Source organism: Pimephales promelas, chromosome 20 (genome assembly GCF_988280905.1).
Source record: "Pimephales promelas chromosome 20, fPimPro1.hap1.1, whole genome shotgun sequence".
In the NCBI taxonomy this organism is placed as follows: Eukaryota; Metazoa; Chordata; class Actinopteri; order Cypriniformes; family Leuciscidae; genus Pimephales; species Pimephales promelas.
This window is the reverse complement of record NC_142788.1, coordinates 11,886,819-12,030,997: the sequence shown is the minus strand read 5'-3', so window position 1 is coordinate 12,030,997 and position 144,179 is coordinate 11,886,819. Positions and strand designations below refer to the sequence as shown.

The window sequence follows — 144,179 nt, the reverse complement described above, 5'->3', positions numbered from 1 at the left end:
TCGAATTTTTGAGTTTCGATATCTCAGCTCTGGAAGGGGCTAGAGCCTCCATTTTTGCACTCAGGTCTAAGTCTCATGGCCCTCTATCAGAATCCAGAGTTTTGGGAAGATTGGAGAAACTTAATTTTTCGCCCCAAAAAAAAACGTAAGGGGTACCACTGTCGTTTTTTTTTCGGGCCGAATTTTTGAGTTTCGATATCTCAGCTCTGGAAAGGGCTAGAGCCTCCATTTTTGCACTCAGGTCTAAGTCTCATGGCCCTCTATCAGAATCCAGAGTTTTGGGAAGATTGGAGAAACTTAATTTTTCGCCCAAAAAAAAAAAAACGTAAGGGGTACCACTGTCGTTTTTTTTTCGGGACGAATTTTTGAGTTTCGATATCTCAGCTCTGGAAGGGGCTAAAGCCTCCATTTTTGCCCTCAGGTCTAAGTCTCATGGCCCTCTATCAGAATCCAGAGTTTTGGAAAGATTGGAGAAACTTAATTTTTCGCCCAAAAAAAAAAACGTAAGGGGTACCACTGTCGTTTTTTTTTCGGGTCGAATTTTTGAGTTTCGATATCTCAGCTCTGGAAGGGGCTAGAGCCTCCATTTTTGCACTCAGGTCTAAGTCTCATGGCCCTTTATCAGAATCCAGAGTTTTGGGAAGATTGGAGAAACTTAATTTTTCGCCCAAAAAAAAAAAAACGTAAGGGGTACCACTGTCGTTTTTTTTTTCGGGCCAAATTTTTGAGTTTCGATATCTCAGCTCTGGAAGGGGCTAGAGCCTCCATTTTTGCACTCAGGTCTAAGTCTCATGGCCCTCTATCAGAATTCAGAGTTTTGGGAAGATTGTAGAAACTTAATTTTTCGCCCAAAAAAAAAAAACGTAAGGGGTACCACTGTCGTTTTTTTTTTTCGGGTCGAATTTTTGAGTTTCGATATCTCAGCTCTGGAAGGGGCTAGAGCCTCCATTTTTGCACTCAGGTCTAAGTCTCATGGCCCTCTATCAGAATCCAGAGTTTTGGGAAGATTGGAGAAACTTAATTTTTCGCCCAAAAAAAAAACGTAAGGGGTACCACTGTCGTTTTTTTTTCGGGCCGAATTTTTGAGTTTCGATATCTCAGCTCTGGAAAGGGCTAGAGCCTCCATTTTTGCACTCAGGTCTAAGTCTCATGGCCCTCTATCAGAATTTGGGAAGATTGGAGAAACTTAATTTTTCGCCCAAAAAAAAAACGTAAGGGGTACCACTGTCGTTTTTTTTTTGGGCCGAATTTTTGAGTTTCGATATCTCAGCTCTGGAAGGGGCTAGAGCCTCCATTTTTGCACTCAGGTCCAAGTCTCATGGCCCTCTATCAGAATTTGGGAAGATTGGAGAAACTTAATTTTTGGCCCAAAAAAAAAACGTAAGGGGTACCACTGTCGTTTTTTTTTTTTCGGGCCGAATTTTTGAGTTTCGATATCTCAGCTCTGGAAGGGGCTAGAGCCTCCATTTTTGCACTCAGGTCTAAGTCTCATGGCCCTCTATCAGAATTTGGGAAGATTGGAGAAACTTAATTTTTCGCCCAAAAAAAAAACGTAAGGGGTACCACTGTCGTTTTTTTTTTCGGGCCGAATTTTTGAGTTTCCATATCTCAGCTCTGGAAGGGGCTAAAGCCTCAATTTTTGCACTCAGGTCTAAGTCTCATGGCCCTCTATCAGAATCCAGAGTTTTGGGAAGATTGGAGAAACTTAATTTTTCGCCCCAAAAAAAAAAAAACATAAGGGGTACCACTGTCGTTTTTTTTTTTCGGGTCGAATTTTTGAGTTTCGATATCTCAGCTCTGGAAGGGGCTAGAGCCTCCATTTTTGCACTCAGGTCTAAGTCTCATGGCCCTCTATCAGAATCCAGAGTTTTGGGAAGATTGGAGAAACTTAATTTTTCGCCCAAAAAAAAAAAACGTAAGGGGTACCACTGTCGTTTTTTTTTCGGGACGAATTTTTGAGTTTCGATATCTCAGCTCTGGAAGGGGCTAAAGCCTCCATTTTTGCACTCAGGTCTAAGTCTCATGGCCCTCTATCAGAATCCAGAGTTTTGGAAAGATTGGAGAAACTTAATTTTTCGCCCAAAAAAAAAAACGTAAGGGGTACCACTGTCGTTTTTTTTTCGGGTCGAATTTTTGAGTTTCGATATCTCAGCTCTGGAAGGGGCTAGAGCCTCCATTTTTGCACTCAGGTCTAAGTCTCATGGCCCTCTATCAGAATCCAGAGTTTTGGGAAGATTGGAGAAACTTAATTTTTCGCCCAAAAAAAAAAAAAACGTAAGGGGTACCACTGTCGTTTTTTTTTCGGGCCGAATTTTTGAGTTTCCATATCTCAGCTCTGGAAGGGGCTAAAGCCTCAATTTTTGCACTCAGGTCTAAGTCTCATGGCCCTCTATCAGAATCCAGAGTTTTGGGAAGATTGGAGAAACTTAATTTTTCGCCCCAAAAAAAAACAAAACATAAGGGGTACCACTGTCGTTTTTTTTTTTCGGGTCGAATTTTTGAGTTTCGATATCTCAGCTCTGGAAGGGGCTAGAGCCTCCATTTTTGCACTCAGGTCTAAGTCTCATGGCCCTCTATCAGAATCCAGAGTTTTGGGAAGATTGGAGAAACTTAATTTTTCGCCCAAAAAAAAAAAACGTAAGGGGTACCACTGTCGTTTTTTTTTCGGGACGAATTGTTGAGTTTCGATATCTCAGCTCTGGAAGGGGCTAAAGCCTCCATTTTTGCAATCAGGTCTAAGTCTCATGGCCCTCTATCAGAATCCAGAGTTTTGGAAAGATTGGAGAAACTTAATTTTTCGCCCAAAAAAAAAAACGTAAGGGGTACCACTGTCGTTTTTTTTTCGGGTCGAATTTTTGAGTTTCGATATCTCAGCTCTGGAAGGGGCTAGAGCCTCCATTTTTGCACTCAGGTCTAAGTCTCATGGCCCTCTATCAGAATCCAGAGTTTTGGGAAGATTGGAGAAACTTAATTTTTCGCCCAAAAAAAAAAAAAACGTAAGGGGTACCACTGTCGTTTTTTTTTCGGGCCAAATTTTTGAGTTTCGATATCTCAGCTCTGGAAGGGACTAGAGCCTCCATTTTTGCACTCAGGTCTAAGTCTCATGGCCCTCTATCAGAATCCAGAGTTTTGGGAAGATTGGAGAATCTTAATTTTTCGCCCAAAAAAAAAAAACGTAAGGGGTACCACTGTCGTTTTTTTTTCGGGTCGAATTTTTGAGTTTCGATATCTCAGCTCTGGAAGGGGCTAGAGCCTCCATTTTTGCACTCAGGTCTAAGTCTCATGGCCCTCTATCAGAATTTGGGAAGATTGGAGAAACTTAATTTTTCGCCCCCCCCAAAAAAAACGTAAGGGGTACCACTGTCGTTTTTTTTTTCGGGCCGAATTTTTGAGTTTCGATATCTCAGCTCTGGAAGGGGCTAGAGCCTCCATTTTTGCACTCAGGTCTAAGTCTCATGGCCCTCTATCAGAATTTGGGAAGATTGGAGAAACTTAATTTTTCGCCCAAAAAAAAAACGTAAGGGGTACCACTGTCGTTTTTTTTTCGGGCCGAATTTTTGAGTTTCGATATCTCAGCTCTGGAAGGGGCTAGAGCCTCAATTTTTGCACTCAGGTCTAAGTCTCATGGCCCTCTATCAGAATTTGGGAAGATTGGAGAAACTTAATTTTTCGCCCAAAAAAAAAACGTAAGGGGTACCACTGTCGTTTTTTTTTTCGGGCCGAATTTTTGAGTTTCGATATCTCAGCTCTGGAAGGGGCTAGAGCCTCCATTTTTGCACTCAGGTCTAAGTCTCATGGCCCTCTACAAGAATTTGGGAAGATTAGAGAAACTTAATTTTTCGCCCAAAAAAAAAAACGTAAGGGGTACCACTGTCGTTTTTTTTTCGGGCCGAATTTTTGAGTTTCGATATCTCAGCTCTGGAAGGGGCTAGAGCCTCCATTTTTGCACTCAGGTCTAAGTCTCATGGCCCTCTATCAGAATTTGGGAAGATTGGAGAAACTTAATTTTTCGCCCCCAAAAAAAACGTAAGGGGTACCACTGTCGTTTTTTTTTCGGGCCGAATTTTTGAGTTTCGATATCTCAGCTCTGGAAGGGGCTAGAGCCTCCATTTTTGCACTCAGGTCTAAGTCTCATGGCCCTCTATCAGAATTTGGGAAGATTGGAGAAACTTAATTTTTCGCCCAAAAAAAAAAACGTAAGGGGTACCACTGTCGTTTTTTTTTTCGGGCCGAATTTTTGAGTTTCGATATCTCAGCTCTGGAAGGGGCTAGAGCCTCCATTTTTGCACTCAGGTCTAAGTCTCATGGCCCTCTATCAGAATCCAGAGTTTTGGGAAGATTGGAGAAACTTAATTTTTCGCCCAAAAAAAAAAAACGTAAGGGGTACCACTGTCGTTTTTTTTTTCGGGCCAAATTTTTGAGTTTCGATATCTCAGCTCTGGAAGGGGCTAGAGCCTCCATTTTTGCACTCAGGTCTAAGTCTCATGGCCCTCTATCAGAATCCAGAGTTTTGGGAAGATTGGAGAAACTTAATTTTTCGCCCAAAAAAAAAAAACGTAAGGGGTACCACTGTCGTTTTTTTTTCGGGTCGAATTTTTGAGTTTCGATATCTCAGCTCTGGAAGGGGCTAGAGCCTCCATTTTTGCACTCAGGTCTAAGTCTCATGGCCCTCTATCAGAATTTGGGAAGATTGGAGAAACTTAATTTTTCGCCCCCCAAAAAAAAAACGTAAGGGGTACCACTGTCGTTTTTTTTTCGGGCCGAATTTTTGAGTTTCGATATCTCAGCTCTGGAAGGGGCTAGAGCCTCCATTTTTGCACTCAGGTCTAAGTCTCATGGCCCTCTACCAGAATTTGGGAAGATTAGAGAAACTTAATTTTTCGCCCAAAAAAAAAACGTAAGGGGTACCACTGTCGTTTTTTTTTCGGGCCGAATTTTTGAGTTTCGATATCTCAGCTCTGGAAGGGACTAGAGCCTCCATTTTTGCACTCAGGTCTAAGTCTCATGGCCCTCTATCAGAATTTGGGAAGATTGGAGAAACTTAATTTTTCGCCCAAAAAAAAAACGTAAGGGGTACCACTGTCGTTTTTTTTTTCGGGCCGAATTTTTGAGTTTCGATATCTCAGCTCTGGAAGGGGCTAGAGCCTCCATTTTTGCACTCAGGTCTAAGTCTCATGGCCCTCTACAAGAATTTGGGAAGATTAGAGAAACTTAATTTTTCGCCCAAAAAAAAAAACGTAAGGGGTACCACTGTCGTTTTTTTTTCGGGCCGAATTTTTGAGTTTCGATATCTCAGCTCTGGAAGGGGCTAGAGCCTCCATTTTTGCACTCAGGTCTAAGTCTCATGGCCCTCTATCAGAATTTGGGAAGATTGGAGAAACTTAATTTTTCGCCCCCAAAAAAAACGTAAGGGGTACCACTGTCGTTTTTTTTTCGGGCCGAATTTTTGAGTTTCGATATCTCAGCTCTGGAAGGGGCTAGAGCCTCCATTTTTGCACTCAGGTCTAAGTCTCATGGCCCTCTATCAGAATTTGGGAAGATTGGAGAAACTTAATTTTTCGCCCAAAAAAAAAAACGTAAGGGGTACCACTGTCGTTTTTTTTTTCGGGCCGAATTTTTGAGTTTCGATATCTCAGCTCTGGAAGGGGCTAGAGCCTCCATTTTTGCACTCAGGTCTAAGTCTCATGGCCCTCTATCAGAATCCAGAGTTTTGGGAAGATTGGAGAAACTTAATTTTTCGCCCCAAAAAAAGAAAACGTAAGGGGTACCACTGTCGTTTTTTTTTTCGAGCCAAATTTTTGAGTTTCGATATCTCAGCTCTGGAAGGGGCTAGAGCCTCCATTTTTGCACTCAGGTCTAAGTCTCATGGCCCTCTATCAGAATCCAGAGTTTTGGGAAGATTGGAGAAACTTAATTTTTCGCCCAAAAAAAAAAAAAACGTAAGGGGTACCACTGTCGTTTTTTTTTCGGGTCGAATTTTTGAGTTTCGATATCTCAGCTCTGGAAGGGGCTAGAGCCTCCATTTTTGCACTCAGGTCTAAGTCTCATGGCCCTCTATCAGAATTTGGGAAGATTGGAGAAACTTAATTTTTCGCCCCCCAAAAAAAAAACGTAAGGGGTACCACTGTCGTTTTTTTTTTCGGGCCGAATTTTTGAGTTTCGATATCTCAGCTCTGGAAGGGGCTAGAGCCTCCATTTTTGCACTCAGGTCTAAGTCTCATGGCCCTCTACCAGAATTTGGGAAGATTAGAGAAACTTAATTTTTCGCCCAAAAAAAAAAACGTAAGGGGTACCACTGTCGTTTTTTTTTCGGGCCGAATTTTTGAGTTTCGATATCTCAGCTCTGGAAGGGACTAGAGCCTCCATTTTTGCACTCAGGTCTAAGTCTCATGGCCCTCTATCAGAATTTGGGAAGATTGGAGAAACTTAATTTTTCGCCCCCCCAAAAAAAACGTAAGGGGTACCACTGTCGTTTTTTTTTCGGGCCGAATTTTTGAGTTTCGATATCTCAGCTCTGGAAGGGGCTAGAGCCTCCATTTTTGCACTCAGGTCTAAGTCTCATGGCCCTCTATCAGAATTTGGGAAGATTGGAGAGACTTAATTTTTCGCCCCCCCAAAAAAAACGTAAGGGGTACCACTGTCGTTTTTTTTTCAGGCCGAATTTTTGAGTTTCGATATCTCAGCTCTGGAAGGGGCTAGAGCCTCCATTTTTGCACTCAGGTCTAAGTCTCATGGCCCTCTATCAGAATTTGGGAAGATTGGAGAAACTTAATTTTTCGCCCCCCCCCCCCCAAAAAAACGTAAGGGGTACCACTGTCGTTTTTTTTTTTTGGCCGAATTTTTGAGTTTCGATATCTCAGCTCTGGAAGGGGCTAGAGCCTCCATTTTTGCACTCAGGACTAAGTCTCATGGCCCTCTATCAGAATTTGGGAAGATTGGAGAAACTTAATTTTTCGCCCCCCCCAAAAAAACGTAAGGGGTACCACTGTCGTTTTTTTTTCGGGCCGAATTTTTGAGTTTCGATATTTCAGCTCTGGAAGGGGCTAGAGCCTCAATTTTTGCACTCAGGTCTAAGTCTCATGGCCCTCTATCAGAATTTGGGAAGATTGGAGAAACTTAATTTTTCGCCCAAAAAAAAAAACGTAAGGGGTACCACTGTCGTTTTTTTTTCGGGCCGAATTTTTGAGTTTCGATATCTCAGCTCTGGAAGGGGCTAGAGCCTCAATTTTTGCACTCAGGTCTAAGTCTCATGGCCCTCTATCAGAATTTGGGAAGATTGGAGAAACTTAATTTTTCGCCCAAAAAAAAAACGTAAGGGGTACCACTGTCGTTTTTTTTTCGGGCCGAATTTTCGAGTTTCGATATCTCAGCTCTGGAAGGGGCTAGAGCCTCCATTTTTGCACTCAGGTCTAAGTCTCATGGCCCTCTATCAGAATTTGGGAAGATTGGAGAAACTTAATTTTTCGCCCCCCAAAAAAAAACGTAAGGGTTACCACTGTCGTTTTTTTTTCGGGCCGAATTTTTGAGTTTCGATATCTCAGCTCTGGAAGGGGCTAGAGCCTCCATTTTTGCACTCAGGTCTAAGTCTCATGGCCCTCTATCAGAATTTGGGAAGATTGGAGAAACTTAATTTTTCGCCCCCCCAAAAAAAACGTAAGGGGTACCACTGTCGTTTTTTTTTCAGGCCGAATTTTTGAGTTTCGATATCTCAGCTCTGGAAGGGGCTAGAGCCTCCATTTTTGCACTCAGGTCTAAGTCTCATGGCCCTCTATCAGAATTTGGGAAGATTGGAGAAACTTAATTTTTCGCCCCCCCCAAAAAAAAAACGTAAGGGGTACCACTGTCGTTTTTTTTTTGGCCGAATTTTTGAGTTTCGATATCTCAGCTCTGGAAGGGGCTAGAGCCTCCATTTTTGCACTCAGGTCTAAGTCTCATGGCCCTCTATCAGAATTTGGGAAGATTGGAGAAACTTAATTTTTCGCCCCCAAAAAAAAAACGTAAGGGGTACCACTGTCGTTTTTTTTTCGGGCCGAATTTTTGAGTTTCGATATTTCAGCTCTGGAAGGGGCTAGAGCCTCAATTTTTGCACTCAGGTCTAAGTCTCATGGCCCTCTATCAGAATTTGGGAAGATTGGAGAAACTTAATTTTTCGCCCAAAAAAAAAACGTAAGGGGTACCACTGTCGTTTTTTTTTCGGGCCGAATTTTTGAGTTTCGATATCTCAGCTCTGGAAGGGGCTAGAGCCTCCATTTTTGCACTCAGGTCTAAGTCTCATGGCCCTCTATCAGAATTTGGGAAGATTGGAGAAACTTAATTTTTCGCCCAAAAAAAAAAACGTAAGGGGTACCACTGTCGTTTTTTTTTCGGGCCGAATTTTTGAGTTTCGATATCTCAGCTCAGGAAGGGGCTAGAGCCTCCATTTTTGCACTCAGGTCTAAGTCTCATGGCCCTCTATCAGAATTTGGGAAGATTGGAGAAACTTAATTTTTCGCCCAAAAAAAAAACGTAAGGGGTACCACTGTCGTTTTTTTTTCGGGCCGAATTTTTGAGTTTCGATATCTCAGCTCTGGAAGGGGCTAGAGCCTCCATTTTTGCACTCAGGTCTAAGTCTCATGGCCCTCTACCAGAATTTGGGAAGATTAGAGAAACTTAATTTTTCGCCCAAAAAAAAAAAACGTAAGGGGTACCACTGTCGTTTTTTTTTCGGGCCGAATTTTTGAGTTTCGATATCTCAGCTCTGGAAGGGGCTAGAGCCTCCATTTTTGCACTCAGGTCTAAGTCTCATGGCCCTCTATCAGAATTTGGGAAGATTGGAGAAACTTAATTTTTCGCCCCCCCCAAAAAAAACGTAAGGGGTACCACTGTCGTTTTTTTTTCGGGCCGAATTTTTGAGTTTCGATATCTCAGCTCTGGAAGGGGCTAGAGCCTCCATTTTTGCACTCAGGTCTAAGTCTCATGGCCCTCTATCAGAATTTGGGAAGATTGGAGAAACTTAATTTTTCGCCCCCCCAAAAAAAACGTAAGGGGTACCACTGTCGTTTTTTTTTTCAGGCCGAATTTTTGAGTTTCGATATCTCAGCTCTGGAAGGGGCTAGAGCCTCCATTTTTGCACTCAGGTCTAAGTCTCATGGCCCTCTATCAGAATTTGGGAAGATTGGAGAAACTTAATTTTTCGCCCCCCCCCAAAAAAAAAAACGTAAGGGGTACCACTGTCGTTTTTTTTTTGGCCGAATTTTTGAGTTTCGATATCTCAGCTCTGGAAGGGGCTAGAGCCTCCATTTTTGCACTCAGGTCTAAGTCTCATGGCCCTCTATCAGAATTTGGGAAGATTGGAGAAACTTAATTTTTCGCCCCCCCAAAAAAAACGTAAGGGGTACCACTGTCGTTTTTTTTTCGGGCCGAATTTTTGAGTTTCGATATTTCAGCTCTGGAAGGGGCTAGAGCCTCAATTTTTGCACTCAGGTCTAAGTCTCATGGCCCTCTATCAGAATTTGGGAAGATTGGAGAAACTTAATTTTTCGCCCAAAAAAAAAAACGTAAGGGGTACCACTGTCGTTTTTTTTTCGGGCCGAATTTTTGAGTTTCGATATCTCAGCTCTGGAAGGGGCTAGAGCCTCAATTTTTGCACTCAGGTCTAAGTCTCATGGCCCTCTATCAGAATTTGGGAAGATTGGAGAAACTTAATTTTTCGCCCAAAAAAAAAACGTAAGGGGTACCACTGTCGTTTTTTTTTCGGGCCGAATTTTTGAGTTTCGATATCTCAGCTCTGGAAGGGGCTAGAGCCTCCATTTTTGCACTCAGGTCTAAGTCTCATGGCCCTCTATCAGAATTTGGGAAGATTGGAGAAACTTAATTTTTCGCCCCCCCAAAAAAAACGTAAGGGGTACCACTGTCGTTTTTTTTTCGGGCCGAATTTTTGAGTTTCGATATCTCAGCTCTGGAAGGGGCTAGAGCCTCCATTTTTGCACTCAGGTCTAAGTCTCATGGCCCTCTATCAGAATTTGGGAAGATTGGAGAAACTTAATTTTTCGCCCAAAAAAAAAACGTAAGGGGTACCACTGTCGTTTTTTTTTTGGGCCGAATTTTTGAGTTTCGATATCTCAGCTCTGGAAGGGGCTAGAGCCTCCATTTTTGCACTCAGGTCCAAGTCTCATGGCCCTCTATCAGAATTTGGGAAGATTGGAGAAACTTAATTTTTCGCCCAAAAAAAAAACGTAAGGGGTACCACTGTCGTTTTTTTTTTTTCGGGCCGAATTTTTGAGTTTCGATATCTCAGCTCTGGAAGGGGCTAGAGCCTCCATTGTTGCACTCAGGTCTAAGTCTCATGGCCCTCTATCAGAATTTGGGAAGATTGGAGAAACTTAATTTTTCGCCCAAAAAAAAAAAACGTAAGGGGTACCACTGTCGTTTTTTTTTTCGGGCCGAATTTTTGAGTTTCGATATCTCAGCTCTGGAAGGGGCTAGAGCCTCCATTTTTGCACTCAGGTCTAAGTCTCATGGCCCTCTATCAGAATCCAAAGTTTTGGGAAGATTGGAGAAACTTAATTTTTCGACCAAAAAAAAAAAAAACCGTAAGGGGTACCACTGTCGTTTTTTTTTTCGGGCCAAATTTTTGAGTTTCGATATCTCAGCTCTGGAAGGGGCTAGAGCCTCCATTTTTGCACTCAGGTCTAAGTCTCATGGCCCTCTATCAGAATCCAGAGTTTTGGGAAGATTGGAGAAACTAAATTTTTCGCCCAAAAAAAAAAAACGTAAGGGGTACCACTGTCGTTTTTTTTTCGGGCCGAATTTTTGAGTTTCGATATCTCAGCTCTGGAAGGGGCTAAAGCCTCAATTTTTGCACTCAGGTCTAAGTCTCATGGCCCTCTATCAGAATCCAGAGTTTTGGGAAGATTGGAGAAACTTAATTTTTCGCCCCAAAAAAAAAAAAACGTAAGGGGTACCACTGTCGTTTTTTTTTCGGGACGAATTTTTGAGTTTCGATATCTCAGCTCTGGAAGGGGCTAAAGCCTCCATTTTTGCACTCAGGTCTAAGTCTCATGGCCCTCTATCAGAATCCAGAGTTTTGGGAAGATTGGAGAAACTTAATTTTTCGACCAAAAAAAAAAAACCGTAAGGGGTACCACTGTCGTTTTTTTTTTCGGGCCAAATTTTTGAGTTTCGATATCTCAGCTCTGGAAGGGGCTAGAGCCTCCATTTTTGCACTCAGGTCTAAGTCTCATGGCCCTCTATCAGAATCCAGAGTTTTGGGAAGATTGGAGAAACTAAATTTTTCGCCCAAAAAAAAAAAACGTAAGGGGTACCACTGTCGTTTTTTTTTCGGGCCGAATTTTTGAGTTTCGATATCTCAGCTCTGGAAGGGGCTAAAGCCTCAATTTTTGCACTCAGGTCTAAGTCTCATGGCCCTCTATCAGAATCCAGAGTTTTGGGAAGATTGGAGAAACTTAATTTTTCGCCCCAAAAAAAAAAAAACGTAAGGGGTACCACTGTCGTTTTTTTTTCGGGACGAATTTTTGAGTTTCGATATCTCAGCTCTGGAAGGGGCTAAAGCCTCCATTTTTGCACTCAGGTCTAAGTCTCATGGCCCTCTATCAGAATCCAGAGTTTTGGAAAGATTGGAGAAACTTAATTTTTCGCCCAAAAAAAAAAACGTAAGGGGTACCACTGTCGTTTTTTTTTCGGGTCGAATTTTTGAGTTTCGATATCTCAGCTCTGGAAGGGGCTAGAGCCTCCATTTTTGCACTCAGGTCTAAGTCTCATGGCCCTTTATCAGAATCCAGAGTTTTGGGAAGATTGGAGAAACTTAATTTTTCGCCCAAAAAAAAAAAAAACTTAAGGGGTACCACTGTCGTTTTTTTTTTCGGGCCAAATTTTTGAGTTTCGATATCTCAGCTCTGGAAGGGGCTAGAGCCTCCATTTTTGCACTCAGGTCTAAGTCTCATGGCCCTCTATCAGAATTCAGAGTTTTGGGAAGATTGGAGAAACTTAATTTTTCGCCCAAAAAAAAAAAAACGTAAGGGGTACCACTGTCGTTTTTTTTTTTCGGGTCGAATTTTTGAGTTTCGATATCTCAGCTCTGGAAGGGGCTAGAGCCTCCATTTTTGCACTCAGGTCTAAGTCTCATGGCCCTCTATCAGAATCCAGAGTTTTGGGAAGATTGGAGAAACTTAATTTTTCGCCCAAAAAAAAAACGTAAGGGGTACCACTGTCGTTTTTTTTTCGGGCCGAATTTTTGAGTTTCGATATCTCAGCTCTGGAAAGGGCTAGAGCCTCCATTTTTGCACTCAGGTCTAAGTCTCATGGCCCTCTATCAGAATTTGGGACGATTGGAGAAACTTAATTTTTCGCCCAAAAAAAAAACGTAAGGGGTACCACTGTCGTTTTTTTTTTGGGCCGAATTTTTGAGTTTCGATATCTCAGCTCTGGAAGGGGCTAGAGCCTCCATTTTTGCACTCAGGTCCAAGTCTCATGGCCCTCTATCAGAATTTGGGAAGATTGGAGAAACTTAATTTTTGGCCCAAAAAAAAAACGTAAGGGGTACCACTGTCGTTTTTTTTTTTTTCGGGCCGAATTTTTGAGTTTCGATATCTCAGCTCTGGAAGGGGCTAGAGCCTCCATTTTTGCACTCAGGTCTAAGTCTCATGACCCTCTATCAGAATTTGGGAAGATTGGAGAAACTTAATTTTTCGCCCAAAAAAAAAAACGTAAGGGGTACCACTGTCGTTTTTTTTTTCGGGCCGAATTTTTGAGTTTCGATATCTCAGCTCTGGAAGGGGCTAAAGCCTCCATTTTTGCACTCAGGTCTAAGTCTCATGGCCCTCTATCAGAATCCAGAGTTTTGGAAAGATTGGAGAAACTTAATTTTTCGCCCAAAAAAAAAAAACGTAAGGGGTACCACTGTCGTTTTTTTTTCGGGTCGAATTTTTGAGTTTCGATATCTCAGCTCTGGAAGGGGCTAGAGCCTCCATTTTTGCACTCAGGTCTAAGTCTCATGGCCCTCTATCAGAATCCAGAGTTTTGGGAAGATTGGAGAAACTTAATTTTTCGCCCAAAAAAAAAAATGTAAGGGGTACCACTGTCGTTTTTTTTTCGGGCCAAATTTTTGAGTTTCGATATCTCAGCTCTGGAAGGGGCTAGAGCCTCCATTTTTGCACTCAGGTCTAAGTCTCATGGCCCTCTATCAGAATCCAGAGTTTTGGTAAGATTGGAGAAACTTAATTTTTCGCCCAAAAAAAAAAAAACGTAAGGGGTACCACTGTCGTTTTTTTTTCGGGTCGAATTTTTGAGTTTCGATATCTCAGCTCTGGAAGGGGCTAGAGCCTCCATTTTTGCACTCAGGTCTAAGTCTCATGGCCCTCTATCAGAATTTGGGAAGATTGGAGAAACTTAATTTTTCGCCCCCCCAAAAAAAAACGTAAGGGGTACCACTGTCGTTTTTTTTTTTTCGGGCCGAATTTTTGAGTTTCGATATCTCAGCTCTGGAAGGGGCTAGAGCCTCCATTGTTGCACTCAGGTCTAAGTCTCATGGCCCTCTATCAGAATTTGGGAAGATTGGAGAAACTTAATTTTTCGCCCAAAAAAAAAAACGTAAGGGGTACCACTGTCGTTTTTTTTTTCGGGCCGAATTTTTGAGTTTCGATATCTCAGCTCTGGAAGGGGCTAGAGCCTCCATTTTTGCACTCAGGTCTAAGTCTCATGGCACTCTATCAGAATCCAAAGTTTTGGGAAGATTGGAGAAACTTAATTTTTCGACCAAAAAAAAAAACCGTAAGGGGTACCACTGTCGTTTTTTTTTTTCGGGTCGAATTTTTGAGTTTCGATATCTCAGCTCTGGAAGGGGCTAGAGCCTCCATTTTTGCACTCAGGTCTAAGTCTCATGGCCCTCTATCAGAATCCAGAGTTTTGGGAAGATTGGAGAAACTTAATTTTTCGCCCAAAAAAAAAAAACGTAAGGGGTACCACTGTCGTTTTTTTTTCGGGACGAATTTTTGAGTTTCGATATCTCAGCTCTGGAAGGGGCTAAAGCCTCCATTTTTGCACTCAGGTCTAAGTCTCATGGCCCTCTATCAGAATCCAGAGTTTTGGAAAGATTGGAGAAACTTAATTTTTCGCCCAAAAAAAAAAACGTAAGGGGTACCACTGTCGTTTTTTTTTCGGGTCGAATTTTTGAGTTTCGATATCTCAGCTCTGGAAGGGGCTAGAGCCTCCATTTTTGCACTCAGGTCTAAGTCTCATGGCCCTCTATCAGAATCCAGAGTTTTGGGAAGATTGGAGAAACTTAATTTTTCGCCCAAAAAAAAAAAAACGTAAGGGGTACCACTGTCGTTTTTTTTTTCGGGCCAAATTTTTGAGTTTCGATATCTCAGCTCTGGAAGGGGCTAGAGCCTCCATTTTTGCACTCAGGTCTAAGTTTCATGGCCCTCTATCAGAATCCAGAGTTTTGGGAAGATTGGAGAAACTTAATTTTTCGCCCAAAAAAAAAAACGTAAGGGGTACCACTGTCGTTTTTTTTTCGGGCCGAATTTTTGAGTTTCGATATCTCAGCTCTGGAAGGGGCTAGAGCCTCCATTTTTGCACTCAGGTCTAAGTCTCATGGCCCTCTATCAGAATCCAGAGTTTTGGGAAGATTGGAGAAACTTAATTTTTCGCCCAAAAAAAAAAAACGTAAGGGGTACCACTGTCGTTTTTTTTTCGGGACGAATTGTTGAGTTTCGATATCTCAGCTCTGGAAGGGGCTAAAGCCTCCATTTTTGCACTCAGGTCTAAGTCTCATGGCCCTCTATCAGAATCCAGAGTTTTGGAAAGATTGGAGAAACTTAATTTTTCGCCCAAAAAAAAAAAACGTAAGGGGTACCACTGTCGTTTTTTTTTCGGGTCGAATTTTTGAGTTTCGATATCTCAGCTCTGGAAGGGGCTAGAGCCTCCATTTTTGCACTCAGGTCTAAGTCTCATGGCCCTCTATCAGAATCCAGAGTTTTGGGAAGATTGGAGAAACTTAATTTTTCGCCCAAAAAAAAAAAAATGTAAGGGGTACCACTGTCGTTTTTTTTTCGGGCCAAATTTTTGAGTTTCGATATCTCAGCTCTGGAAGGGACTAGAGCCTCCATTTGTGCACTCAGGTCTAAGTCTCATGGCCCTCTATCAGAATCCAGAGTTTTGGGAAGATTGGAGAATCTTAATTTTTCGCCCAAAAAAAAAAAACGTAAGGGGTACCACTGTCGTTTTTTTTTCGGGTCGAATTTTTGAGTTTCGATATCTCAGCTCTGGAAGGGGCTAGAGCCTCCATTTTTGCACTCAGGTCTAAGTCTCATGGCCCTCTATCAGAATTTGGGAAGATTGGAGAAACTTAATTTTTCGCCCCCCCAAAAAAAAACGTAAGGGGTACCACTGTCGTTTTTTTTTTCGGGCCGAATTTTTGAGTTTCGATATCTCAGCTCTGGAAGGGGCTAGAGCCTCCATTTTTGCACTCAGGTCTAAGTCTCATGGCCCTCTATCAGAATTTGGGAAGATTGGAGAAACTTAATTTTTCGCCCAAAAAAAAACGTAAGGGGTACCACTGTCGTTTTTTTTTCGGGCCGAATTTTTGAGTTTCGATATCTCAGCTCTGGAAGGGGCTAGAGCCTCAATTTTTGCACTCAGGTCTAAGTCTCATGGCCCTCTATCAGAATTTGGGAAGATTGGAGAAACTTAATTTTTCGCCCCCCCAAAAAAAACGTAAGGGGTACCACTGTCGTTTTTTTTTCAGGCCGAATTTTTGAGTTTCGATATCTCAGCTCTGGAAGGGGCTAGAGCCTCCATTTTTGCACTCAGGTCTAAGTCTCATGGCCCTCTATCAGAATTTGGGAAGATTGGAGAAACTTAATTTTTCGCCCCCCCCAAAAAAAAAACGTAAGGGGTACCACTGTCGTTTTTTTTTTGGCCGAATTTTTGAGTTTCGATATCTCAGCTCTGGAAGGGGCTAGAGCCTCCATTTTTGCACTCAGGTCTAAGTCTCATGGCCCTCTATCAGAATTTGGGAAGATTGGAGAAACTTAATTTTTCGCCCCCAAAAAAAAAAACGTAAGGGGTACCACTGTCGTTTTTTTTTCGGGCCGAATTTTTGAGTTTCGATATTTCAGCTCTGGAAGGGGCTAGAGCCTCAATTTTTGCACTCAGGTCTAAGTCTCATGGCCCTCTATCAGAATTTGGGAAGATTGGAGAAACTTAATTTTTCGCCCAAAAAAAAAACGTAAGGGGTACCACTGTCGTTTTTTTTTTCGGGCCGAATTTTTGAGTTTCGATATCTCAGCTCTGGAAGGGGCTAGAGCCTCCATTTTTGCACTCAGGTCTAAGTCTCATGGCCCTCTATCAGAATTTGGGAAGATTGGAGAAACTTAATTTTTCGCCCAAAAAAAAAAACGTAAGGGGTACCACTGTCGTTTTTTTTTCGGGCCGAATTTTTGAGTTTCGATATCTCAGCTCTGGAAGGGGCTAGAGCCTCCATTTTTGCACTCAGGTCTAAGTCTCATGGCCCTCTATCAGAATTTGGGAAGATTGGAGAAACTTAATTTTTCGCCCAAAAAAAAAACGTAAGGGGTACCACTGTCGTTTTTTTTTCGGGCCGAATTTTTGAGTTTCGATATCTAAGCTCTGGAAGGGGCTAGAGCCTCCATTTTTGCACTCAGGTCTAAGTCTCATGGCCCTCTACCAGAATTTGGGAAGATTAGAGAAACTTAATTTTTCGCCCAAAAAAAAAACGTAAGGGGTACCACTGTCGTTTTTTTTTCGGGCCGAATTTTTGAGTTTCGATATCTCAGCTCTGGAAGGGGCTAGAGCCTCCATTTTTGCACTCAGGTCTAAGTCTCATGGCCCTCTATCAGAATTTGGGAAGATTGGAGAAACTTAATTTTTCGCCCCCCCAAAAAAAATGTAAGGGGTACCACTGTCGTTTTTTTTTCGGGCCGAATTTTTGAGTTTCGATATCTCAGCTCTGGAAGGGGCTAGAGCCTCCATTTTTGCACTCAGGTCTAAGTCTCATGGCCCTCTATCAGAATTTGGGAAGATTGGAGAAACTTAATTTTTCGCCCCCCCAAAAAAAACGTAAGGGGTACCACTGTCGTTTTTTTTTTCAGGCCGAATTTTTGAGTTTCGATATCTCAGCTCTGGAAGGGGCTAGAGCCTCCATTTTTGCACTCAGGTCTAAGTCTCATGGCCCTCTATCAGAATTTGGGAAGATTGGAGAAACTTAATTTTTCGCCCCCCCCCCCCAAAAAAAAAACGTAAGGGGTACCACTGTCGTTTTTTTTTTTGGCCGAATTTTTGAGTTTCGATATCTCAGCTCTGGAAGGGGCTAGAGCCTCCATTTTTGCACTCAGGTCTAAGTCTCATGGCCCTCTATCAGAATTTGGGAAGATTGGAGAAACTTAATTTTTCGCCCCCCCAAAAAAAACGTAAGGGGTACCACTGTCGTTTTTTTTTCGGGCCGAATTTTTGAGTTTCGATATTTCAGCTCTGGAAGGGGCTAGAGCCTCAATTTTTGCACTCAGGTCTAAGTCTCATGGCCCTCTATCAGAATTTGGGAAGATTGGAGAAACTTAATTTTTCGCCCAAAAAAAAAAACGTAAGGGGTACCACTGTCGTTTTTTTTTCGGGCCGAATTTTTGAGTTTCGATATCTCAGCTCTGGAAGGGGCTAGAGCCTCAATTTTTGCACTCAGGTCTAAGTCTCATGGCCCTCTATCAGAATTTGGGAAGATTGGAGAAACTTAATTTTTCGCCCAAAAAAAAAACGTAAGGGGTACCACTGTCGTTTTTTTTTCGGGCCGAATTTTTGAGTTTCGATATCTCAGCTCTGGAAGGGGCTAGAGCCTCCATTTTTGCACTCAGGTCTAAGTCTCATGGCCCTCTATCAGAATTTGGGAAGATTGGAGAAACTTAATTTTTCGCCCCCCCAAAAAAAACGTAAGGGGTACCACTGTCGTTTTTTTTTCGGGCCGAATTTTTGAGTTTCGATATCTCAGCTCTGGAAGGGGCTAGAGCCTCCATTTTTGCACTCAGGTCTAAGTCTCATGGCCCTCTATCAGAATTTGGGAAGATTGGAGAAACTTAATTTTTCGCCCAAAAAAAAAACGTAAGGGGTACCACTGTCGTTTTTTTTTTGGGCCGAATTTTTGAGTTTCGATATCTCAGCTCTGGAAGGGGCTAGAGCCTCCATTTTTGCACTCAGGTCCAAGTCTCATGGCCCTCTATCAGAATTTGGGAAGATTGGAGAAACTTAATTTTTCGCCCAAAAAAAAAACGTAAGGGGTACCACTGTCGTTTTTTTTTTTTCGGGCCGAATTTTTGAGTTTCGATATCTCAGCTCTGGAAGGGGCTAGAGCCTCCATTGTTGCACTCAGGTCTAAGTCTCATGGCCCTCTATCAGAATTTGGGAAGATTGGAGAAACTTAATTTTTCGCCCAAAAAAAAAAAACGTAAGGGGTACCACTGTCGTTTTTTTTTTCGGGCCGAATTTTTGAGTTTCGATATCTCAGCTCTGGAAGGGGCTAGAGCCTCCATTTTTGCACTCAGGTCTAAGTCTCATGGCCCTCTATCAGAATCCAAAGTTTTGGGAAGATTGGAGAAACTTAATTTTTCGACCAAAAAAAAAAAACCGTAAGGGGTACCACTGTCGTTTTTTTTTTCGGGCCAAATTTTTGAGTTTCGATATCTCAGCTCTGGAAGGGGCTAAAGCCTCCATTTTTGCACTCAGGTCTAAGTCTCATGGCCCTCTATCAGAATCCAGAGTTTTGGAAAGATTGGAGAAACTTAATTTTTCGCCCAAAAAAAAAAACGTAAGGGGTACCACTGTCGTTTTTTTTTCGGGTCGAATTTTTGAGTTTCGATATCTCAGCTCTGGAAGGGGCTAGAGCCTCCATTTTTGCACTCAGGTCTAAGTCTCATGGCCCTTTATCAGAATCCAGAGTTTTGGGAAGATTGGAGAAACTTAATTTTTCGCCCAAAAAAAAAAAAACGTAAGGGGTACCACTGTCGTTTTTTTTTTCGGGCCAAATTTTTGAGTTTCGATATCTCAGCTCTGGAAGGGGCTAGAGCCTCCATTTTTGCACTCAGGTCTAAGTCTCATGGCCCTCTATCAGAATTCAGAGTTTTGGGAAGATTGGAGAAACTTAATTTTTCGCCCCAAAAAAAAAAAAACGTAAGGGGTACCACTGTCGTTTTTTTTTTTCGGGTCGAATTTTTGAGTTTCGATATCTCAGCTCTGGAAGGGGCTAGAGCCTCCATTTTTGCACTCAGGTCTAAGTCTCATGGCCCTCTATCAGAATCCAGAGTTTTGGGAAGATTGGAGAAACTTAATTTTTCGCCCAAAAAAAAAACGTAAGGGGTACCACTGTCGTTTTTTTTTCGGGCCGAATTTTTGAGTTTCGATATCTCAGCTCTGGAAAGGGCTAGAGCCTCCATTTTTGCACTCAGGTCTAAGTCTCATGGCCCTCTATCAGAATTTGGGAAGATTGGAGAAACTTAATTTTTCGCCCAAAAAAAAAACGTAAGGGGTACCACTGTCGTTTTTTTTTTGGGCCGAATTTTTGAGTTTCGATATCTCAGCTCTGGAAGGGGCTAGAGCCTCCATTTTTGCACTCAGGTCCAAGTCTCATGGCCCTCTATCAGAATTTGGGAAGATTGGAGAAACTTAATTTTTGGCCCAAAAAAAAAACGTAAGGGGTACCACTGTCGTTTTTTTTTTTTTCGGGCCGAATTTTTGAGTTTCGATATCTCAGCTCTGGAAGGGGCTAGAGCCTCCATTTTTGCACTCAGGTCTAAGTCTCATGACCCTCTATCAGAATTTGGGAAGATTGGAGAAACTTAATTTTTCGCCCAAAAAAAAAAACGTAAGGGGTACCACTGTCGTTTTTTTTTTCGGGCCGAATTTTTGAGTTTCCATATCTCAGCTCTGGAAGGGGCTAAAGCCTCAATTTTTGCACTCAGGTCTAAGTCTCATGGCCCTCTATCAGAATCCAGAGTTTTGGGAAGATTGGAGAAACTTAATTTTTCGCCCCAAAAAAAACAAAAACATAAGGGGTACCACTGTCGTTTTTTTTTTTCGGGTCGAATTTTTGAGTTTCGATATCTCAGCTCTGGAAGGGGCTAGAGCCTCCATTTTTGCACTCAGGTCTAAGTCTCATGGCCCTCTATCAGAATCCAGAGTTTTGGGAAGATTGGAGAAACTTAATTTTTCGCCCAAAAAAAAAAAACGTAAGGGGTACCACTGTCGTTTTTTTTTCGGGACGAATTTTTGAGTTTCGATATCTCAGCTCTGGAAGGGGCTAAAGCCTCCATTTTTGCACTCAGGTCTAAGTCTCATGGCCCTCTATCAGAATCCAGAGTTTTGGAAAGATTGGAGAAACTTAATTTTTCGCCCAAAAAAAAAAACGTAAGGGGTACCACTGTCGTTTTTTTTTTCGGGTCGAATTTTTGAGTTTCGATATCTCAGCTCTGGAAGGGGCTAGAGCCTCCATTTTTGCACTCAGGTCTAAGTCTCATGGCCCTCTATCAGAATCCAGAGTTTTGGGAAGATTGGAGAAACTTAATTTTTCGCCCAAAAAAAAAAAACGTAAGGGGTACCACTGTCGTTTTTTTTTTCGGGCCAAATTTTTGAGTTTCGATATCTCAGCTCTGGAAGGGGCTAGAGCCTCCATTTTTGCACTCAGGTCTAAGTTTCATGGCCCTCTATCAGAATCCAGAGTTTTGGGAAGATTGGAGAAACTTAATTTTTCGCCCAAAAAAAAAAACGTAAGGGGTACCACTGTCGTTTTTTTTTCGGGCCGAATTTTTGAGTTTCGATATCTCAGCTCTGGAAGGGGCTAGAGCCTCCATTTTTGCACTCAGGTCTAAGTCTCATGGCCCTCTATCAGAATCCAGAGTTTTGGAAAGATTGGAGAAACTTAATTTTTCGCCCAAAAAAAAAAAAACGTAAGGGGTACCACTGTCGTTTTTTTTTCGGGACGAATTGTTGAGTTTCGATATCTCAGCTCTGGAAGGGGCTAAAGCCTCCATTTTTGCACTCAGGTCTAAGTCTCATGGCCCTCTATCAGAATCCAGAGTTTTGGAAAGATTGGAGAAACTTAATTTTTCGCCCAAAAAAAAAAAACGTAAGGGGTACCACTGTCGTTTTTTTTTCGGGTCGAATTTTTGAGTTTCGATATCTCAGCTCTGGAAGGGGCTAGAGCCTCCATTTTTGCACTCAGGTCTAAGTCTCATGGCCCTCTATCAGAATCCAGAGTTTTGGGAAGATTGGAGAAACTTAATTTTTCGCCCAAAAAAAAAAATGTAAGGGGTACCACTGTCGTTTTTTTTTCGGGCCAAATTTTTGAGTTTCGATATCTCAGCTCTGGAAGGGACTAGAGCCTCCATTTTTGCACTCAGGTCTAAGTCTCATGGCCCTCTATCAGAATCCAGAGTTTTGGGAAGATTGGAGAATCTTAATTTTTCGCCCAAAAAAAAAAAACGTAAGGGGTACCACTGTCGTTTTTTTTTCGGGTCGAATTTTTGAGTTTCGATATCTCAGCTCTGGAAGGGGCTAGAGCCTCCATTTTTGCACTCAGGTCTAAGTCTCATGGCCCTCTATCAGAATTTGGGAAGATTGGAGAAACTTAATTTTTCGCCCCCCCCAAAAAAAAACGTAAGGGGTACCACTGTCGTTTTTTTTTTCGGGCCGAATTTTTGAGTTTCGATATCTCAGCTCTGGAAGGGGCTAGAGCCTCCATTTTTGCACTCAGGTCTAAGTCTCATGGCCCTCTATCAGAATTTGGGAAGATTGGAGAAACTTAATTTTTCGCCCAAAAAAAAAACGTAAGGGGTACCACTGTCGTTTTTTTTTCGGGCCGAATTTTTGAGTTTCGATATCTCAGCTCTGGAAGGGGCTAGAGCCTCAATTTTTGCACTCAGGTCTAAGTCTCATGGCCCTCTATCAGAATTTGGGAAGATTGGAGAAACTTAATTTTTCGCCCAAAAAAAAACGTAAGGGGTACCACTGTCGTTTTTTTTTTCGGGCCGAATTTTTGAGTTTCGATATCTCAGCTCTGGAAGGGGCTAGAGCCTCCATTTTTGCACTCAGGTCTAAGTCTCATGGCCCTCTATCAGAATTTGGGAAGATTGGAGAAACTTAATTTTTTTGCCCAAAAAAAAAACGTAAGGGGTACCACTGTCGTTTTTTTTTCGGGCCGAATTTTTGAGTTTCGATATCTCAGCTCTGGAAGGGGCTAGAGCCTCCATTTTTGCACTCAGGTCTAAGTCTCATGGCCCTCTACAAGAATTTGGGAAGATTAGAGAAACTTAATTTTTCGCCCAAAAAAAAAAACGTAAGGGGTACCACTGTCGTTTTTTTTTCGGGCCGAATTTTTGAGTTTCGATATCTCAGCTCTGGAAGGGGCTAGAGCCTCCATTTTTGCACTCAGGTCTAAGTCTCATGGCCCTCTATCAGAATTTGGGAAGATTGGAGAAACTTAATTTTTCGCCCCCAAAAAAAACGTAAGGGGTACCACTGTCGTTTTTTTTTCGGGCCGAATTTTTGAGTTTCGATATCTCAGCTCTGGAAGGGGCTAGAGCCTCCATTTTTGCACTCAGGTCTAAGTCTCATGGCCCTCTATCAGAATTTGGGAAGATTGGAGAAACTTAATTTTTTCGCCCAAAAAAAAAAACGTAAGGGGTACCACTGTCGTTTTTTTTTTCGGGGCGAATTTTTGAGTTTCGATATCTCAGCTCTGGAAGGGGCTAGAGCCTCCATTTTTGCACTCAGGTCTAAGTCTCATGGCCCTCTATCAGAATCCAGAGTTTTGGGAAGATTGGAGAAACTTAATTTTTCGCCCAAAAAAAAAAAAACGTAAGGGGTACCACTGTCGTTTTTTTTTTCGGGCCAAATTTTTGAGTTTCGATATCTCAGCTCTGGAAGGGGCTAGAGCCTCCATTTTTGCACTCAGGTCTAAGTCTCATGGCCCTCTATCAGAATTTGGGAAGATTGGAGAAACTTAATTTTTCGCCCCCCAAAAAAAAAAACGTAAGGGGTACCACTGTCGTTTTTTTTTCGGGCCGAATTTTTGAGTTTCGATATCTCAGCTCTGGAAGGGGCTAGAGCCTCCATTTTTGCACTCAGGTCTAAGTCTCATGGCCCTCTATCAGAATTTGGGAAGATTGGAGAAACTTAATTTTTCGCCCAAAAAAAAAAAAACGTAAGGGGTACCACTGTCGTTTTTTTTTCGGGCCGAATTTTTGAGTTTCGATATCTCAGCTCTGGAAGGGGCTAGAGCCTCCATTTTTGCACTCAGGTCTAAGTCTCATGGCCCTCTATCAGAATTTGGGAAGATTGGAGAAACTTAATTTTTCGCCCAAAAAAAAAATGTAAGGGGTACCACTGTCGTTTTTTTTTCGGGCCGAATTTTTGAGTTTCGATATCTCAGCTCTGGAAGGGGCTAGAGCCTCCATTTTTGCACTCAGGTCTAAGTCTCATGGCCCTCTATCAGAATTTGGGAAGATTGGAGAAACTTAATTTTTCGCCCAAAAAAAAAACGTAAGGGGTACCACTGTCGTTTTTTTTTCGGGCCGAATTTTTGAGTTTCGATATCTCAGCTCTGGAAGGGGCTAGAGCCTCCATTTTTGCACTCAGGTCTAAGTCTCATGGCCCTCTATCAGAATTTGGGAAGATTGGAGAAACTTAATTTTTCGCCCAAAAAAAAAAACGTAAGGGGTACCACTGTCGTTTTTTTTTTTCGGGCCGAATTTTTGAGTTTCGATATCTCAGCTCTGGAAGGGGCTAGAGCCTCCATTTTTGCACTCAGGTCTAAGTCTCATGGCCCTCTATCAGAATCCAGAGTTTTGGGAAGATTGGAGAAACTTAATTTTTCGCCCAAAAAAAAAAAAAACGTAAGGGGTACCACTGTCGTTTTTTTTTTTGGGCAAAATTTTTGAGTTTCGATATCTCAGCTCTGGAAGGGGCTAGAGCCTCCATTTTTGCACTCAGGTCTAAGTCTCATGGCCCTCTATCAGAATCCAGAGTTTTGGGAAGATTGGAGAAACTTAATTTTTCGCCCAAAAAAAAAAACGTAAGGGGTACCACTGTCGTTTTTTTTTCGGGCCGAATTTTTGAGTTTCCATATCTCAGCTCTGGAAGGGGCTAAAGCCTCAATTTTTGCACTCAGGTCTAAGTCTCCTGGCCCTCTCATGAAAATCTAAGTTTCTCCAATCTTCCCAAAACTCTGGATTCTGATAGAGGGCCATGAGACTTAGACCTGAGTGCAAAAATGGAGGCTCTAGCCCCTTCCAGAGCTGAGATATCGAAACTCAAAAATTCGGCCCGAAAAAAAAACGACAGTGGTACCCCTTACGTTTTTTTTTTTTAACGAAAAATTAAGTTTCTCCAATCTTCCCAAATTCTGATAGAGGGCCATGAGACTTAGACCTGAGTGCAAAAATGGAAGCTCTAGCCCCTTCCAGAGCTGAGATATCGAAACTCAAAAATTCGGCCCGAAAAAAAACCGACAGTGGTACCGCTTACGTTTTTTTTTTGGGCGAAAAATTACGCTTCTCCAATCTTCCCAAATTCTGATAGAGGGCCATGAGACTTAGACCTGAGTGCAAAAATGGAGGCTCTAGCCCCTTCCAGAGCTGAGATATCGAAACTCAAAAATTCGGCCCGAAAAAAAAAACGACAGTGGTACCCCTTACGTTTTTTTTTTGGGGGGCGAAAAATTAAGTCTCTACAATCTTCCCAAATTCTGATAGAGGGTCATGAGACTTAGACCTGAGTGCAAAAATGGAGGCTCTAGCCCCTTCCAGAGCTGAGATATCGAAACTCAAAAATTCGGCCCGAAAAAAAAACGACAGTGGTACCCCTTACGTTTTTTTTTTTGGGCGAAAAATTAAGTTTCTCTAATCTTCCCAAATTCTGGTAGGGGGCCATGAGACTTAGACCTGAGTGCAAAAATGGAGGCTCTAGCCCCTTCCAGAGCTGAGATATCGAAACTCAAAAATTCGACCCGAAAAAAAAACGACAGTGGTACCCCTTACGTTTTTTTTTTGGGCGAAAAATTAAGTTTCTCCAATCTTCCCAAATTCTGATAGAGGGCCATGAGACTTAGACCTGAGTGCAAAAATGGAGGCTCTAGCCCCTTCCAGAGCTGAGATATCGAAATTTAAAAATTCGGCCCGAAAAAAAAACGACAGTGGTACCCCTTACGTTTTTTTTTTGGGCGAAAAATTAAGTTTCTCCAATCTTCCCAAATTCTGATAGAGGGCCATGAGACTTAGACCTGAGTGCAAAAATTGAGGCTCTAGCCCCTTCCAGAGCTGAGATATCGAAACTCAAAAATTCGGCACGAAAAAAAAAAACGACAGTGGTACCCCTTACGTTTTTTTTTTGGGCGAAAAATTAAGTTTCTCCAATCTTCCCAAATTCTGATAGAGGGCCATGAGACTTAGACCTGAGTGCAAAAATGGAGGCTCTAGCCCCTTCCAGAGCTGAGATATCGAAACTCAAAAATTCGGCCCGAAAAAAAAACGACAGTGGTACCCCTTACGTTTTTTTTTTTGGGGGCGAAAAATTAAGTTTCTCCAATCTTCCCAAATTCTGATAGAGGGCCATGAGACTTAGACCTGAGTGCAAAAATGGAGGCTCTAGCCCCTTCCAGAGCTGAGATATCGAAACTCAAAAATTCGGCCCGAAAAAAAAACGACAGTGGTACCCCTTACGTTTTTTTTTGGGGGGCGAAAAATTAAGTTTCTCCAATCTTCCCAAATTCTGATAGAGGGCCATGAGACTTAGACCTGAGTGCAAAAATGGAGGCTCAAGCCCCTTCCAGAGCTGAGATATCGAAACTCAAAAATTCGGCCCGAAAAAAAAAACGACAGTGGTACCCCTTACGTTTTTTTTTTTGGGCGAAAAATTAAGTTTCTCTAATCTTCCCAAATTCTGGTAGAGGGCCATGAGACTTAGACCTGAGTGCAAAAATGGAGGCTCTAGCCCCTTCCAGAGCTGAGATTTCGAAACTCAAAAATTCGGCCCGAAAAAAAAAACGACAGTAGTACCCCTTACGTTTTTTTTTTGGGCGAAAAATTAAGTTTTTCCAATCTTCCCAAATTCTGATAGAGGGCCATGAGACTTAGACCTGAGTGCAAAAATGGAGGCTCTAGCCCCTTCCAGAGCTGAGATATCGAAACTCAAAAATTCGGCCCGAAAAAAAAACGACAGTGGTACCCCTTACGTTTTTTTTTTGGGCGAAAAATTAAGTTTCTCCAATCTTCCCAAATTCTGATAGAGGGCCATGAGACTTAGACCTGAGTGCAAAAATTGAGGCTCTAGCCCCTTCCAGAGCTGAGATATCGAAACTCAAAAATTCGGCCCGAAAAAAAAAACGACAGTGGTACCCCTTACGTTTTTTTTTGGGCGAAAAATTAAGTTTCTCCAATCTTCCCAAATTCTGATAGAGGGCCATGAGACTTAGACCTGAGTGCAAAAATGGAGGCTCTAGCCCCTTCCAGAGCTGAGATATCGAAACTCAAAAATTCGGCCCGAAAAAAAAAACGACAGTGGTACCCCTTACGTTTTTTTTGGGGGGGCGAAAAATTAAGTTTCTCCAATCTTCCCAAATTCTGATAGAGGGCCATGAGACTTAGACCTGAGTGCAAAAATGGAGGCTCTAGCCCCTTCCAGAGCTGAGATATCGAAACTCAAAAATTCGGCCCGAAAAAACAACGACAGTGGTACCCCTTACGTTTTTTTTTTTGGGCGAAAAATTAAGTTTCTCTAATCTTCCCAAATTCTGGTAGAGGGCCATGAGACTTAGACCTGAGTGCAAAAATGGAGGCTCTAGCCCCTTCCAGAGCTGAGATATCGAAACTCAAAAATTCGGCCCGAAAAAAAAACGACAGTGGTACCCCTTACGTTTTTTTTTTGGGCGAAAAATTAAGTTTCTCCAATCTTCCCAAATTCTGATAGAGGGCCATGAGACTTAGACCTGAGTGCAAAAATTGAGGCTCTAGCCCCTTCCAGAGCTGAGATATCGAAACTCAAAAATTCGGCCCGAAAAAAAAACGACAGTGGTACCCCTTACGTTTTTTTTTTTGGGCGAAAAATTAAGTTTCTCTAATCTTCCCAAATTCTGGTAGAGGGCCATGAGACTTAGACCTGAGTGCAAAAATGGAGGCTCTAGCCCCTTCCAGAGCTGAGATTTCGAAACTCAAAAATTCGGCCCGAAAAAAAAACGACAGTGGTACCCCTTACGTTTTTTTTTTGGGCGAAAAATTAAGTTTTTCCAATCTTCCCAAATTCTGATAGAGGGCCATGAGACTTAGACCTGAGTGCAAAAATGGAGGCTCTAGCCCCTTCCAGAGCTGAGATATCGAAACTCAAAAATTCGGCCCGAAAAAAAAACGACAGTGGTACCCCTTACGTTTTTTTTTTTGGGCGAAAAATTAAGTTTCTCTAATCTTCCCAAATTCTGGTAGAGGGCCATGAGACTTAGACCTGAGTGCAAAAATGGAGGCTCTAGCCCCTTCCAGAGCTGAGATATCGAAACTCAAAAATTCGGCCCGAAAAAAAAAACGACAGTGGTACCCCTTACGTTTTTTTTGGGGCAAAAAATTAAGTTTCTCCAATCTTCCCAAATTCTGATAGAGGGCCATGCGACTTAGACCTGAGTGCAAAAATGGAGGCTCTAGCCCCTTCCAGAGCTGAGATATCGAAACTCAAAAATTCGGCCCGAAAAAAAAACGACAGTGGTACCCCTTACGTTTTTTTTGGGGGGGCGAAAAATTAAGTTTCTCCAATCTTCCCAAATTCTGATAGAGGGCCATGAGACTTAGACCTGAGTGCAAAAATGGAGGCTCTAGCCCCTTCCAGAGCTGAGATATCGAAACTCAAAAATTCGGCCCGAAAAAAAAACGACAGTGGTACCCCTTACGTTTTTTTTTTTGGGCGAAAAATTAAGTTTCTCTAATCTTCCCAAATTCTGGTAGAGGGCCATGAGACTTAGACCTGAGTGCAAAAATGGAGGCTCTAGCCCCTTCCAGAGCTGAGATATCGAAACTCAAAAATTCGGCCCGAAAAAAAAACGACAGTGGTACCCCTTACGTTTTTTTTTTTTGGGCGAAAAATTAAGTTTCTCTAATCTTCCCAAATTCTGGTAGAGGGCCATGAGACTTAGACCTGAGTGCAAAAATGGAGGCTCTAGCCCCTTCCAGAGCTGAGATTTCGAAACTCAAAAATTTGGCCCGAAAAAAAAACGACAGTGGTACCCCTTACGTTTTTTTTTTTGGGCGAAAAATTAAGTTTTTCCAATCTTCCCAAATTCTGATAGAGGGCCATGAGACTTAGACCTGAGTGCAAAAATGGAGGCTCTAGCCCCTTCCAGAGCTGAGATATCGAAACTCAAAAATTCGGCCCGAAAAAAAAACGACAGTGGTACCCCTTACGTTTTTTTTTTGGGCGAAAAATTAAGTTTCTCCAATCTTCCCAAATTCTGATAGAGGGCCATGAGACTTAGACCTGAGTGCAAAAATGGAGGCTCTAGCCCCTTCCAGAGCTGAGATATCGAAACTCAAAAATTCGGCCCGAAAAAAAAACGACAGTGGTACCCCTTACGTTTTTTTTTGGGGCGAAAAATTAAGTTTCTCCAATCTTCCCAAATTCTGATAGAGGGCCATGAGACTTAGACCTGAGTGCAAAAATTGAGGCTCTAGCCCCTTCCAGAGCTGAGATATCGAAACTCAAAAATTCGGCCCGAAAAAAAAACGACAGTGGTACCCCTTACGTTTTTTTTTGGGCGAAAAATTAAGTTTCTCCAATCTTCCCAAATTCTGATAGAGGGCCATGAGACTTAGACCTGAGTGCAAAAATGGAGGCTCTAGCCCCTTCCAGAGCTGAGATATCGAAACTCAAAAATTCGGCCCGAAAAAAAAACGACAGTGGTACCCCTTACGTTTTTTTTTTTGGGCGAAAAATTAAGTTTCTCTAATCTTCCCAAATTCTGGTAGAGGGCCATGAGACTTAGACCTGAGTGCAAAAATGGAGGCTCTAGCCCCTTCCAGAGCTGAGATTTCGAAACTCAAAAATTCGGCCCGAAAAAAAAACGACAGTGGTACCCCTTACGTTTTTTTTTTGGGCGAAAAATTAAGTTTTTCCAATCTTCCCAAATTCTGATAGAGGGCCATGAGACTTAGACCTGAGTGCAAAAATGGAGGCTCTAGCCCCTTCCAGAGCTGAGATATCGAAACTCAAAAATTCGGCCCGAAAAAAAAACGACAGTGGTACCCCTTACGTTTTTTTTTTTGGGCGAAAAATTAAGTTTCTCTAATCTTCCCAAATTCTGGTAGAGGGCCATGAGACTTAGACCTGAGTGCAAAAATGGAGGCTCTAGCCCCTTCCAGAGCTGAGATATCGAAACTCAAAAATTCGGCCCGAAAAAAAAACGACAGTGGTACCCCTTACGTTTTTTTTTTGGGCGAAGAATTAAGTTTCTCCAATCTTCCCAAATTCTGATAGAGGGCCATGAGACTTAGACCTGAGTGCAAAAATTGAGGCTCTAGCCCCTTCCAGAGCTGAGATATCGAAACTCAAAAATTCGGCCCGAAAAAAAAAACGACAGTGGTACCCCTTACGTTTTTTTTGGGGCAAAAAATTAAGTTTCTCCAATCTTCCCAAATTCTGATAGAGGGCCATGAGACTTAGACCTGAGTGCAAAAATGGAGGCTCTAGCCCCTTCCAGAGCTGAGATATCGAAACTCAAAAATTCGGCCCGAAAAAAAAACGACAGTGGTACCCCTTACGTTTTTTTTGGGGGGGCGAAAAATTAAGTTTCTCCAATCTTCCCAAATTCTGATAGAGGGCCATGAGACTTAGACCTGAGTGCAAAAATGGAGGCTCTAGCCCCTTCCAGAGCTGAGATATCGAAACTCAAAAATTCGGCCCGAAAAAAAAACGACAGTGGTACCCCTTACGTTTTTTTTTTTGGGCGAAAAATTAAGTTTCTCTAATCTTCCCAAATTCTGGTAGAGGGCCATGAGACTTAGACCTGAGTGCAAAAATGGAGGCTCTAGCCCCTTCCAGAGCTGAGATATCGAAACTCAAAAATTCGGCCCGAAAAAAAAACGACAGTGGTACCCCTTACGTTTTTTTTTTTTGGGCGAAAAATTAAGTTTCTCTAATCTTCCCAAATTCTGATAGAGGGCCATGAGACTTAGACCTGAGTGCAAAAATGGAGGCTCTAGCCCCTTCCAGAGCTGAGATATCGAAACTCAAAAATTCGGCCCGAAAAAAAAACGACAGTGGTACCCCTTACGTTTTTTTTTTGGGCGAAAAATTAAGTTTCTCTAATCTTCCCAAATTCTGGTAGAGGGCCATGAGACTTAGACCTGAGTGCAAAAATGGAGGCTCTAGCCCCTTCCAGAGCTGAGATTTCGAAACTCAAAAATTTGGCCCGAAAAAAAAACGACAGTGGTACCCCTTACGTTTTTTTTTTTGGGCGAAAAATTAAGTTTTTCCAATCTTCCCAAATTCTGATAGAGGGCCATGAGACTTAGACCTGAGTGCAAAAATGGAGGCTCTAGCCCCTTCCAGAGCTGAGATATCGAAACTCAAAAATTCGGCCCGAAAAAAAAACGACAGTGGTACCCCTTACGTTTTTTTTTTGGGCGAAAAATTAAGTTTCTCCAATCTTCCCAAATTCTGATAGAGGGCCATGAGACTTAGACCTGAGTGCAAAAATGGAGGCTCTAGCCCCTTCCAGAGCTGAGATATCGAAACTCAAAAATTCGGCCCGAAAAAAAAACGACAGTGGTACCCCTTACGTTTTTTTTTGGGGCGAAAAATTAAGTTTCTCCAATCTTCCCAAATTCTGATAGAGGGCCATGAGACTTAGACCTGAGTGCAAAAATTGAGGCTCTAGCCCCTTCCAGAGCTGAGATATCGAAACTCAAAAATTCGGCCCGAAAAAAAAACGACAGTGGTACCCCTTACGTTTTTTTTTGGGCGAAAAATTAAGTTTCTCCAATCTTCCCAAATTCTGATAGAGGGCCATGAGACTTAGACCTGAGTGCAAAAATGGAGGCTCTAGCCCCTTCCAGAGCTGAGATATCGAAACTCAAAAATTCGGCCCGAAAAAAAAACGACAGTGGTACCCCTTACGTTTTTTTTTTTGGGCGAAAAATTAAGTTTCTCTAATCTTCCCAAATTCTGGTAGAGGGCCATGAGACTTAGACCTGAGTGCAAAAATGGAGGCTCTAGCCCCTTCCAGAGCTGAGATTTCGAAACTCAAAAATTCGGCCCGAAAAAAAAACGACAGTGGTACCCCTTACGTTTTTTTTTTGGGCGAAAAATTAAGTTTCTCTAATCTTCCCAAATTCTGGTAGAGGGCCATGAGACTTAGACCTGAGTGCAAAAATGGAGGCTCTAGCCCCTTCCAGAGCTGAGATATCGAAACTCAAAAATTCGGCCCGAAAAAAAAACGACAGTGGTACCCCTTACGTTTTTTTTTTTTGGGCGAAAAATTAAGTTTCTCCAATCTTCCCAAATTCTGATAGAGGGCCATGAGACTTAGACCTGAGTGCAAAAATGGAGGCTCTAGCCCCTTCCAGAGCTGAGATATCGAAACTCAAAAATTCGGCCCGAAAAAAAAACGACAGTGGTACCCCTTACGTTTTTTTTTTTGGGCGAAAAATTAAGTTTCTCCAATCTTCCCAAATTCTGGTAGAGGGCCATGAGACTTAGACCTGAGTGCAAAAATGGAGGCTCTAGCCCCTTCCAGAGCTGAGATTTCGAAACTCAAAAATTCGGCCCGAAAAAAAAAACGACAGTGGTACCCCTTACGTTTTTTTTTTGGGCGAAAAATTAAGTTTTTCCAATCTTCCCAAATTCTGATAGAGGGCCATGAGACTTAGACCTGAGTGCAAAAATGGAGGCTCTAGCCCCTTCCAGAGCTGAGATATCGAAACTCAAAAATTCGGCCCGAAAAAAAAACGACAGTGGTACCCCTTACGTTTTTTTTTTTGGGCGAAAAATTAAGTTTCTCCAATCTTCCCAAATTCTGGTAGAGGGCCATGAGACTTAGACCTGAGTGCAAAAATGGAGGCTCTAGCCCCTTCCAGAGCTGAGATTTCGAAACTCAAAAATTCGGCCCGAAAAAAAAAACGACAGTGGTACCCCTTACGTTTTTTTTTTGGGCGAAAAATTAAGTTTTTCCAATCTTCCCAAATTCTGATAGAGGGCCATGAGACTTAGACCTGAGTGCAAAAATGGAGGCTCTAGCCCCTTCCAGAGCTGAGATATCGAAACTCAAAAATTCGGCCCGAAAAAAAAACGACAGTGGTACCCCTTACGTTTTTTTTTTGGGCGAAAAATTAAGTTTCTCCAATCTTTCCAAATTCTGATAGAGGGCCATGAGACTTAGACCAGAGTGCAAAAATTGAGGCTCTAGCCCCTTCCAGAGCTGAGATATCGAAACTCAAAAATTCGGCCCGAAAAAAAAACGACAGTGGTACCCCTTACGTTTTTTTTTGGGGCGAAAAATTAAGTTTCTCCAATCTTCCCAAATTCTGATAGAGGGCCATGAGACTTAGACCTGAGTACAAAAATGGAGGCTCTAGCCCCTTCCAGAGCTGAGATATCGAAACTCAAAAATTCGGCCCGAAAAAAAAACGACAGTGGTACCCCTTACGTTTTTTTTTTTGGGCGAAAAATTAAGTTTCTCTAATCTTCCCAAATTCTGGTAGAGGGCCATGAGACTTAGACCTGAGTGCAAAAATGGAGGCTCTAGCCCCTTCCAGAGCTGAGATTTCGAAACTCAAAAATTCGGCCCGAAAAAAAAACGACAGTGGTACCCCTTACGTTTTTTTTTGGGGCGAAAAATTAAGTTTTTCCAATCTTCCCAAATTCTGATAGAGGGCCATGAGACTTAGACCTGAGTGCAAAAATGGAGGCTCTAGCCCCTTCCAGAGCTGAGATATCGAAACTCAAAAATTCGGCCCGAAAAAAAAACGACAGTGGTACCCCTTACGGTTTTTTTTTTGGGCGAAAAATTAAGTTTCTCTAATCTTCCCAAATTCTGGTAGAGGGCCATGAGACTTAGACCTGAGTGCAAAAATGGAGGCTCTAGCCCCTTCCAGAGCTGAGATATCGAAACTCAAAAATTCGGCCCGAAAAAAAAACGACAGTGGTACCCCTTACGTTTTTTTTTTGGGCGAAAAATTAAGTTTCTCCAATCTTCCCAAATTCTGATAGAGGGCCATGAGACTTAGACCTGAGTGCAAAAATTGAGGCTCTAGCCCCTTCCAGAGCTGAGATATCGAAACTCAAAAATTCGGCCCGAAAAAAAAACGACAGTGGTACCCCTTACGTTTTTTTTTGGGCAAAAAATTAAGTTTCTCCAATCTTCCCAAATTCTGATAGAGGGCCATGAGACTTAGACCTGAGTGCAAAAATGGAGGCTCTAGCCCCTTCCAGAGCTGAGATATCGAAACTCAAAAATTCGGCCCGAAAAAAAAACGACAGTGGTACCCCTTACGTTTTTTTTGGGGGGGCGAAAAATTAAGTTTCTCCAATCTTCCCAAATTCTGATAGAGGGCCATGAGACTTAGACCTGAGTGCAAAAATGGAGGCTCTAGCCCCTTCCAGAGCTGAGATATCGAAACTCAAAAATTCGGCCCGAAAAAAAAACGACAGTGGTACCCCTTACGTTTTTTTCTTTGGGCGAAACATTAAGTTTCTCTAATCTTCCCAAATTCTGGTAGAGGGCCATGAGACTTAGACCTGAGTGCAAAAATGGAGGCTCTAGCCCCTTCCAGAGCTGAGATTTCGAAACTCAAAAATTCGGCCCGAAAAAAAAACGACAGTGGTACCCCTTACGTTTTTTTTTTTGGGCGAAAAATTAAGTTTTTCCAATCTTCCCAAATTCTGATAGAGGGCCATGAGACTTAGACCTGAGTGCAAAAATGGAGGCTCTAGCCCCTTCCAGAGCTGAGATATCGAAACTCAAAAATTCGGCCCGAAAAAAAAACGACAGTGGTACCCCTTACGGTTTTTTTTTGGGCGAAAAATTAAGTTTCTCCAATCTTCCCAAATTCTGATAGAGGGCCATGAGACTTAGACCTGAGTACAAAAATGGAGGCTCTAGCCCCTTCCAGAGCTGAGATATCGAAACTCAAAAATTCGGCCCGAAAAAAAAACGACAGTGGTACCCCTTACGTTTTTTTTTTTGGGCGAAAAATTAAGTTTCTCCAATCTTCCCAAATTCTGATAGAGGGCCATGAGACTTAGACCTGAGTGCAAAAATGGAGGCTCTAGCCCCTTCCAGAGCTGAGATATCGAAACTCAAAAATTCGGCCCGAAAAAAAAACGACAGTGGTACCCCTTACGTTTTTTTTTTTGGGCGAAAAATTAAGTTTCTCCAATCTTCCCAAATTCTGGTAGAGGGCCATGAGACTTAGACCTGAGTGCAAAAATGGAGGCTCTAGCCCCTTCCAGAGCTGAGATTTCGAAACTCAAAAATTCGGCCCGAAAAAAAAAACGACAGTGGTACCCCTTACGTTTTTTTTTTGGGCGAAAAATTAAGTTTTTCCAATCTTCCCAAATTCTGATAGAGGGCCATGAGACTTAGACCTGAGTGCAAAAATGGAGGCTCTAGCCCCTTCCAGAGCTGAGATATCGAAACTCAAAAATTCGGCCCGAAAAAAAAACGACAGTGGTACCCCTTACGTTTTTTTTTTGGGCGAAAAATTAAGTTTCTCCAATCTTTCCAAATTCTGATAGAGGGCCATGAGACTTAGACCAGAGTGCAAAAATTGAGGCTCTAGCCCCTTCCAGAGCTGAGATATCGAAACTCAAAAATTCGGCCCGAAAAAAAAACGACAGTGGTACCCCTTACGTTTTTTTTTTGGGGCGAAAAATTAAGTTTCTCCAATCTTCCCAAATTCTGATAGAGGGCCATGAGACTTAGACCTGAGTACAAAAATGGAGGCTCTAGCCCCTTCCAGAGCTGAGATATCGAAACTCAAAAATTCGGCCCGAAAAAAAAACGACAGTGGTACCCCTTACGTTTTTTTTTTTGGGCGAAAAATTAAGTTTCTCTAATCTTCCCAAATTCTGGTAGAGGGCCATGAGACTTAGACCTGAGTGCAAAAATGGAGGCTCTAGCCCCTTCCAGAGCTGAGATTTCGAAACTCAAAAATTCGTCCCGAAAAAAAAACGACAGTGGTACCCCTTACGTTTTTTTTTTTGGGCGAAAAATTAAGTTTCTCTAATCTTCCCAAATTCTGGTAGAGGGCCATGAGACTTAGACCTGAGTGCAAAAATGGAGGCTCTAGCCCCTTCCAGAGCTGAGATATCGAAACTCAAAAATTCGGCCCGAAAAAAAAACGACAGTGGTACCCCTTACGTTTTTTTTTTTGGGCGAAAAATTAAGTTTCTCCAATCTTCCCAAATTCTGATAGAGGGCCATGAGACTTAGACCTGAGTGCAAAAATGGAGGCTCTAGCCCCTTCCAGAGCTGAGATATCGAAACTCAAAAATTCGGCCCGAAAAAAAAACGACAGTGGTACCCCTTACGTTTTTTTTTTTGGGCGAAAAATTAAGTTTCTCCAATCTTCCCAAATTCTGGTAGAGGGCCATGAGACTTAGACCTGAGTGCAAAAATGGAGGCTCTAGCCCCTTCCAGAGCTGAGATTTCGAAACTCAAAAATTCGGCCCGAAAAAAAAAACGACAGTGGTACCCCTTACGTTTTTTTTTTGGGCGAAAAATTAAGTTTTTCCAATCTTCCCAAATTCTGATAGAGGGCCATGAGACTTAGACCTGAGTGCAAAAATGGAGGCTCTAGCCCCTTCCAGAGCTGAGATATCGAAACTCAAAAATTCGGCCCGAAAAAAAAACGACAGTGGTACCCCTTACGTTTTTTTTTTGGGCGAAAAATTAAGTTTCTCTAATCTTCCCAAATTCTGGTAGAGGGCCATGAGACTTAGACCTGAGTGCAAAAATGGAGGCTCTAGCCCCTTCCAGAGCTGAGATTTCGAAACTCAAAAATTTGGCCCGAAAAAAAAACGACAGTGGTACCCCTTACGTTTTTTTTTTTGGGCGAAAAATTAAGTTTTTCCAATCTTCCCAAATTCTGATAGAGGGCCATGAGACTTAGACCTGAGTGCAAAAATGGAGGCTCTAGCCCCTTCCAGAGCTGAGATATCGAAACTCAAAAATTCGGCCCGAAAAAAAAACGACAGTGGTACCCCTTACGTTTTTTTTTTGGGCGAAAAATTAAGTTTCTCCAATCTTCCCAAATTCTGATAGAGGGCCATGAGACTTAGACCTGAGTGCAAAAATGGAGGCTCTAGCCCCTTCCAGAGCTGAGATATCGAAACTCAAAAATTCGGCCCGAAAAAAAAACGACAGTGGTACCCCTTACGTTTTTTTTTGGGGCGAAAAATTAAGTTTCTCCAATCTTCCCAAATTCTGATAGAGGGCCATGAGACTTAGACCTGAGTGCAAAAATTGAGGCTCTAGCCCCTTCCAGAGCTGAGATATCGAAACTCAAAAATTCGGCCCGAAAAAAAAACGACAGTGGTACCCCTTACGTTTTTTTTTGGGCGAAAAATTAAGTTTCTCCAATCTTCCCAAATTCTGATAGAGGGCCATGAGACTTAGACCTGAGTGCAAAAATGGAGGCTCTAGCCCCTTCCAGAGCTGAGATATCGAAACTCAAAAATTCGGCCCGAAAAAAAAAACGACAGTGGTACCCCTTACGTTTTTTTTTTTGGGCGAAAAATTAAGTTTCTCTAATCTTCCCAAATTCTGGTAGAGGGCCATGAGACTTAGACCTGAGTGCAAAAATGGAGGCTCTAGCCCCTTCCAGAGCTGAGATTTCGAAACTCAAAAATTCGGCCCGAAAAAAAAACGACAGTGGTACCCCTTACGTTTTTTTTTTGGGCGAAAAATTAAGTTTCTCTAATCTTCCCAAATTCTGGTAGAGGGCCATGAGACTTAGACCTGAGTGCAAAAATGGAGGCTCTAGCCCCTTCCAGAGCTGAGATATCGAAACTCAAAAATTCGGCCCGAAAAAAAAACGACAGTGGTACCCCTTACGTTTTTTTTTTTTGGGCGAAAAATTAAGTTTCTCCAATCTTCCCAAATTCTGATAGAGGGCCATGAGACTTAGACCTGAGTGCAAAAATGGAGGCTCTAGCCCCTTCCAGAGCTGAGATATCGAAACTCAAAAATTCGGCCCGAAAAAAAAACGACAGTGGTACCCCTTACGTTTTTTTTTTTGGGCGAAAAATTAAGTTTCTCCAATCTTCCCAAATTCTGGTAGAGGGCCATGAGACTTAGACCTGAGTGCAAAAATGGAGGCTCTAGCCCCTTCCAGAGCTGAGATTTCGAAACTCAAAAATTCGGCCCGAAAAAAAAAACGACAGTGGTACCCCTTACGTTTTTTTTTTGGGCGAAAAATTAAGTTTTTCCAATCTTCCCAAATTCTGATAGAGGGCCATGAGACTTAGACCTGAGTGCAAAAATGGAGGCTCTAGCCCCTTCCAGAGCTGAGATATCGAAACTCAAAAATTCGGCCCGAAAAAAAAACGACAGTGGTACCCCTTACGTTTTTTTTTTGGGCGAAAAATTAAGTTTCTCCAATCTTTCCAAATTCTGATAGAGGGCCATGAGACTTAGACCAGAGTGCAAAAATTGAGGCTCTAGCCCCTTCCAGAGCTGAGATATCGAAACTCAAAAATTCGGCCCGAAAAAAAAACGACAGTGGTACCCCTTACGTTTTTTTTTGGGGCGAAAAATTAAGTTTCTCCAATCTTCCCAAATTCTGATAGAGGGCCATGAGACTTAGACCTGAGTACAAAAATGGAGGCTCTAGCCCCTTCCAGAGCTGAGATATCGAAACTCAAAAATTCGGCCCGAAAAAAAAACGACAGTGGTACCCCTTACGTTTTTTTTTTTGGGCGAAAAATTAAGTTTCTCTAATCTTCCCAAATTCTGGTAGAGGGCCATGAGACTTAGACCTGAGTGCAAAAATGGAGGCTCTAGCCCCTTCCAGAGCTGAGATTTCGAAACTCAAAAATTCGTCCCGAAAAAAAAACGACAGTGGTACCCCTTACGTTTTTTTTTTTGGGCGAAAAATTAAGTTTCTCTAATCTTCCCAAATTCTGGTAGAGGGCCATGAGACTTAGACCTGAGTGCAAAAATGGAGGCTCTAGCCCCTTCCAGAGCTGAGATATCGAAACTCAAAAATTCGGCCCGAAAAAAAAACGACAGTGGTACCCCTTACGTTTTTTTTTTTGGGCGAAAAATTAAGTTTCTCCAATCTTCCCAAATTCTGATAGAGGGCCATGAGACTTAGACCTGAGTGCAAAAATGGAGGCTCTAGCCCCTTCCAGAGCTGAGATATCGAAACTCAAAAATTCGGCCCGAAAAAAAAACGACAGTGGTACCCCTTACGTTTTTTTTTTTGGGCGAAAAATTAAGTTTCTCCAATCTTCCCAAATTCTGGTAGAGGGCCATGAGACTTAGACCTGAGTGCAAAAATGGAGGCTCTAGCCCCTTCCAGAGCTGAGATTTCGAAACTCAAAAATTCGGCCCGAAAAAAAAAACGACAGTGGTACCCCTTACGTTTTTTTTTTGGGCGAAAAATTAAGTTTTTCCAATCTTCCCAAATTCTGATAGAGGGCCATGAGACTTAGACCTGAGTGCAAAAATGGAGGCTCTAGCCCCTTCCAGAGCTGAGATATCGAAACTCAAAAATTCGGCCCGAAAAAAAAACGACAGTGGTACCCCTTACGTTTTTTTTTTGGGCGAAAAATTAAGTTTCTCCAATCTTTCCAAATTCTGATAGAGGGCCATGAGACTTAGACCAGAGTGCAAAAATTGAGGCTCTAGCCCCTTCCAGAGCTGAGATATCGAAACTCAAAAATTCGGCCCGAAAAAAAAACGACAGTGGTACCCCTTACGTTTTTTTTTGGGGCGAAAAATTAAGTTTCTCCAATCTTCCCAAATTCTGATAGAGGGCCATGAGACTTAGACCTGAGTACAAAAATGGAGGCTCTAGCCCCTTCCAGAGCTGAGATATCGAAACTCAAAAATTCGGCCCGAAAAAAAAACGACAGTGGTACCCCTTACGTTTTTTTTTTTGGGCGAAAAATTAAGTTTCTCTAATCTTCCCAAATTCTGGTAGAGGGCCATGAGACTTAGACCTGAGTGCAAAAATGGAGGCTCTAGCCCCTTCCAGAGCTGAGATTTCGAAACTCAAAAATTCGGCCCGAAAAAAAAACGACAGTGGTACCCCTTACGTTTTTTTTTGGGGCGAAAAATTAAGTTTTTCCAATCTTCCCAAATTCTGATAGAGGGCCATGAGACTTAGACCTGAGTGCAAAAATGGAGGCTCTAGCCCCTTCCAGAGCTGAGATATCGAAACTCAAAAATTCGGCCCGAAAAAAAAACGACAGTGGTACCCCTTACGGTTTTTTTTTTGGGCGAAAAATTAAGTTTCTCTAATCTTCCCAAATTCTGGTAGAGGGCCATGAGACTTAGACCTGAGTGCAAAAATGGAGGCTCTAGCCCCTTCCAGAGCTGAGATATCGAAACTCAAAAATTCGGCCCGAAAAAAAAACGACAGTGGTACCCCTTACGTTTTTTTTTTGGGCGAAAAATTAAGTTTCTCCAATCTTCCCAAATTCTGATAGAGGGCCATGAGACTTAGACCTGAGTGCAAAAATTGAGGCTCTAGCCCCTTCCAGAGCTGAGATATCGAAACTCAAAAATTCGGCCCGAAAAAAAAACGACAGTGGTACCCCTTACGTTTTTTTTTGGGCAAAAAATTAAGTTTCTCCAATCTTCCCAAATTCTGATAGAGGGCCATGAGACTTAGACCTGAGTGCAAAAATGGAGGCTCTAGCCCCTTCCAGAGCTGAGATATCGAAACTCAAAAATTCGGCCCGAAAAAAAAACGACAGTGGTACCCCTTACGTTTTTTTTGGGGGGGCGAAAAATTAAGTTTCTCCAATCTTCCCAAATTCTGATAGAGGGCCATGAGACTTAGACCTGAGTGCAAAAATGGAGGCTCTAGCCCCTTCCAGAGCTGAGATTTCGAAACTCAAAAATTCGGCCCGAAAAAAAAACGACAGTGGTACCCCTTACGTTTTTTTTTTTGGGCGAAAAATTAAGTTTTTCCAATCTTCCCAAATTCTGATAGAGGGCCATGAGACTTAGACCTGAGTGCAAAAATGGAGGCTCTAGCCCCTTCCAGAGCTGAGATATCGAAACTCAAAAATTCGGCCCGAAAAAAAAACGACAGTGGTACCCCTTACGGTTTTTTTTTGGGCGAAAAATTAAGTTTCTCCAATCTTCCCAAATTCTGATAGAGGGCCATGAGACTTAGACCTGAGTACAAAAATGGAGGCTCTAGCCCCTTCCAGAGCTGAGATATCGAAACTCAAAAATTCGGCCCGAAAAAAAAACGACAGTGGTACCCCTTACGTTTTTTTTTTTGGGCGAAAAATTAAGTTTCTCCAATCTTCCCAAATTCTGATAGAGGGCCATGAGACTTAGACCTGAGTGCAAAAATGGAGGCTCTAGCCCCTTCCAGAGCTGAGATATCGAAACTCAAAAATTCGGCCCGAAAAAAAAACGACAGTGGTACCCCTTACGTTTTTTTTTTTGGGCGAAAAATTAAGTTTCTCCAATCTTCCCAAATTCTGGTAGAGGGCCATGAGACTTAGACCTGAGTGCAAAAATGGAGGCTCTAGCCCCTTCCAGAGCTGAGATTTCGAAACTCAAAAATTCGGCCCGAAAAAAAAAACGACAGTGGTACCCCTTACGTTTTTTTTTTGGGCGAAAAATTAAGTTTTTCCAATCTTCCCAAATTCTGATAGAGGGCCATGAGACTTAGACCTGAGTGCAAAAATGGAGGCTCTAGCCCCTTCCAGAGCTGAGATATCGAAACTCAAAAATTCGGCCCGAAAAAAAAACGACAGTGGTACCCCTTACGTTTTTTTTTTTGGGCGAAAAATTAAGTTTCTCCAATCTTTCCAAATTCTGATAGAGGGCCATGAGACTTAGACCAGAGTGCAAAAATTGAGGCTCTAGCCCCTTCCAGAGCTGAGATATCGAAACTCAAAAATTCGGCCCGAAAAAAAAACGACAGTGGTACCCCTTACGTTTTTTTTTGGGGCGAAAAATTAAGTTTCTCCAATCTTCCCAAATTCTGATAGAGGGCCATGAGACTTAGACCTGAGTACAAAAATGGAGGCTCTAGCCCCTTCCAGAGCTGAGATATCGAAACTCAAAAATTCGGCCCGAAAAAAAAACGACAGTGGTACCCCTTACGTTTTTTTTTTTGGGCGAAAAATTAAGTTTCTCTAATCTTCCCAAATTCTGGTAGAGGGCCATGAGACTTAGACCTGAGTGCAAAAATGGAGGCTCTAGCCCCTTCCAGAGCTGAGATTTCGAAACTCAAAAATTCGTCCCGAAAAAAAAACGACAGTGGTACCCCTTACGTTTTTTTTTTTGGGCGAAAAATTAAGTTTCTCTAATCTTCCCAAATTCTGGTAGAGGGCCATGAGACTTAGACCTGAGTGCAAAAATGGAGGCTCTAGCCCCTTCCAGAGCTGAGATATCGAAACTCAAAAATTCGGCCCGAAAAAAAAACGACAGTGGTACCCCTTACGTTTTTTTTTTTGGGCGAAAAATTAAGTTTCTCCAATCTTCCCAAATTCTGATAGAGGGCCATGAGACTTAGACCTGAGTGCAAAAATGGAGGCTCTAGCCCCTTCCAGAGCTGAGATATCGAAACTCAAAAATTCGGCCCGAAAAAAAAACGACAGTGGTACCCCTTACGTTTTTTTTTTTGGGCGAAAAATTAAGTTTCTCCAATCTTCCCAAATTCTGGTAGAGGGCCATGAGACTTAGACCTGAGTGCAAAAATGGAGGCTCTAGCCCCTTCCAGAGCTGAGATTTCGAAACTCAAAAATTCGGCCCGAAAAAAAAAACGACAGTGGTACCCCTTACGTTTTTTTTTTGGGCGAAAAATTAAGTTTTTCCAATCTTCCCAAATTCTGATAGAGGGCCATGAGACTTAGACCTGAGTGCAAAAATGGAGGCTCTAGCCCCTTCCAGAGCTGAGATATCGAAACTCAAAAATTCGGCCCGAAAAAAAAACGACAGTGGTACCCCTTACGTTTTTTTTTTGGGCGAAAAATTAAGTTTCTCCAATCTTTCCAAATTCTGATAGAGGGCCATGAGACTTAGACCAGAGTGCAAAAATTGAGGCTCTAGCCCCTTCCAGAGCTGAGATATCGAAACTCAAAAATTCGGCCCGAAAAAAAAACGACAGTGGTACCCCTTACGTTTTTTTTGGGGGCGAAAAATTAAGTTTCTCCAATCTTCCCAAATTCTGATAGAGGGCCATGAGACTTAGACCTGAGTACAAAAATGGAGGCTCTAGCCCCTTCCAGAGCTGAGATATCGAAACTCAAAAATTCGGCCCGAAAAAAAAACGACAGTGGTACCCCTTACGTTTTTTTTTTTGGGCGAAAAATTAAGTTTCTCTAATCTTCCCAAATTCTGGTAGAGGGCCATGAGACTTAGACCTGAGTGCAAAAATGGAGGCTCTAGCCCCTTCCAGAGCTGAGATTTCGAAACTCAAAAATTCGGCCCGAAAAAAAAACGACAGTGGTACCCCTTACGTTTTTTTTTGGGGCGAAAAATTAAGTTTTTCCAATCTTCCCAAATTCTGATAGAGGGCCATGAGACTTAGACCTGAGTGCAAAAATGGAGGCTCTAGCCCCTTCCAGAGCTGAGATATCGAAACTCAAAAATTCGGCCCGAAAAAAAAACGACAGTGGTACCCCTTACGGTTTTTTTTTTGGGCGAAAAATTAAGTTTCTCTAATCTTCCCAAATTCTGGTAGAGGGCCATGAGACTTAGACCTGAGTGCAAAAATGGAGGCTCTAGCCCCTTCCAGAGCTGAGATATCGAAACTCAAAAATTCGGCCCGAAAAAAAAACGACAGTGGTACCCCTTACGTTTTTTTTTTGGGCGAAAAATTAAGTTTCTCCAATCTTCCCAAATTCTGATAGAGGGCCATGAGACTTAGACCTGAGTGCAAAAATTGAGGCTCTAGCCCCTTCCAGAGCTGAGATATCGAAACTCAAAAATTCGGCCCGAAAAAAAAACGACAGTGGTACCCCTTACGTTTTTTTTTGGGCAAAAAATTAAGTTTCTCCAATCTTCCCAAATTCTGATAGAGGGCCATGAGACTTAGACCTGAGTGCAAAAATGGAGGCTCTAGCCCCTTCCAGAGCTGAGATATCGAAACTCAAAAATTCGGCCCGAAAAAAAAACGACAGTGGTACCCCTTACGTTTTTTTTGGGGGGGCGAAAAATTAAGTTTCTCCAATCTTCCCAAATTCTGATAGAGGGCCATGAGACTTAGACCTGAGTGCAAAAATGGAGGCTCTAGCCCCTTCCAGAGCTGAGATATCGAAACTCAAAAATTCGGCCCGAAAAAAAAACGACAGTGGTACCCCTTACGTTTTTTTCTTTGGGCGAAACATTAAGTTTCTCTAATCTTCCCAAATTCTGGTAGAGGGCCATGAGACTTAGACCTGAGTGCAAAAATGGAGGCTCTAGCCCCTTCCAGAGCTGAGATATCGAAACTCAAAAATTCGGCCCGAAAAAAAAACGACAGTGGTACCCCTTACGTTTTTTTTTTTGGGCGAAAAATTAAGTTTCTCTAATCTTCCCAAATTCTGGTAGAGGGCCATGAGACTTAGACCTGAGTGCAAAAATGGAGGCTCTAGCCCCTTCCAGAGCTGAGATTTCGAAACTCAAAAATTCGGCCCGAAAAAAAAACGACAGTGGTACCCCTTACGTTTTTTTTTTTGGGCGAAAAATTAAGTTTTTCCAATCTTCCCAAATTCTGATAGAGGGCCATGAGACTTAGACCTGAGTGCAAAAATGGAGGCTCTAGCCCCTTCCAGAGCTGAGATATCGAAACTCAAAAATTCGGCCCGAAAAAAAAACGACAGTGGTACCCCTTACGGTTTTTTTTTGGGCGAAAAATTAAGTTTCTCCAATCTTCCCAAATTCTGATAGAGGGCCATGAGACTTAGACCTGAGTACAAAAATGGAGGCTCTAGCCCCTTCCAGAGCTGAGATATCGAAACTCAAAAATTCGGCCCGAAAAAAAAACGACAGTGGTACCCCTTACGTTTTTTTTGGGGGGGCGAAAAATTAAGTTTCTCCAATCCTCCCAAATTCTGATAGAGGGCCATGAGACTTAGACCTGAGTGCAAAAATGGAGGCTCTAGCCCCTTCCAGAGCTGAGATATCGAAACTCAAAAATTCGGCCCGAAAAAAAAACGACAGTGGTACCCCTGACGTTTTTTTTTGGGCGAAAAATTACGTTTCTCTAATCTTCCCAAATTCTGGTAGAGGGCCATGAGACTTAGACCTGAGTGCAAAAATGGAGGCTCTAGCCCCTTCCAGAGCTGAGATATCGAAACTCAAAAATTCGGCCCGAAAAAAAAACGACAGTGGTACCCCTTACGTTTTTTTTTTTGGGCGAAAAATTACGTTTCTCCAATCTTCCCAAATTCTGATAGAGGGCCATGAGACTTAGACCTGAGTGCAAAAATGGAGGCTCTAGCCCCTTCCAGAGCTGAGATATCGAAACTCAAAAATTCGGCCCGAAAAAAAAACGACAGTGGTACCCCTTACGTTTTTTTTTTTGGGCGAAAAATTAAGTTTCTCTAATCTTCCCAAATTCTGGTAGAGGGCCATGAGACTTAGACCTGAGTGCAAAAATGGAGGCTCTAGCCCCTTCCAGAGCTGAGATTTCGAAACTCAAAAATTCGGCCCGAAAAAAAAACGACAGTGGTACCCCTTACGTTTTTTTTTTGGGCGAAAAATTAAGTTTTTCCAATCTTCCCAAATTCTGATAGAGGGCCATGAGACTTAGACCTGAGTGCAAAAATGGAGGCTCTAGCCCCTTCCAGAGCTGAGATATCGAAACTCAAAAATTCGGCCCGAAAAAAAAACGACAGTGGTACCCCTTACGTTTTTTTTTTGGGTGAAAAATTAAGTTTCTCCAATCTTCCCAAATTCTGATAGAGGGCCATGAGACTTAGACCTGAGTGCAAAAATTGAGGCTCTAGCCCCTTCCAGAGCTGAGATATCGAAACTCAAAAATTCGGCCCGAAAAAAAAACGACAGTGGTACCCCTTACGTTTTTTTTTGGGGCGAAAAATTAAGTTTCTCCAATCTTCCCAAATTCTGATAGAGGGCCATGAGACTTAGACCTGAGTACAAAAATGGAGGCTCTAGCCCCTTCCAGAGCTGAGATATCGAAACCCAAAAATTCGGCCCGAAAAAAAAAACGACAGTGGTACCCCTTACGTTTTTTTTTTTTTGGGCGAAAAATTAAGTTTCTCTAATCTTCCGAAATTCTGGTAGAGGGCCATGAGACTTAGACCTGAGTGCAAAAATGGAGGCTCTAGCCCCTTCCAGAGCTGAGATTTCGAAACTCAAAAATTCGGCCCGAAAAAAAAACGACAGTGGTACCCCTTACGTTTTTTTTTTGGGCGAAAAATTAAGTTTTTCCAATCTTCCCAAATTCTGATAGAGGGCCATGAGACTTAGACCTGAGTGCAAAAATGGAGACTCTAGCCCCTTCCAGAGCTGAGATATCGAAACTCAAAAATTCGGCCCGAAAAAAAAACGACAGTGGTACCCCTTACGTTTTTTTTTTTGGGCGAAAAATTAAGTTTCTCTAATCTTCCCAAATTCTGGTAGAGGGCCATGAGACTTAGACCTGAGTGCAAAAATGGAGGCTCTAGCCCCTTCCAGAGCTGAGATATCGAAACTCAAAAATTCGGCCCGAAAAAAAAACGACAGTGGTACCCCTTACGTTTTTTTTTTTGGGCGAAAAATTAAGTTTCTCCAATCTTCCCAAATTCTGATAGAGGGCCATGAGACTTAGACCTGAGTGCAAAAATGGAGGCTCTAGCCCCTTCCAGAGCTGAGATATCGAAACTCAAAAATTCGGCCCGAAAAAAAAACGACAGTGGTACCCCTTACGTTTTTTTTTTGGGCGAAAAATTAAGTTTCTCTAATCTTCCCAAATTCTGGTAGAGGGCCATGAGACTGAGACCTGAGTGCAAAAATGGAGGCTCTAGCCCCTTCCAGAGCTGAGATATCGAAACTCAAAAATTCGGCCCGAAAAAAAAAACGACAGTGGTACCCCTTACGTTTTTTTTTTGGGCGAAAAATTAAGTTTCTCCAATCTTCCCAAATTCTGATAGAGGGCCATGAGACTTAGACCTGAGTGCAAAAATTGAGGCTCTAGCCCCTTCCAGAGCTGAGATATCGAAACTCAAAAATTCGGCCCGAAAAAAAAACGACAGTGGTACCCCTTACGTTTTTTTTTTGGGCGAAAAATTAAGTTTCTCCAATCTTCCCAAATTCTGATAGAGGGCCATGAGACTTAGACCTGAGTGCAAAAATGGAGGCTCTAGCCCCTTCCAGAGCTGAGATATCGAAACTCAAAAATTCGGCCCGAAAAAAAAACGACAGTGGTACCCCTTACGTTTTTTTTGGGTGGGCGAAAAATTAAGTTTCTCCAATCTTCCCAAATTCTGATAGAGGGCCATGAGACTTAGACCTGAGTGCAAAAATGGAGGCTCTAGCCCCTTCCAGAGCTGAGATATCGAAACTCAAAAATTCGGCCCGAAAAAAAAACGACAGTGGTACCCCTTACGTTTTTTTTGGGTGGGCGAAAAATTAAGTTTCTCCAATCTTCCCAAATTCTGATAGAGGGCCATGAGACTTAGACCTGAGTGCAAAAATGGAGGCTCTAGTCCCTTCCAGAGCTGAGATATCGAAACTCAAAAATTCGGCCCGAAAAAAAAAACGACAGTGGTACCCCTTACGTTTTTTTTTTTGGGGCGAAAAATTAAGTTTCTCCAATCTTCCCAAAACTCTGGATTCTGATTGAGGGCCATGAGACTTAGACCTGAGTGCAACAATGGAGGCTCTAGCCCCTTCCAGAGCTGAGATATCGAAACTCAAAAATTCGGCCCGAAAAAAAAAACGACAGTGGTACCCCTTACGTTTTTTTTTTTTTTGGGCGAAAAATTAAGTTTCTCCAATCTTCCCAAAACTCTGGATTCTGATAGAGGGCCATGAGACTTAGACCTGTATGCAAAAATGGAGGCTCTAGCCCCTTCCAGAGCTGATATATCGAAACTCAAAAATTCGGCCCGAAAAAAAAAACGACAGTGGTACCCCTTACGTTTTTTTTTTTTGGGCGAAAAATTAAGTTTCTCCAATCTTCCCAAAACTCTGGATTCTGATAGAGGGCCATGAGACTTAGACCTGAGTGCAAAAATGGAGGCTCTAGTCCCTTCCAGAGCTGAGATATCGAAACTCAAAAATTCGGCCCGAAAAAAAAAACGACAGTGGTACCCCTTACGTTTTTTTTTTGGGCGAAAAATTAAGTTTCTCCAATCTTCCCAAAACTCTGGATTCTGATAGAGGGCCATGAGACTTAGACCTGAGTGCAAAAATGGAGGCTCTAGACCCTTCCAGAGCTGAGATATTGAGATATTTATAATGGCTCAATATCTCAGTATCTCATAAATATCTCATAAATATCTCAATATCTCAGCTCTGGAAGGGTCTAGCCTCCATTTTTGCACTCAGGTCTAAGTCCCATGGCCCTGTATCAGAATGCAGAGTTTCAAGATCTCCTGTAAATGCTAAGCAACGGAACTAGGTCGAGTATTTAAAAGGTTATGGTTAACACGGTTAACGTGGTTTAACGTCGATGTAATACGTTGTTTTAGCGTACCTTTTGCTTAAACGAGGATCTGGACGCTGGAAAAATAGACATTTTACTCATTAGGCTGCTTAAAAACGTGACATTTAGACGTTTTCTTCGGATTGGATCAAGGCAAATGAATCCTTTTCACCTTGAAAATAATAAATGTTTTTTTGCCTTTTAAATAATAGACCATTTGTCAGTGATCTTCAATAAAACAAAATTCCATTTTTCTCGGTTTAATGAAAACCAATAGGTCGTTATGGCAGAGGCAATTGCGTGTAGGTCAACATCCGGGTATTTCTCCACTGGAGCGTGTTAACGCAAACGTGTAAGTTTCACGTTTGAGGGGCTTAAACCGTGACATCTACACGTTTTCCAAAGTGGACCAAAGTGATTATTTCACGTCTTATCGTGATACCGGGTTGGAGAAATGTTGTTTTGGCCACTTTGTTTGATATAATCACAACAATTTAACGTAAGAAAGAATGGGATTTGAACTCATGTCTCTTTGATTAAAGCCCAAGCTTTATCAACTGAGCCACTGAGTCTGATGAGTTAAATGGTGTATTGGATGAGTGTTATTGCGGGTTTGGTTTTATTTGTTGGAAAAATAAATATAGAAATATAATTTGACACAAGAGGGCAGTTTATGGTTTTGAGTTTGGTTTAAACTATCACTTTTAAACCGTGACATCTACACGTTTTCCAAAGTGGACCAACCTGATTATTTCACGTCTTGTGATATGGGTTGGGCACTGAAGTTACAGGAGTTTTTTTCCCGTTGCTAAGCAACGGAACTAGAACGTGGTTTAACGTCGATGTAATACGTTGTTTTAGCGTACCTTTTGCTTAAACGAGGAGCTGGACACCGGAAAAAAATAGACATTTTACACATTAGGCTGCTTAAAAATGTGACATTTAGACGTTTTCTTCGGATTGGATCAAGGCAAATGAATCCTTTTCACCTTGAAAATAATAAATGTTTTTTGCATTTTAAATAATAGAACATTTCTCAGTGATCGTAAATAAAATATAAAAAAAAAATTATTCAGTTTGATGAAAACCAATAGGTCGTTATGGCAGAGGCAATTGCGTGTAGAATAGGTCAACATCCGGGTATCTCTCCACTGGAGCATGTTAACGCAAACTGTAAGTTTCACGTTTGAGGGGCTTAAACCGTATCTACACGTTTTCCAAAGTGGACCATTTAGGCTGCTTCATTAAAAACGTGACATTTAGACTTTTTTTCGGCGTGGATCGAGTCAAATGAATCCTTTTCACCTTGAAAATAATATAGGCTATATTTTGCATTTTAAATAAGACCATTTCTCAGTCATCATCAATAAAACAAAATCCCATTTTCTCGGTTTAATGAAAACCAATAGGTCGTTATGGTAAGTTTAAGTGTAAGTTTCACGTTTGAGGAGGTTAAACCGTGACATCTACACGTTTACCAAAGTGATTATTTCACGTCTTACCGTGATACCGGGTTGGAGAAATGTTGTTTTGGCCACTTTGTTTGATATAATCACAACAATTTAACGTAAGGAAGAATGGGATTTGAACTCTCTTTAATTAAAGCCCAACGCTTTATCAACTGAGCCACTGAGTCTGATGAGTTCAATGGTGTAGTGGATGGGTGTTATTGTGGGTTTGGTTTTATTTGTTGGAAAAATAAATATAGAAATATAATTTGACACAATTTGATTAGGGGTGGGTTTAGGGATCAGGGGGTGGAGATGGGTAGGATTAAGGGTGGGTTTGGGAATCAGGGGGTTGGGTTAGAGATCAGGGGGTGGAGATGGGTAGGTTTGGGAATCAGGGGGTGGAGTTAGAGATCAGGGGGTGGAGATGGGTAGGATTAGGGGTGGGTTTGGAAATCAGGGGGTGGGGTTAGAGATCAGGGGGTGGAGATGGGTAGGTTTGGGAATCAGGGGGTGGAGTTAGAGATCAGGGGGTGGAGATGGGTAGGATTAGGGGTGGGCTTGGAAATCAGGGGGTGGGGTTAGAGATCAGGGGGTGGAGATGGGTAGGTTTCGGTATATGTAAGGTGGGATTCCTTCTGAATTTCATGTTCTGCATTGAGGACAATCTCTAGTAATTACATTCAACAAGGGCAAAACATTCCCTAAAGAAAAACACACACACAAGGTTTTATATTATAAAATAATTGACACTGTGGTTGTCATATCAGTGGATCATATGTTATGTGTTGATGTTGAACTACATTTACAGCTACTCTAACAAACAACCACTAAAATACAACAATTCTTTATTTGATTATCAAACTTTTGGCAGTCCTAATTCATTTACTACAATGATTCCAAAGACTCCAGGAAAAACATGAAGCATTTAAGAAGCACTTCCTAAGTATGGTTTAAAATCTCATTTTAATGAAGGAGAAAGGATCAAATTACACAAAGTATAGAAGCACTGTCAGGACAAGTTCAGTATGCAGAACAAGTAGGATGCTTTTAAAAAGAAAATTAAAGGGGGGATAATGCTTCATCAGTTGAAGACTCCTATCTCTTGGGCCAGTTGTGGCGAAACCCTCTGCGAACAGACAAACAACACATAAATGCCTTTTTAACCCAGCAATGCCGGTTATCGTGAGAGCGTTACAGTACCTGTCGGATTTGGCGGGTAAGTAAGACATGCTCCTTCCTCCCCCAGTGTTTTTCTTCTGTCCTTTTTTTTTCTGAGAATCAAAATTGGTTAAAGATTAGATCAGAGATCAAGCAAAGCTAAGAGATTTGTGGAGAGGCGAAAGCTTGTAGATTCCAAACCTTCTGCTTGGGTCCTCGTGCTTGTCCGTTCGGATCGAACTGTGAACTCTCTTTCAATTTACCTGTGTTTAAATCACAAACAAATGAAGACAACACACTGAAGACACCAACAGGAAAACTAAATGACAGAACCGAGGCAGATCTCTTACCATCGAACATTTTGAAATTCGACTGGTTGTAGTCGTAAGGCTGGAAGTCTTGAGGAACTTCAGGCTCTGGAATGATTTTCTGTTTGTTTTTTTTCTGCGTGGGTTTTGTGGACGGATCAGCCACTGATGTCTCACTTTCAGTCTTGGAGTCTTTAAGACTATCTTCAGCAACATCACTAGCAGCTCTCTCTCTTTTCTGTCCAGCCTGCTTTGCTTCCTAAAGATCCCACAAGATGTTAGTGTAAAATGAAACAAGAAGCCGCTTGTTAAATTTGCGAGCCGAAGCGTCCTCACCATTACTTGCTGCCTGACAGTGTGAACCTTTTTCAGCGACTCCTGGTAACTCAGTTTGGCTTTCTTTCGTTCCTCTGAAAGACAAATACAAGCAATTACGCACATATACAATGGCTTTAGACTACACCGAGCTTCTTGTGTTGTTTGTACCTTGAGCTTTCTTGGCCTGTTCTCTAGCTTTCTGCTTGGCCTGAGCCTCCTTCTGCTGCTGCTCAATACTCAGTAATTTCCACCGGTTATGAATCTGTTTCAAACGGTACAATGAAAATAGTCAATACAACCTGAGCTCCTTCACTGTATCTAGATTCATTTTGGGATATCTGTGATTCCCTGAATCTAAACTAAATCATATATAAACGCACACTCACCTAGAGGATTATTAGGAGCACCATACTAATACTGTGTTTGGCCCCATTTCACCTTCAGAACTGCCTTAATTCTACGTGGCTTTGATTCAACAAGGTGCTGAAAGCATTCTTTAGAAATGTTGGCCCATATTGATAGGATAGCATCTTGTTGAATGCTGCTATTGGCTTGTTGAAGCACAAAGCTCCCGTTCCACCACATGCCAAAGATGCTCTATTGGGTTGAGATCTGGTGTTTCTTTGTAAACCCTAGAAATGGTTGTGCGTGAAAATCCCAGTAACTGAGCAGATTGTGAAATACGACACCAACAACCACGCCACGCTCAAAATTGCTTAAATCACCTTTCTTTCCCATTCTGACATTCAGTTTGGAGTTCAGGAGATTGTCTTGACCAGGACCACACCCCTAAATGCATTGAAGCAACTGCCATGTGATTGGTTGATTAGATAATTGCATTAATGAGAAATTGAACAGGTGTTCCTAATAATCCTTTAGGTGAGTGTATATATATTTATATGTGTGTGTGGTGGGGGACTATACCTCATAAATCTTTGAAGATGGGTCATATTTGGCATTCGTTGATATGTGAATGTCCTTTGATGGTAAATACTGAAAACAAGCATTGAAATATCAGTGCACAACATACTTAAGGGTACTTTAGACAAAACCCCTCAGCTAGACTGAAGTGTTGTACCATTCGGAAGGGGTTGTCAAATGAGTCCATGATGCTGTGTGCTTTCTGCTGCGCCACTGTCAGATGAGCAGGAGCTGCTGCCTCCTCGTCCTCATCCTCAAAAACACATGACAAATAACATCAACTCACAAACACTCCCAAATCAATACTAAGACCATTACAACTACAACACATTTTGACATGTTGATCCTGTTAAGGCCCCGATACACTCGCAGCGTTACTATTCGACAACACATTCGGCACACTTTCCTCACAATCACAAATCATAACAGCGTTGTGGTGAGAAAACAGAAGTTAAAGATTAGCACAAGCTCTGTGCTTCAGCACTTGTGTCACGTCATGTTTATTTATACAATAGACTGCTTTAAAGCGATCAGCTTTATAGTATTACGCATGAAAAACAGCAAGTGTCTGTCAATTAGAATTACAACTCCATTTTCTTCTACTATAAGCAGCTCTCTAGTGTGTTCATGTACCTATGAAGGCATGTCACACCTACTTATGCAAACGCCGCGGACCAATGGGAGTTCGAAAAGACGATTTATCAGCCAGTGAACTTTTTTTTTTTTTAGAAAGTTAGTTTCAGCAAGAAGTTTCAAACTACTGAAATGAACACCAAACGAACCTCATTTTCGCCTGATTTTGTTCTAAATGACGTCAAAACGGCTCATTCTTTAATTTCGCAATGGTCCTTTAAAGGGATACTCCACTTTTTTTGGAAATAGGCTCATTTTACCACTCCCTAAGAGTTAAACAGTTGAGTTTTACTGTTTTCGAATCCATTCTACCGATTTTCTGATATTTAGAAGAATATCAGTAACCAGACAGTTTCTGGTCTCATTGACTTCCATAGTAGGACAAAAATATACAATGGAAGTCAATGAGACCAGAAACTGTCTGGTTACTGATATTCTTCTAAACATCAGAAAATCAGCTGAATGCATTCGAAAACGGTAAAACTCAATTGTTTAACTCTGGGGGAGTTTTAAAATGAGCCTATTTCCAAAAAAAGTGGAGTATCCCTTTAACCACACTTCCTTTTTTTACGTCAGCACACCCAAACATGCAACACGAAGCAAACTTTTCAAACGTCTTACCGCAAACAGTTGGATTTTCGCTGAAGCCATCAGGCCATGCAAGGATTTTCCCTCTCGGCCCACGCTTTCATCCTCCTCTTCTGAAAACAACACTCCTGCTTTGGTTGGGGTTTCTAAAGACACACGGAGAAACAATTAAGCGATTTTCACTTCTAAATAGAAAGGTAAATTAGGTATTGATAATATATAGACCAACCAAAGGAAGAGAGGTCCAGGAAATCACTTTCAGACGAGCGGGAGGTGTCATGGGGTCCGAATAACGTAAACTGTGGCTAGAAGACAACAGCAAGAGCTACTCAATAATACAGCTTCTTATGGCAGTAAGTTTCACTCTCTTTCTCTCTCACACACACACCTTTCTTTTAGGGGTCGTTGACTTCTTCTTTACAGAAGGTACCTCTGCCTGAAGAGAGACAACATTATTAGTAGTAGCCATGATCTTCAATTTCATATTGATATTGCAAATAATAGGACTAACACATTCATATAACATTAGTGATAGTCGATCAGCTAAACGGTGTTTGTATGAGCGCACACCTTGAGTAAAGGAATCTCTCGAGCTTCTTTGACCAGCTGATGAAGCTCATTGATCTGCTGGCGCACTTGAGGTGGAGTGGGGTTACAGCACGCGATGATGCCCTGAGGCTCCCTGTGGGAACACACATCCGTTTATACGGTTATACTTGCTTCAGTGTTTGTGTGGGGAAAATAACATTCAATCACACAGACACAGGCAGAACACCCATGATTCATAATGAAGTATTCTTTATGCAGTTTAATATTCACAGACTAGTCTATTTCGTGACTTAATTTGGGTGGACTAACCTGCTCAAATTTGTCAAATTCCATGCGACAGTAAATTATCGCTATCTTTACAATTGATGTGTGAATTAACTATTCTTTTATATTTACAATGATTTTTAGAACTACACCTTAAACGTTTTACTCCTTGATCCTTACAATTACGACAGAAAATGAAAATGGGCCCTTACTTTGGAAGCTCCTCTGCAATCTTCATCATCATGTGGTTCGGTAAGATATACCTGTGGAGAAACAACATGTTCATGGATCACAAGAACGAGTGATGGGTCAACAGACACATGCATGGAGGCGGTTGGGGGCGTCACCCAGTGCTCTCGTCCTCCTGTCGTGCCAGTTTATCTCTCCAGGCGTACAGCAGTCTGAACGCCGCCAGCTGCTGCGTGTTGAAGCTCTTCTTCTGCTTGCGGTACAACTCCATGTACGAGTCCTCCGTGAAAATAGGCTTGACGTATTTCTAAAGAGAAAGTGTAAAATATTAAACGACGAATCGCTATTTTAAACTGGTTCTTTGAATTGATTCAGTTTCAACTGATACACACAAAGTGATTAAACGCATCCTTTCATATTTTCTGTGCATTTGGAGTGTGTGGAGTGAAATCTGAACACACCTTGAGCGAGAGGTCTCTGCTTTTAGCCCAGACCTGCTGAATGAGGGCGGGTTGCCCGTTGCCCATATCATACAGGTCAGCCCGGACTCGATCATACACGTACAGCAGGTAGTGTGTGTCAGCCTGAGCGTACTTCAACATCTCATCTGGCAACGGTCTACAGACACACCATATGAATTAACACAGTTTAATGAGTTAATTCATTTTTGGTATTTTAGCTTACCTCAAGGGCATCCAAGATGCAGGTGTCTTTGTTTCCACAGTAGTGTCAATTTTGATATTTTTAGGTCAAACCGTTCTTGTCTGTCAGTCATATAATGGACGTCTATGGTCACCACCTCAAAGAGCATGCACAGAGAAGTCCAAATTAAACATGATTTAATGACTCGTAAATGTAAGTACACATTGACGGCCTAAGACACAAAACGAACGGTTTGTGTGAGAAAACGAACAGTATTTATATCGTTTTTACCTCTTGTACCCACAGCCACAAAGCACTCACGGCCTTAGATCACTTGGGTTACAAGAGGTAAAACGATATAAATACTGTTCGTTTTCTCACACAAACCGTTCGTTTTGTGTCTTAGGCCATCAATGTGTACTTACATTAACGAGTCATTAAATCATGTTTAATTTGGACTTCTCTGTGCATGCTCTTTGAGGTGGTGACCATAGACCTCCATTATTTGACCGACAGACAAGAACGGTTTGGCCTAAAAATATCAAAATTGAAAATACTGTGGAAACAAATACACCTACATCTTGGATGCCCTTGAGGTAAGCTAAAACATATCAAAAATTAATTTCAAAGTGAACTATCTAGGGGGGACCCCGAATAGTCGAAGATTCGATGCATCGATATGCGGAGCCTGATTCGACCACCGATCTCACATTCGAATCTTCGTTCGCGGGTTTTATGAAACGTGGATCATACCATTTTGGCAATACGGGGGTGCTCAATGTCTAATTTCACACAGAACTACTGATTGTGTACGGTTATAGTAAGTTATATACAGCCTTTAATTATGATAATGCTGTAAAAAAAACGTGAAAAGAAAGAAGCGTTCAATAAATATTTTTAACGTTTGTGTGTGTGAATAAATCCAACCACCGCTCACCGCTGTGACAGATTTAAGTTTCACTTTCCCTGATCCGTGACAGACGGGGAGCATCTTGACGGCAGGGATTACAATGTCTGGAATAATAAAATCTAAAGTGTGGATGCACTTTGAAATGGTAAAAGATGATCCAAAAAAAGTAAAATGCAAGTTGTGCCAACAGCTCATGTCTTACCACTCATCAACAACAAATATGGCTTTCCACTTAAAACGGGTAAGTTTCTTAGCCTCGGAAGCTAGCTTCCAATAAGGATGTTTCACTCTTTCATTTAACTGGCGCTTTTAATTTACGAATAGCAATATCATATGTTGGGACTTAAAATATGTTTAATATTAACACACAAGCAGAGTGAAAGACTGGATTTTTTTCGATCGGGTAGGGTACAAGTGTTTTCAAACATTTCAGCCGTTTCTAATTTTAATTTGCTGTGAACATGTTTAGCTAAAAAAACCTGCCAGTTTAGCGTTTATTGTTTTGGCAGTTAAAAGGAGAAAGTTCACAATTCTGGCTAAACTTTCGTTGTTTTAATAATTTATTTATTTTAATTTTATTTATTGATCACTCAGGGTTACTTAATTTAACTTGTATTTTAAAAAAAAATATATGTTCCCCTGTACTTTGGCATTTTGCACACATTTATTATGCTCCCTGTGACTTGATTCTGACTATTTCGTTTGTATTTATTTTTTATTATAAGAAATGTATATCCTGTTCTAATTTAATTCTGTAAATTAATGCTTTTTTTGTTTTTCGTTGTGTCGATGTAGCGCTGCACTGAAACATGATAGCACAGGCAATTTTGCCGATTTAATTTAATTTCGCAAAATGTGAAATGCAAATCCTGTCTGCAGTCAGTGTGTTCTTTTCCGCTCTAGGCAGGTATTTTTTTTAGGTTTATTTATCAAAATGTTCTTTTAGATATTTGTGTGATGTTCTGCATTTCGATCGCGGCTTTAAAATGTTATGAGAGAACGTTTTACGAATGTTTATCCACCACATTACCTTTTATTAAACGTAAATAAGAAAGCCATTGTTAGTTGCCAGGCAGTTTTGGTCGCTTTATTAAAAGTGGTTGCTGTGTGCAGTGTGTAAAATAAAATAAGAATAGTTTTACCCTCCTGCTGACTACCTCGTGCCCCTCCCGACACATTCACACACACACACACACACACACACACACACACAGATGATTCGACTATCAGTCGACTATAGAAAGATTCGAAAATTCTGATTCGAATGTGTAAATCCTTAGTCGGGGACACCCCTAGAACTATCCCTTTAAAGGGTTAGTTCACCCAAAAATGAAAATTAACTCATTAATTACTCACCCCCATGCTGTTCCAACCCCGTAAGACCTTCGTTCATCTTCAGAACACAAATAAAGATATTTTTGATTGAATCTGAGAGCTGGATCAGTCCTACATAGACTGCCTAAGGGACTGGCTCTTGACGGCCCATAAAGTCATTAAAGAAAAGGTTTAAATATTCCATGTGCCTACAGCGGCTCAATTATAAGTTTATCAAGCGACGAGACTACTTTTTGTGCGAAAAAAACATAAATAACGACTTTATTCCACTATTCCATTACTTCCTTATGGGCGCATGCGCGAGAACTGAGACAAGGACGTTCTCATTCGTCTACTTCTTGTTACCGGCTGCTCACCGCTTAGGAGTATTACCGCCCCCTACCGTATAAGATGATGATCCATATATAAGGCGCTCCGGATTATAAGGAACACTGTCGTTTTTTGAGAAGATTAAAGGCTTTTAAGTGCACAGCGCGCATCTTCCTCTGCTTGTAAACAGAAAGTTTTGCGCTTCCAGCTATATCAGCACATCATCTTATACGGTAGGGGGCGGTAAAACTACTAAGCGGTGAGCAGCCGGTAACAAGAAGTAGACGAATGAGAACGTCCTTGTCTCAGTTCTCACACATGCGCCCATAAAGAAGTGATGGAATAGTGGAATAAAGTCGTTATTTATGTTTTTTTCGCACAAAAAGTAGTCTCGTCGCTTGATAAACTTATGATTGAGCCGCTGTAGGCACATGGAATATTTAAACCTTTTCTTTAATGACTTTATGGGCCGTCAAGACAAGAGCCAGTCCCTTAGGCAGTCTATCTAGGACTGATCCAGCTCTCAGATTCAATCAAAAATATCTTCATTTGTGTTCCGAAGATGAACGAAGGTCTTACGGGGTTGGTACAGCATGGGGGTGAGTAATAAATGACTTAAATTTCATTTTTGGGTGAACTAACCCTTTAAAACTGACTTCTATAATGAGTATTGTGCTGATGAAAATAAGGAGTGTATTACCGTATCCTCCAGTCTGCCAGCTGGTAGCGTTTATCAGAGGTCACGTTGCAGTAGACTTTCAGGAGATGGTCAAGGGAGTTTCGGCCGAGGTTCAGGCAGCGTGCGGCGTGATGGGTGTCAAACATGTTGACCACATAGAGACTGAAGTCCTTCTGTAGCCACTCAATGTCAGAGTCAGCACCGTGAAACACCTGCAGGAGCGTCACGTGCAACAGGAAGACATTACATGACTTTGAACGTACACAATTTGACGTTTATGAATGAAACTGCGTATCGAACCAGATGCTGAACGTTCAGTTTCATGCAGATGCACATCACAATAGGGTAAAAAAAAAGATCATCGCAGCTGCGTTTCATGCCGAATTTAAGATATAGCTACAGAACTAGGATAGTTCACTTTGAAATTAATGTTTGATATGTTTTAGCTTACCTCAAGGGCATCCAAGATGTAGGAGTTTTTGTTTCCACAGTATTTTCAATTTTGATATTTTTATGTCCAACCGTTCGTGTGTCAGTCATATAATGGAGGTCTATGGTCACCACCTCAAAGAGCATGCACAGAGAAGTCAAAATTGAACATGATTTAATGAATTGTAAATGGTTTGTGTGAGAAAACTAACAGTATTTATATCGTTTTTACCTCTTGTAACCACAGCCACGTCCAAGTGATCTGAGCGCGAGCGCTTTGTTGCTGTGGTTACAAGTAGGGTTGGGTATCGAGAATCGATTGGAACCGGGACTACCTTTTAGTTTTTCCCGGAATCGTTCAAAAGTTAAAATTTTGATTCCTAGTTTCGATATTCACAGTCCGCTGAGCGGAAAAAGAAACCGCTGAACAACAAAGAAGCGTCTACCGGAAGTGTTGGCATTACCGCGCGAGTCGAACATGAGTAGCTTACGTCGGCGGTCCAAAGTGTGGCTTCACTTTTCTAAAAATAACGAAATCTCTGCAAAATGCAAAATTTGTGACAAAAGGAGTATTTGTGACAGAAGGAGTATTTCCTTCCGAAAGGATTATTTCCTTCCGAAAGACCGTTGGTTAGCAAGGTTAGCTAAACTTTTTTGACCCTGCCTCTTAAAAGAATCGGAATCGAGAATCGTTAGGAACCGGAATCGAAACAAGGAATCGGAATCAGAATCGTTCAAATTCAAACGATACCCAACCCTAGTTACAAGAGGTAAAAACTATATAAATACTGTTAGTTTTCTCACACAATCCGCTCGTTTTGTGTCTTAGGCCATCAATGTGTACCTACATTTACGAGTCATTAAATCATGTTTAATTTTGGACTTCTCTGTGCATGCTCTTTGAGGTGGTGACCATAGACCTCCATTATATGACTGACAGACAACAACGGTTTGACCTAAAAATATCAAAATTGAAAATACTGCGGAAACAAAGACACCTACATGTTGGATGCAAAGAGGTAAGCTAAAACATAGCAAAAAATGATTTCAAAGTGAACTATCCATTTAATTTACACCTTGCAGAAACACATCAAATCTAAGTGGGTAACTTTATTAGAAAAGCATCACCTTCACAATGGTGGGGTCGGTGAAAGTCTCGTTTAAGATGTACATTTCACTGCGTAGTTCCAGCGTGTCTATGATGAAGTCCTCCTCCCGCGTCGATATCTGCATCAAACACGTGATTCCCAAAAAGCTTCTGTAGGAATGATGCTGTAGACGGAGAACTGGTGTGAATTAAAAACATCCAAAAGATACCCATGATAAGCAAGCATCACTCATACCTCCAGGTCCACAGCGAACTCCGTCATCTTGGCCAACTTCTCATTCATAGCAACAAGATCATCTAGAGTATTGATGAACTGACAAGCGGACTCAGCAATAGGTGTGTACATCTAAAACACACACACAATAATTGATGTTAAATCCAAATGAAAATAGTCACAGTTCCTGACAAGAAAACAGATGTTGAATAAGACATCGACCTGGGCATCAGGTTTACACTTCAGACTCTCGGGCATGACCAGATGGTCCAGTTCATACTGATAGGGGTGAGAAAACCTGGAAAGTAGCATTAACAACAAGACTAGCATTAAACACTGATGGAGAATGACTAGCATAAACACACTCGGTGGCTTTACACCGGATAAATGACAGAAACGCCTCTTACATGTCGTCCACGTGCTCTTTTGTTCTCTGCTGATGGATAAAGTCCGCCAGTGCAGCGGGAACATCCAAATCCTCCGGTCTCTCCTTACGGATGTGTTTGTCTGCAAAATCTAAATCACACATTTGGTTACATTGCTGGCTGCTAAGGCAGAGAAATATTTATTTTTTAAAAAGATCGTCATTGTTAAAGGTCCCCAAACACGAAATTTTCACTTTCTGAGGTTTTTCAAAATTAATATGAGTTACCCTAGCCTGTATGGCTAGAAATTTCGGTAACACTTTACAATAAGGTTCATTAGTTAACATTAGTTAACTACATTAGTTCGCATGAACTAATAATGAACAGCACTTATACAGCATGTATTAATCTTTGTAAACATTAATTTCAATATTTTCTAATACTTTATTAAAATCTTGTTAACATTAGTTAATGCGCTGTGAACTAACATGAACAAACAATGAACAGCTTTATTATCATTAACTAACATCAACGAAGATTAACAAATACTGTAACAAATGTATTGCTCATGGTTAGTTCATGTTAGTTAATACATTAACTAATGTTAAATAATGATGAACCTTATTGTAAAGTGTTACCGAAATTTCAATCGAAGTAAACCGAGCTTGAAAAAGGCTAGGAAAATTGCCTTTTATTTCTGAATTATAACTATTTTTGATCTAAAAAAAAAAATAAATAAAAATAACATTGAGGGCAACCCAGGAAACAGTATAAAATAACCCCATGTAAGGGACCTTTAAGGCTTTAACACACTCACATGATGGCAGAGGTTTCTCTGCATTGGGTTTGATGAAGATTTTAGAGACAAAAGGAGTGTTGCTGTTGTCCACTTTGTCCTTGAACTTGAGTTGTGGCCGCTGGATGTTCTTAGCATGTAGAAGGCGAAAGGTCTCGGTGCTGCGCTCTCCTCCCTGGAAAGAGAAGAAAAGCCACCATCATGCCTGAACCTGCTCCTCTACCCGTTCTCAAGTAATGACACCTGATCGAAAATGTTGCCAGGTCCAGAGGATGAGAAAGTAACCTTGCGATTCCAGCTGGACACAACGATCTTGGGCGGCTGATATCCAGTGGGCATCACCGGCTGCTGCGAGCGACTCACGCCAGAGGCCTCGTCCAGGAGAATACCCTGAACACAGGTCACAAACGGGACAAAAGACAGATTTGAAGCACTAGATTAAAAGCATGGACAGCATAAAAGGATGGATTCTAATTGGTTGTCAGTTTTCTATTGTTTATCAGCAAAAAAAAAAAAAAAAAAAAAACGTTCTGACAAGTGATTCCTCTGTGTGTAGTTGTCATGATATTCAAAGAATTATTGGTAACGCTTCCTTTTACAGTACAGTACTTACATAGAAAGTACTGGCTAATATAAAGTAAGTACATGGAACGGGGTTCAGGGTTAGTACTAGTTATTACCAGTAATTGTAGTTACTAAAATAAGTACATAGTATTTATATGGGTAACTGGACTGTAAAAGGAAGCGTTACCGAATTATTATGGTTATTGTTCTAGGTGTGAACGGGTTAGGGTTATGGACAGAAACAATAAGACCTGAATCTTGAATCTTAAAGTTGTTGTTAGAATAACACACGCACCACTTTCTCAAGGATGGCATCATTTGAGTCCACCAGCAGGTCAAACCGGTCCTCCTGTCCGGTCAGTTTGTTCCGGTCTCTCATGTGAGATCTACAGCCATGATGCTGCATGATCCTGCTCATACTGTCAGAGAAACACACAGATATTAGGACTATGACATCTCCGGATATAAAAATGAATTTCAAGCACCCCTCATGTTTCATGCTAATGCTGAATGTAGTAATCAGAGCTGCACGATTCATTTGATATTTTCTAAATAGACTGCAGCAGTTCATATTTTGTCAGAACCTCAAGTAAATTACATGTTTTGTTTAATTGTCCGTTCAGAATCATAGGACAATCATGATCTAAATTAAAAAAAAAATAATAAAAATAAATCATGATTCTTAATTTATCCATCATCATGCACCTCTAGTAATAACAATAATTAAAAAAAAAGGATGTTTTACAGATGAAATCTGAGAGCCCAAGCAGAAGAAATGTTTTTCTTGACACTTTAGGTTTAACTTTTATTTATAAAAAGCCTAATAAAGTAAAAAAAAAAAAAAAAAAAAAAGAAAGAAAGAAAAGGCAAAAACGGAAGAAATTTCAGTTTATCCAGTAGGATATTTAAGAAATAATAATTTGCTACTGTACAATTAAAGGGTTAGTTCATCCATCCATCTATCATAAAGGTATTAAATACAAGTAATAAATACAATTGCAAGAGGTTAATAAAGGGCTTCTGAAGTGAAGTGTTTGTGTAAGAAAAATACCCATATTTATAATTTTATAAACTAGAATCAGTGGTTTCCGCATGCGAGTCGATCCGGTGGTAAAGTGACCTGACCTCTGACCCGACCAATGATGTATTGACGACTGCGGAAGCGCAAAGGACAGAGCAAAACAAAACACCAGTCATGAATTAGAAGTGTAAAACGAGAATTAATAAAGAGCAATATGGGAGGAGCGCAAGTTTGTTGCCCAGCCCTGTTTTAACCCTTACAATAACCCCACATCATGTGCCGGGTCAGAGGTCACTCTTCCACCACTTTATTAACCCCCGGAGCCGTATGGGTTACTTTTATGATGGATGATCTTTTTTGGGCTTTATTAAACATCTTGAAAGACTAGGCTATATTTTTATATATATATATGAAGAGTTCAGATGCAAAAGCCTCTAAGTGCCATTTGAAATTTTCTTCTAAAATGATCATTTTTATCAAGCTTGTATATTTAAATTCAGTAATTTCACTTAAATGGCAATGAAGACCTATTAATTGTCATTTAAGTGAAATTACTGAACTTAAAAATACAAGCTTGATAAAAATGGTCATTTTAGAAGAAAATTTCAAATGGCATTTAGAGGCTTTTGCATCTGAACTCTTCATATATATATATATCAGATTGTGTTTGGCCAAATGAAGAAAGTCATAGGACGGCTTGAGGGTGAGTAAATGTATTAATTTATGCCTTTAATATAGACTGTGTCTTCAAAGACATTCTGATGGCCAAGATGTGTATTTTTCTGAAACGAAAATCTATTTGATCTACTGTGCGATATGTCAGTTCACCAAAAAACGTACCACACAATACTATGGTATTTCTGTTTTATGACATCCCTCTTTAGGCATTCCTCTAAGTAACCTGGAGTACCTTGACTTATTATTCCCCAGGGTACATGAGCCCCGAGTGCCCCCTGTCCCAGTGCTCGAGTAGGGGTGTTTTACCAGTGTAAGAGTCGGTCCCCCTGTGAGGCGCAGAAGTGCTGGAAAGCGGGGAAGCTGCGGTACAGGTCAAACTCATCTCCGGCTGCGGGAAGAGCTGCGGACGCCTTCGTGGAGGACACCACCACTCCCAGGCCATGCTGTGGAAACAAACAAACACTCAAATACACTAAACAGCTTCACATTTCTAAAATATAAATCTCAAACGTCACTGCGTATGCACGCATGGCCACTCGTTCCACGTTGCGCTTGTGTTTACAGTTAGTTACAGATCTGACAGCGGGATTCACGCACTGAAAAGACCAACCGACCTTGACAAATGCATCGACATCCTTGAATCCGGGACAAAACTCCGTTTCTGCCTCTGGTTCTTCGGCTAATGAGGAATGCTCACTCTGAGTAACAGTGGCAGCACTGCTCGAGGAGGCAGCCATATTGGAACATTACATCGCGAGAAAACCTCTTCTTCTATGCCAACCGTGTGTGTGTGTCGACTTAGCCGCGTGTGTATCGCCACCTGAAGGACAGGTCTGGTTACTGGCAGCACTTTTAGGCGTTCAGAGGGCTAATAAAAAGTTCAGTTATATCTGCACTGAAGACATGATGGGGGCAAATGTTGCCATGAAAAAGAAGAGCATACTGATAATCAAATAAAGCCTACGTCATATTTTTGCACATCTATATGATTCAGTAGAAGAGCGACAGGTGAAAATGATAGCTAAGATTATTTGTGTATTTTAGAATCTATCTATCTATCTATCTATCTATCTATCTATCTATCTATCTATCTATCTATCTATCTATCTATCTATCTATCTATCTATCTATCTATCTATCTATCTATCTATCTATCTATCTATCTATCTGAAATAAAATCAAAATAATCCATCCACAAGAAAATTACATTTTATTTTTCTACTATATTCATGATTTGTAGTATCTTGAAATCTCCTGTCCAACACGTTGCATGGCTGTTTGGTCAGATTATAGTTAGGACAGACTCTTGTCTTTGGTGGAGTGTGTGTGGACACTCTTATAGTGCCTCTCTCTACTCATATGGACTAATTGTATGGCGTGGTGAGTGCCTATCTATCCATTAGATTAGGACAAAAACAAGACGTGTGGTGGTCAGTAGATGAAAAGCAGACTTTTATTAACAAACATCTATTTACACTGTGGTCAGCAAACACGTGTTGATGGACAGGCAGTCAATGTAGAACAATAGAGACCAAACACAGGGAAGAGATACAAAAAGGGCTTAAAAAACACCTGTAAAAAGAGACAGAGCCATTAAGACGGGGGGAAAAATGTGTGATACAAATGTACATCATTCCTTTTCTCATTATAACACATATGCAGAAGACTATCATTGCTGGCTTATATATTCAATATCCTAAAATCTACAATTACAAATGTACATGGATATTTTCAGAGAGCGGTACAAAATGTTGAGATGTTGTGTACAGAAGGACATCGAACACTAGGGGGCAGGATAGCCTAACAGAAAACTGGCCACCATTACAGCAAGTCTGGAAGTGTTACACACACTCATAAGAATAAAACTTCCGCTGAGCCCGTGCCATGTTTAAAGGAGTAGTTCACCTTAAATAAAAACTGTCATCATTTACTCATGTTGTTACGCTTTTGTTGTTGCACACAAAACAAGATATTATGCAGAATGCTCCGGTAACTCTTTCCCATTCGCAATCATATGACTTCATGGAGCATACGTTTATGAAATCTGAAAATGTATTAATTAATTATACGTAAAAGAGCAACGTGCGCATTCTTCAAAAGTTCTCCTACGGGACATACAGGTAATACCTTTAAGAGCATGATGTGTCCTTCACCATCAGGCAGTGCACAAATCTCATGATATGACACATTACAGGCTTGATCATACTGACTTTTGGCCTTCACATCTCACTTTACAAAGAAATAGACAGCCCCCCTCTCCAAAACATGTCACACACACACACACTATTATACATTTAACATCGCATGTCAGGTCAATCAGTTGTGCTTTGAGGTTTATGTTTCCAGTAAAAGCTACAGTAGCTCTGCATCTACAGTGAAAGACATTGACAGCCACTCAACCGTTTCCAAATTCATATAAACCACATGCTGACGATTTTTGCTCACAGGCAATTGATATTTGATTACGAGCACCATTCAAATGAAAGAACCCCTTTCTGTTTCATAACATCAGACAGTCTTATAACAATATTAATGAAAAACATTTCAGTTTGAATAGCATGAGGTTATGTAGTATATTGTATACTGCCCAACTAGTTTCTGTTAGATCTAAAGGCTGATTATACAAACACACTGTGCAATAAATGATGATTTAATAACATTAAAAATACTGACAGTGACCCCAAAATGTTTGAACACTTAAGTCACACTTAAAATGGACACATTTCATTGCATCGGATACAAAATATCAAAGCAAGAATCATCTGCAAATAAAAGTGGCAAGGCGATTTTCAGTCACTCGTAAGGTTCTAGAACCAGACGCATCATATATAGAACCTTTTAGGGGGTTCCATCATGGGATCATTTTCATTTTAATCAGCTAATTTTTTAAACAGCTTATTATAACAGAAAATAATTAAATAACCCATGAAACATGAGAGTATTATGCAGTCGTTGAAGACATTAAAAAATAAAGGTTCCAGAAAATTTTATAATGCCATCCATGTTGGGGAAAGTTACTTTTACTTTAAGTAATGCGTTACAATATTACATATCTACCTAAAAAAGTAACTAATTACATTACTTACACTGTAAAAAATATATTGTTGGTTTAACTTAAAGTAAGTAACCTGGTTGCCTTAAAATTTAAAGTTCATTGAAATGGAAAAAACGAGTTAATACAATGAAGGAGATTGATTTAATCATCAGAAACTCGAAATAATAAGTTATCTGAACTAAATAAATTATTTAAGTTGATTTGACAAAAGAAAAAAATGTGATTACAAATCATGAAAAGATTTTTTTTTTACAGTGTAGTTACTTTTTTTGTAAAAATGTTCTGTCACTTTTTCTCAACTTGCTTGTTGTTTTACAAGAAAACTTTTGCTTATTATTATTCGTATGATTGAATTGGATCATCAGGTCAGCGACAAAGACATTGCTTAATAAAGTGAGATTAAATACATAATGTTCATTTGTATTTTTAAACGAGTTTTAATTTCACTTTTTAATTTATTTTGAGGAATACTGAATCTATGTGAGATTAATAAATGCTCAAATTTAGTCTAGAACAACAATAACCGTCATGTTCTGCACTTTCTCTCGACGGGAGAGCTGTAAGTCAATACATGGGAAAACTAAGTAACTTGGGTTACTTATTTGAAAAAGTAACTCCGATATTTTGTAATTTTAAAAGTAATATGTTACTTTACACGAGTTACATGAAAAAGTAATGTGATTACATAACCCGCGTTACTTGTAATGTGTTCCCCCCCCCCCCAACACTGGAATGCCATAAAAGAACCATTTTTGGTTCCCCCAAAAACTTTTCTGTGAACAGTTCCTAAAAAAAAAAAAAAAAAACGTTTCCCACTTTTGTGCAATGGAAAGGTTCTTTAAAGATTCTTCAATGAACCATCAATGCACATAAACAACTTTTATTTTTCAAGAGTATTATAGAACCATATTGGCATAAAGTGTGCTTTAAAAAGAGTCAAGAACCCGACTGAGCTTGTATAACACATATCTGACCTACCGTCATGACATTCACACTGTTTAGTGTGATTTGAGTGTCCAAATACAGGGATCACTGCATGAATCTAAAACCAAAAACTGAATCTGAAAGTCAATCATGAGAATGGTACATCACACTATGACATAAAACAAATTTCAGAAAAGCTAATTCTGTCATGTATTTATTAGGGCTGCCAAACGATTAATCGCGATTAATCGCATCCAAAATAAAAGTTTGTGTTTACATAATGTGGGTGCACTGTGTATAATTATTTTATATATATAGATATACAGTAAATACACACACATGCTTGTATATATTCAAGAAATATTTTCATATATACTGTATATAGATTTATATATAATTTATATTATATATAAATATAAACATTTTATATATAAATAATATTTTTTTTCTTAAATATACACGCATGTGTGTGTATTTATATCTATACAGTGCACCCATATAACCCACACCACAAACTTTTATTTTGGATGCGATTAATCGCGATTAATCGTTTGGCAGCCCTATGTTATTTCTTTGCTTCTATTTTTGACTGGCTTTGTCCTGTGCCCCCTGTCCTCCTCTCGGCTCGCTCCTCTGTTTTACTGCGCTCATCCTGTGTGAAGGTAAACAGCACACACTGGCCCTCCTCACACACACTCAAGTGCACAGACCACACACAACACCGCTCAGAACACAGGGCCTTTTTTCTTTAGATATGCTTTACAGCCACTTGTAGAAGTGTCTAAATGAGGCGGTGTTTCGTCCAGAGCTGACACTCTTTAAACAGAGGAGAGGCGGGAGAGAGGAGGAACGGGCAGAACGGCTTCTCTTCAGGACACCCTCTCATTTACGAAGACCTGGAAAACACACACAGAGAAATGCTATTAGAGTGAACCCATATTTCGGTTCGACAGATTGATGGTTGCTGGTGGTTCTTTAATTCTGTATGTCACTTTTTATTTTACTTAATTTTCAGTTTATTTTATGTTTTTTTGGATAGATTTGGTTAAATTTGAATGTATACACTACCATTCATAACTTTAGACTTTAGGTCAATAAGAAGACATTAAAGGGATAGTTCACTCTGAAATTAATTTTTGGTATGTTTTATCTTACCTCAAGGGCATCCAAGATGTAGGTGTCTTTGTTTCCGCAGTAGTTTCAATTTTTATATTTTTAGGTCAAACCGTTCTTGTTTGTCAGTCATATAATGGAGGTCTATGGTCACCACCTCAAAGAGCATGCACAGAGAAGTCCAAATTAGACACGAAACGAGCTGTTTGTGTGAAAAAACGAACAGTATTTATATCGTTTTTACCTCTTGTAACCACAAATCCCCTGTGCCCTTAGCTCACTTGGACGTGGCTGTGGTTAAAAGAGGTAAAAACGATATAAATACTGTCCGTTTTCTCACACAAACCGCTCGTTTCGTGTCTTAGGCCGTCAATGTGTACTTACAATTACGAGTCATTAAATCATGTTTAATTTGGACTTCTCTGTGCATGCTCTTTGAGGTGGTGACCATAGACCTCCATTATATGACTGACAGACAAGAACGGTTTGACCTATAAATATCAAAATACTTCGGAAACAAAGACACCTACATCTCGGATGCCCTTGAGGTAAGCTAAAACATACCAAAAATTAATTTCAAAGTGAACTTAATATTTTACCCTACAAGGAAACATAACATTATTCAAAAGTGACATTTATAATGTTACAAAGGATTTCCATCTCAAATAAATGCATTTTCTAAACTTTCACGGCTTCCTCAAAAATACTAAGCAACTGTTTTCAATATTGATGATAATAATAAATGTTTTTCGATCATCAGTTCATCATATTAGAATGATTTCTGTAGGATCACGTGACACTGATCTTCTCTCAGAATTATAAAAAAAAAATTACTTACCCCAAACTTTTTTTAGGGCAGATATTTTATTTTATTTAATTATTACAATATAATGCTATGGTTAAGTTGTTATTGTTAAATGCATAATAGAGTTTAGCACTATTTTACACTAATAGAGTAGAAAGTTTTTATTCATATTATTGACTGTCAAATAAACTATCAACCGATTCATACGATTACTGGCCTGTTTTCCCACCTTAGACATCTTTATCTGCAAAATCCACTTCCCATCAACCTCTGATTACAGTACTAGAAGTTTAAACTTATTCCCAACACACACACACACGTACGTGACGTACCTGCTGGGTGATTTATCAAACTCCCTGAGACCGTGAAATGGTTGTGTATCTAAAGACGGGACAAGTGCTTCTCTCATTTGCAACTAGTCTGATTAAACTGTCATGAAAAATGTCCCTAGGGCAAATAATGTGTTTAGCCCCTCCATGTGCACATATTGAAAAGGCTTCTTTTGCAGACGCTCATTACAAATCCTGCATAATTTAAGGCTTATTGAAATGAGGCCAGACCCGGTCTCAGAGGGACCACTCCACTGATCCATATTCTCCATATGCTAAAGATGAAACCACACAAGACAGCAGCAGGTAGAAAACACACTGTACGACTCTACAATGAAAAACTAAACCACAAAAAATAGCTAGCTCTGAACTTCTAGCTTGATGAGTGCATGACACACTTTTACACTTCCGTTTTCAGCAGTCTGGCTTGAGAAGCAAAACAGATTTTTGTTTTTATTATTTCTTCAGAAGATGCTATTATTCCACTTGGCATATAACTATGAGAAATGTGTGAGTTGGCCAAACAGTGTGCCGCCTCCGGCTGCCAGCGTTTAAAGCAAGATCTGACATTAACTGGTTTTGCAGCACAAAGTCCTGGCATAGTTCTCTTGTTAAAAAATTAAATGTAACATGGAAGCACATGGCACTTTTCATGATAAAGGAGTAGCTCACTTTTAAAAAACTTTGCTGATAATTTACTCACCCCCATGTCATCCAAGATGTCCATGTCTTTCTTTCTTCAGTCGAAAAGAAATTAAAGTTTTTGATGAAAACATTCCAGCATTTTTCTCCATATAATGGACTTCAATGGGAACCAAACGGTTCAAGGTCCAAAAGACGTTGTTCGAATCTTTTCCAGAGTCAACTCGTTCATTTAGTTCGTTGAATGCACCAAATGACAAGAAAAAAGATTCGTTCATTTTGATTTTAAACGAGTTCGAACAGGAGAGTCACGAATGCGCATCACAGAACAGAGCAAGGCGACCATTTGAGCTTATAAAACTTAAACTTTGTTATTTATTTATTAAATGAGCGATCGTTTCGCTTGATAAGACCCTTATTCATCATCTGGAATCGTTTAAAGCCCTTTGAACAGTTTGCAGTTTGTACTGAAACTGTCTTTTGGACCGTTTGGTTCCCATTAAAGTCCATTATATGGAGAAAAATGCTGGAATGTTTTCATCAAAAACCTTAATTTCTTTTCGACTGAAGGAAGAAAGACATGGACATCTTGGATGACATGGGGGTGAGTAAATTATCAGCAACATTTTTTTTAAAGTGAACTACTCCTTTAAACTTATAGAGTTTATACTGATAGCACACATGTAATATTTGCCAACAACAACACATATTAGTTGATATAAAAGTTCTTTAATGTTCGATTTAGCTTCAGACATTTCACTAATCCCTCGCTGGACAAGGTCAGAATGCTTATTGAAGTGCTAATTAAGAACTTACACTAATTAAAAGAAAACTAAGTTTAATTAATGCTTTAGATAAGGGGCAAGCAGGGACATGTGTAAGAGGATCTGTCTGACCTTTTTCACACACAGAGGATGTGACTGGATTCACAGTCACACATTAAGGATGTTTACTGGCATCGATCCTTACACAACTTTTAACATCCATTGGAAAAAGGTTCTTCAGATTATTGATCTTCACACTAAAATTATAGTTATTTTAAGAACTCTTGGTAACACTTTACTTGAAGGGGTGTGCATAAGACTGACATGACACCTTCATAATCATGACATTACATATGTAATGAATATGGAAGTTTTTTGCATGTTTTGACAACTGTTATTAAGTGTCTTTCGCTCAATAATGACATTTTTAATGCAAATATGACATTGTTTGAGATGTCTTTGTTATGACATCTTGACATAAACCAATACATCATAACCTGTCAGTGTCTTTGTCATCATGATAACATAACTTGACATAAAATGTGGTTGGCTTTGACATTGGCTGTCATGAGGGCATTATAACTGTGTCATTAATATTTCTCATGACCTCAACTACAGTGGTAATAATTGATTTTGTCATTAAAAAGTTATAATGGTTTCATGACAGCCAATGTCAAAACCAACCACCTGACAGTTTAATGTAATGTTAACCAATAAAGCTAGGTGCTTTCTTAAGTGTGATAATTAATCTGCTATGTCATGTTTATGACAGGTTGTGTTGTCTTAGTAATGGCAAGTTATCATGACAAAGGCACTGACAGGTTATGATGTATTGGTTTATGTCAAGGACATCTCAAACAATGTCATATTTGCATTAAAAATGTCATAATTGAGCGAATGACACTTAATAACAGTTGTCACAAACATGCATAAAACTTCCATATTCATAACATATGTCATATCATGATTATGAAGGTGTCATGTTAGTCTTATGAACACCCCTTCAAGTAAAGTGTTACCGAACTATTCACTGAAAGCTACTTTAGGGAAAGAAAGCGTTGTTTTTATTTTGACTGTAAATTTAACTAAATTGATTTTCAAACTGATGACATTACTAACTGTCCCCAAGTGGAAGTTTTATCAGATTTAGCTTGGACACACTCAAGCGCGCACACACACACACACACACACACACACACACACACACACACACACACACACACACACACACACACACAGGTACTTACTGATGCACGGGCTTTAACAGAAGATGAGATGGTTTCTCATTGACATGGTAGAGTGGGAATGGGTCAAATCCACCAATAAAATCAACTGAAAACCAAACAAAAGATGAAATTAAAGAATGAAAGAAATCAAACAGGAAAACGAGCCATGAAGAGAACAAATGAAACATGAAATGATAAAAAAAAAACATGAACGGACATAATGTTTGACAGAAATATGAATCAATACACCACACTACACAAATCATTCACATTGGACAGAGATTTGATATATTCACACTAACACACACACACACACACCTCGGCTTGAAGTCAAGTTGTATTCTCTGTATCTGAACAAGTCTCAACTCAATGTTTCTCTTTCTCTCTCTTACACACACACACAGCAGAATGATTTGATTTTCACGATCTCGTTCAGCCCAGAGTGATTCGGACTCCACACACACACACACACACACACACACACACACACACACACACACACACACACACACACACACACACACACACACACACACACACACACACACACACACACTGTCATTTCTAACTTCTACAGCAAGAAAAGAGGGAGAGACTCTCCCTGCGTCCCAATTCCAATACCAGCTATTTTAAATATAAATAAGTGTGTGAGATTCAAACGAGCCCCAAAGCACAGTAGGTTGAACATCGTGTGTAAATGATGCATGATTTCTGCTGGGAGTTATATGCTTACCCACAACCCACTGCACTACAACGTTTTTTCATTTCTTTCCTCCGTAAACAAAAACGGGTGTTCTTGTGTATGTGTAATAAAGGTAATGGCTTTAGCTAGATGTTAACACCTTTTCCGATGAGGCGAGTGAAGAAGTAAGTTACTGCTGAGAGTATAAGAAGTCCCTGGGCTGGAGGCCCAGTAAACCAGCTCAATCTCTTCCATCTTCAGATAGGGGTATTACTTTATTTTATTTTATTTTTACTCTTAACTGTTTTTATTTATATTGATTGCATTTACTGAATTAGCACTGTGCCACTGTTCGTCCGATTGTTACTGTACTTCATTTTATTTTTGATACTGTATTTTATTTTTATTATTATGATTTTTTTTATTCTAAACTGTTTTAATTATTCTGATGTCTTTAGATTATTTTAATTTCTTCCACGTAAAGCACTTTGAATTGCAACTATGAAATGTGCTATACAAATAAACTTGCCTTGCCTTGCCTTGCCTTTTCAAAAGCACAGTACATGAAAAACATCTGAGGTATCAAGATCAATATGATGTTATCAAAGGCACCAGCGCACACATTTAAGTGTAGACTTCGTAGGTGCAATATGGTGCAAGTGACCGTGTTTCAGCCGTGACTCACGAGAGCTCAAACAAACCTTTCAGTCGATCCATAAAACTGCAACAGAAGGCAATCTCATTCTCAGGAGCAATTTCAGCGTCATGTTTACACACACTGAACATACAGCAGGACTGGAAATAGCAGGGCTGGTTTGTTTATCATAAACGACAGGCTTTGAGCTCGTAATGTGTCATTAGCGTTCGAGCTCCAGAGACTGCGCTGCGATGTGTGGAATGCTGGGAAGGCAGAGGCAAATGGACGACTTCACTCGTACTTACTGTGTGAAACACACACTTCCAGAGCAAACAACCACGTCTTAGACAACCACTATACTCATCCGCATGCACACACCACTTTCAGGTGTTGAGGGTGAAATATTAAAAATATGGCTATCTAACACAATTTCGATGGTCCACTTTAGATATTTTACTAACTATAAGTAACTTTGCTCAACTATGTCAAATAACCCTTATTAGAGTATTAGTAAAACAACAGAATACTATATGATAGAGTTTTGGGCAGTGTTCGCAATCATGACCTATAATTCACTATTCCCGACACTCGTCCACTTATAGCGCACTTGTGAGTGAATGAAAACGTGTGGGAAGCGCTGCTGCTTTTGAATAGTTTGTGTTTGCCGTTTAATAATTATTTGAAAATTGGCAAATTGGAAGCTCCAATAGTAATGAAGAAAAGTATGACATGGAAACTAGGATCTATAAAACAATTTAATTATCAATTAAAAATGAATTTAGGAGGGAGGGATGGATGGATGAGTGTGTGTGATGGATGAGTGTGATGGATGGATGGATGGTGAGTGTGTGGGATAAATGGATGGATGAGTATGTGGAATGGATGGATGGATGGATAAGTGTGTGGGATGAACGGATGGATGGATGGATGAGTATGTGGGATGGATGAGTGTGTGGGATGGATGGATGGATGGATGGATGAGTGAGTGTGTGGGATGGATGGATGGATGGATGAGCGTTTGGGATGGATGGATGGATGGATGAGTGTGTGGAATGGATGGATGGATGGATGAGTGTGTGGGATGGATGGATGGATGGATGTATAAGTGTGTGGGATGGACGGATGGATGGATGGATGAGTATGTGGGATGGATGAGTGTGTGGGATGGATGGATGGATGGATGAGTGTGTGGGATGGATGGATGGATGGATGAGTGTTTGGGATGGGTGGATGGATGGATGAGTGTGTGGGATGGGTGGAAGGATGAGTGCGTGGGATGGATGGATGAGTTTGTGGAATGGATGGATGGATGGATGAGTATGTGGGATGGATGAGTGTGTGGGATGGATGGATGGATGAGTGTGTGGGATGGATGGATGGATGAGTATGTGGGATGGATGAGTGTGTGGGATGGATGGATGGATGAGTGTGTGGGATGGATGGATGAATAAGTGTGTGGGATGGACGGATGGATGGATGGATGGATGGATAGGTATGTGGGATGGATGAGTGTGTGGGATGGATGGATGGATGGATGAGTGTGTGGGATGGATGGATGGATGGATGGATGGATGAGTGTTTGGGATGGGTGGATGGATGGATGAGTGTGTGGGATGGGTGGATGGATGAGTGCGTGGGATGGATGGATGAGTTTGTGGAATGGATGGATGGATGGATGAGTATGTGGGATGGATGAGTGTGTGGGATGGATGGATGGATGGATGGATGGATGAGTGTGTGGGATGGGTGGATGGATGGATGAGTGCGTGGGGTGGATGGATGGATGAGTTTGTGGAATGGATGGATGGATGGATGGATGGATGAGTGTGTGGGATGGATGGATGGATGGATGAGTGCGTGGGGTGGATGGATGGATGAGTTTGTGGAATGGATGGATGGATAAATGGATGGATGAGTGCGTGGGGTGGATGGATGGATGAGTATGTGGAATGGATGGATGGATGTATAAGTGTGTGGGATGAACGGATGGATGGATGGATGAGTATGTGGGATGGGTGAGTGTGTGGGATGGATGGATGGATGGATGGATGAGTGTGTGGGATGGATGGATGGATGGATGAGCGTTTGGGATGGGTGGATGGATGGATGAGTGTGTGGGATGGATGGATGGATGGATGTATAAGTGTGTGGGATGGACGGATGGATGGATGGATGAGTGTGTGGGGTGGATGGATGGATGAGTGTGTGGGATGGATGGATGGATGGATGAGTGTGTGGAATGGATGGATGGATGGATGAATGGATGAGTGTGTGGGATGGATGTTTCAGCTGCAGTCGGCATCTTCTGGCGAGACAGTAATTCATTCGCCGCCCGACTCTCACAGTGCATTATGGGTATTCTTTAGCCGTGGAGCGTACAACGGTTTTAAACTTGTTATTGCGGTGCATTATGGGATTGAATGAGGGCACTCGATAGCCACTACAAATGTCTGTCCCCTCAAATAGTGCCCAACTTAAGGTTTGCTTTGCATCACAGGTAGAGATCAGACAATCAGACAAATCCAGCACTCTGACTCTACCATGCTGTCTGTGTGTCTATCTTTCTTATGCCTGTCTCTCTGCTCTGTGTCCTGCTTTCACCAGTCTCTCTCTCTCTCTCTCTCTCTCTCTCTCTGGATAGTGTAACATATTTACATTGGGGAAGCGCTCACTAACGTTCAGCACTACACTATTCTGACCCACTTTCAGAAAAGGCAGCTGTTCTTCAGAGCATCTCTTTAGTCTGCACAGGAATCTGCTGAGCGCTGATAACCAACCAGACACTCGAGGTGCCACACACACTCTCTCTCTCTCTCCCATTCCCGCTCTGATATCAAGCCAGAAGTGGGTTTCCTTTTGGTAAAGGCAGGTCTCGTAGAGAATCCGGGCTTAGATCAGTCCCCAGGAGCCCACGCGTCCCCGTAGCCGGTGCTGGGACGACCTGTCCGCTCATATTAGATTAGATTCACACAAGTGACTGCTGCTGCTGCTTTTAATGAGCCCACGATAACAGCGGGACCGAGACTACAAACTAATTATGCATGCAAGTCATTTAAAACAGAAAGAAAAAGAGCGAGAGAGATGAGAAGGACGAACAAGGTAGAAGAATAATCAAATGATAAAAATGAAGTCTGACACATTATTATTCAAATCACCTGTAGGGAGAGAGAGGGAGAGAGAGAGAGAGGGAGAGAAGGAAGAAGAGAGTAACAGAAAGAGGGAAACTTCAGAGGCGAGGAAGTGCCGTGGAGAAATTAAATCCTCCACTTCAAATGAGCGTGTAAATGAACCACACACAGCTTTGCATGATAGAAAATATCAAACAGACATACTGGGCTGATCACACACACACACACACACACACACACACACACACACACACACACCAATGTAGCATAAGGAAAGGAAAAAGTTCTTTAGCCAAAAAATTCAACCTTACCCGCAATCACAAGTTAGCAATCATCTACACATACTAAAATACATATTTAGTTGATGCTATAATGAAACAGTGGGACCTCCACTAGAAATCCCATGGTTTAATACGTTTTCTTTCCTGACAAATTTTCCAGTGAAATGTATATATATATTTTCAATACCCCCAAAAATCCGCAATTTACGTCCCAGTCTCAGACCTGCAAAAGCCCATTGACGGCTTGTTCCACGGATGAAAGCTATGAAGACACTTTCAAACACGTTCAAGACACTTCCTTCGCGCGCAATTGATGCTCTGAAAGCTATGAAATGGCAGCTTGTTCAACAGCCGCCTGAAAAATTATTTATACACTCTAAAAATGCTGGGTTGTTTTAAACCAACTTTGGGTCAAATATGGACAAACCCAAACGTTGGGTTAAAAATGTAATTAAAAAATTTGTCCATATTTCACCGAAAGTTGGGTTAAAACAACCCATCAAATTTTGAGTGTATAATGTATTATTATAAAATAAAAAATATGATATAATAATACATTATTAATGTATTTATATATACTGTGATGTGTATACACACAATACACAATATATATATATATATTATATATATATATATATATATATAATAAAATGTTGGGTTAAAAATGTAATTAAGAAAATTACAGTTGAAAGTGAAAGTTGCATTAAAATTTTAAATTACATTTTTAACCCAACGTTTGGGTTTGTCCATATTTGACCCAAATTTGGGTTAAAACAACCCAGCATTTTTTAGAGTGTAGGAGTGAATTCAATATGATTGGGACACGTTTTTCTAGTCGTCTCAATTGCAAAAAGTGTCCCAATCAACCTGAATTCATCTGTACTACTCGCTTATTGATTAATCTTTAACCAGGAAGATCCCATTGAGATATCAAATCTTTTCTTCCAGCACGACCATGTGATAAAATAAAGAGATAAAAACAGCATTTATCGTGGATAGCAATAATATGTATTGTGTATAGTTCCCCCAAAATGAGTTTTAGTGTTAGTACTATATTAAACTATATATAGTATATCCACTCTAAAAATGCTGGATTGTTTTTAACCCAACTTTGGGTCAAAAAATGGACAAACCCAAATGTTGGGTTAAAAATGTAATTAAAAAATTTAACCCAATGGCTGGGTTTGTCCATATTTGACCCAAAGTTGGGTTAAAACAACCCAGCAATTTTTAGAGTACAATGTATAATAATGCAATCTGGGAATATTTATGGCTCCTGATAATGCCAAATTTCTTAAGTTACCAGTTAAAAGTGGTCAACATTATTTTAAATATATCTAGTGAGTGACTGAGTGCAAGTATTGGTCTAAAATAACTCGTGAATAATCATGAATATTTTTAATCTGGTGTCAATACACTCTAAACGATGCTGGGTTGTTTCAACTCAAATTTGGGTCAAATATGGACAAACCCAAATATGTTGGGTTAAAAATGTAATTTAAAATTTGAACCCAACTTCAACTTTCATTTTCAAATGACATTTTTTTTAATTACATTTTTAATCCAACATTTGGGTTTGTCCATATTTGACCCAAATTTGGTTTGAAACATCCCAGCATTTTTAGAGTGTATTGTCCTGTGCATTGGGTTAGCAGCTCCAAGTCCAAGCCTATTCATTTACACCCACAATGTAACACCAAATTTAGTCCAGTATGGTGATATGTATCAAATCGTGACATGTGACAAGCATTAGCACAGCTGAACACACCCAACTAACTGTGATTTGTTACTTGCTATTACAAATCCTTTTCATTCTACAGTGTAAACAATGCTGGGTTGTCTTAACCCAAATTTGGGTCAAATATGGACAAACCCAAGTGTTGGGTTATAAATATAATTTCAAATTTTAACCCAACTTTCACTTTCAACTGTACATTTTTTAAAGTACATTTTTAACCCAACATTTGGGTGTCCATGTTTGACCCAAATTTTGGTTGAAACAACCCAGCATTGTTTAGAGTGTAGAAAGAATCTCATTGGACAAATTTCTATTCGCCAAAATATGTTCATGATTTGTAATCACAACAATTTTTCTTTTGTTAAATCAACTTAAATATTTTATGTAGTTCAGATAACATAATATTTTGAGTTTCTGATGATTAAATCAATCTCCATTGTATTAACTCAATTTTTCTATTTCAATGAACTTAAAATTATAAGGCAACCAGGTTACTTCATTTTTTTAAGTTAAACCAACAATAATTTTTAGAGTGTGTGAAGAAGACTGCTTTTATATTTCTTTGGTCTGGAAGAGGAAGATAGTCATTTTTATCCCCTCACATGTACTAAAAGTTTATTTTGCAAACTTTTAGCAGCGCACTAACATACTGACGGCCTCAGAGCTAACAGGCATGCAAGCCATTTGGATTTCATGTGGTCTTCAAATCCCCATGGCTATGAATAAACCTCGAAGCAATAAAACGTTCCTCTGTGCACTTGCAAACACTTTACTGGTGGTACATTTGAACGGGGCATAAGTATAGAGTTCACCCGAGCACATGTACGCTGCCTAGAAAACACAAAAAAGACTGGCCGCCTCCCGTCGAGTGATGACGCTCAAAGACCATCAGAAAACAAAGGCAAACAGGAAGTGGCTCTGACGGATAAAAGTCGACTATTTCAGCGCGGTCGAGTCCCTCCTGTCAGCGAGGTTCGGCTCTGCGGGGAATGTTTAGTCATGGAAAGGCCAGTAACTCAGGGGAAAGCACTAATAATCAGAGGAAGGCTGGTGTTTAGCCCGTACAAACAGGGCAGTGGCTTATCGCACCCCGTGGGCTTCACTCAGGTCCTCTCCCACTCAGCCTATCCTGCCAAGAGCAAATATTCACTGTTTATGCACTGCAAACTGTTTTGTATTATTGACGTGAAGTGCATTCCTATGGCCGTCGTCAATCCAGGAACGGAATTCCAAAATGGTAAACTCTAAAAAAATACTGGGTTGTTTCAACCCAAATTTGGGTCAAATATGGACACACCCAAATGTTGGGTTAAAAATGTCATTTAAAAAATTTACAGTTGAAATTACATTTCTAACCCAACACTTGGGTTTGTCCAGATTTGACCCAAATTTGGGTTGAAACAACTCAGCATTGTTTAGAGGAATCATTGAGAACAGTTGGCACTGGAAAGCACTTTCTTGCGAACTGTAATCTGATTGGCTATCTTTGTCTGTACTGATATCTTCCAAGAATGTTACACACACACACACACACACGTCTGGTTCATTATCTTTGTGGGGACTCTAAATACACTGTCAGAAAAAAAAGTACAAAATCTGTCACTGGGGCTGTCCCTTTTCAAAAGGTAAACTTTTTTTAAACTTTCCATTTTAGGTCCTAATATGTACATTTTAGGTGTTAATATATACATTGTAGGTGTTCATATGTCCATTTTAGGTCCTAATATGTACATTTTAGGTGTTAATATGTACATTGTAGGTGTTAATATGTCCATTTTAGGTCCTAATATGTACATTTAAGGTGCTAATATGTGCATTTTAGGTGTTAATCTGTCCATTTTAGGTCCTAATATGTACATTTTAGGTCCTATTATGTCAATTTTAGGTCCTAATACGTACATTTAAATGGCTAATATGTACATTTTAGGTGCTAATATGTACATTTTAGGTGTTAATATGTCCATTTTAGGTCCTAATACGTACATTTTAGGTGCTAATATGTACATTTTAGTTGCTAATATGTCCATTTTAGGTGTTAATATGTCCATTTTATGTGTTAATATGTCCTAATATGTACATTTTAGGTGCTAATATGTGCATTTTAGGTGCTAATATGTGCATTTTAGGTGTTAATATGTCCATTTTTGGTCCTAATATGTACATTTTAGGTGCTAATATGTACATTTTTGGTGCTAATATGTCAATTTTTAGGTCCTATTATGTCAATTTTAGGTCCTAATACGTACATTTAAATGGCTAATATGTACATTTTAGGTGCTAATATGTACATTTTAGGTGTTAATATGTCCATTTTAGGTCCTAATATGTACATTTTAGGTGCTAATATGTACATTTTAGTTGCTAATATGTCCATTTTAGGTGTTAATATGTCCATTTTATGTGTTAATATGTCCTAATATGTACATTTTAGGTGCTAATATGTGCATTTTAGGTACTAATATGTGCATTTTAGGTGTTAATATGTCCATTTTTGGTCCTAATATGTACATTTTAGGTGCTAATATGTACATTTTTGGTGCTAATATGTCAATTTTTAGGTCCTAATATGTCCATTTTAGGTCCTAATACGTACATTTAGGTGCTAATATGTACATTTTAGGTCCTAATATGTACATTTTAGGTGCTAATATGTATATTTTAGTTGCTAATGTGTCCATTTTAGGTCCTAATAAGTCCATTTTAGGTGCTAATATGTCCATTTTAGGTCCTAATACGTACATTTTAGGTGCCAATATATCCATTTTAGCTCCTAATATGTACATTTTAGGTGTTAATATGTACATGTTAGGTGCTAATATGTGCATTTTAGGTGTTAATCTGTCCATTTTAGGTCCTAATATGTACATTTTAGGTCCTATTATGTCAATTTTAGGTCCTAATACGTACATTTAAATGGCTAATATGTACATTTTAGGTGCTAATATGTACATTTTAGGTGTTAATATGTCCATTTTAGGTCCTAATACGTACATTTTAGGTGCTAATATGTACATTTTAGTTGCTAATATGTCCATTTTAGGTGTTAATATGTCCATTTTATGTGTTAATATGTCCTAATATGTACATTTTAGGTGCTAATATGTGCATTTTAGGTGCTAATATGTGCATTTTAGGTGTTAATATGTCCATTTTTGGTCCTAATATGTACATTTTAGGTGCTAATATGTACATTTTTGGTGCTAATATGTCAATTTTTAGGTCCTATTATGTCAATTTTAGGTCCTAATACGTACATTTAAATGGCTAATATGTACATTTTAGGTGCTAATATGTACATTTTAGGTGTTAATATGTCCATTTTAGGTCCTAATATGTACATTTTAGGTGCTAATATGTACATTTTAGTTGCTAATATGTCCATTTTAGGTGTTAATATGTCCATTTTATGTGTTAATATGTCCTAATATGTACATTTTAGGTGCTAATATGTGCATTTTAGGTACTAATATGTGCATTTTAGGTGTTAATATGTCCATTTTTGGTCCTAATATGTACATTTTAGGTGCTAATATGTACATTTTTGGTGCTAATATGTCAATTTTTAGGTCCTAATATGTCCATTTTAGGTCCTAATACGTACATTTAGGTGCTAATATGTACATTTTAGGTCCTAATATGTACATTTTAGGTGCTAATATGTATATTTTAGTTGCTAATGTGTCCATTTTAGGTCCTAATAAGTCCATTTTAGGTGCTAATATGTCCATTTTAGGTCCTAATACGTACATTTTAGGTGCCAATATATCCATTTTAGCTCCTAATATGTACATTTTAGGTGTTAATATGTACATGTTAGGTGCTAATATGTACATTTAAGGTGTTAATATATACATTCTAGGTGCTAATATGTACATTTTAAGTGCTAATATGTACCATTAAGGTGCAAAAATGTACAGCCCCAGTGACAGCTTTTGTACCTTTTTTTTTCTGAGAGCGATAGACGTAATGGTTTTTATACTGTCCATATTCTCTCCCCTTACACTAACCATACCCCTAAACCAACCCATCACAGATTTGTACATTTTCAAAAAAAAAAAAACTCATTCTGTATGATTTAGAAGTTTGTTTCCATCATGGGACAAGTCCCCATGAGTCAGTGAGTCACACACACACACATTTTACAAAGTGAGTTTAGTAATATAGTGTTTCTCACAAGTAGAGTGCTCCCCTTCCCATGGATAAAAAAAAATGGCTTTTTCCATCAATATTTCATATTCTTTAACATTGATAATTCATATGGTTTAGATATATTTCTCACAAAACAAAGCTATAAGGACAGAGAGCCATCATCTCCTCAATGTTTATGTTAGAGTACAATCAGACAGGCACATTTCTTTATGATAAAATGAAAAAAGGAACAGGTTTAGACACGTAAACAAGAAAGAAAGTGTAGGACAGACTTACATTTTGTTCTCTTATCACAAACACTAAAGATACTCACAGCTGTCCTCCTCCTCGGTGATGACACTGATGACGTAGCAGGCGTAGATGAAACCCAGCAGCTGAGGAGACAAACACAAACACGTCAGTGTACATCCAGAGAGGGACGAAAACACAGACAGAAGTTACTTGTGACGTTCCTTATATGTCAAAAGCATCTACTAAATATCAGTATCATTATCGGTATAGGTATCATTCATTTCCATAAATGGTGAGGGAATGATTACATAGCAAAGTGTAATGCTACTGTTAGGGGTTCACTGAAATCCCCAACCATAAGTGTGTCAGCAGGAATGGCAGTCACATCTTATAAACCATTCATTATGAGAAACACATGGCCGATAATACATTACTCAAAGAGACATTAGAGACACTTTTACAAAGTCCTGTGCCAAGTGAACCGGGGACTGTTGTGTATGTGTATGTTATTGATGGCAATGGCGGTGCCACAGAGGCAGATGGCACAGCTCTGCATGAAAACACACACAGGGTAAACTCAACTCCCAAAGAGTGGCACTATTCCAAAGCAATTAATCCGTCACTGGGCAGACGGCCAGGCGTACACCTACCTTGAAGAAAAACATGAATGCTGTGTGTTTGCGTATGAACGAGAGAGTGAGAGTTGCCTCAATGAGAGTCTATGAAGCCCGTGAGAGGCTGATAGGGCAGGTGTGGGATTGTGGTGGGACACACAGGTGCTGTGCTCTCTCTCTCACTGCCAACTGCAGTGGCATTGACCTTGGGGCCATTTGAGTTGATGCTAGTGTGGAGGCAGTTTTAAGACATTCATTTTTTTTTTTTTTTACCTCGATCAGCCTATAAAGTGCCGAAGTTGCGACGTCACTCTGTAGGCCAAAACGCGGAAGTGAGTTAGCATTTTAGCACTCCCGGTTCCATCGCTCTAAAGTCTATGGGATTTTTGAATGGGTTTTTGCTAAATCGCCTGAAATAAGGTCTGTGGTGAACAGAGCCTCTAAATATTTTCACGTTTTGATCTATGACATAAAACACACTGGCTATAACCTGCTTGTGTTTTTTTAAACTTTATTTTGTCAGCTTGTGTTTTTAAAAAACTTTATAGAGGCTTCAAAATCTATACATTTTGGATTAATTTGTAAAGATTATCTTGATAGACAAAACATGTAAGGGTCACAACTCTTTGTTGAACACAGATCTTATTTTTTGAGATTTTTCAAAAGTCTATGGGAAAATGCATAGCTTTTCGATCAAGGGAACCCATGCGCCGATAGCTTCCGAGTTGTCCTACAAAGTGACGTCATCACTTTGGTACTCTATAAACCTGCATGTTATATACATATATATTCGTCATCATAATGTTTACAATAGATGTACTGTAAAAAATATATTATCAATATAAAAAATATATAATCATTTTTACTGTTTTTCTTAATTCTCTTCTGGTCACCATGGCCGCATTTATTTGATCAACAATACAGTAAAAACTGTAATATTGTAAAATATTTTTACAATTCAAAATACATTTTTTTTAATGTAAGGTATTTAAAAATATCATTTATTCCTGTGACCGAAGCTGATTTTTAAGCATCATTACTCCAGTCTTCAGAGTCACATGATTCTTCAGAAATCATTCAAAAAAGCTGATTTGATGTTCAAGAAACATTTATTATGTTGAAAACCGTTGTGCTGCTTCATATTTTTGTGTAAACTGACAACATTTTCTTTGATATTCTTAAATGTCTTTTGACAATATACATGACTCTACAATCAATATTGATCGATTTAATGCTTCATTGCTGAATAAAAGCATCTATTTCTTTCCCAAAAAAATAAAAATAAAAATACAAATCGGTAATAGGGTCCCATTCTCACTATTAACTAGTTGCTTATTAGCATGCACATTACTAGAATATTGGCTGTTTTTAATAGTACTTATAAAGTACATATTATTCTGTACAACCATAATCTACATCCATTAATCATTTTCCAATACTGTTACTTAACAACTACATTAATAACTAATAATAACTACTTATTAGGAGTTAAGTGGCAAAAGTCAAGCTATAGTTCAACGCAAAAATTAGACTCGAAACTAAAGTGTGACCAATTCCTACTGACCTAAAAATTTTAAACAGTGAAGTATTTGTATTCTTATAAATATATTTGTATTGCATTGTGTCAGTGGGTCCTGATGATCAGCCCGTTTTTTTATTTTATTTTTATTTTATTAAATATATTTTATGATAATAACTTTCTGATTCTACATAAAATTTCTGATTAACAGTGCTAACCGTAGAACAGGCTATTTATTATTCAGATATAAATATTAAATCTTTTGTTTAAGAACTTCAGACAAATGAAACCCAAATTGAATAAATTTAAAGCTAATTCTTGCTCAGGGGGAATCTCTGAAAAAGACAGAAAGAGCGGCTCTCCACATGAGACTTGACCGCTCTTAAGCCCAGATGTGCCCAGCGCACGACTCAATATCGTGTTAATTATGGTCATTAAAAACCATTAGCTATTTTAAAATCACAGTCATAAAGCCAGGACCCTCTGCTTCACCCGGTTTCTTTCTGCTCTCTGCTGAAAGTGCTGCAGATTTAACTAAGCATCAGTCCTGCGTTTCATGAACTGATTATTCAGGTCAAAGGGTAAAGTTGGTGTAGAGAGAAAAGGATTCTGGGTCATGGCCCTCAACTCCCTCAGGCTGTTTCTCATAACTCAACGTTCAATCTCTCAGTCTAGTCTTCATAATGCCTTTAATATGAATAGAATTAACTCAAAATTGTTTTTGTAATCATCGGGGAATTTACCTTGAGCTTAAAACTCATTAAAAATACAATATAAAAGGAAAATAAAATATATGTGGTTTCAAATTTCTAAGCTTAGGAATTCAGCCAGAATCAGAAAAGCAAAAGTCATCTCTTTAAAATGATGCCAACAATCAAAATGTGTTCAGCATTTTTATAACATTTAATACAAAACCGCTTTAGAAGTATTTCTATATAGAAATTTTTTTTAAAGGGATACTCCACTTTTTTGGAAATAGGCTAATAGGCTTTACCACTCCCCCAGAGTTAAACAGTTGAGTTTTACCGTTTTCGAATCCATTCAGCCGATTTTTTGATATTTAGAAGAATATTAGTAACTAGACAGTTTCTGGTCTCATTGACTTCCATAGTATATTTTTTTTTCCTACTTTGGAAGTCAATGAGACCAGAAACTGTCTGGTTACTGATATTCTTCTAAATATCAGAAAAATCGGTAGAATGGATTCAAAAACGGTAAAACTCAACTGTTTAAACTCTGCCTATTTCCAAAAAAGTGGAGTATCCCTTTAAGAAATCTTGATACTGGTTAAATCAGCTTGAATTCTTTCATAGGATATCAACATACATTTGAATTCAGAAGCGGATTATAAATTGTCTCTAATTAACAAGAAGTTGCTTGTTATGAATCTCCCCGAATTTAGCCATATAAATAGCAATGGATGGGAATCAGTTACAACCTCATAACTAATTGCGTGATGCAGAAAGACCCATGAAAGAGAGCTGATGATTGATGGATCAAACGCCGCTTCTATGCACACGACCTGGTTCTGTCATGATCTCAACATGAGCTCTGGTGATACACACCTAAATAGTGCCGGATATAACATCTATGCAAGGACGAAATCACATCACAGGCCTCAGTTTCATGTTCACAGATAACACTTGCAAGAACCTCTATGCCATAAAAAAAAACCAAAGTGACTATCCTAATGAATCGCATTAATAATAGCAATCCTCAATAATCTGTATGATTTTAATGTACTATGTCTTTGTGGTGAGCAGGACGGTCAAGGGACGTGAGAGAACGTCGCGAGGCCGGTGGTGCGATTGCTAATGAGCAGCACCTTTGAAGCACACCGGTCTCGCATCTCTCACGTACCCCTTTTCCACCAACAAGAACCAGGTGCTGGTTTAGAGCTAGTGTCGGTTCGGAGTTGGTTCGACTGATGAGCTTTCAAAGAACTGGTTTTCCTTTCCACAGGCTAGACAGCCATCACAGAGCCAGATCTTACGTCAGATCCTACGTTGCCCAGCAACGCTAGCGCGGCACACACAAACACAACAGGCTTTTTCGAAATGGTTCGGCACTGCGAATCTCGACAGGAGTCGTATGCTCTCCAAACAATGCCACAGCTCGGATCAGTCCACGCCGCTCCGATGCATCTCGAACAAGCCTTCCATCAACAATGGCGGTTGTTGCGTTACTATTTATGCGCTCATGGCTTTGCAAACCAACATCGGTATCCAAACACGGCGAATCCAGCACATCCGTGCAGCTCGCCGTAACTTGCATTAACGGAGATTACAATAGAGCTGCTATTAGCAGCACGTTAAGCTACTTTAAAAAAAATGGTGGTCACAAGTTTCTGTTCGTCTTGTTGGTCACGGTAACCCCGCCCCCAGCTGCTGACGTAAGCGGTACTTACTTCTAGACCAGCAATGATTTGGTGCTAATTAAGAACCACTTTTACTGGTTCGGAGCTGGTGCTTTGGTGGTCGAAAAAAAAAAGAACCGATTTGAAACTAGGCTCTGGCTCTGAACCAGCACCAGCTCTGCCTTGGTGGAAAAGGGGTAACGGAGAAGCGGAAGCATAAAGGGGGAGCGACGGGGTGGATGATCGAGAGAGGAACAGGCCGGCTCTTGTTTGCGTTTTTGTTTTATTTTATTTTGGCAAGCCAACAGTCCGCGAGGGGCTACTGGCTGGTAGTTATGTTTTATTTGGGTATCCAGCAGTTCCGTGAGGTATTTTGTTTGTTTATTTCAAGTTTTATTTTGATTGTTATCTAGTTCTTACCTCCTTCTTCCCTGAACCTTGCTACACTGGGCCCAAAACCCGGGAAGAGGGAGGAACACGCTGTCCGAGGGTCCTCGTCAATGTGGGCAATCCACGGTGCCATCGAGCATGGTGCGCAAGTCACCGCCGCTCGCCGTGTGCCAGAGCCTGCTGCCGAAGGGGAGGAGCAGGGAGTGGGGGACTCGCGGCCATGAACGCTCGAGGTGGGACGCTGGGGTGAGTTGCTGGTGGGACGCCCGAGCTCGCCGCCGACCGCCTGGAAAATGGAGGGGCGGCTGCCTTTCGGGAGGGAGAGGAGGAGTCACCGCCGCTTGCCATGGGCCAGATGCCTGCTTCCATCTGCCAGTGAAGTGGAGGAGCAGGGAGCGGGGGACTCCTGCCGTCTGCCCGAGGCACCCGAGGAGCCATCGCCGTCCACCGGCGGAGCGTCGAGGTGTCCACCGAGGGCCATCCAGCGTTGCCGCCCGGTACCGCGGAGGAGTTCGCCCAGCTGGTAACGGACAAGATGGCAGCGCGTTGTGGGAGCTGGACCACTTTTTTTTGTTTTCTTTCCTCTCTCGTGTCTGTCGCTCCTCATGCTTCCGTCTCCGTTTCCCTCGGCTCGTCGATCCATACGCCTTATTCACGGCAGCGCCATCTTTGTTTTTTAATGAGAATGAAAGCGAGGCTGTGAGGGATAGACTTGCATCTCTTCTATGGGCTGTACTGTTATTTAATGTGTTTTCGGATTGTTCTGCTCATGAAACACTGGAAAAATATCTTTCCAAGAAATTTCAGTTGACAAAAAACTCCAGACAATGTAAGCTGTGGAAAATTGTAAGTTATCTAGGAGCTTTATTCAGCTTTTTACAGCGGATGCCGTTGGAAACACGGTAAGTCTATCCCTCACAGCCTCCCTTTCATACCTGTCATGGCGCTGCTCTGAATAAGGTCTATACCCCCCAGGGTTTATTTGGGTAGCCAGCAGTTCCACGAGCGGTTTGTGTGAGAAAACGAACAGTATTTATATCGTTTTTACCTCGAGTAACCACAGACATGTCCAAGTGATCTGAGGGCACGGGCGCTTCGGTCTGCACATGCGCCGGAAGTGATCTCTCGCGCGTGTACGTCACTCATTGTTTACACAGACATTTTGGAAGTTTTACCCTTTCACTGTGAAGATCTAAACATATTTATATATGCAGGAAATCGCAACTTCCGAAATCTCTGTGTAAATATAGAGTGACGTACACGCGCAAGCGATCACTTCCGGCGCATGTGGTTACAACGATATAAATAATGTTCGTTTTCTCACACAAACGGCTCGTTTCGTGTCTTAGGCCATCAATGTGTACTTACGTTTACGAGTCATTAAATCATGTTTAATTTGGACTTCTCTGTGCATGCTCTTTGAGGTGGTGACCATAGACCTCCATTATATGACTGACAGACAAGAACGGTTTGACCTAAAAATATCAAAATTGAAAATACTGCGTAAACAAAGACACCTACATCTTGGATGCCCTTGAGGTAAGCTAAAACATACCAAAAATTTATTTCAAAATGAACTATCCCTTTAAAACGCACATCAACAGATCACTTGTTTAGCGTTCATGTAAAAACTACATTCAGATTCACCAATCAGAATGAATTCAGTTAGACTGAAACAAAAACTATGCATGTAAACAATGAATGGCGACTGAAGAAAGCAAAAGCTGAATCCCGGACATCGATGGCCGGATATGTCCATGAAAAAGAGAACGTTGACCCACTCTCAACACCACTTCACAAAAGTGCTCTCGGACACGCAAGCAAGCACTCTTACAGCAGGTCTGAGATTAAAACAACAGGCGAGAAAACTCCACACGCCATGCTAAACAAACGGCTCTCTGAAGTTTGCAGCCGGCCACGTCCAATCCAAAACCCACTTGTGTGTACATGGAAAGTGATTAAACCACCGCAGGGAGCGAGACACTTTGAAGTGAGATTTTTCTTAATCATGTTCTCAGCCACAGTCTGAATGTATTCAGCTAAACAAGCTGAATTTGTGATACGTGATCGCTTTTATTTATTAATATTATTTTGGTAAATACATCAATTAAAGGAGTAGTTCACTTTTCAAAAAACTTTTGCTGATAATTTACTCACCCCCATGTCAGCCAAGATGTCCACGTCATTCTTTCTTCAGTCGAAAAGAAATTAAGGTTTTTGATGAAAACATTCCAGGATTTTTCTCCATATAATGGACTTCAATGGGAACCAAACGATTCAAGGTCCAAAAGACAGTTTCAGTGCAAACTGTTCAAAGGGCTTTAAATGATTCCAGATGATGAATAAGGGTCTCATCAAGCGAAACGATCGCTCATTTAAAAATATAATAACAAAGTTTAAGTTTTATAAACTCAAATGCTCACCTTACTCTGTTCTGTGACGCACGTTCGTGACTCTCCTGTTCAAACTCGTTTATTAAAATGAACAAATCTTTTTCTAAATCATTTGGTTCATTCAACGAACGAAAAGAATAAATTGACTCGGATCAAGATTCATTCATTTTGATGAACGAGTTCGAACAGGAGGGTCACGAACGCGCATCACAGAACAGAGCAAGGCGAGCATTTGAGCTTATAAAACTTAAATGAGCGATCGTTTCGCTTGATAAGATCCTTATTCATCGTCTGGAATCATTTAAATCACTTTGAACAGTTCGCAGTTTGCACTGAAACTGTCTTTTGGACCTTGAACCATTTGGTTCCCACTGAAGTCCATTATATGGAGAAAAATCCTGGAATGTTTTCATCAAAAACCTTAATTTCTTTTCGACTGAAGAAAGAAAGACGTGGACATCTTGGATGACATGGGGGTGAGTAAATTATCAGCAAAAGTTTTTTGAAAAGTGAACTACTCCTTTAATTGATGTATTTACCAAAATAATATTAATAAATAAAAGCGATCACGTATCACAAATTCAGCTTGTTTAGCTGAATACATTCAGACTGTGGCTGAGAACATGATTAAGAAAAATCTCACTTCAAAGTGTCTCGCTCCCTGCGGTGGTTTAATAATTTTTTTTTAAAGTGAACTACTCCTTTAATGCATTATATCTAAACAAAAACATAGTTTTCCAGTGGAGCTTTTAGATGTTTCATCGATTTTCAGTGTGGACTTGAACGTCTAAATTTCGGGTAAAATGTTCCACAGCTATCTATCGTCCCTCCCTGGGGCAGAGAGCATGATGGGAAAGAAAGTGATGAAGTCCCATACCATCCTGACAAGACATTCTTCTCCGTCTGAAACAGCTGCCTTATCTAAACTTCGGTGTTTTACTGAAGAAAGAAGCAACTGAGATATGAGAGGAAATATGTCAGACGAGAAAATAGTGAGATACAAAGATGGAGGAGGAATGAACTCATCCACACACTCATGCTGATAACATCCGAGTGAAATCTGAGACGCATACTAGGACAGCGGTACAGTTTTTTAAAGGCCAGTAAAAGAAGATCAAAATATGTTTGATTGTCAACCTCAATAGGACAAATGAAATGTTATGCTTTGTACTAGTGTTAGGTAGTGCCATAATTGAGGGCTGAAAACAGACTTTCCACAGGTTCCTCCCTCACGGCTCACACTGATGGGAAAACAGACGCTGGGAGGGATGTACATAAAGCTGAGACTCTCACAGTCGTTCGCCTGTCATCTCTGGTGTGTGTCCTACGTACTCTTGTGACTGCACATTCTCGGATGCTTATAACATGACTATTCACCATAAGTGTTTCTGATTGTGACCCAGTTCTGAAGTTACACACACACACACACACAGAAATGTATATGAAGTATCTGACTCAACTCTGTCTATCGTTTGCTCTCACAATCCAAAGCAACAGAATTTCTCACACAGGGGACAAATGTTTCTCTCCCAGTCTTGCCTGCCACCACAAACATGTCTTGCCGGGTGGGTGACGTTTCTTTTGTTGCATTGCAGAGAGATTCATTTGGCCCTTTATCCATATTCCCATTCTTCTGAGCGTTTTACTTCATTTTCCAATTTTTTACTGAACCACAAGCTGTGTACTTTGGCCAATGGAGATAAAAATCTCTATTTTTCTAACTAATCTCTGCACTCCCACTGAAGAAGCCTGTTTGAACTTTAACCGTGTGTGTGTGTGTGTGTGTGTGTGTGTGTGCAACTCCCACTTCCCGAAGGCCACTTTGTTCAGCTCTCATCATGAAGTTAGCAGTTCATTGTTGGAGCATGAGAGGATAATCATCACTTTCTAGAACCTTCCGGCACTCCCAACCCTTCAGACCATCAGACATGTAGGCTTTATTTCACAACAAGAATGAACAGAGACAGCTTGTGTGTGACATGTTTTGAGACAAAGATGATGAAAGTAAAAGAACACAAAACATTTTATATATACACTACCGGTCAAAAGTTTTAGATTGGTACGATTTTTTGTGTTTTTAAAATAAGTCTCTTCTGCTCACCAAAGCTGCAATTATTTGATAAAAAAAAAAATACAAAAAAAACAAACAAACTAATATTTATTACAATTTAAAACAGCGGTTTTCTATGTGAATATATAGTGAAGTGTAATTTATTCCTGTGATCAAAGCTGAATTTACAGCATCATTACTCCAGTCTTCAGTGTCACATGATCCTACAGAAATGATTATAATATGATGTTCAAGAAACATTTATGATTATTATCCATGTTGAAAACAGTTTTTTACATGTTTATTTCTGGATTCTTTGATGAATAGAAAGTTCAAAAGAACAGAATTGATCTGAAATGGAAAGCTTTTGTAACATTAATCACTACCATTCAAAACTTTGGGGTCAGTAAGAATTTATTTTTTATTTTTGGGGGAAAGAAATTAGAAAATACTTCTATTCATTAAGGATGAGTTAAATTGATCAAAAGTTACAGTAAAGACATTTATAATGTTAGAAAAGATTTTATTTTAAATAAATGCTGTTCTTTTGAACTTTCTATTCATCAGAAAATTTGGGGGGGGAAATGATACACGGCTGTTTTCAACATTGAAGATAATAATTTATGTTTTTTGAGCATAAAATCAGCATATAAGAATGATTTCTGAAGGATCATGTGACACTGAAAACTGATGTGTAATCAGCGACAGAAATGATGTCGAAAATTCAGCTTTCAAATTATATTTTGAAATATATTAAAATAGAAAACAGTCATTTTAAATTGTCCTAATATTTCACAATATTACTGTTTGTCTTTTTTTTCATCAAATAAAGCAGCCTTGGTGAGCAGAAGAGACTTCATTTAAAAATATAAAAAATCTTATTGATCTAAAACTTTTGACTGGTAGTGTATGTATATATATATATATATATATATATAATTTTTTTTTTCATTATAAAAATATATATTAAAAAAATTATTTATATATAACCATTTAAAATAACAATTTTCCATTTTCAAATTTATTCCTGAGATCAAAGCTATATTTACAGCATAATTTCTCCAGTTTTCAGTGTCACATGATCCTCCAGAAATCATTCTGATATGAGGATTGTGATGCTCAAGAAACAGTTATTATTATCATCATCAATGCTGACAACTTTGTACCAGGATTCTTTGATTAATAGAAAACATTCGTCAAAAGAGAAATTAAAAAAAAAAATGGAAATCTTCTTTAAAATTATTTATAAATGTCTTTACTCTCACTATTGATCTAAAAATTTAAATTTAAAAAATAAATAAATAATTTCTTTTAAAAAATTGTACTGACCACACAGTATATTATATTATATTATATTATATTATATTATTATAATATATGAGACATCATAAGTGTGGCTTAAGTATCCATATACCTCAGTAGGCTACTGTGCACAGCACATTTAAAGTCCCCGTTTAGTAAATAATTGTATCCCTCCTCAAAACTCCTCTTTGATCACCATTAAATTAAATTCACCAAATTTAATATTTAAATTGATCACCAAATTAAATATTTAAATGTTTTTTCCTTGAAAAACATCTCCATGCCTCTCAAATAGCTGTAACGTAACTCGACACCCTCGTCTCATTTAGTATACGCAGACCTATGAATATGCAAATTAGCCTGCCTCCACTCACTCACACCAGCTCAGACATCCACTGGTTGATCTGATTGGTTACAAACTGCGTTTTTGAGACTGTCTTTGTTTCACTGCAGTTTTAAGGAGAAAATACTCAGCAACGGTGTTGACATGTGTGAATTTGCACATGGTTTGTCTTAAAGCACATTAAAAACACCACAAAGACATATTAACAACACTAAAAGCTGGATTTTCACCACAGGGGGACTTTAAGTCAACAAAACAGATCCCTTTAAGAAAATGCGCTCACGGTCCTTCTGTTTTGCTGCCTGCTGATTATAATCCACGGAGTTTGCCCAACCAGACCTGGAGCCGTGCCAGACCTCGACTCAAGAGGGCCACTTCAGCACAACACACATACAGTGCTGTATTCAGGGCGCACTTTAAACTGGTGTGCTTTTTAAGGACTGGTTGAGTGTATAGAGACAGGCAATGTTTTCTCATACAGTCTTGTAAACTTGTATTATGAAAACCCTTTCAGTTATGCTATATACAAGCAACAACATGCTCATAGTCAGTGTAAAAATAGTCAGTGGAGACCATAAACCATAGTAAAACTTTGGTTTTGGACTATTTAAGGAATGTTTATTGAGTGTTTTAGCTTTTCTACATGCCTTGGCATAGGATTAGTGTGTGTGTGTGTTTTGGAGCGACTTACTGAGGTGAGGATCTGGAAGCCGCAGTGGAGGACTTCGATGTACTGGTACTCCAGCAGACAGCCCATGATTTGTATATAGGACTGTGTATCCGCAACACGCTCTTCGCTGGAGATGCATCCCGGCCCGTGCTCGCTCCACCAGGAGCGGTGTGCCGAGATGTTAAAGGTCAAGAGGTTGCTGTCCTGAAAGGAAAGAGGGGAGTTGTTGTCATTAGCCTCAATATAACCGATAAGGGAGTGTGCGCTGTAAAGCATGGATGTATAATTTAACACAGGGCCGACAAAGAATCTGATTCATAAACATGAGATGAAGGAAAGGCAAGTATACTGTATTTACAAAAATGCTGTGATTATATTTATAACTAGATTTAAACATGACACACACACCATCTACAATGTGCTGTTAAAGGGTTAGTTCACCCAAAAATGAAAATTCTGTCAGTATTTACTCACCCTCATGTTGTTCCAACCCCGTAAGACCTTCGTTCATCTTCAGAACACAAATTAAGATATTTAAGATATTAAGATCGCTCCTGCATACAGTCCATAGGCTTCTTGAGGGACTGGCTCTTGCTGTCCTCGAAAAGTCATTAAAGACATCGTTAAAATAGTCCAAGTGACTACAGTGGGTCAATCTTAAGTTTATCAAACGACGAGAACACTTTTGTGCGCAAAAAAACAACAAAAATAACGACTTTATTTCAACTATTCGTTTATTTCTCCCTCTGCGCGAGTCAGGTTACTAGTTAAATAGCGTAAGCTTCTGTTATTGTACGTCACACGCATCACACACACATGACCAGCGTCGGCCAATAGTGAGCCTACGTGTGACGTAGCTCTACGCAATCACACTACGTTAACGGACTATAGGCTCATGGAGAAGGAAGTGAATAGTTGAAATAAAGTCGTTATTTTTGTTGTTTTTTTGCGCACAAAAGTGTTCTCGTCGTTTGATAAACTTAAGATTGACCCACTGTAGTCACTTGGACTATTTTAACGATGTCTTTAATTACTTTTCGGGGACAGCAAGAGCCAGTACCTCAAGAAGCCTATGGACTGTATGCAGGAGCGATCTTAATATCTTAAATATCTTAATTTGTGTTCCGAAGATGAACGAAGGTCTTACGGGGTTGGAACAACATGAGGGTGAGTAAATACTGACAGAATTTTCATTTTTGGGTGAACTAACCCTTTAAATCTCTCGTAAAATTTGTCCAGAAACCACTTTTATCCAGCTGTGGCAAAAATACACCAGTCTACTAGTTAGGGCATTTCAAATTGGTTTCTTGAACATGACAATGAGTTCACTGTACTAAAATGGCCCCCACAGTCACCAGATCTCAACTCAATAGAGCATCTTTGGGATGTGGTGGAACGGGAGCTTCGTGCCCTTGATGTGTATCCCTCAAATCTCCATCAACTGCAAGATGCTATCCTATCAATATGGGCCAACATTTCTAAAGAACGCTTTCAGCACCTTGTTGAATCAATGCCATGTAGAATTAAGGCAGTTCTGACGGTGAAAGGGGGTCAAATACAGTATTAATATGGTGTTCACATAAATATCAAGAAATATATAAAATCAGTGAAAAATATGTTTAGCTATAGCATTCCAGCCCTACTATCATTAACCTTGTACCAAAATGTATTCAGTAAAAAATTTTGACTCCCAATTCACATATTCCTACAAATTAAGTGACCACGATGTGTGTCTGTGTCACGTGGTCCTGAACGCTGCGTGTTGCTGCAAATGCACATCAGATGTAATGGATTCTGTCAATCCACACAGTTCTCAGGCTGCATGAGATGAATGACACTTGTCAAACCCAAAACCTATGGACTTTCTACGCTTATTAGAGAGTAACTCGTCCTTGACCTCTTTCTGGCTAATGGAGGCACAGAGGCGTTCGTCCCCTTCATCATCAGTAGGCATCATCATTATACGTGTGACTATATGTCATAGAGAAGAGTGTGTGTTCGTGTAGGGGGGTCGATACAGACCGTCCTGTCTCGTATTTAATCACAGTCACAGTGTGAGACTGACAGACACAGCCTGCAGCCATGCATGAGAGGACAACCCCACACAAACACCTCAATCAATGAGACCGAGAGAAAGAAAGAGAGAGAGAGTCCCAACCACTTAATATGCTTTCCCTCTTCAGCAAAAGTACATGACTCGTGTTCAGTGAGTTAATATGGTACTTCATTATCTGAATGTGACAGATTTTTTTCATGTTCATGTCGTGTGGGAATGATTGGTCTGCGTTGTGTTAGCGTTCGCTGAACTTCTGTTTCTATGGCAGCAGTCGAAGCTAACGTAGATCTCTGCAGCTTTGCTCTTGATGATAGCAAAATACTTCATCACTAAGCCACCTCGATTTGCTCATGAAATATTAGAGATCTAGGACTGAGCATTGTGTGGTGGTCTTATGAAATGGACATTTATACGAGTAAGAGAAAAAAAGTATTTGGCTGTAACTATTATTAATTAATTTGTTTTATTGTGTTATTCTATTTCGATTCATCTAATTGATTTTATTTGTTCTTTTGCATAAATTCGAAATAAAAATTTTGAAAAAAATCTAAATCAAGTCTTATGAAATTATATCATTATTAATAGTCACCTTTTTTGGATCATTAGTCATTCAAATCCTCCTAAACACTGCCAGTGTATTGATGCTCACATGGAGGTGCATTTTTAAAGCTACACTGTGTGATTTTTACCCCCATCTATCGGTGAAAAGGTATATAACCATCCAGTGAACATTAGTTTCTGTTCCTCTCAATTCCGATTCGTTTTAACCCCTACGGTGGCCAATGTAGTCCAAGATTAACATGGCTTCCAGTTCGACCTCGTCCATGAGTGTTAACTCAAACGTAAATGCGAAAGGCGAAGCTTGAATTAACGGGTATGTCCCTCTCTGACTAATGTACTTTCAAGATGGAGGGGCAACATGGCGACCGACATTAGAAACCCCTTACCCGTATGTATTTTCAATGGCATATTATACACTCACGAGGATACTTTATTACTTGAACAAAGTAAATATACATCAATGAGCACATATATTTTTGAAAGAACTAAGTGTTTTTAGCTAAGAATAAACTAAAAGAGTTACACAGTGTATCTTTAAATTTATCCACACAAAAAAAAATGTATCGATTGAGACCAAAAGTGACAATGTCTGAGTGGTTTATGTAATTATTTGAACCGGTTTGACTCATTCGTTTTGATTTGCACTATTTTTTGCCTGTATTTCATACATTATTCATAGAGAATACTGAAAGTTTAGAAAATTCTTGATTTTAACCATTATTTTTTCAAGGTTTGAAATGTGCTTGAACGCTTTTCAAACATTTCAATCGGTGTATTTTGTACTACCTGGAATCCAAGGCTATTTATTTGGCGACTGAATGAGCTCTTGATTAGGCAGGACTTTGCAATATGTGGCCAATAATAAATAATCATTTTCATTTAATAAATGTATAGTTGTTAGATTTTATTACAAACACCTTTGAAAAGCACTGACTGCCACTACTGATAAACATTGTGATACAGAAAGAGAGAGAGAGAGAGAGAGAGAGAGAGAGATAGGCACAAACAGACCGGTATATTGTGTGTGAGAGACAGACAGATATGATAAACACTGAGACAGACAGACAGATAAATGAATTGAGAGACAGACAGAAAAACAAGCAGACAGAATCTACTGTAGTCACACTGTTTGCTAGTCTTCTCCTCACGGTCCAGCTGTAATCAATCTAACAGTAGGGGGTCCTCAAAGCAGGATGATATTAACATATTGTGTATTATTCTGTGTATGACAGTACAGACAGCAGTGGGACAATCATATATGGAGGCGTTGCGGTGGGCCGTGTTAATGAAGCGGGCTGAATAATGGGGTGTTACGGGGAGCAGGTGGCAGAGGGCCGGGCTCAGGCATTAACCCAACAGATGGACACACACAGCTCCCTCGTTGCTACATATGGACAGCAGGAGGACAAGCGGATAATGGAGAAAACACACACACACATACAAACACACACAGACAGAAAAGAAAGGATCAATGCGCTTCTACTCGCTGCTTTCTGGACAGCAGATTTGTCTGCAAAAGCTCATGAATATTCATGTAACCTGACTTTACAGAGGTTGGGGGGTGTTTGGGAGAAGGACGTCCCACCTGTGACAGACAGCACAGGAAAAAAAGGGAGGGAGTGACGGAGCGTGACTGTGTGAGACAGAGGGAGAAAAGAAATACTAAAACGAAGGTGGGATGAATTGTAACAACAGTATACGCTTCCAATCTCTTTTGTTGTTTAAGTCCCTTTAAAGTCAAAATTAAGTGTGTGTTATTATCCATTAAAAAAGTGTTATTAGCCACCCAGCCAAATTTGAATGATAAAAAGCCGGCAAGTGCATAAAATAAGTCAAAATCTTGAAAAAATGAGCATTATTCTCTGCTCTCAAACGCTGGGGGCGTGTCCGCTGGCTGCACTGAAACCACGCCCACTCGCGGGAAAGCTGCCGACGGTGATTTAAGGTGATCCTGTTTTCGGGACGGGAGGATGAACGCTGAGGCGAGAGATAGTCGTTTCGGCCCCGTTCACCAGCAACAGCGGATTATCAGTGAATCCCAGTTGTGTCCGACGAAAGTTTATAAAACTATCCCGTGTAAAACTATCAGAGGCAAAGTTGGCACCTTGGCGGTGATCCTCAGCTATCAAGGTTGGCTCTAAACAAAATTAATCCACCTCTTCTTGATGTGATTGTTTTTTGGAAATTTAAATAAAGACACCGATCTGTTTTGTACATGATCGCATCCAGGTAGTAGCCTACGCATTTCCGTGTCGAAGGCATAGCTAGCTAGAAAACTGTAGACTGTAGTTACTAATAGTACTGATAGTAACTCGCGATTGAGCTCTATTGTTAGGGGAGGGGCCTCAGGGGCTCCAGGCGTCATCAAGTAGGGGCGTGTCCACGAGCTCAGGGGCTCCAGTGCGTCATCGAGCCCCGTTTTACTGTATGGTCACACCGCCGCCGACTTGAGCGTCAAAGAAGCTCTGGTCGCCCTGTCAAGGACGCTTGTGAAAAAGTACGGGGAAGCTTGTTGACGCTTTGGACGCTCTGATGTTGCAGGGAAAATAGAAGTGTCACAACATGAAATGTAATAAACTGAAAAAAAAGTGAAGAAACCTTTTACAATGACAGCATTTTTATAACCGTTTTGGTCACATTTGGTCGGGAAAAAAATAGCTAGCTATTATTATTATTATTTGCGGTCAAATCGGTGTCACCGTGAGCAAATTAATAGCATTCCCGCTTTAAAACGAGCGTTCGTAAATATTTCAAATAAAAGTTGCGCTCATGTGGTCCCTATAAGCAAACAACGTCATGTCATAAATGATACGAAACCTGTAGGAAACACAGCAACGGTGATGATTAGCTTCTCTTCCATTTACTCAGAACTAATGTTTTGGTAGGAACGAAAGTTTACATTGTATGTTTCTCCGTAATAAGCCAGCGTGAAGGACGTCTATACTCCGATTGGTTGCTGGCGTTTTGCCGCTGCTTGCTGCTGAACCACGTCACAGCTCATTACCATAAAGTTGAGCTTCTTTCAACTGTCTGATTGACGCTCAAAACGCCCAAAATGTCCAAAACGCGACGCCGATGGATTTGACGCTCCTTGCAGCTGAGAGAAGCCAGCTTCCATTGAAAATGAATGACTGGCGCTTTGGAAGCTCAAGTCGGCGTCGGTGTGAACGTACAGTTAGCCCCATCCAAAAAATACGAAAAATAGTAATGGAGAAAAACCGGTCTAAAGCCCCGTTCACACCGCCAGCGACTTTGTCGCTGTGTGTCGCTAGGCTCTGTACGGTGATGTCGCTTGTGGGCGTTCGTAGTGCTGTCGCTCTGATGTTATTGGTAGACTGCACGTCTAGCCATATCTATACAAAAGACCATCACAAGTGACATATACAACTATATAATTTTAATTTGACTTGGAATAAATGACTTTTAAGGCTAAAAAGAAACCGTATGCTGTTGGTAGAGTGTTTTTATATTACCACAGCAGCGTTCAGTGGATTAAATTCTTTACTAGATTAACGATCGATCAACGAACAAATTAAACTCACTCATACTGTCACAAATTATAAAAACTTCATTTGAATTTGACAAATAATCCATTTTCTTGTGCCTAATAGTCAATGTAATGCAGGGGGAATTGTGCTAAACGTGCATCATAAAATTAAAACACTCGACTATACTATGACAATACTCACACTATAACATTAAATGTATGAGTTAAACTCACTGAAACTGTCGACAGTTTGTTTTCCATGCATCATTTTATTATATATGTATGTGGCTACAGTCAAATCATATAAAATGGTGAAATCGTCCTCAAACTCTTTCTTTCTGTCTTGCCTGCACTCGAGACAGCGATGCGTGAGCTCCACTGAAAGTCTTCTTTTCTATTGGTTGTCGCTTCTCATTTGCATAAAATTGAAATTTCTCAACTTTTGTCGCTTGTCTCTTGACACGCCCACATTCTGTCGCCAACTGTCATTGTCGCTTGTGTCTCGCGAAATGAATGGGATCATGTCGCTTTGTCGCTGACGGTGTGAACGGGGCTTAACTCCACAATTCAGTACTTCACAGTCTTTGTAATATGTTTTAGCAATACATTTCTAACATTTATTTTGTAGAATTGCCTTTACAGGGACTTTAAGAGTCCAAATAAACAGCCCTCTTCCTTATGAGAAATGAACAAACCAAAGAGTCTAATAAGTATGACCCAGGCATCAGTTTTTTTGGCCAATTATTCCCTTTATCCTGGGATAATCTGCAGTGAACAGTGAACAAGAGTTCTGATATAACAGCAGCTCATTACACATGCACCAGATTTACTCAGCATGCATCTATGAGACTTTAAGATGTTCTCATCCAGTCTCGCTCCAACTTCTGAAAGAGGATAAGTGCCTTTAGTTGTGTGGGAACAAGAAATCTGAGGCCAGGAAACTGGGCCAAGCAGGAGTCAAAAACACACACACACACCGAGAGTAGAATGTGTAAATTATACAGCGAGCTTGTTTCTCACTGCTTAGACACTCGGGGCTGAGTGTTTGTGTCCATGACCTGTCAGCGCATGTAGAGAGAAGTGTATCATGGGATGGGTTAGGGATAACACACAACGGCTTTTCCAAAAGGCTCTCGTCTGATTCCAAGACACTCACACAGAATGCGTCTAGATGTGTTACTAGACACTTGGCAACCAAATACACAAAGGTTTTGGTACAAGGACAGCTAGTCAGACAATCTGTAAAACTAAACTAAATTAAATGGTGCCGTTTATCTGTAAAACAGGGTCATTAAAATGCCTGATACTCTTAAACATTGACAGCTGAGCCATGTGTGAGTTACCTTCGTCAGACCTCCAACCTCCAGGTAGAAGCAGATGATGAAGACGTTCCAGGCCACCCACACTGCGGTCCACACCGTATACTGCCGAAAAGATGGACAATTCATCACTCATTCAACACAACGCACTCAAAACACAGCAACATACGCGAAAATACGGCACATTGTGCTTTGTTAATATGAAGGAGAACCGTCTGTATTTTTACAGGAATGATACCATAGATATTTTGAATTAGCCATTGAGGTGAGTTGAAGGAAATGTCTGTAAAGTTAACATTTTTCTATGGATTTTTGTTTTCACTACTGTTCAAAATCTTTCAATAATCCATTTTTTTGGTATTTCATGATCACCAAGACTGCATTTATTTAAACTTTAATATTGTGAAATATCATTACAGTTCAAAATAACTGTTCTCTGTTGTAAGCAAACGCAAAGCATTTTCGGCATCATTCATTACTCCGGTCAAAAGTGTCACATGATCCTTCAGAAATCATGATGATTTGGTGATTCGTTATCATTAATTATTTTTGGAGCTCAATTATGAATAAAGGTTCTTATTATTATTGACGTTGAAACGTTTTTCAGGATTCTTTGGTGAATGGAAAGCATTTATTTTAAAAAGTAGTGTATCTTTGTTAACTTTTCCACAAAAATATTAATTGTTCAACATTGATAATAATAGGAAAAGCATCTCTGAAGACTGGTGTCGATCACAGGAATACATTACATGTTAAAAATATATTACAATAGAAAACCATTTTAAATTGTGGTAATATTTTACAGTATTATATATTTTAGTGTGTTTTGATCAAATAAATACAGCCTTGATGAACAAGATGCTTTTTTAAATCATGTATTACAAATTATTTATATAGTTTTTTAAAAGAAAAATATTTTGTAGTGATGCATAAAATACAGTTTTAAAGGGATAGTTCACAAAAAAAGTCATCATTTACTCATGGAGTTACAAACTTGTATAACTTTCTTTTTTCTGCAGAGAGTAAAAGATATTTTGGTGAACTTTTTTTGGCAATACAATGGAAAAAGCTCTAAAATAACATTGGACCCCATTGACTTTGATAGTATAAAAATAGTATTTATGTTCCACAGAGGAGTAAATGCTGACAATTTCCATGTTGCATCACATTATGTCAATACAATCATTCAGTATAATATAGATCAAAGTACTGTTTACCATCACTGAGCCTCTGTACCATCACATATGAGTACTCTTATGCAATTCTCTATCTAGTTCAAACTTAACCTGTTCCAGTACCAGTAAATCACATCAGAGCTGTTTTCTCAGAGTATAAAGGAAACAAGTAGATGCTTGAAAACATCCGCAGTGAGTGTGTTTGGATGTAACGCCCTTCTTTTAAACAGCCTCTTATCTTTTAATCCCAGATTTGTATCTTTCTTTGTTCTTCTTTTATAGCAGTACATCTCATTTGAACACCAACCCTGGTGTCTTCCTGGTCGTTTGTACTTTTGTTTACCACACACAAACACAATCAATTAGGGTTTTACAACCCTATAAATCCCATTGAAATGTTAATCTGAATCAGTGCTGCTTGTATATAAACTCTCAGAAAGAGAAAAAGAAACATTTATTAAGTGTAAAAATGGATCTCAGGTTTCCTGTCAGTCCCTTACTGAAGACCAGCTTGAGACTGCTCTAAAGAAACATTTCCACCAAACTGCAAAAGAGATATTTTTCAAAACGCCCTACACTGGCAATTCCTCCTCTGATATACAAAGATCAGAAGAATAGTTTGTCTGAGGCTTTTTTCCATTGTGGATAACTGAGCTTCTTACAAAGTGAAAAATGGAGCAAACTTGCAAAACTTTATATGGAGCCAAACAATATTAAAGAATAACAGGTAACACTTTACTTGAAGGGGTATGCATAAGACTAACATGACACCTTCATAATCATGACATGACATATGTTATGAATATGGAAATTTTATGCATGTTTGTGACAACTGTTATTAAGTGTCATTCGCTCAGTTATGACATTTGTAATGCAAATATGGCATTGTTTGAGATGTCCTTGACATTAACCAATACATCATAACCTGTCAGTGTCTTTGTCATGACAACTTGACATTACTAAGATAACACAACCTGTCATAAACATGACATAGCAGATTAATTATCAAACTTAAGAAAGCACCTAGCTTTATTGGTTAACATTACATTTTGACATCATGAAGCCATTATCAATTTTTAATGACAAATTCAATTAGTACCACTGTAGTTGAGTTCACGAAAAATATTCATAACACAGTTATAATGCCTCATGACAGCCAATGTCAAAAAGTATAAAAGTAAAAAGTATATATAAGTATATGTCTGTTTTCTAATTAATGTTTGTAAAAAGTGTATAGGGTTGCTAGTGACCCAAGGTACACTCTTAGAAGAAATGGTTCTATTTAGAACCAGAAATGGTTCCATCCCCGCTTCATATATGGAACTCCAAAATGGTTCTATATAGAACCATTTTTTTTGTAAAAGGTTCTATTGGCCAAGTATGGAACCCCAGGGTTCCAGAGGAACCTTTTTTTAAGAGTGTATAGAACCTTTTAGGGGTTCCAAATATCTAGCACTGATAGAACCTTTTCTTCTAAGAGTGTATGTAATAGTGTAAGTACACTCTTAGAAGAACATGTTCTATATAGAAACTTAAAAGGTTCTATCAGCGCTATGCATTTGGAACCCCTAAAAGGTTCTACACAGAACCCTTTTTAAGTGTTCAATAATAAGAACCCTTTAGAAAAAAGAACCCTTGTAACCAGGAAAAAGGTTCTATTTGGAACCTTTTGGGTTCATTCATTATCATTTGTTTTTGTCCTTTCCGGATTAAATATTTCATATTATTGACAAACAAGATCCTAAAATGTGTTTATGAATGCATGTGAATGATCAACAAATTCAAGATATGGGGGTTAGAAAATGTATATATTTATTTCATTTTATGTAGTAAATCAATATCACACGAAGAGTGTCATTTCAGGGTTTTTTATAAACATAATTTAATTACAACTAAAAAATATCACAGAATAATGTAATATATGATTGAATAATAGCCTATAAAGAGCCTCTGTGCCAAAAGGGTTCTTTCTTGTCATTATGGAAGCTTTTTTTTAATCATAAAAGGTTCTTTGGAGTTGAGAAAAGAACCCTATGCTTCATAGAACACTAATTAACTCTTTTTTATAAGAGTGTACATTTTTCAGCACAACAATATTGGGTAACACTTTAGAATACGGTTCCTTCGTTAATGAATAACTACACAAGAACTAATGAGTAACACAATATTAACAATCTAGTAACTATTATTAACTAACAAGAAACTCTGATTAACGAATTAGTAAGTAATAGCTCACAGATGAAAGTGTTACTAGATTCTTCTGTGGGAATAACTAACCATTGGGATTCGTATTATAAAGTGAAGATCATTGGAACTAACTAGTAATTACTCAAATGTTACTAAAGACATTTTCTAAAAGTGACTAAAGTTCACCAACAAATCTCAAACATTTGCACAAATCATGACTAGATCATGTAGTAACACTTGAGTAATTACTAGTTAGTTCCAGTGATCTTCACTTTATAATACGGATCCAAATAATTAGTAATTCCCACAGAAGTATCTAGTAACACTTTCATCTGTGAGCTATTACTTACTAATTATTTGAATTCGTATTATAAAGTGAAGATCATTGGAACTAACTAATTATTCAAGTGTTACTAAAGACATTTTCTAAAAGTTACTAAAGTTCACCAAAAATCTCAAACATTTGCACAAATCATGACTAGATCATGTAGTAACACTTGAGTCATTACTAGTTCCAATGATCTTCACTTTATAATACGAATCCAAATAATTAGTAATTCCCACAGAAGTATCTAGTAACACTTTCATCTGTGAGCTATTAATTACTAATTCGTTAATAAGAGTTTCTTTTAGTTAATAGTAGTTACTAGATTGTTAATAAACTTTTTCAGTAGTTCTCTGGGAAGTATTAAAAAAATAGTAGTTATTGATTACTTAATAGTGAACTACCACTTTCGTCTGTGCGCTATTACTTACTAGTTCGTTAATCAGAGTTTCTTGTTAGTTAATTACTAGATTGTTAATATTGTGTTACTCATTAGTTCTTGTGTAGTTATTCATTAACGAAGGAACCGTATTCTAAAGTGTTACCCAATATTGTTCAGTACCGTATATAGATCAAAGTAGTACTGGGGTATCACTGAGACTCTATGATACATTGTGTATCAGACATTGCCACTTTGAGGAATAAAGTTGAAACTATTGAGTCATCAGAGATTCAGAGTCTTACTTTTGAAAGACAATATCTCAATAGGCTATATCACTTTGAGATTTAAAAATTTGCAGGATGTTTTCTTTCACTTGAAAGTGAAAGGTCATTTTAAAAAATCCAATATAGGCATCCTTTAACTCTGATTCTCTTGTTTGACAGGATACTGTCTCTAATCATGACTCAGAAAGAAAGACAAACAGGTCAGTGAGACTGAGAAGACGAATGTCTTGAAGGGAAACGATACACCTCAGACAGCATGATTCACATGTCAGATCACTATTATATAGTGACTAGTGTAATTCGAACCTGATGTGAAGCAGAATGAGTCTCAATAACACATGGCACGGACACAAGCCTGAGCAATGCTCCTCACCATTCCCAGGAGTCTCAGAACCACAAGTCTTGCTTCCAGGCTCGTCTGTCATTTCTGACACTTTCAATGCTTTGTTCTGTTCGTGTCTTCTCGACTTTTTACAACATGACATTTCTACTCACCATGTGAAAATTTTGTGCTCGAAATTAAATTATCATCACCTTTTAGTGCAATCAAATGTATGAGAGCAACTCAGTGTTTTTAAAGGGATAGTTCACTTTGAAATTAATTTTTGGTATGTTTTAGCTTACCTCAAGCGGGCAACCAAGATGTAGTTGTCTTTGTTTCCGCAGTAGTTTCAATTTTGATATTTTTAGGTCAAACCGTTGGTGTCAATCAGTCATATAATGGAGGTCTATGGTCACCACCTCAAAGAGCATGCACAGAGAAGTCTAAATTAAACATGATTCAATGACTCATAAATGTAAGTACACATTGATGGCCTAAGACACGAAACGAGCAGTTTGTGTGAGAAAACGACCAGTATTTATATTGTTTTTACCTCTTGTAACCACAGCCACAAAGCGCTCGTGCCCTCAATTACTTAAATTAAAATTTTTTTTCACACAAACTGCTCGTTTCGTGTCTTAGGCCATCAATGTGTATTTACATTTACGAGTCATTAAATCATGTTTAATTTGGACTTCTCTGTGCATGCTCTTTGAGGTGGTGACCATAGACCTCCATTATATGACTGACAGACAAGAACGGTTTGACCTAAAAATATCAAAATTGAAACTACTGCGGAAACAAAGACACCTACATCTTTGGATGCAATTGAGGTAAGCTAAAACATATCAAACATTAATTTTCAAAGTGAACTATCCCTTTAAGTGCATTATTTATAACGTTAAATGGAAAATAATTGCTTATTAAGATTTGCTGCGTGCTCCAATTAAATGGTTTCAGAGTGTCATACACAGTACATGTAGTAGAATCATTTACATTGATGTGAAGAATGTCTTGAAAATGGATGACAAGCCACATTATGAAGTGTTTCGAGGCTGTTCCTGCAGCTCAAACAGTAAAGCATGGCGTTAGCAACATAAATGTCATGGATTTGATTCCTAGAAAAGGCAAAAACTGATCAAATGTGTGCCTTGAATGCGATTAATCCTTGGAGAAAAGCGTCTGCCAAATGGATACCCTTAAATGTGTTGTTTCGGGCTCTACATGAATTAGTTTTCAAGCTTGAATGTTTAAAAACACATTATTTTTCACATATTCTCCATTGTTAGCACCTCTCTCCAGTCTATAACACTGTCTCTATTAAGCCCCTCCTTCTGAAAAGTGCACTGTGCTCTGATTGGTCAGCTGGATCAGTTTGTTGTGATTGGTCAACCACTCTTTATCATAACCTCGTTTTTTATTGGAGTGACTTTGCAGAACTATTCCCAGCTCAACCAGCAACATTAAAGAAATATATACTTAGCAAAATACAATGCACATTTTAACAGTAAATTAAATGTTTCAAACAGTAGTAAATGGTTGTCACATGAATTCAAGTTTCTTACATCTAGATACCATTGTGGAGGATTTTAATTTATTTATTTAATTTTGTGATTTCACTTGTAGGTCATTTGTCACATTTGTATTCATGTGGAATACATTCTTCCATATAATATACACATTTTGGCAAATTTAGTAGGTCACACAGAACATGTGTATACTTTGTAAACTATACTTTATTCATAAAAAAAATGTATGCAGCCATAATAAGAAATGGTATATTATGCTATTTCCAACAAAGCCAATGTTTATATGTCAACTAAAGGCTATTGATGATTAAAGAACTGTTTATTAAAATAAAGAACAGAATATTAAAATTCCTAAAATAACATTGATTCCCGTCTCATCAGCTAAACCAAAGGCTCGATAATCCTGTTGAACTTGAAGTGAAGCTGCATCATGACCCAGCGAGGAACTGAAGGGAACTGGACTCTAATCATTTAATTCATGGTAATTAGTTGCAGATTTAGGGGATTAAAATGCCATACAATGTGTCAAAGTATAAGACCGGTCCAGGGTCTGCGGGGAGTCCATTATCAGCCGAAGCCTGCTGTCTGTGGTCAACAGTAAGCAGATTTGCATGTGCCGCACACATTATGTGCAAAACTGTCTGTCATAAAGGAACAGATCTGAACTGACACCTTATATTAAAGGGATAGTTTACTTTGAAGCGTTCTTGTCTGTCAGTCATATAATGGAGGTCTATGGTCACCACCTCAAAGAGCATGCACAGAGAAGTCCAAATTAAACATGATTTAATGACTCGTAAATGTAAGTACACATTGATGGCCTAAGACACGAAACGAGTGGTTTGTGTGAGAAAACGAACAGTATTTATATCGTTTTTACCTCTTGTAACCACAGCCACGTCCAAGTGATCTGAGGGCTCGGGCGCTTTGTGGCTGTGGTAACAAGAGGTAAAAACAATATAAATAGTGTTCGTTTTCTCACACAAACCGCTCGTTTCGTGTCTTAGGCCATCAATGTGTACTTACGTTTACGAGTCATTAAATCATGTTTAATTTGGACTTCTCTGTGCATGCTCTTTGAGGTGGTGACCATAGACCTCCATTATATGACTGACAGACAAGAACGGTTTGACCTAAAAATATCAAAATGGGAAATACTGCGGAAACAAAGACATCTACATCTTGGATGCCCTTGAGGTAAGCTAAAACATTTATAAAAAAAATAAAAATAAATTTCAAATTGAACTATCCCTTTAAACTGATTTTAAGCATGGTTTGGGGAATCTCACAAAACTTGTCAAGAACAAGATCAATATTAAATACTAATTTGATGAAAATTAAGTCTGGTTTTTGGATCACTATAAGACTTTGGTGTGTATGTGTTTGTGTGTGTGCATATCATGACAATTCCTATTATCTTGATGGAATATGTAAGGGATGAATGACAATACAGTACATCCCCATTATCTTGCATCACCCTGAAGGGATTTAATCCGAGATAACATCCGCCTGGCTACATTATCCTGCTTATTTCACAGCTCTTGCCACATAAGTAAATAATTAGACATGAAATATTGATCTGAGACGAAATATTTTATTAGCTCTTTAAACGGAAAGCTTCAAACCAGAAAGCAGTTGCTAGCAAGTGGCTAGTTCAAACTAGACGGACATTTAGAGATACGGTACAGTCATACCACTTATCACATGGCATTTCACCACATGAATAACTCTGAGGATAAAAGATATTGATACGAGATTAAACTATTTTAAAGCAAAGTCTATAGAATTACACAAGGCGCGTCACTTGTATTGTTTGGAATGGGGAAAAGTGCAACTCTCAATAAGTCTGAATAAGAGCCAATCACGGATTGGTAAAGTCACCGCATCACTGCATAGACATATACACTAGACCTCACCTTGGGGTTCTAAGCATGCGTCAAAACCGCCGCCATCTTGGAACAGGGGTCTTGTCATAGGAAGTAGCTAGGTAACGCTGCTATCTCTGCCTTTACTTCGAATTCATTGATGGTGGCGGACTTTTGTGCAGCGTATGATGTTCACGGATGAAATCTGAACTAGGAAGAATGTTTAAAAAAAAAAAATTTCCTTTCTGGAATCAATGATAAATACATGTCTGACCGTTGGAACAAACCAAAAAAACAAGAAAAATTGCATTCATGATGATTTATGGTGATTTTATTTGCGTTAGACCTGTGTCTACTACATTGACGCTGATGCATTAAAGTGGAGGGGCTCCCCTGTTTCAAGATGGCGGCTCTATTGACGCATTCGTTCCAATGAACTGCCGTAGCCAAGGTGAGGTGTAGTGTATATGTCTATGGCATCACTCCAGCTGCCGTTAGAAGCTCTGGTTCCTATAGAAACGGTCAGACGCATTTCCGCTGCACATGCACATTAACTAGATGCAGACTGAAAAATTTCGCTTTCTGGCATGATTCAAGCGGTTGTCAGATTTCATTGGTGATTTGAAAAATGAAATTTTACCGTAAGCTTAGCAAACATTTTTGGAAAATTAGTTGTTTCCCCATTCAAAAAGATAAGAGCTGTACTTGTCCGAGAGGCGTTTCAAAGATGGCCGCCGAGTGAAATGACTTGTAAGAGGATTTGTAAAGGACTTTGTAAGACTTTGTCTAACCTGTTTGTTATCTTGATACCCGGTTGCGCCTGACGCCACTTTGTGTTAATTCGCGTGTCAAGAGTGAAACTGATGCGCGTAAAAACATATATTACAAAATATATAACAAAACATATTACAAAATAATTTATTGAAGCATCCAGATACTTTACCACGTGTGCAAGCAGCTAGGCTCCTGATTGGTTAACACGGCGCGAATTGACGCCAAAGTTCAGATTTTTCAACTCAGGCGGCAGACGCGAATTTGCGTCAAACGTGTGAATGCACAAATGGCACTAACTAAATCATTCGCGCTTAACGCGCCAGATGCTCAATTCGCGCCGCACTTGACGCAGGAATTTTTTTACGCGTCTTTGCATTGACTTTAACATTGAAATCATTCGCGCCTGACACTTTTTTTTTTCATTCGCGCCTGACACGCTATGCATTGACTTTAACATTGAAATTATTCACGCCTGACACTTTTTTTTACTTTTTTTTTTAGATGGCGCGATTGACAGAATCAAGTATTCCACAGAGCCGTATAATAAAAACATTTACATTAGGGCTATTATCGTTAATTAAAACTGTTAATACATTTCTATTAACTGAAATAAAGCTGAAAAAAAATAAAATGTAAATATTGGTTGAAAAACCTAACTAAACAAAAATTAGAAAAGTTGAATGGCAATATATTGAAATATATTTAAGCTGAAGCACTAAAACTGTTAACTTGAATTAAATAATAAAAGTAAAACTGAAATTAAAAAAATAAAAATCACATAAAAAAAGCACATAAAATTACTAAAAATTAAACCAATATGTTAGTTTTTATTTATGGCAATTTCTTTTACTTGTATTTGTATCACAGTCAAATTTTGGTAAATGTGACCTGAACAGTTTTTGTGAGATTTACTTAGTTATGACTAATTAAAAGCAGCACTTACCACAACTATGTAGCGCGGTCTGTACTGAATGGTGCCAAACAAGCCCAGGATGACAACCAGGATGTGGAAGAAGTTAGCAAGGATAGGAGCCCACTGATAGCCCAAGAAATCAAACACCTGCCTCTCCAATGCCACCATCTGAGAGAAAGAGAGAGAGAGCGTATATTTACATGAATGATTCATGTGAGGATTGATTTGAAATACAAGTTTAAAGAAAGCTGGTACAACTAATTTGCATAATATTTTTTTTTCCAATTTAGTCTTTGATCATTTTGGCTGCAGGACTATTAAAGTACATTTTTGACACAAGAGACTTCTTTATGTGTCAAACTCTTAAACTGCAAAGAGAAGAACGACAGAACATCTCAGTAATGTTTCTTTCAAATTCATATGATCTGTGAAATAATAAATAATAATAAAAACACCTGGAGAGCAACATTAAACACCTTTGAGATGCACAAAACCTGAACAGAACAGTCTTTATCGCCACACATTTGGAGTCGGCGGGAAAATGCCTGATCATTTCAACAATGGCATACAGACTATCATTTTTACCTGCATCTTAAAGCCTTTTTAACCTACACTTAACATTTCAAAAAAGCTGTTTACATACAAAAATAACCATTTGAGAATTTTTTAAGGTTATATACAGTACGCATACACACTTTCCTGCAACATTCTGGAATGCATTAAGTCTAAGAACATTACATTAGGGGAACATTCAGCATTTGACAGGCTAGAGTGATGAGACAGTCCCACAAATGGGCAAGCAGTTATAAAAACATATGTGAAGAGTTCAGATGCAAAAGCCTCTAAATGCCATTTGAAAATTTCTTCTTTAATGATGATTTTTATTAAACTTGTATATTTAAGTTCAGTAATTTCACTTAAATAACAATTAATAGGTAATTATCATTGCCATTTAAGTGAAATTACTGAACTTAAATACACAAGCTTGATAAAAATGATCATTCTAGAAAAAAATTTCTAGAGGCTTTTGCATCTGAACTCTTCATGTGCTTTTCAATTAACATTATTAAGCCTATAAATATGCAGATACACATGTTATCTCAGAAATAACAAATATGCAGACAGTGTAAAATCTCATCATAAAAGTGGTTTAGAAGAGAGATTTTGATTCAAAAACTTAAAACATAAGTTTGCATTAAAGTAATGACTATTTCTTCAAACGCTCTTCATCTGGTTGTAAAGAATCACCTCTGAATAAGAATCAAACATATCAAAGTGGCTCTTAAAACCAACACATCAAACAACTTTACCCAAGAGTGTGTGGACAGTCCCCTAATAGAGGAACACAAGGGCGGTGAGCTACACACAAGTGAGCGCGTCCTGCTGTAAAGCGCTGTTTAATGAGAATCCAGCGAGAGTGTGACGTGTGTGTGTGTGTGTGTGTGTGTGTGTGCTGCGAGCTGGAGAAGATGAAAGAGGAAAAGAGGAGCAAACCTGCACTGCTTGCAAAAGAAAATGATGCTGTGATAGACGATAATAAAATGGAAACAGTGCTGGTCTAATTAAACAACCCTCTTTTACATTTTTATTGAACTGCACTGAGAATTTTTCTCCAGTGTTAAATGCCAATTAAATGTCAAACAGAAGAAGATTAAAATAAGGCCTAATTACTCACAGTGATGCACGTGGGCGAGTTAGAGATGACAGTAATTTCAGTAATTATTACTTTTTCAAAAGATATATTTTTGGGGTTTAAAGTCAGCATGAAACAGTTTTCTATTGTGATGGACCGAGTGAAACCTTCCCAAACAAGGAAAAAAATGTAGAATTTAGTTTAGCAATTAAGTAGCTTTAAAGAGCAGGATGGATTGTGATTGGCTGTCAATGTTTTGTTATTCATCAAACGTAAGCTCACGATTGGCCAACACTGGTCATGTGTGTGATGCGTGACATACACCTCGAGGCCCACAGAGAAGGAAATGAATAGTTGAATAAAGTCGTTATTTTTGTTTGGTTTTTTTGCGCACAAAAAGTATTCCCGTCGCTTGATAAACTGAAAGGAGTAGTTCACTTTTAAAAAAATTTTGCTGATAATTTACTCACCCCCAATGCCATCCAAGATGTCCATGTCATTCTTTCTTCAGTCGAAAAGAAATTAAGGTTTTTGATGAAAACATTCCAGGATTTTTCTCCATATAATGGACTTCAATGGGAACCAAACAGTTCAAGGTCCAAAAGACAGTTTCAGTGCAAACTGCAAACTGTTCAAAGGGCTTTAAACGATTCCAGACGATGAATAAGGGTCTTATCAAGCGAAACGATCGCTCATTAAAAGAAAATAACAAAGTTTAAGTTTTATAAGCTCAAATGGATGCCTTGCTCTGTTAGGGTTAGGTTTAGGGTGTGATGCACATTCGTGACTCTCCTATTTGAACTCGTTCATCAAAATGAACAAATCTTTTCCTGAGTCAACTCGTTCATTTAGTTCGTTGAATGAACCAAATGACATGAAAAAAAAGATTAGTTCATTTTGATAAATGAGTTCGAACAGGAGACACAAACGCGCATAGCAGAACAGAGCAAGACGACCATTTGAGTTTATAAAACTTAAACTTTGTAATTTTTTTTTTTTAAATGAGCGATCGTTTCGGTTGATCAGACCCTTATTCATCAACTGGAATTGTTTAAAGCCCTTTGAACAGTTTGCACTGAAACTGACTTTTGGACCTTGAACCGTTTGGTTCCCAATAAAGTCCATTATATGAAGAGTTCAGATGCAAAAGCCTCTAAATGCCATTTGAAATTTTCTTCTAAAATGATAATTTTTATCAAGCTTGTATATTGAAGTTCAGTAATTTCACTTAAATGGCAATGAAGATTACCTATTAATTGTCATTTAAGTGAAATTACTGAACTTAAAAATAAGCTTGATAAAAATTGTCATTTTAGAAGAAAATTTCAAATGGCATTTAGAGGCTTTTGCATCTGAACTCTTCATATGGAGAAAATCCTGGAATGTTTTCATCAAAAACCTTAATTTTTTTTCGACTGAAGAAAGAAAGACATTGACATCTTGGATGACATGAGGGTGAGTAAATTATCAGCAAAAGTTTTTTTTTTTTTAAAGTGAACTACTCCTTTAAGTTTTTTGATGAAAACATTCCAGGATGTTCTCCATATAATGGACTTCATTGGGAACCAAACGGTTCAAGGTCCAAATAAGAGTTTCAGTGCAGCTTCAAAGGGCTTTAAACGACAGCAGACGATGAATAAGGGTCTTATCTAGGACTCTTTGAGTCATGACTCGAAAAAAGATTTGTTCATTTTGATGAACGAGTTCGAACAAACTCTCATTTGGACCTTGAACCGTTTGGTTCCCAATGAAGTCCATTATATGAAGAAAATTCTGGAATGTTTTCATCAAAAACCTTAATTTCTTTTCGACTGAAGAAAGAATGACATGGACATCTTGGATGGCATTGAGGTGAGTAAATTATCAGCAAAAGTTTTTTAAAAGTGAACACACAATGATCAAAACAGACTTTGTGTCTTGAGGCACAAGTCACTTAACAAATAAACTTGAAAGCTTGGAGTCTACAATTAGAAACTAGTCCCCTTCTATTTACTTCCTGTCTGTCTTGCTGACATTTCAGAGTTTAATGCCAGGAAACGCATCATCCCGCCTGACAAAGACCAGCGCCCTATAGGAGTGAGAGTGCCAGGGGATTGTGGGACTGTCAGCACATCACAAACCTGGCAGACACAATTAAGCATCTGCCACGATGGCTTGATCAGAGCTGAAAGTCTTGGAGAATGTGTGGAGCAGACAGTTGGAGGAGATCACACAAACACACACACACACACACGAGTGGATGGGGCAGGAAGTGACAAAAAACAAAGGGATTGGGTGACGGATGAGGAGAAAATGACTGCAGATGAGAGTGGAAAAAGGGATACAGTGAGGAAGATGAAGTGGTGGGGAAACAGACTGGTGGGACGTCAATGAAAATAAATGACGAATGACTGAGAGGGAGAGAGAGAATAAAGAAGAAACTGACAGATAAAACAGTAGAGTCAGTGTCTGCATGAGGAAAGTGATGTGCTTTGCTAAATCAAGTTTGGACTCGTAGTATGTCTGGGGGAAAATGGAGAACCAATACTTACAATAAAGAGTTTTGGAGTACATTTTACAAGAAAATACTATGGAGCAAGTTGTTATATTTTATATTAAGATATGGAGCAAATTGTTATATTTTGCACAATAAGATCAGCACCATACTAAGAAATCAATTAAAAAGCCTCTTTTCCCCAACCCATTTTTCATTTCATGTTTACTTAGTCTCCCTATTGCTTTTTTTTAAATTCAGACTTACATTTAGCACAGATATTTAGCGGCCAGACTCTCACCAACCAGTAAGAAACACTAAATGCAGACCACAATCCAACTGCATACTCACAAGCTAATCTTGTCCAAGTTCTCGACAGAGAAAAACGAAATGAAACATGGGAGGAAAACACAACAGGACGACTGAGACCATCAGTAATGGTTTGAGAAGCCAAAATCTGGGAAATACTCTTATTAGTGAGTGTTGCAATTAGGTTGAAATTTGGCAGGTGGTGTGATTGTGGATGTAAAGTTTTGGAACGACTTCAGTGTTTATGTCTGATTTCTATCCAGCCTATAGAGAAGTGTGTTGGGTTGGGTTTTGGGGTCATTTGGGGATCATTAATCTGAGAAAATGTAGTTGGGTCAGCTGGGGCTGAGGGTACAGGTCTCAAACTATTTGAGAGGTCCGACTAGTGAGCTTCAGGCTTCCTTTTCTCTGTATAGTGTGCCGAAGTGATGACGTCACTTTGTAGGACAACTCGTAAACTAGCGGCGCATGGGTTCCCTCGGTCGAAAAGCTATGCATTTTCCCCATAGACTTTTGGAAAATCGCAAAAAATAAGATCTGTGTTCAACAAAGAGTTTTGACACTTACACGTTTTGTCTATCAAGATAATCTTTACAAGTTAATCCAAAATTTATACATTTTGAAGCCTATATAAAGATTTTAAAAAACACAATCAGACACAATAAAGTTTAAAAAACCACAAGCAGGTTATAACTGTGTGTTCTATGTCATAGATCAAAACGTGAAAATATTTATAGGCTTTGTCCACCACAGACCTTATTTCAGGGCGATTTAGCAAAAACCCATTCAAAAATCCCATAGGCTTTAGAGCGAGGGAACCGGGAGTGCTAATATGCTAACTCACTTCCGCGTTTTGGCCTACAGAGAGACGTTGTAACTTCGGCACTCTATTCTCCAGCCACGTAACACAGACTTAAAGAAGAAAACCAGTTTCTACTGCATAGACAGTCAGGTTTTGTGAAAAGCTCCTCTTACCTGCACTGAATTCCCCCTTTAAACTTGGGTGCGACGTGTATGTAGAATGTGCGATGATGACAGCTATTGAATCATAGGCTACGACGCAAGTTAGTATAGAAGAATAAGACGTCATCATCATGCGCAAGTGGTAAACAAACAGAGCAAGATGAATCTCACTTAACAATTGTGGTTTTCACGTGCATTAAAAAAAAGAGGAGAATGGACTTGGTCATGGCTAGAGAAAAGGCATTGGCATGGCAATTTTGCAAATAAGTCTTGAGGAAAGTAGTTTTAAGGTTTAGCGCCATGTCGCGTTGATCAATACGCCATTTCATGTTGCATTTTTATTGGTTAGTAGACGTGGGTCGTAGCAGCAAACACACTGAGAGATGATCATGCTAACATTCTTACACAGTCTGCGATACTTTTTTTTATGAATTTGTTTGTCGTAAGACCATGACAGCAGCCGTCATTAAAAAAATACGACGTATGATCACCGTTTAGGAGCCACAACCACAGAAATCACCACGATTGGTCATCTTTCGTCTGATATGAGTGCCAACATGCCATTAATGGCGCTTTTCCATTGCATGGTACGGTACGTTTCGGTACGGCACGCTTTGGCACTTTTTCACTGCATGGTACCAAGCGTGCCGCACAAGCCCTCAAAAGTGAAGCCAAAACGTCTCGATCGCCCCCCTGTGGCCGGTCCTAGTATAGGTCATAAATCCCGCCTCCCCATGTTATTCAACAGGACGTGAGACCAACTAAACAATTAAATTACACTTAACATATCCTTTATCCAAAGATAGTTTCTGTCACTTACTGTATAGTTTACAATCACGTTGATGTAATTTTAAAAGTTTGTTTTTAAAATAAGTTTTTTTAGTTAGTTAATTGATGCTATAAAAACGGTGCTGTGACATCATGATTGACAGCTGAGGTTCGAAGTAGTCACTGAAGAACTAGCGGACTTTTTTAATAATGTTGATTATGTGGTTAGTAGTTGTACCTTATTTTAACGAGGTTCAGCAATCAGCAGACATCAATGGAGAGGAACGAAGCAGACAGAGGCCACTTAAGAAAAGTGTGGGGCGTGTGCTTGCGTTTGATTAAGCGAGAGTGAGGGCGGGGCCTTGATTTCGTGGCTTTACTTCCTGCTCACGACTGCGCATGTCTGGCCCCGAAAACGCAAGTGCGCAGACTCAAGCTCCATATCGGGACACTGGCGGCTTCAGTTCTCTCTGATGGAAAAGAGTGAAGGGGCGTCGTCCATCTCTTTTTACAGTCTATGCATGGTACAGTACGGCTCGCTTTAAATGGTACCACTCTATTGAGGTTCCAAGTGTACCGTACCGATACTAAAATGTGACGTGAACACAATGCAGATCACTGATTGGTCAGTCAGACAAAATCGTAACTACCAACATCATTGAATTTGCGAGACATCAAACCCACTAGACGTAAATAGCCCCTAACAGCCACCGCTGTAGCAAGTGTTTTAAAACTACTTGCTTGAAGAGAAAACTTGCTGAATCGTGTTCAGTGGACGAAGTGCAGATGTTCCTCTCGTTGGTTGCCGAGGAGCGGATAAACTATAACGATCAGACTATAATCCCAACCACTTTGAAGCGGTACTGACTGCAGTGGAAAAGCGAAGCGAGCTGAACCGTGCCCTGCCAGCAATGGAAAAGCGCCATTAGTCTGATGCTTCTAAAGAAAAACAACTTTTACAACCACACTGGCCGGCAAAAGACGTTAGCCAAAGCTTACAAGTGCTGAATCCTCTAGAAAGTGTGAGAAGTCAAAAGATGGCATGTTTAGTGTTTCGCACATGAAGTAGACAGCTAATGATGGAGGAGGAAATGCTCTCTTTGACTTGTGGGACTCATTAGCACGTGCAGGAATGGCGCAATGCTTTTAGGGGCTGAAAGATGAAGCAGACGTTCCTGGCAAAGCATTCCGATCTCCATCATATCAAATTCACTCCCGCTCCTTAAACCAGCCATTTCCCCTAGATTAGCTTCAGCTAGCCCACAAATCAACTTGCGTAATGCACCTTTTTGTCCCTGATCGATTGCCATGAAGCCATCCGCCGCTGCAGTAATCATCTGTTTAAATTGGAGCAAATCCCATAAAGTGTGTGTAATCCTTTCAAATCATTCTGGTAAGATTTTCACTACTAGGGTGTGAGAACAGAGGTATTTGGGAATAGTCCAATAAGAGAGGGAAAGAAGTTTTCCAAGTGCTAACAAAAGAGCTTTTGTTCACCGCTAATAAATCTGCACAGCTTTCTTAGTAAACGAGAAAACTCTTATACAACCTATTATATGTTGGCCTACTTAATGCAATATGCAGCAAACATTTGAACCATCCAATGCTACATTTATATCACATACACTACCATTTAAAGTGGGATACAGCGTTCCTGCAGATATAGCATAAAGCATTTGGTATATGCTAACAAAGCTTTTGAGACACACCACCCTCTGTGTTTCTGAATGATAGCAAGGGTGTGATCTCCAGACCGTGACCCGTGACGGCATCCATCTATCCATCCTGTCCCCTCTCCCACCTCCTTCTGACCCACATCAGAGAGATCAGCCAAAACCTTGGGGAGGTCACCTCTTTTTCTGCCCCATCCTTCCTACTAATAAAGAGATGGCTGTTTTTCATCCTAGATAACAAGCCTGCTGTACAAACATCACACAGACACAATTCAACGTCTATCCATGACCCTCCGTTTCTTTCCACTAGCTGGAAATCTATTCCCTCGAAGCCCTTTCTATTAGTCTCAGCCTCAAACCGCACACAGTTTGTCCCGTCCACATGATGCAAATTGCACATTAAAATAGCTGAAATCACCAGCTTCACTCTGATTGGCTGGCTTAACAATCACTTATCAAATGATTCTTGGGACAAAATGCTTCTGAATGGAAGTGTAGTTTGTTGCTTTAGATCAGGGGTGCTCCTGGAGGGCTACTGTCCTGAAGAGTTTAGGCATCCATCTATGGATGCCTGGCGAGCAACAAATGGGTATTTTCAACATAGAGTCATGTATTTCCAGGTTTTTCTAGTATTATCAAGTCTGTTAGCGTGCTAGCGGCATAACTATGGACTAGAATTAACTCCAAGGTGAAGGTTTTAAATTGTGTCAAGGTTTTTTTTATAAGCGAGCAGTAATAATTCCTCCGTAAATAATCTAGCTCTACTGTTCTCAATGAAAACCATAGATGTCACAAACCTCAAAACAACATATCACACACTTTGCTGTTGTTACTGTAGCAAAATACAACAGCTGCGTTTAAGCCGCCACCGGCGAGAGCGCCAAAGTGCCCAGAAGTCATTCATTTTTCAATGAATTTTCAATGAATTTCAATAAAAAAGGACCACCTTTCATTGAGGAGCAATCAAGTGTGACTTAAACATGCCATGGAGGGATATATGAAGAGTTCAGATGCAAAAGCCTCTAAGTGCCATTTGAAATTTTCTTCTAAAATGATCATTTTTATCAAGCTTGTATATTTAGGTTCAGTGATTTCACTTAAATGGCAATGAAGATTACCTATTAATTGTTATTTAAGTGAAATTACTGAACTTAAATATACAAGTTTGATAAAAATGATCATCAAAGAAGAAAATTTCAAATGGCACTTAGAGGCTTTTGCATCTGAACTCTTCATATATCCCTCCATGGCATGTTTAAGTCACACTTGATTGCTCCTCAATGAAAGGTGGTCCTTCAAATGGCATTTAGAGGCTTTTGCATCTGAACTCTTCATATCATGTTTTTCTAAATAATTATGGTAGGTAACAAGATTCATTTGGAAGAGAGGGTTTACAGATCACTATGCAAGTGGGAGAAGTCGTCACAATCACAGATGAACAACATCAAGGATCAACACTGTTGATGCACTGCAGGGTGAGATTAAATGAATTTACATTTAACCAGTTTAATATGGAGAAGCACTGAAATGTAGACAGTCGTTTATTTGTTTTGTGCGATGTGTTAGCTATTTGTAATCTCTTATAGGTTTATACGCAAGAATGGACTCACAAATTTAATTGTAGCTTAAGCCTAGTTCACACTACATGATTTTAAAACGTCGGGCTGAACTCTGCAGTTCACACTACATGACTTTCTCTCAGTGAAATCAGGAGTGTTCAAGTTGTTGAGCTGTTCACACCACACGACAACACGAGTTGACAACAACTTTGTCACCCAACGATTCTATCTTGTCTACAAAACACGTTTTGTCACGAAAAATCAAATGATAAAAACGAACCGGAAATGATGCGAAACAGCACGTGCACCAATACCCAGCGAAGAAGACAAAGAACACAACACGCAAATATGGACGTCTGACAGAAACTTGTGATGCTAACTGTTTGCGTAAGGAAAAAAAAGATTTACCCCGTGACCTCAACCCATGCCTTGCTCTGATTGGCTGTAGCTCATGACATCACTGAGGTTGAGTCGTGCGACAGCTCTGGATATCTAGCATGCTAGATATTTTTCTGGGCTCGGCGACGCGTCTACGAGCGTCTTTGATGCGTTGTTGGCTCTTTCATACTAAAAGATTGGCGAGCATTCGTCGCCCGCTAATCTGCACACAATACCACCCTGACTTGTCGGTAGGGTTGGGTATCGAGAATCGAGTATCGATCGGAACCGGGACTAACTTTTCGTTTTTCCCGGAATCGTTCAAAAGTTAAAATTTCGATTCCTAGTTTCAATATTCACAGTCCACCGAGCGGAAGAAGAAACCGCTGAACAACACCAACGAAGAAGCGTCTACCGGAAGTGTTGGCATAACCGCGCGAGTCGAACATGAGTAGCTTACGTCGGCGGTCCAAAGTGTGGCTTCACTTTTCTAAAAATAACGAAATCTCTGCAAAATGCAAAATTTGTGACAAAAGGAGTATTTGTGACAGAAGGAGTATTTCCTTCAGAAAGAATTATTTCCTTCCGAAAGACCGTTGGTTAGCAAGGTTAGCTAAAATTTTTTGACCCTGCCTCTTAGAAGAATCGGAATCGAGAATCGTTAGGAACCGGAATCGAAACAAGTAATCGGAATCAGAATCGTTCAAATTCAAACGATACCCAACCCTACTTGTCGGCGAGCTAATCGATATGCAAATCAGGCTTCAAATCCTGTAGTGTGAACTTGGCTTTAATAAGAGTATGACAACCAGAAAATTAACATTTTCATCTTCATTAGGTTTAGGCTTCAGTCATATTGCGCAGATAATTGGTTCGTTCGCACAAATCTTATCACGCTTTTGAAAAGCGCTAGTGAACCCATGCCCAACCTCTCAGGATACCTGGAATCAGTGTTACAAGTACCCCAGGCACATCGTTTTACCATGTTTGTAGCATTAACACCATCAAATTGATGAGAGCTTCGATCTTCCAATGTTTCTCTATGGAGCTGAAACCTAAAGGTGTTCGAGTTCCGGTCCCTGTGCAACTCATACTCAACTGCCATTGGCTCATCTGCGTTCAAGGGGAGGGGCTTACCGAGAGGTCAATTAAATACACCTGAATCAGTCAATCAAGGTCTTGGCAATGCATGCTAGAAACTTCCAGGCAAGTGTTGAGGCAAGCTGGAGCTAAACTCTGCAGGACAGGTTTGGAAAGACCCTGCCCTGCTGCTTTAGATGCTGTTCAGACGGTCTCTGTGGGTGGTAGAGCACAGCTTTGATTTTCATATCACAATGACAATTAGAACATTAGAAAATTGAGTACTTTCATTTCATACACAAGTTCTGAGCTAGATCTGTGGGAATGACTTCAAACCCGATGTTAATTCAATGAAAACTGACAAAATTAATTTTTATTTCACAGACTTTGATAACACGGGGGGGAAAAACCCCATATTGTAATGCATTCCCTTTGAAGCTAAACGCAGCGATTGCATTTTATTCCAAGCCACAGCAAAACTGCAACAGCTGCCAGGATGTCTTTCATCAAAGTGTGTTGTAATTACGTCCCTGTGGCATTCATCATTGTAAAATCCATCATAATTCGCCTTTATTTGCAGTAATTAACTGCTCCAAATCACAGTCAGCTGTCCAGTTGATAAAGCCGTTAATTAGAACATCACAACATGCGATTACAGCTTGTACAACATAGTCAGCAGCTTTCAGCCAGCGAATGCTGTTCAGCCCCATGATATTTAATGGCATACTGACAAACGTCTCTGCACTGAAGAAGTTTGTTTGCATATGAAAGACTAACGCACATACGTTCAGTAACAGAAACATGGCGAGAGCTTGTTTATTGCTGCAAGTAAAGCTATCTATCCACAATATACATAAACAGGCACTCATCTCAAGCCAGGGCACGTGGGGGATTTACACTCAAGAGTTCAGAGACCTCGAGGACGGCAGGAAATCAATGAAGAACTGAACCATTTGAAATGATAATGGACCTGCATCTGGAGGCCTGTAGATATTCACAGGCTGTTTGGTCTCACATAGCCAAACCTTTGACTATCAGCATAAGGTTCACACCACGGCTTACTCTGCCATTAAACAGAAAGAGACCCATCTGACTGACATGTAAAGGCCCATTCACACCAAGAACTACATTGGCATCCACATGAATGTACAATAATGTTCTGTTTATTATAAGCGCAAGCTGCAGTTTTGTGCTCGGTCTCTTTTAATGCTCAAGTTCTTTAAAATTGGGTGAATTCTGATTAGCTGTCAATGTTTTACCATTCATCTATTCATTCATCTGGTAAAAATTATTCTGTAAGTGATTCCAATAATATCGTTCCTCTGTGTTGTTATCATATAGTTGTGGTGAGGACACTGATTATTAAATCTTTATAGACAGAGTTATCATTATAGTTATGGTCCTTGGTTATTAAGTGACATTTACAGACACAATGGAAATTATGACCGATCTTTTCTTTGGTATTTTGACGTACAAGCGAAACAAATTTTCAAAAAAAGAAAGATTTAGGGCGGAGATTTTGGTCCTTGCATCGGTTGTTGATTAGGTGGGGGCAGATTTGAATCCGAAAATGCAATCTTTTTATAAGTAAGGGGAGTGGTTTAAGCCGATTCAATGATAGGAGAAGTCCAGTGTAAATCACAAGAGCTAAAGTCTGTTGTCTTCACTGAAAAATCGAGTTTTGATAAAAAAAATTCATAGATCAAAAAAAAAAAAAAATGCATGGATGAATCATTCACAAAGACATGGGTCTTTCACACTAGTGACTGAAATAAAGTTTTCATAGTACCAAACGATTGGTGAAAGTATCTAATTTATAGCGTGTTCACAGTAGGCCTACAGGAATATTTAAGGCTATAGTTTTGGGGGGACTAAATTAGCTCCTACTTCTGAGTAACCCAGAACAATGGAACAACCAGTGACGCAAGCGTACGTTGATTGATTGACCAAACACAAAATGGCACTTGGGAAAAGTTTTGTTCTCTGGGGACCGCAACTCCCAATAGTTCCAATAATTGAGTTCCTGTACCCAGTGCTAAAGTCCCATATAAGATCAATAACATATAGAAAATTTATTTCACGCCCACTTTAAAGGGGTGATGAACTGAGAAATCAAATTTTCCTTGAGCTTTTGACATCTAAGAGGTCATTATATTATAAGAATATCCTGTAAGTTTCAGAACTGAAAACGTCCTTGTTAGTCCAATAAAAGCTTTTATTGACACCAGCCTCAGCAAACAACTCGTTTTTCAAAGTGGGGAACTATGACATCAAAGAGGATAAAACACCACCCTCGCAGAAGAAGATCAACGCCTACTTCAACACGGCCGGTTTAGCCCCGCCCACCGATTTGCGCATTACACGCATAGCTAAATAACATAGATGCCTACCTCGTGATGACAAACCGGATCGAGCTACCGAGCAATACTGGTGGTGATAGAAGACAGTCGCTGCATAAGCTTCCTCTGGATTCCAATAGGACTGCATGGATAAACTTTATTTTTAATGACGTTCCAGCTGATGAGGATAAAACATTGTCCGTCTGTTCGCTTCATTTCACTGAGGATTGTTTTGTAAACAAGACTAGATTTGCTGAGCGATTAAGAGTAAAGAACGGAGCTGTGCCGTCTATATTGGATCTGACAGGAATTGTGCAACACACGGACTCTGGGTCGAACATGTATGGGCGAATCCTTCCGGTTGCCATTTTACAACATTGGACGTTTTCAAAACAATCCACGTGTACTGATGAGTGAGTAGAAACTCATTATAATATGCAAAACTGTTATCCACTCACAGCAGAGGGCGTTTACTTCTAAGTCTTCAGTGCGAAACGCCCATAAAAACCGAGCGTTTTTCAGCTAGGCTCAAAACTAGGGTACAAAATAGCCTATTACTTATTCATTTTGATGTTTTTGAATGCAAAAACAAGCGAACGTCATAAGTTGACCTCAGACAACAATATAATAAAATTTAAAAAGCCAGTTCATGACACACATTTGTACAGAAAACAGCTAAAAAAAAAACAATGGAAAATGTGTGTAGACTCACAAAAACTATTATGCAAAATCTAGTTATTTGCTCAGACACAACAGATCTGCTCATGTATACCTACTTTTTTGCTACTATGTGCCTCAGACTGAGTATTTCTCTCAAAAATAATTCAATAACACTTATTTTCTTTTTTTACTCACCACATCCAAACTCCTGCAAGGCATGCTGAGAACTAAAAAATCCCTTTCCCAGTTTCAGCTATTTTAACAATATATATATATATATATATATATATATATATATATATATATATATATACTGTATATATATAGTAGGCAAGCAACCTCAACACAAACTGATAAACTAAGGTTAAAACTAAGGTCCAAACTCAAGTAGATCAAACACAAAGAAATTAGCTTCTAGAATAAGCTTATTTTAATTAATAAATTTATCTTATAAAAAAAACATTTTATGATCCCTTTTCAGAAGTATAACAAAAAACAGAGATTACATTTTAAGCAGAATACTTGAATATTTATTCTTATTCAGCATCACCACTTCACTTAACTCCTTATTTTACAAGCACATCCCTTGATTTCTGATGCATAATTTTGGGAGGTTATGGGAGCCTCTGCACTAAACCGCTCATAGAAAGCACTGAAGAGAGAGCCCTCCGGTCTCAATGTTCAGATTTATAACGGTTTCTTCAACAGTGAAGGTGAGACAAGGAGGAGCCGAAAGTCAGCACACTCCACCCTCTGTCCCTCTCTAAGCACCGATAAATCACACTCTCCAATCAATAATTCACACATGTTCAAGGAGGAGGAGGAGGTCAAAGAGACAATTAGAGACAGACTCAGAAAAAGAGAATAGCATGCTGGGAGAGAACAAAGACTGAGGAGTCTCACATTTATTCTCATTTACATTCTCCTTTACACTCTCTCTCTCTGCCATTCTGAAGTACTTTCTACCAGCTACCCATTTAAAAAACCCAACGACATATTGGCTATTGTTTTTTGCCTGTACTATATAGTCGGGTGGTATGCAATGCATATTAAGACGCAGGGCATGATTACTTTCCAGTCAGTTGCAGGTTGTATTGGAGTTTGATTGGACAGAAGTCTGTGTAATTATCAGTAGTTTTGGTCCTTGTATATGCAACAATGTTTCTAAGTACACTAGAATATAAATAACCTTAAAGTAAATGGTAACACTTTACAATAAGGTTTCATTTAACATTAGTTTTCAATCCGGTTTGTATTGTTGCAATGAGAGCAGTTTATGTAAATGAACAAAGGTTTACTTTTTCTCTGTGTTACCTGGACTGAAAAATTCATGTTAAATGTCTCCAGGGCTTTTGTGAAAAATATTGTACAATTATACTTTCGTAACTTGTATAAGACAACATCTGATCAACAGAGGGTTATTAACTGAACAATTATTGTGTAGGTTTATCACTGAAAATCATAATATACTCTTTAATCAGCATTATGGTAGAAATCGAACTCTATGGCAACAGCTTTAATTCTTCCCTGTATGGCAGAGCTGACAGAACGGCACTTTCTTTCCTTTTTTTGTTCTCCTCCATTTGGCCTAAAACAGTGTTGACTAGAGGTCTTTCAGATTTTCTATTTAATGTGCTGTCCATAATTACGATTATTTGAAGCAATTAACCACTGTCTATATCCTATTTGGAAAAAGACTGACACACAGCCCTTTTTCTCAGGTAGCATGACTTTTCACATTTCTTCCTCATAAGTAACCATTTTGAAATTAAAATTTTGCCAGTGAAGTACCCCTTTAACAAGATTAGTTAATATGAACAACACTTCTACAGCATTTAGTAATCTCAGTGTTAATCTCAATATATCCTAAAACATTTCTGAGGTCAAATGTTGCTTCTATTAACATTAGTTAATGCACTGTGAACTAATATTAAAGGGATAGTTCACTCTGAAATAAATTTTTGGTATGATTTAGCTTACCTCAAGGGCATCCAAGATGTAGGTGTCTTTGTTTCCACAGTATTTTCAATTTTGATATTTTTAGGTCAAACCATTCTTGTCTGTCAGTCATATAATGGAGGTCTATGGTCACCACCTCAAAGAGCATGCACAGAGAAGTCCAAATTAAACATGATTTAATGACCCTTAATTGTAAGTACACATTGATGGCCTAAGACACGAAACGAGCGGATTGTGTGAGAAAACAAACAGTATTTATTTATTATTATTATTTATCGTGTAACCACAGCCACGTCCAAGTGATCTCTTGTGCGGTTGCGAAAAATCAACATTCTCTTCCGAAATCTATGTAAACAATGAGTGACGTACACGTGCGAGAGATCACTTCCGGACCGAAGTGCCCGCGCCCTCACTTGGACGTGGTAAAAACGATATAAATACTGTTTGTTTTCTCACACAAACCGCTCGTTTCGTGTCTTAGGCCATCAATGTTTACTTACGTTTACGAGTCATCAAATCATGTTTAATTTGGACTTCTCTGTGCATGCTCTTTGAGGTGGTGACCATAGACCTCCATTATATGACTGACAGACATGAACAGTTTGACCTAAAAATATCAAAATTGAAACTACTGCAGAAACAAAGACACCTACATCTTGGATGCCCTTGAGGTAAGCTAAAACATACCAAAAATTAATTAAAGTGAACTATCCCTTTAACAAAAGTTAATAAATGGCTTATTGTTAGTTCATGTTTGTTAAATAATTTTAACAAATGAGTCCTTGCGGTAAAGTGTTCCCAAGTGAACATTCATACTAAAAGATGTGAAAATGATCTCTTTAAGAAAACATCCTAACAATCGTTGATTCTCATCCTTGACAGATTACAGTTAGCATGTTGCTAAGCTAACTACTTGATATTCAAAAACAGGCAGTCACACAAGTATTATGTTTTTAAACACTAAACGTCGCCCACTGTGTGCTCCTTTCACCTTCTCTTCTATAGAGTATCATATGATCAGTCACCTTTCCCCTCAGAAATATTGATCAGCACATGGGTGAATGACTGGCCTGCTGTTGCACTCAATACGGGGGCTTACATTTTTCAGAGAGCGGTCAATATTCATACTCAAGGCATCAATCGACCCTGTTCAGAAACATCTAGTTGTGGACTCAGCAAACAGGTGGTCCAAATCAGTTGTCATGGCTGGTTAATGATTCAAAAAGACAAAATGCAATATTTAGCTAAGCCAGCTAGCTTAGCCACAATGCATTATTGACAATGGGGAAAAAATCTATTCAGGCAGACAGATGTACAGCGCTGCTGATATCAGCGAGATAAAGCATGTGAATGACTTTCTGCTTGTATTTAATTTCACTTACAGTTTATTCTAGGTGTGAACAGGCCATAAGATTTCCTCGCGCTTCTATTTTAGCTCGTTCTTGTTCTGAAGATGCTGTTTGTTGGAGTTACAATCAATGTCAACGTTCTCCGAGACAACACTCCAGTTTGTCAACTGGCCAATCTTCACAGTCAGAGGCCTGACACAATCAGTTTTCCACAGTCAAGATTGAGAGAGAGAGAAACAGAGCGCTGCTTCTCAAGCTTAAACATTTCATCATAACTCAACACTGATGCTCAAAATGGGAGATCAGGATGTCAGTAAATGTAGATGGAAGTCAAAGGTCGGAGAGATCAGTTGGTTGTTTGCTTGCTGGTGGGGTGTTGATAAAGCACTGATTCATATGCAGTGACAGTGTTGACTGCGTGCTTGGGTAAGCACAGATATGGAAATTTCAGCATCATTTGGTGTATTTTCTGGGATATATGAGCAAAACATATCAAGCGCTTCCATTTCCATTTGCTCTTCATTTACATGTATTCATTTTGACAGAGATTTTGATCAAAAGTGACTTTCTAGCTGCATTTAATGTATTTCAGGGCCTGGATTTCGTTGCAGCTATTACGCATGATTTTACTCATTCCCACAGGTTTTGCACCAACATTCATTCACTATAGCGTGTAGGTTGTCATCTACACAGATTATCAAATCAGTAAATTTGGAAACTTTCTGTTAGATGTAATTTCACGAATAGCATGAGTGATTAAGGGATTCAGAATGTCTTCAATACAAGCGAGCTGCATGCTGTAAAACAAGACTTTCGCTCATGTTTCGGGACAGTTGGCAGAAGTGTCAGTGCCAGAGTTGCAAAGAGTTGCCAAAGTCCAATTTAAACATTCAAGGGATTTTAAACCATTCAGATCTCTACATGACTTGTGCGTTCATGCCCAAAGCGCACACATAAAGCAGCCTCTCAAACAGCTTGTGACTCGCAAGTACAAAATTAAGCCCCTTTTCAAGACCTATTGTGCTTAAACAGTCAAATGAACACAAAATGATGCCAAAATGCCAATTTTGTTGAAAAAGAGACTGACACACAATGCATAATGCATAACAGTACATTGGATCCATAGATTCCATATATTTCGTAACAAAATTACGCCATTGTAAACAAACACTGTGTTACAATGTCTCAAAAAAATAGAGATTATTGTTTTGATGCATGTTTCCTCGAGTCACTAGCATGACAGATTAAAAAAAAGCAGTCTGACATGTTTCTTGTCCGCACACAAGAATATAGGAGTCAAAAATCATATGATTTGACATTGTGTATAGTCTGAACAAAATGAATGGGAATTCCCTCCTTCTGCTGTGTTTGACTACACAATGCGTCAAATTGTCTAGACACACTATAAAAAATATTGTTGGTTTAACTTAAAAAAGTAAGTAACCTGGTTGCCTTAAAATTTTACGTTAATAGAATGAAGGAGAATGATTTAATCATCAGAAACTCAAAATTATATGTTATCTGAACTAAATAAATTATTGAAGTTGATTTGATAAAAGAAAAAAATGTTGTGATTACTAATCCTGAAAAGATTTTTTTACACTGCACAATTTCCGAAATGTGGAAAATCCCCCCCTCCCCACCCCCAATTTTCAGAAAAAAAAATGCAGGCCATGTTTTTAGTTATATTTCAACTCATTAGATGTAGAGTGTTAGAGTGATCCTAGTATGCACTGTAAAATAACTTGGAAAATGTATTCCAAGATCTGAATGCAATCAATATCCAATTCATAAAAATCTGGATTAAAAAAACAATGAAGATTTGTGTGTGATAAGAATATTACTCGAATAAGTACTCGAAGTATGTTCGAGTATCAAATAGTTAACATTGCAACATGCTAAGATCAAACTTGATTGGAACCAGTTGTTTCCAAGTTCAGTCTCTTACAAAGTGGCACAGTAACAAATGTTGCTGTATATTTAGTTTTAACATGAACATACAACGGCCAGCAGCTCACTAAGTTGTTGAACAGAGCTAGATCCGTGATGAAATATTTTTCATCTCAATTGTTGTGGTTGTAATAAAAGTCTGAGGCACTCTGGCGATATTGTTTTGGTCTAGAACTGCAGCAGTTTTTCTCTCTGCTGGATCCCTCATCAGGCATCAACACGTATCCTTCCCGAGTTACACAGAAGCATGTGTATGTGTGTGTCTTTTTCTGCCGTCTCTCATTCCGATTCATTCCACAAATTACACTTAATAACAGCCTGAGTGCATTAATGAAAGTTGGTAATTCAGAGTACATAGATGTGAGCGAGTGAGAGAGAAAAGAGAGGGTGGCAACCTTTGTTTTATAAATATTCATCTGCTTGTCTGGCTGGGAGATGCACATTGGGTGTTGGGCTGAATCATATGCAAATCAGCTGATAAACAGAGCCGCACATCTCTGCGCTCATTTGTCTGGGAGATAGAGGCAGCCGCCAGGTCTCGTAAAACCGCCGGGCGTTTCTAACTCCCCTAGCTGTCGTGGAATAGCCAACAGGGGCAAATTAACCTTTACGGGAGGGCAAAAGGTTCCATCAACATAACCAATGAACCCCTGTAGCCCTGTAATGACACCTCCTGAGCAAATTAAACCACAAATTACCTCGTCCTCACATTTTTACTGCCCTCCCGTGAGAGTCTTTGACTTTGTGAAGTCAGCTGGTCCACGTTTCTGCGGCTTCTCGTTTCCAAAGGGAACGCTGTTTGTTTAGATCATTTGCCTCTCAGTGGGGGATTAAGAGTAAAAACACATGACATATCAACTTTAAGTCTTTGGATCAAGAGGAAAGACCTTTATTATACATTTATTACACAGGACTGTTTCAACTCGGGTTCAATACAAGTTAAGCTCGTCACAGAATTGGTCAAAATGTCAATTACCACAGAATTACTACAGTCAATTATTGCTAGAACTGAATGGTGTTCATATTGCGCTATTATGAAGCCAGCAAACTTTTGCATGATGGTTGGGAGTACATCAGAAAGGGACTGAACTAAAAACAATTACGATGAAAATCCATACAGTAACCAGATGTTGTCTACCAAGAAAAATAGTGTCAGGATGGTTTAGAAGATATAAGGGTTTTATCAACCAAAAAAAGTGCATATATTTGATGTAAAAACTCACTGCAATGCCTTGCCACTTAGACTTCAATTGTACGTTCATTAATTTAATTTTCGGAGAAATGAAGATTATAATGCTTACGATGAAGAACATCCCTTGAATCTGAATGTAAGGATCTATTAAACATCCAGGCCTCGATTTGACGTGTGCGATCACGGGTCATACTCCTCCTGACCTCATTACCGTATCTCTCCACAAGCCTCTCTGCTCTGCCATAAAGAGGTCAAAGTCACTGCCATGCATTACCCACAGTCCATCAGTCACTTTCTCTATTCACCATTAAGTGTGTCTTTTTTTCTCTCTAGTCACCAGTGTGTACAACACGGCAAGTACAACTCTCTTTCTTTGACTGATTAGCCCTCCTTTTCTGGCTCGCTTCAAAGCGTCTCTTGATTTCTGTCCTAGTTTGTTTCGTCTCAAGGAAATACCGTAGAGGAAATGTATTGCACAAGGCAGTGTTTTGTGTATGTGATTGCACTTTTAGACATAATATCCACCTATGACATACTTGATTAGGTAAAAAAAAAATGAAATTTACTTACACTCATGTCGTTCCAAATCCAAATGACTTCCATAAAAATAAACCAAAGAGACCAAAAAGCACCATAAAAGTAGTATACGACATAGACTATATACAGGATTATTAGGAACACCTGTTCAATTTCTCATTAATGCAATTGTGTCCAATCACATGGCAGTTGCTTCAATGCATTTAGGGGTATGGTCCTGGTCAAGACAATCTCCTGAACTCCAAACTGAATGTCAGAATGGGAAAGAAAGGTGATTTAAGCAATTTTGAGCGTGGCATGGTTGTTGGTGTCGTATTTCACAATCTGCTCAGTTACTGGGATTTTCACGCATGACCATTTCTAGGGTTTACAAAGAATGGTGTGAAAAGAGAAAAACATCCAGTATGCGGCAGTCCTGTGGGCGAAAATGCCTTGTTGATGCTAGAAGTCAGAGGTGAATGGGCCGACTGATTCAAGCTGATAGAAGAGCAACTTTGACTGAAATAACCACTCGTTACAACCGAGGTATGCAGCAAAGCATTTGTGAAGCCACAACACGCACAACCTTGAGGCGGATGGGCTACAACAGCAGAAGACCCCACCGGGTACCACTCATCTCCACTACAAATAGGAAAAAGATGCTACAATTTGCAAGAGCTCACCAAAATTGGACAGTTGAAGACTGGAAAAATGTTGCCTGGTCTGAGGAGTCTCGATTTCTGTTGAGACATTCAGATGGTAGAGTCAGAATCTGGCGTAAACAGAATGAGAACATGGATCCATCATGCCTTGTTACCACTGTGCAGGCTGGTGGTGGTGGTGTAATGGTTTGGGGGATGTTTTCTTGGCACACTTTAGCCCCTTTAGTGTCAATTGGACATCGTTTAAATGCCTCGGCCTACCTGAGCATTGTTTCTGACCATGTCCATCCCTTTATGGCCACCATATACCCATCCTCTGATGGCTACTTCCAGCAAGATAATGCACCATGTCCCAAATCTCCAATCATTTCAAATTGGTTTCTTGAACATGACAATGAGTTCACCGTACTAAAATGGCCCCCACAGTCACCAGATCTCAACCCAATGGAGCATCTTTGGGATGTGGTGGATTGGGAGTTTCTTGCTCTGGATGTGCATCCCACAAATCTCCATCAACAGGAAGATGCTATCCTATCAATATGGGCCAACATTTCTAAAGAACACTTTCAGCACCTTGTTGAATCAATGCCACGTAGAATTAAGGCAGATCTGAAGGTGAAAGGGGGTCAAACACAGTATTAGCATGGTGTTCCTAATAATCCTTTAGGAGACTGTTGAAGCCCTGCCTCAAAATTTCTTCCTTTGTTTTCCCGAGAAGAAAAGTCATACTGGTTTGGAACAAGAGTTCCATTCATTTGTGAAATTCTCCTTTGGGTCAAAGATAAAAATTCAAGCTGCTTGTTAACAAAAGAAAGAATTTTTAATCAAGAAAGCCTCATTATTAAGCTTTGCATGGATAAAGACTAAATTCCTCTCTGGTTAACCACAAGTCCTCACGCAGCCCAACCATGCGAGAGATGAGGTAATGAGAGACGGTTCATGGAGAACAACATCTCAGATGAACTCGATAACTGTCCAATTTACTCCAAACATAGTGATTACTAAGTCAGGTCCATGTGGAGAATGCCTGTAAAAAAGCAACCACTAGGGAGTCTTTAAATCAGCTGCTGACAGTTTCATGTGCTTTTAACCTATTATTCTCAGAACAGAGAGATGGAGGAGGAACCAAACCAGATGTTCCTCAAGAGCAACAAAGAGTAAAAATGTCTGAGGAAGAGGATGTGGAATTGAGCAATGAAGAGCCATTTAAGGTCCTAGCTAAACTTGTACATGCCAATCAAATGGCGTTGCTAATGTTATCAGGGTATTTTGCTTATTGGACTCACTCATGTCTACATGATATTCTGGTTAGGGATGCACTGATATTGAAAGACGTCAGCAGAACAGAAACAGAGGTAGCGAGTGTCTTCCATATTGTGATGTGCATCTGAGTCATAACGAATTACCAAACAAGTTGTTGATTGGATTTTGAGATGTGAACATTGAACTCAAAAATGAATACCAGGTTCAATTCAATTGTGGAGGGACGGGGTTAAAGTCGGCATGAAATCAAATTTGACAAATCTTTTTATTTGTAATATTGTAGTGTTTATTATAAATGATTTATCTGTGCACTTCATTATTATTTTAAAATTCATGTACCCTCTTTATATAGTCTTATATAGTCTTTATAAGGTGCAATGGCGAAAGGGTGCGGCCAGAGCCAACGTGGGTGCGGCTGTCGGTGCACCGCCTCTCGGACTGAATGTAAACTGCCATTCAAATCTGCCTCCATTTTGTTTGCAACGCCCAACCTCCGATGATCCAATCAATTCCTGAAGGGTCTTATCTAGGACCCGTCGAGTCATGACTCGAAAAATGATTTGTTCATTTTGCTGAACGAGTTTGAACAGGAGAGTCACGACTCACGAAGGCTCATCACAGAACAGAGCAAGGCGAGCATTTGAGCTTATAAAACGTAAACTTTTTTGTTTATTTTTTAAATGACCGATCGTTTCGCTTGATAAGACCCTTATTCATCGTCTGGAATCGTTTAAAGCTGCATTGAAACTCTCATTTGGACCTTGAACCGTTTGGTTCCCATTGAAGTCCATTATATGGAGAAAATCCTGGAATGTTTTCATCGAAAACCTTAATTTCTTTTCGACTGAAGAAAGAAAGACATGGACATCTTGGATGACATGGGGGTGAGTAAATTATCAGCAAAAGTTTTTTTAAAAGTGAACTACTCCTTTATTTTAACGAGTTAAAGCAATGTAAAAACACATTGATCATATTTTATTGATCATATAAAAAGAAAAGCGTCATTCCACCAATCACCCAGTAAATGACTAATATTCGACTGATATCGTTCCACTGAGAACAGTACGAGTGGGAACAGTAGTAACTGCCGACTCGTCCGGTAAACTCTGTGACATCAAGATAATAAGATCTCATAGGAAGACAGAAAGCAGAACTACATCAAGGCTCAGGAATGTTTTCCCCCCGAGGTGCCTAAAATGAAAAGACGACGGACCCCGTCAAGCTCAGTGTGTGTGTGACGTGAGGACCGAGGCGCATTACACATCTGTCTTCAGAGGGCAGGTGTCAACGGCTTTTTAATGCTCCTGTCAGAGAGGATTGTGGGAAGAATGGACGGCACCTCGACTGAGCATTACGCGAGCAGTGCCGTGTCGAAAACAAGAAGTGTCTACTTCACAGCGTCAACAGCAGTTACATTTAAATAACGTGCAATCAGTCACCTGCAGCTGTTTACCGGTGTAGGCGTACAACGCCCATTTGCATTGTCGTGGGATCGGTTCAGTTGTTGAGACTGGGATTGCGGATGGGGGGAGGTCGAGTGAAACAATGCAAAAAGCAGCTGCAAGACTTTCCATATGGAAATTAGGACACCAGCCACTCGTAGCAGAATGATGATGGCGAACTTTGAAGTCAATATAACATTTCACTCACTGACAACTTCTATGAACACTTACGCTAGGATAGAGTATCCGATGAACCGGAGCGGGCTGCAATAAAGATTAAGCGACAATTACAGTATAATAGCTTCTTGAGGAGAGACGAACATCTCTCTCTTTGACAGGAACATGGGTAGATCTAACTAATGACTAACCACTGAAAGCTCTTGCCAACTCTATCTAGAGTGTAAACAGATCAATTTAGTGCCGAGGTGCTCAGCGTAGAGTCCCTGCAATGAACTTTCACATACTAAACTATTGTTCGCAAGCATGTAAACATAATACCTTCTGTGTCAACACAGTCGGATATTTATAGACACATCATCCTGGAGGTCCTCTTTCCATTTTTCACTTGTTATGAGCACAACAAGCCAGCAAAAGCTCTGTAAGTTTGTTTTGTACTAATTCTTTCAACATTACATTTAAAGGGATAGTTCACTTTGAAATTAATTTTTGGTATGTTTTAGCTTACCTCAAGGGCATCCAAGATGTAGGTGTCTTTGTTTCCGCAGTATTTTCAATTTTGATATTTTTAGGTCAAACCGTTCGTGTCTGTCAGTCATATAATGGAGGTCTATGGTCACCACCTCAAAGAGCATGCACAGAGAAGTCCAAATTAAACGTGATTTAATGACTCGTAAATGTAAGTACACATTGATGGCCTGAGACACGAAACGAGCGGTTTGTGTGAGAAAACGGACAGTATTTATATAGTTTTACCTCTTTTGACCACAGTCACGTGCTTCTGTCTGTGCAAGCGCCGGAAGTGATCTCTCACACGTTTTCGGAAGACAATTTCGATATATTAACAAACAAAGTTGATTTTTTTTACGCAACCGCACAAGAGATCACTTCCGGCGCTTGAGCAGAACGAAGCACCCGTGCCTTCAGAGTACTTGGCTGTGGTTACAAGAGGTAAATACGATATAAATACTGTTCGTTTTCTCACACAAACTGCTCGTTTCATGTCTTAGGCCATCAATGTGTACTTACATTTACGAGTCATTAAATCATGTTTATTTTGGACTTCTCTGTGCATGCTCTTTGAGGTGGTGACCATAGACCTCCATTATATGACTGACAGACAAGAACGGATTGACCTAAAAAGATCAAAATTTAAAATACTGTGGAAACAAAGACACCTACATCTTGGATGCCCTTGAGGTAAGATAAAACATATCAAAAATTTATTTCAAAGTAAACTATCCCTTAAACAGATTACTGCCACAATGTAGGGCAAGACTTGGTTAGTTGTTGATTGGATGGAGGTAGATCTGAAAGCAAGCTTATCATTTGTGGAGGGGTGGGGTCTAAGTAGACTAAATGATTGGAGAAGTCCTGCACACATCACCAGAAAGACATCTGTCCTTTCACTGGAAGTTATGATGATTTTTCTATTTTGGCTTCCAAAGATTATCAAAACTAGACAATAGACGTAAAACGGTATTGTGCCACTCCCGAAATCCATCCAACACACCTTCTTTTCCTTCATAGCATTGCGCTTTTGTTCCTTACTAAGCCAAACTTAACATCCAAAGCAGCCGAATCAGTGAGGGACGTGCCTGCTAAACTGCGGGATGTGCCTGGTATTAAACAGTATCATCGGAAGAGCATTAAGCCACGAAAGAGATACTGTTCCCTAGGCGGCTCTCTGCGTGTGTGTGCACTCCGAGATCATAGACTGTAAAAACCAAAAAGCTGAACGCGCTTAAGCAAAGTATATAACTGTGGGCTTTAGATACTCGTCTAAATGGCCAAATAGCCAACACAAACGTTTTCTCGTAAACACAGTCGGTTATGTCTTAAGTGAGAGAGAAAACACGTGTAACAGTATATCGGTAGCCTGGGAAAACCCAGACAACTTCCGGCAAATTTCGTTTTTCTTTGAAAGTTAGTCTGGCAAAGAGCTCATTCAAGCCCATTTCCAATACGTTGAAATCTAAGCACCAATCAGAAACGTGGGGGCGGGCTTTACACGATGATGACAGCACTGGGATTTTGTAGCCTACATTACAATGGATGTTGCTGACAAACATCACTCGTTCGAATCAGCTATCGCGTCTGTTTAAGCGATTTGAACGTTTCCTTTTTGTTAAAAACTGAGCCAAGAACAACACTCGGAGATGTTTCTCCGCCGCTCTGCACACGTCATCTCCTTCATCGCTCTGATTGGTTTTAGGTCTATCCCCGACGTCCGTTGGTGACACCCCTCTGGAAATGGTTTGTCTATGCTTTGGCAGACCATAACTCAGTTACAACTGAGAATGGTCTGGTTTTAACCAGGCTAGTATATCAGATCTGTGCAGCTCTAAAAGTGACAGCAGCCTAATAAACCTTCTGCAGTCATTACCGTTAATCAAACTATAAAAGACAAGATAAAATCACTCACTGCTTTTGAATGAATAAACTGTCGTTTTAATAATGATTAGTCTATATATTTAATCTATACATGTACACATACAGTATATAAAAGAACAAAACGGCTTTGCCATTTAATGCAAGTATGGTTATATGGTAACGGTATACAGTAATGTGGTTAATAGTGTGACAATTCAACAGATGTATACTTGAAAATCAGGTTGATTACTAGACTGAATACTAGATTTTTCTGTAATAATAATCAAAACGTTACATTATAAAAATATAATTGTATGGTTTACTATAACATGTAATATTTCATATATATATATATATATATATATATATATATATATAGGCTGTCAAGTGATTAATCTTGATTAATCGCATCCAAAATAAAAGTTTGTGTTTACATATATGTGTGTGTACTGTGTATAGTAGTTTTGTATATATAAAAATATACACACATGCATACATATTTAAGAAAAAAATATTATTTATATATAAAATATTTATATTTATATATAATATAAATTATATTTAAATCTATACAGTATGTACATGGAAATGTTTCTTAAATATATACAAGCATGTGTGTGTATTTATAAAATAATTATTCACAGTACACCCACATATATTATGTAAACACAAACTTTTATTTTGGATGCGATTAATTAATCGTTTGACAGCCCTTGATGCATTGAATGATCAGCATTGAAACATACATTTTGCCAGAAAAATTAAATCCTCTTTTAACAGATTTATCCAAGACAATTTACAACTTTTGCAGTGCTGTATCCTGTGTCTTCTCAGTACTCACACATTTGTGACACACAGTTACAGTATGAGGAAAAGTTCAATTGCGATGACTGAAGCTGCATTAGTGCAAGAGCAGAAGCACTCATTTGGTCATAAAAGTGTATTTTACCACACCGGGCTATTTAATGAAGGGTCCAACACATGTTTAAGCTTAACTCTCAAGACAAGAATTCAAGCCAAGCACACACAATGTTTAATGTACTCTCAATGTGTATCAACAGCAGCATAACAACAACAAAGCAAAAGGCAGGCGTGTGTTACAAACTAAACGGCTCACATTGGCTATGGTGAACATCGGTGTGAAATGCACAATTTCTTTTCAGAAAATAAACTTACCAACTGAAACGTGCAGAGAAATATGAGGGTGCACCGTCCGCTGCAGCAGCCCATTGTGTAGTTAAAGCGAGATAATGGGATCCTGAATATATGAGTCTATGAGCAGAAAGTCCTAAACAAACACAGAGAAGCGCGTCTGTCTCTGTCCGACACAAAGCGGCTCCGTTTCCATTGTTTCCTGCGGCGCTCAGTGAAACGCGCGTGGAGGTGTGAAAGCGCGTCGCGTCCCGGGAGGAGTGTGTGTGTGACTCGGGTGTGAGTGAGTGAAGTGCGAGGAAAGAGGCAGCAGCAGCAGAAGAAGAACAAGGGGTAGACCGGGTAGACGGGGTAAGAGGGGCGGGGGAGCAGGCAGAGGGGGTGTATGTAAATCACAATGGGTATGGGAGGCCGTAGTATGGCTTGATCTCTCTCTCTCTCTCTCTCTCTCTCTCTCTCTCTCTCTCTCTCTCTCTCTCTTCTCTCTCCCTTACACACACACAGCCTGTGAGTGCTGTAGTTTTGAAACCTAAAAATGTATAGGAACCATAAAACCTTAAACTAAACAAGAGCTGGTGTCGGCACTGTTGGGTGCCACCGCCACGGTTGCCAGCTGATATCCCTGCGCGCCTGATCAGCTCAAAATTGCCCAAACCCCTCTGAAACCAACATACCCGGTTGAGAGACCAGTAAACAAGCTTAACCCTAAATAACCATATGACCACGTCCTTGCTAAAAAGAAAGAAAGAATAAAGCAACCACAGTCTTTTAGCTGGCTTTGCTCCTTAGGGGTCACATATCTGCTCCTCAAAAGTAGGCCTATTTTTGCTCAATCAAGATATAAAGTCAGAATTGCAAGATATAAAGTCAGAATTGTGAGATATAAAGTCGCAATTGTGAGATATAAAGTCGCAATTGTGAGATATAAAGTCAGAATTGTGAGATATAAAGTCGCAATTGTGAGATATAAAGTCAGAATTGCGAGATATAAAGTCAGAATTCCGAGATATAAAGTCAGAATTGTGAGATATAAAGTCGCAATTGTGAGATATAAAGTCGCAATTGTGAGATATAAAGTCAGAATTGTGAGATATAAAGTCGCAATTGTGAGATATAAAGTCAGAATTGCGAGATATAAAGTCAGAATTGCGAGATATAAAGTCAGAATTCCGAGATATAAAGTCAGAATTGTGAGATATAAAGTCGCAATTGTGAGATATACAGTCAGAATTGTGAGATATAAAGTCGCAATTGTGAGATATAAAGTCAGAATTGCGAGATATAAAGTCAGAATTCCGAGATATAAAGTCAGAATTGTGAGATATAAAGTCGCAATTGTGAGATATAAAGTCGCAATTGTGAGATATAAAGTCAGAATTGTGAGATATAAAGTCGCAATTGTGAGATATAAAGTCAGAATTGTGAGATATAAAGTCGCAATTGTGAGATATAAAGTCGCAATTGTGAGATATAAAGTCAGAATTGCGAGATATAAAGTCAGAATTCCGAGATATAAAGTCAGAATTGTGAGATATAAAGTCGCAATTGTGAGATATAAAGTCGCAATTGTGAGATATAAAGTCAGAATTGTGAGATATAAAGTCGCAATTGTGAGATATAAAGTCAGAATTGTGAGATATAAAGTCGCAATTGTGAGATATAAAGTCAGAATTGCGAGATATAAAGTCAGAATTGCGAGATATAAAGTCAGAATTCCGAGATATAAAGTCAGAATTGTGAGATATAAAGTCGCAATTGTGAGATATAAAGTCAGAATTGTGAGATATAAAGTCGCAATTGTGAGATATAAAGTCAGAATTGCGAGATATAAAGTCAGAATTGCGAGATATAAAGTCGCAATTGTGAGATATAAAGTCAGAATTGCGAGATATAAAGTCACAGTTACGAGATATAAAGTTGCAATTGCGAGATATAAAGTCAGAATTGCGAGATATAAAGTCGCAATATGCGAGATAAGTCGCAAAAAATTGCGAGTTTCACAATTCTGAGAAAAGACGTCAGAATTTCGGCATATAAACCCGCAATTATGTGTTATAAAGTCAGAATTGCAAGCTGTAAACTCGCAATTGTGAGATAAAAAGTCGCACTTCTGTCTTTTTTTCTCAGAATTGCGACTTTATCACCCAATCTGACTTTATATCACGCAATTATGATTTTATATCTTGCAATTGGGACTTTATATCACACAGTTCTGACTTTCTCGCAATTCTGAGAAATAAAGTCAGAATTGTGATAAACTCGCAATTGTGATAAAAAACAGAATTGTGAGATAAAAAGTCACAATTATTTATTTTATTTTTATATTCAGTGGCGGAAACAAGCTTCCATAGATCTGTACTGTCACTTTATAAAGAAAATGCGCTGTGTATCTGCGTTCGGATCTGTATACTGCACTTATGATTTTTAGATGGAGGGAACTTATGTTCGCCTCTTGGAAGTCTATTACCAAATCCAAGGCGCCATCTGCCGGTTGCCTTTTAAAACTGCATTCTATAATTTTTTTTTTTTTTAATGCAAGTTGATGGTGTTATGTATCCCTTAATTGTTCACAATAAAATATGCAACACAATTATCATCATTCAACACCGTAACAATTTGTTAGCATAATGTTTTCCTCACTGTTTTTAACCCATATGAGCCAGACAGCAAATAAATGAGGAAATAGAGTCAGTGCTGAGCATAAAGCATTTTTATCAAAACATAACTGCTCAGTCTGTTCAGAGAGACACTGTATTGATAGTCCATGCCTAATACATTCCCCTTTCTTTTCAGTTTCCCCTGCTCTATAGATCCATATTGACATATTAAACAAGTACTTTGCCAAACCACTGTAAATATCACACACCTGATGAAGTTAGTGTTATTAATATCACTTGTTCTGTTTCAGCCATGGCTCGGTCTGTGCTGATCCATTATAGAGAAGCCTTTAAAAGCGGCTCGTTCCTCTGTGAGCGTGAAGAAGAGTGATGAATCTTTTACAGGTTCAGCCTGTATTGCCATGGAACACTTCACTTCTCATTACATCACTGTAGCCTCTGCTTCCCCTCTTAAAAGCTTCCCTCCTCCCCAACACACACACACACACACAATGCTATTAATAGTGTTGAGATATTTTTGGATGAGAGAACAGACTGTTCTTTGAAGAATATTTAGTTATTTAAATTACAAAGATTGTTTTACAATATTAGCAATTGTATGAGACATTTGTGCATTTTATATAATTTATATTTATTTCATTTTTTTAATTTGTTCACTTGTTTTGTTTGAAGAACATTGTTAATTTGTAAATATTTAATTATAGAAAATTGTTTAATATTAACTTTATTTATTTGTTTGTTTGTTATTTTTATTTAATTCCATTGTATTTGTTTATTTTCGTTTGTTAAAGAACATTATTGTTCTGTAAATATTTACATTTAATTTACAAATATTATTTAATGATGTTACAGTAACAACGACGTGCAAAAGGAAGAGACCATTTTAAAATTGTTTTTGCTTTAGTTTTTTTTAAAGTTGTTGTTTGAAGAAGAATGTTAATTCATAAATATTTAATTCTGATGTACACACACACATTCTTTAATAATATTATTAATGATTTTCACAATTTAATGGGAGATTTTTGCACGTTATTTATTTATTATAAATATTTAATTTGAATGTATAAAGATTATTTAATATTAACAATGACTTGAAAAAATAGACATTTGTCCACTTTATATAATTTGTATTTATTTCATTTTTTTATTTGTTCACTTTTTTTGTTTGAAGAACATTATTATTTTGTAAATATTTAAATATAACATAGAAAATGATTTAATATTAGCAATGACTAGCAAAATTTGATGAGACATTTGCGCACTTTATTTATTTGTTTGTTTATTATTTTATTTTATTCCATTTTACTTGTTTATTTTTGTTTTGCTTTGTATTGTTTAAAGAACATTACTGTTCTGTAAATATTTACATTTAATGTACAAATATTATTTAATGATGTTAACAAAAGGATGAGAGCATTTTTAAATGGTTTTTGCTTTATTTTTTGTAGTTTTTTAAAGAACAATGTTATTTCATAAATATTTAATTCTAATGCACACACACATTCTTTAATAATATTATTAATGATTTTCACAATTTGATGAGGGATTTTTGCACTTTATTTATTTACTATAAATATTTTATTTGAATGTATGAAAATTATTTAATATTAACAATGACTTCACTGTAAAATCTTGTAATCACAACACAATTTCTTTTGTCAAATCAACTTAAATAATTTATTTAGTTCAGATAACATAATATTTTGAGTTTCTGATCATTAAATCAATCTCCTTCATTGTATTAACTCAATTTTTCCATTTCAATGAACTCAAAATTTTAAGGCAACCAGGTTACTTCATTTTTTTTAGTTAAACCAACAATATATTTTTTTTACAGTGTTGAAAAATTAGACATTTGTGCACTTGGGATACTTAGTTGTTTTTTGTTTGTTATAATAATTGATTTATTTCAATTTTGTTTGATCTTTTCCATTTTTGTTTGTT

General features: G+C 39.3%; 2 protein-coding genes across 4 annotated transcripts; both read right to left on the bottom strand.

The window, feature by feature from the left end:
* Positions 1 to 50,193: 50,193 nt before the first annotated feature.
* On the bottom strand, positions 50,194 to 64,084 carry exosc10 (exosome component 10). Its single transcript, XM_039685022.2, has 25 exons — positions 63,842 to 64,084; positions 63,534 to 63,670; positions 61,824 to 61,947; positions 61,250 to 61,354; positions 60,986 to 61,139; positions 60,211 to 60,319; positions 60,026 to 60,101; positions 59,825 to 59,935; positions 59,610 to 59,753; positions 58,074 to 58,264; positions 54,639 to 54,795; positions 54,336 to 54,484; positions 54,201 to 54,251; positions 53,746 to 53,857; positions 53,564 to 53,611; positions 53,405 to 53,480; positions 53,209 to 53,321; positions 52,112 to 52,207; positions 51,958 to 52,026; positions 51,202 to 51,295; positions 51,052 to 51,125; positions 50,758 to 50,974; positions 50,609 to 50,670; positions 50,450 to 50,520; positions 50,194 to 50,375 (listed from the first exon to the last, which is right to left on the bottom strand). Exons 1-25 carry the CDS (start codon positions 63,962 to 63,964, stop codon positions 50,345 to 50,347), a joined length of 2,694 nt encoding a protein of 897 aa, XP_039540956.2. The 5' UTR covers positions 63,965 to 64,084; the 3' UTR covers positions 50,194 to 50,344.
* A 573-nt stretch (positions 64,085 to 64,657) lies between these two features.
* Positions 64,658 to 139,966, bottom strand: nkain4 (sodium/potassium transporting ATPase interacting 4). 3 transcript variants are annotated; one of them, XM_039684452.2, is made up of 7 exons: positions 139,642 to 139,965; positions 111,778 to 111,915; positions 102,016 to 102,096; positions 94,590 to 94,772; positions 83,014 to 83,074; positions 72,107 to 72,191; positions 64,658 to 68,102 (listed from the first exon to the last, which is right to left on the bottom strand). In XM_039684452.2, exons 1-7 carry the CDS (start codon positions 139,693 to 139,695, stop codon positions 68,093 to 68,095), a joined length of 612 nt encoding a protein of 203 aa, XP_039540386.1. In that variant the 5' UTR covers positions 139,696 to 139,965; the 3' UTR covers positions 64,658 to 68,092. The 3 variants fall into 3 exon arrangements, with proteins under 3 accessions (XP_039540386.1, XP_088980314.1, XP_039540387.1); XM_089124188.1 differs by lacking the exon at positions 139,642 to 139,965 and adding an exon at positions 128,924 to 128,942; XM_039684453.2 differs by lacking the exon at positions 72,107 to 72,191 and having other exon boundaries at positions 139,642 to 139,966.
* Positions 139,967 to 144,179: the final 4,213 nt, after the last annotated feature.

Excerpts from the sequence above, each read along its gene's own strand:
- exosc10 (XM_039685022.2), bottom strand. The coding sequence starts at position 63,964 with ATGGCTGCCTCCTCGAGCAGTGCTGCCACTGTTACTCAGAGTGAGCAT. Across the intron at positions 63,671-63,841 it reads ATGTCGATGCATTTGTCAAG|CATGGCCTGGGAGTGGTGGT; the intron begins GTCGGTTGGTCT and ends TTGTTTCCACAG. Across the intron at positions 59,936-60,025 it reads AGTGTAAACCTGATGCCCAG|ATGTACACACCTATTGCTGA; the intron begins GTCGATGTCTTA and ends TGTGTGTTTTAG.
- nkain4 (XM_039684452.2), bottom strand. The coding sequence starts at position 139,695 with ATGGGCTGCTGCAGCGGACGGTGCACCCTCATATTTCTCTGCACGTTT. Across the intron at positions 111,916-139,641 it reads TTCTCTGCACGTTTCAGTTG|ATGGTGGCATTGGAGAGGCA; the intron begins GTAAGTTTATTT and ends TCTTTCTCTCAG. Across the intron at positions 72,192-83,013 it reads CACCGAGGAGGAGGACAGCT|TTGATTTTATTGGTGGATTT; the intron begins GTGAGTATCTTT and ends TTTGGTTTTCAG.